Genomic DNA, 144,179 nt, shown 5'->3' with positions numbered 1-144,179 from the left:
AGAAAACCAAAACAACAACAGAAAAACACACAGAGACATGAAAGCTAAATTACATGCTATTAAACAATGAATGGGTCAACAGTGAGATCAAGGAAGAAAGCAAAAGATACCTTGTAACAAATAAAAATGAGAACACAACAACCCAAAATCTATGGGACACAGTGAAAACAGTCCTAAGAGGGAAATTCATAGCATTACAGGCCTACCTGAAGAAACAAGAAAAATCTCAAATAAACAATCTAACTTTGTACTTAGAGGAACTGGAAAAAGTAAAAACAATTAAAGCCCAAAGTAAGTAGAAGAAAGGAAATAAATATTAGAGCAGAACTAAATGAAATACGGTCTAAAAATTTTAATACATCAATGAAACCAACAGCGGGTTCTCTGAAAAGATAAACAAGATTGACAAACCTTTAACCAGACTCATCGGAAAAAAAAAAAAGAGAGAGGACCCAAATAATTAAAATCAGAAATAAAAGAGGAGCCCGGCCGCCGTGGCTCAGTGGTTGAGCGCCAGCCTATGAACCAGGAGATCATGGTTTGATTCCTGGTTAGAGAATGTGCCCTGGTTGCAGGCTCAATCCCCAGTAGGGGTCTTGCAGGAGGCAGCCAATCAATGTTTCTCTCTTATCATTGATGTTTCTATCTCTCTCTCCCTCTCCCTTCCTCTCTGAAATTAATAAAAATATTTTTTAAAATAAAGAAATAAAAGAGGAGATGTAACAACTGACTCCACAAAATAAAAGGGATTTAAGAAAACATTATAAACAACTATATACCAACAAATTGGACAATCTGGACATAATGGATAAATTCTTAGAAAGATACAATACAATCTTCCAAAACTGAATCAGGACGAATCAGAGAATCTGAATAGACAGATTACAACTAGTGAAACTGAAGTAGTAATAAAAAATTCCCAGATCAGACAGCTTCACAGGTAAATTTTACCAAACATTTAAAGAACTAACATCTATCCTTCTCAAACTATTCTAAAAAATTCAAGAGGAAGGAAGACTCCAAAGTCCACTTTACTAAGTCAGCATTACCCCAATTGCAAAACCAGATAGAGACACTACGAAGAAAGAAAATTATAGACTAATATCCATGATGAATATAGATGCTCAAATCCTCAATAAAATATGAGCAAACCAGATCCAGGAATACATTAAAAGGTCATACACCATGACCAAGTGGAATTTATTCTGGGGATGTAAGGTTGGTAAATATCTGCAAATCAATAAATATGAAACACCACATAAACAAAATGAAGAATAAAAAACACATGATTATATCAATAGATGAAGAAAAAGCACTTGAGAGGAACCAAGATGGCGGCGTAGGGAGCGGACCTGTGTGTGCTGCTCTCTCACAGCATCATTGAAACTATCAACTATGAAGTAAACAACCGCCACTCAGAACCATGGGGAAGTTGGCCCAGTGGGAGATCTACAACTGGAGGAAAAGAAAGAAGCGCAGTGAGACCGAGTGGGAGCTACGGAGGCACCAAAACCAGAGGTACGCAGTCACACGCCACGCGGGCTGCAAATGGATTCTCGGTTTTTTACGAACCCTCGAATCCTCTGGGCTTGCTCGGGGCGGGTCTCTGAGGTCCCAGATCCCACAGGGAGAGGCGGCCACGGCCTTGCAGTGGTCGGAGAGCGAGGGAAGCTCTGACACGCGGCTGCTCGCCGGCACTGAGGGACAAGAAGTCCTGGTGTCCCGGGGAGGCGAGGGGCGTGGAGACGCCGCCATCGCTGTTTCCTCCACGCTGGCGACTCCCTGTGACCCCGCCCTACCCTCAGGGCTGTGCCAGAGGCACAAGAGGGAATGACTGTGCTTTTTCAAACTCTCAAATCCACTGAGCTGGTTCGGGCGGGTCTCTGAGGCCCCAGGCCCCAAGGCGAGAGACGGCACGGCCTTCCAGCGGTCAGAAAGCGAGGGAGGCTCTGGCGCTCAGCTGCTCGCAGGCAATGGGGGACGCAAAGTCCTGGAGTCCTGGATAGGCAAGGGGCCGCTGAGTCTCCGCCCCGGCGACTCCCTGTGACCCCGCCCTACGCAATTTACATTCCCACCTGGGCCGTGCCAGACTCACAAGAAGAAACGCTTTTGCTTCTACAAACTTTCAAATCCACTGAGCTGGTTCAGGCGGGATCATGAGGCACCAGACCCTACGGGGAGAGGCAGCATGGCCTTGCAGCCATCAGAAAGCGAGGGAGACTCTGTTGCACAGCTGCTCGCCGGCACTGGGGGACACAAAGCCCTGGCAGAGATTCAAGGGGCCGCGGAGACTCAGCCAGTGCTATTTGCTCCGCCATGGCGACTCCCTGAGTCTCAGCCCTAATCAATTTACATCCCCATCCAAGCTGTGCCAGGTGCACAAAAAGACTCACCTGCGCTTTTGCAGCCTATCCCAACAAATTGCAGACTTCAACTGCTCGCGACCATGGGAGACACACTCAAGAAGCAGACCCAGGAGAACCAGGATGGCGGCATAAGGAAGAGACCTGTGCGTGCTACCTCACACAACAACATCGAAACTACCAAATATCAGACAAACACCTATCATACAGAACCATGGGAAAGTTGGCCCAGTGGAAGCTCTACAACTGGAAGGAGAGAAAGAACATTGAGACTGAGTAGGATGTGACACCAAGTACAGAGCCCAACCCAACAAACTGCAGATTTCAACTCCTCGCATAGAAAGAAGCGCATTGAGACTGAGTAGGATGTGCAGAGGCACCAAGTACAGAGCCCATCCCAGCAGGCTGCAGATTTCAGCTCCTTGCATCTGGGAGGGACGCAATCGGGGGGCAGAGTCGGGTCCGGGGCCGGCCAGGGCTGGGCCTGACTGGGCCGGCACTGTGGAACTGCTGTACCAGCAAGCGCACAAACATGCCCACTGGTCCCAGTCTCTTGTGGGGCGCTGGGGGACAGCAGACAGGCAGTCTGTGCACTTGGTGGAGGGCAGGAGTGCTGGATGTTCAACCACCAGGAACGCCTGGAGATTTTGTCTGGTGGGGAGCCGCCGGCAGGGGACAGAGGGCCAAACTTCCTGTTTCCCCGGTAAGGCTGGGATGGCCCCGTGAGGTCGGGATGGCCCCGGTGAGGTTGAACAGGTCGAAACGGCCCCGTGTGGTAGGGACAACCCCGGTCAGGTTGAAACGGCCCCTGTGAGGTAGGGACGACCCCGGTGAGGTTGAAACGGCCCCCGTGAGGTAGGGACGACCCCGGTGAGGTTGAAACGGCCCTGGTGAGGCTCAGACGGCCCTGGTGAGGTTGAGACTACTCCAGTGAGGTTGGGACAAATAAAGGGGACCAGTATGGACTGATGAACAGGGGTAGATACAGAAGCAGAGCAACATTGAACAGAATGTTAAACTACAGTGGGAAGCCTGGGGAGGGTTGGGGGGGGGCGGGATTAAGAGACCAACTGAAGGACTTATATGCATGCATATAAGATTAACCAATGGACACAAGACACGGGGCGGGGGGTAGGGGCCGGGGGAAGGTCAAGGGGGGGAAATAAGGAGACATATGTAATACTCTTTGTAATACTTTAAGAAATAAAAATTAAAAAAAAGAAAAAATTAAAAAAAAAAAAAGAAAAAGCACTTGATAAAATCCAGCACCCATCCCATATAATAAAAGAGAAACATGCAAATTAACTGTCCCTCCGCTACGCTCAAGCCACGCCCACCAGCCATGCCCACCAGCCAATCAGGAATGAGTATGCAAATTAACCCAACTAAGATGGCAGCGGCCACGGAGCTGGAGTGAGCAGGAGGCTTGGGTTGCCCCTGGCGATGGAGGAAGCCAAGCTTCCTGCCTGCTCTGGCTGGCCCTGGGCTCCACTCAAGGCTACAAAGTTTCAATTATAGAAGATAAATAAATCCCAGAAAAAAGAAAAAAAGGAGAGGCTGGGAGCTTGGGTCGCCGGGGGGCATGGCCAGCCTGAGAACGGCCATCAGCCCCTCACCCAGGCTGTCCAGGCACCCCAGCAGGGACCCCCCAACCCTGAAGGAGCTGTGGGCAGCCTAAAAACGGCCCTCAGCCCCTCACCCAGGCTGGCCACACCCCCATGGGGTGAGGGTCCCTCCTGGGGGGCTTGACCAGCCTGCATACAGTCATCAGCTCCTCACCCAGGCTGGCCAGGCACCCCAGCGGGACCCCCACCCTGATCCAGGACACCCTTCAGGGCAAACCAGCCAGTCCTCACCCGTGCACCAGGCCTCTATCCTATATAATAAAAGGGTAATATGCAAATTGACCCTAACAGCAGAACGACTGGGAATGACTGGTCACCATGACACACATTGACCAACAGGGGGCAGATGCTCAATGCAGGAGGCAGATGCTCCACAGGGGGAGCTCTGCTCAGCCACAAGCCAGGCTAATGGCTGCCAGCACAGCGGTGGTGGCGGGAGCCTCTCCCACCTCCTCAGCAGTGCTAAGGATGTCCAACTGAAGCTTAGGCCTGCTCCCCACTGGTAAGTGGACATCCCCTGAGGGATCCCGGGCTGCCAGAGGGATGTCTGACTGCCAGCTTAGGCCCGATTCCCCAGGGAGCGGGCCTAAGCCAGCAGGTGGACATCCCCCGAGGGGTCCCGGACTGCGAGAGGGCACAGGTCGGGCTGAGGAACCCCCTGAGTGCACAAATTTTTGTGCACTGGGCTTCTAGTCTATAATAAAAAAAGAGTAATATGCTAATTAGACCGGATGGCCGAACAGCAGAATGACCATTCATATGACCTTCTGGATGACCTTTTGGATGAAGTTGGGGCTGCGAGGGCTGAGTCCCTCGCATGAATTTCGTGCATCTGGCCTCTAGTTTATGATAAAAACTCTCAGCAATGTGGGAATAGAGGGAACATAACACATATATTAATGTAATAAAGGCCATATATGACAAACCCACAGCCAACATCATCCTCAAAAGTGTTTCCCTTAAGATTGGGAACAAGACAGGGATGTTCCCTTTCACCACTCTGATTCAACACAGTACTGGAAGGCCTAGTCACAGCAATCAGACAAGGCTAAGATATAAAAGTCATTCAAATTGGAAAGGAAGAAGTGAAATTGTCATTATTTGTGATGACATGATACTGTATATAGAGAACCCTAAAGATTCTATCAAAAAACTTCTAGAACTCATAAATCAATTCAGTAAAGTAGCAGGATACAAAATAAATATCCAGAAATCAGTTGCATCCCTATATACCAATAATGAACTATCAGAAAGAGAAACTAAAAAGACAATGTTGATTTTGTATCTTGCTGAATTCATTTGTTGTCTAGTAGTTTCCTGATGGAGGATTTTCTATGTACAAACCATGTCATCTGTGAATAATGACAGTTTTACTTCCTCCTTTCCAATTTGGATGTCTTTTACCTCTTGTCTGATTGCTCTGACTAGGATTCCAGTACTATGTTGAATAAGAGTGGTGAAAGCTGACATATTTGTCTTGTTTCTGTTCCTAAAAGAAGCACTTTTAATTTTTACCCATTGAGTATTATGTTGGCTGTAGGTTTGTCATATATGCCTTTATTATGCTGAGGTATTATCCCTCTATTCCCACTTTACTGAGAGTTTTTATCAAAAAAGAGTGCTGGATATGATCATGTGGTTTTTATCTTTCAATTTGTTTATGTGATGTATCACATTTATTGATTTGTGAATATTGTACTAGCCTTGCATCCCCATAATAAATTCCATTTGATCACGGTGTATAATCTTTTTAATATATTTCTGGATCTGATTTGCTAATATTTTGTTGAGGATTTTAGCATCTTTGTTCATCAGGGATATTGCCCTTTAATTTTCTTTCTTTGTAGTATCTTTATCTGGTTTTGGAATTAGTATAATGCTGGCTTTGTAAAAAGAACTTGGAAGTGTTCCTTCCTCTTGAATTTTTTAGAATAGTTTGAGGAGGATACATTTTAGTTCTTCTTTGAATGTTTGGTAAAATTCACCTGTAATTCCATTCATTCCAGGACTTTTGTTTGCTGGAAGTTTTTAAATTATGGCATCAATTTCATCAGTTGTTATTGGCCTACTCAGGTTTTCTGATTCTTCCTGATTGAGTTTTGGAAGATTATATGTTTCTAGGAATTTGTCCATTTTGCCAAGGTTGTACAGTTTGTTGGCATATAGCTGTTCATAGTATTTTATTACCATCCTTTGTATTTCTGTGGTGCCCATTGTTACATCATCCTTTCATTTCTGATTTTACTTATTTGGATCCTCTCTCTTTGTTTCTTGATGAGTCTGGCTAGGGGTTCATCAATCTTGTTTATCTTTTTAAAAAATCAGCTCTTGGCAATCAAAGAACTTGTATGCATGCATCTTAGCATAACCAATGGACACAGACACTGGGGTGGTGGGAGCTTGCCCAGGATGGGAATGGCTTGGGGGGCGGGGGGGAGTGAATTGGGGAAAAAGAGACATATGTAAAACTTTCAACAATAAAATTTTTTTTAAAAAAATTCAGCTCTTGGATTTATTGATCTTTTGTACTTTTTCTTGTTTGTCTTTATGTCAATTATTTCTGCTCTGATCTTTATTATTTCCTTCCTTCTACTTCCTCTGGGCTTTACTTGTTCTCTTTCTTGTTCATTTAGTTGTAGGGTTAGATGATTTATGAATCCTTTTTCTTGTAGTGCTATGAACTTTCCCTCTCAGGAGTGTTTTTGTCATGTCCCATAGGTTCTGTGTTGTTGTGTTCATTTTCATTTGTTTCCAGGAAGTTTTTAATTTTTGCTTGATATCATTGGTAACCCATTCATTGTTTAATAACATGCTATTTAGCTTCCATGTATTTGTGTGTTTTTTAGTTGTTGTTTTTTATTGTAGTTGATTTCTAACTTCACGCCATTGTGATCTGAGAAGATGCTTGGTATTATATCAATCTTCTTGAATTTTTATAGACTTCTTTTGTGCCCTAACATGTGGTCTGTCTTTGAGAATGTTCCCTGTGCACTTGAGAAGAATGTATATTCTGTTGCTTTGGGGTGAAATGTTCTGTAAATATTGGTTCGATCCATCTGATCTAATGTGTTATTTAAGGCCCCTGTTTCTTTGTTAAATTTCTGTCTGGAAGATCTATCCAGTGATGATAATGGAGTGTTAAAGTCCCCTACTATGACTGTATTGCTGTCAATCTCTCCCTTAAAGTCCATCAAGAGTTTTTTTATGTACTTGGGTACTCCTATATTGGAAGCATGTATGTTTATAAGGGTTATCTTTTCTTGTTGAATCATTCCTTATAGTATTATGAAGTGGCCTCTTTTGTCTCTTGTTATGGCCTTCATTTCGAATTCTATTTTGTCTGATATGAGTATTGCTACCCCAGCTTTTTTTTCCTTCCCATTTTCATGGAATACATTTTTCTATTCCTTCACTCTCAGTCTGTGTGTATCTTTTGTTCTGAGGTGGGTCTCTTGTAGACAGCATATATATAGGTCATGTTTTTTTATCCATTCAGTCACCCTATGAATTTTGACTGGAGCATTTAATCCATTTAAATTTAAGGTTATTATTGATAGGTATTTATTTATTGTCATTTTTATTTTTGGTATGCCTATGATCCTCTCTCTCTCTCCTTTTCCTCTTCTTAAAGCAGTCCCCTTAACATTTCTTGCATTGCTGGTTTGGTGGTAAGGTACTCCTTTAATTTTTTTTTGGTCTGGAAAGTTTTTATTTCTCCTTCAATTTTAAATGATAGCCTTGCTGGACACAATAGTCTTGAATTTAGGGCCTTGATTTTCATTACTTTGAGTACATCATGCCACTGCCTTCTGGCCTGAAGTGTTTATAATGAGAAGTCAGCTGACATTCTAATGGGTACTCCTTTGTAGGTAATTTTCTGTCTCTCTCTTGATGCCTTTAAGATTCTTTCTTTAACTTTAACATTTGCCATTTTAATTATGAGTTCATCTTGATTGGAACTCTCTGTGCCTCCTGAACTTGTGTGACATTTTCCTTCACCGGTTTGGGGAAGTTTTCTGTTGTTATTTTTTTTTTGGTTTTAATTTTTTAAAAATTGATTTCAGTGAGGAAGGGAGAAGGAGAGAAACACCAGTGATGAGAGAGAATCATTGATCAGCTGACTCCTGCATGCTCCATACAGGGGATAGAGCCCACAACCTGGGCATGTGCTCTGACTGGGAATCGAACTGTGACATCCTGGCTCATAGGTAAACGCTCAACCACTGAGCCATGCTGGCTGGGCTGTCATTATTTCTTTAAACAAGCTCTTTGTTCCTTGATCACCCTCTTCCTTTTTTGGTATTCCTATAATGCAGATGTTGTTATGATTTATGGTGCCCCAGAGCTCCCTTAAGCTATTTTCCTGCTTTTTAATTATTTTTCGATTTGCTGCTTTAATTGGGTATTTATTTCTACCTTGTATTCTAAATTGCTGATTCAATCCTCTGCTTCATCCAATTTACTTTTACTATCTTCCAGTGTGTTTTTTAAAAATATATTTTTATTGATTTCAGAGAGGAAGGAAGAGGGAGAGAGAGATAGAAACATCAATGATGAGAGAGAATCATTGATCGGTTGCCTCCTGCAAGTCCTACACTGGGGATTGAGCCTGCAACCTGGGCATGTACCCTGCTCAGGAATCGAATCCGTGACTGGTTCACAGGTTGACGCTCAATCATTGATCCATTCTGGCTGAGCCCTTTCGGTGTGTTCTTGGTGTCAGATATATCATTCTTCATTTCTGTCTTGTTCTTGTTCATGGCCTCTATTCCCTTTTTCATGCTGTTGTAATTTTCAGTAAATTCCTTAAGCATCTTTATAACCATTGCTTTGAACTGTGTCTGATAGGTTGCTTGCCTCCATTTCATTTAGTTCTTTTTCTGGAGAATCATTCTTTTCTCTCATTTGAGGGTTGTTTCTTTGTCTCCTCATTTTGGCTGTCTCTTTGTGTTTGCTCCTATGTATTAGATAGGACTGCTATGACTCCCAGTCTTTGTGGGATGGCCTTATGTAGAAGTGTGTTGAGGGGTCAAGTGGAGCAGTTTCTTTGCTTATCTGAGCTGGATGCTCTAGGAAGTCCCCTTGTGTGCATTATTTGGGCTCTCCTGTTTTAACTGGAACTTGATTGTTGATGTCCTATTTGTGAGAGGGATCTCCCCTCCAACTTGCTTCCAGTGAGGTTCAACCCCAATGTTGTCATGCCAGCTGTTATGCAGGTACTTTGGGTTTGCTATTTGTGGGGGCTCACTGGACTTTATTGATGTTATTGAATCTGGTCCCTTGGTGTGTCTATCCTGGGCCTCCTGGGAGCTTCTCTTGTGCAGGGGAATGTGAATCACTGTCCCTTTCTGGCCCTGGGCAACCTGGTTGAGGTCCAAGAGATTGAAGCCCCTGGTAGTCCAGTGGTTGGGGACTACTTAGCCCGGAGGCTGAGTCTGTCTTGAGTCTCATGCCTTGATTTTAGATCAGGCAAAGACTCAAAGCCTTCATAGACTCACCTCTGCCTGCAGACTGGTTGGATTCAGCCTTGAATAGCCTCAGGCATCGCCCACAGGTGGGGTGAGAGTTTTTCCAACAGGGTGGGGTAATTGCTTCTGCCTAGAGGCTAACTGTTATTCCCAGTCTCCTAATGGGCCTCAGATACTCCACTGGGTGGGGCAATTGTCTTCCCCCCAGACAAAAAAAGGTCTGGATAGCAAAGGTCAGTCTGAGAAAGATGACCTTCCCAGCATGAGGGAATGACTCAGCACAGGAACCTGGGGTGTCTGCTTTCCAAGCTCTAACCACAGAGCCCACAACCCTGGCTTCTGCTCACACAGATCCAGTTCACTCTGTCCTTCCTCTGCTGAAGCCCAAGGTGAGTGGCTGCACTCAAAATTTTGTGTGTTGACCCTTTACGAGGGTGCCTGCATTTCCACCTGTCTCTTCCTGGCAGTCAGCAACCCTGCTGCTTTTCACAGCCAGATGTTATGGGGGCACCTTTCTCAGTTCTGATGCTTTCTGCTGGGAGGACCAGCTTGGGGTTTAGACTCTGGAGTTTTCAGTGGCAATCCACCAGAGCTGAGCTATCTCTCTAGAACTTTAGCTGCTGTCTGTGGGAGCCCAGCCACCCCTTTTCTGCCTCTGACTTCTGACCAGTCTTTATTTAGGACATTTCTCATAGCAATATTCTTTTTTTTTTTGGAAATATCTCCTTGGGCCAAGAGGAAAAAAAAGGAAAAAAATAAACAAATGGGACTACATCAAAATAACAAGTTTTAGCACAGCAAACCATCTAATCTAATAAAAGAGAAACATGCAAACTGACCGTAGCTCTGCTACGCTCACAAGCCACGCCCACAAGCCAATCAGGAGCAGATATGCAAATTAACCCAATTAAGATGGCGGCAGCCACAGAGCTGGAGCGAGCAGGAGGCTTGGGTTCTCCTGGCAATGGAGGAAGCCAAGCTTCCTGCCTTCCCTGATGGCCCTGAGCTCCGCTCAAGGCTACAAAGTTTCAATTATAGAAGATAAATAAATCCTAGATACTTGCATCCAGCCTGCGGCCGTGGCCAGCCTGAAAACGCCATCAGCCCCTCACCCAGGCTGGCTACAGCCCCATGGGGTGAGGGTCCCCGCTGAGGGGTTTGGCCAGTCTGCAAACAGCCATCAGCCCCTCACCCAGGCTGGCCAGGCACCCAAGCGGGACCCCCACCCTGATCCAGGACACCCTTCAGGGCAAACCAGCCGGGCCCCACCCATGCACCAGGCCTCTATTCTATACAATAAAAGGGTAATATGCAAATTGACCCTAACAGCAGAACGACTGGGAATGACTGGTCACTATGACACACACTGACCACCAGGGGGCAGATGCTCAATGCAGGCACTGCCCCCTGGTGGTCAGTGTGCTTCCACAGCGGGAACTCTGCTCAGCCACAAGCCAGGCTGACAGCTGCCAGCACAGCGGTGGTGACAGGAGCCTCTCCCGCCTCCTCAGCAGCACTAAGGATGTCCAACTGCAGCTTAGGCCTGCTCCCTGCTGGCAAGTGGACATCCCCTGAGGGCTCCTGGGCTGCCAGAGGGATGCCTGACTGTCAGCTTAGGCCCAATCCCCCGGGGAGTGGGCCTAAGCCAGCAGGTGGACATCCCCCGAGGGGTCCCGGAATGCAAGAGGGCACAGGCCCAGCTGAGGGACCCCCCCGAGTGCACAAATTTTTGTGCACTGGGCCTCTAGTCAACAAATGAAAAGCCAACCCACTGAATGGGAGAACATATTCATTGATATATCTGATAAGGGTTTAATATCCAAAATTTATAAGGAACTTATAAAACTCAACACACACAAAAAAATCCAATTAAGAAACGGGCAAAGGACCTAAATAGACACTTCTCCAAAGGGGATATACAGATGGTCAATAGACATATGAAAAAATGCCCAACGTCAATAATCATCAGAGAAATGCAAATTAAAACCACAATGAGATATCACCTCACACCTGTCAGAATGGCTGCCATCAATAAATCAACAAACAACAATTGTTGGTGAGGTTGTGGAGAAAAGGGAACCTTTGTGTACTGTTGGTGGGAATGCAGATTGGTGTAGCCACTGTGGAAAGCAGTATGGAATAACCTCAAAAAATTAAAAATGAAACTTCCTTATGACCCCACAATTCCACTTCTGTGAATTTATTCAAAGAATCCTGAAATACTAATTCTAAAGAATATATACCACCGTATGTTCATTGTAGCATTATTTAAAATAGCTAAGATTTGGAAGCAGCCCAAGTGCCCCTCAATAGATGAGTGGATAAAAAAGCTGTGTGGCTCATTAGGCTGAGCATTGTTCCATGTACCAGAAGGTCACCAGTTCGATTCCTGGTCAGGGCACGTGCCTGGGTTGCAGGCTCAATCCCCATTAGGGGGCGTGCAGGAGGAAGCCTATCGATGTTTCTCTCTCACATTGATGTGTCTCTCTCCCCCTCACCTTTTCTCTCTCTCTCTCAAATCAACACACACACACACACACACACACACACATTTTAAAAGCAGTGGTACATATACACAATGGAATACTACTCAGCAATGAAAAAGAAGAAAATCTTACCGTTTGGATGGACCTGGAGAATATTATGCTATGTGAAATAAGCCAGTCATAGAAAGACAAGTACCACATGATTTAACTTATATGTGGAATCTAATGAACAAAATAAACAAAGTGGAGACAGACTCATAGATTCAGAAAACAGACTGACAGCTGTCAGTGGGGCAGGGGTGGGGAGCTAGGTGAGAAGGATGAAGGGATTAAGCAAAGAGGAGAAAAAGAAGACTCGTGCACACAAACAACAGTATGGTGATTACCAGAGGGAAGGTGGGGGGATGAAGTAGAAGGTAAAGGGATAAATGGTGATGGAAGGCTACTTAACTTGGGGTGGTAAACACACAATTTAATATACAGATTATGTATTATACAATTGTATACCTGAAACCTATATAATTTTACCCAATGCTGCCCCAATAAATTTAGTTTAAAAAAAAAAAGGTCAAGCCCTAGCCGGTTTGGCTCAGTGGATAGAGTGTTGCCTGCTGACCCAAGGGTCCCAGGTTCGATTCCAGTCAAGAGTAAGTACGTAGGTTGCAGGCTCCTCCCCGGCTCGTCCCAGGTCAGGGTGCATGCAGGAGGCAACCAATCAATGTGTTTCTCTCACATCGATATTTCTGTCTTTCCCTCTCTCTTCCACTCTCTCTAAAATCAATGGAAAAATATCCTCCTGGTTTCTGGGGCAGCGAGTGGTCGGGCCGGGTGCCGAACATGCAGGGCGGAAAGAAGAGTTGAGCGACTGCTCCGGCTTAGGCTCCAGGTTCCAGGTTCGGTAGGCTGGCCGCAGTCCCCCGGCCCACGCTCCTATATTTCGCCCGTGGGCATCCTGGCTGTGGGCACCCGAGAGGCGCGGGGCTGCTGGGGTGCGACATGAAGGTCACGTTGCTCGATGGGCGCCAGCTGCGCAAGATGCTCAGCAAGGAGGCGGCGGTGTGCTGCCTGGTGCTGGACTGTGGCCCTACCTGGCCTTCAGCGTCAACATCAACTCTGTGGTGCTCCGGTGGGCGGAGCGGACAGTTGCTGCGGGCGGGAGGTGGGGGTGGGGGCGGGGTGGGGGCGGGGTGGGGGGGGCGCGTGGCGGCCCTGGTGTGCTGGACCAGGGCAGCCGCCACTGGCAGAAGCTGCGTGAGGAGAGTACCAAGCGCGTGTTGTGCTCACCTCGCTGCTCGCTGCCTGCCTGCCAGCCCGTGGGTCTACTTCCTCAAAGGGGGATCTGAGACTTTCCACTGGGAATATCCTGATTGTTGCGTGGAGGTAGAAACCATCTCACAAGAGAAGATTGAGACCCAGAGAGTCCCCATCAGCCAGTGTGGGGAACCCGTGCTCAGCATCAGCTACAGGCCTGCTTATGACCAGGTCGGCCCAGTTGAAATCCTTCCATTCCTCCACCTTGGTGGTGCCTACCATGCATCCAAGTGCGAGCTCCTCGCCAAGCTGCACATCAGGCCCTGCTGAATGTCTTGCGGCGGACCTCCGAGGCCTGCACGAGCCACCTACACTACAAATGGACCCCCGTGGAAGACAGCCACACGGCTGACATGAGCACCCACTCTCAAGAAGCAATAGACTTCATTGACTGTGCCAGGGAAAAGGGAGGCAAGGTCCTGGGCCGCTGGGATCTCCGGGTCACTCACCATCTGCAAGGCTTACCTTCTGAAGACCAGGCGGTTGCGCCTGAAGGACGCCTTCCATTACATCAAGCAGAAGAGGGGTGTGGTCTCGCCCAACTCTGGCTTCATGGGCCAGCTCCTGAGTATGAATCTGAGATCCTGCCTTCCAGCCCACACCCCAGGTTCCCTCCTGCCAAAGGGAGGCAGCCAGCTCTTCCTTCAGAGCCCATTTGCAGACACTGGGCCCTGATGTGCCGGGTTCCTACTACACATTCCCTACCTCGGTGCTGGCGCCAGTACCCACCCACTCCATGGTCTCAGAGCTCAACAGGAGTCCCATGGCCACAGCCACATCCTGCTAAAACTGGATGGGGAACCCATCCAGCCCCAAGAACAACTGATTTTGTTCTTTAAACTGGTGGACATTTCATACCTGGACAATACTGAAGAACCCCTCTGTCCTGCTGCCCCTGTGGGATAGCGAAGGGTCCCCAGGCTTGCAAACGAACTTCAGACTGACCTCGGGGATAGGTTCTTGGGACCAAAGGAAGGCGAAGCCATTATGAGAGCACAGCTTGTGCTGACTACTGTACTTCCAGACCCCTCTACCCTCTCAAGATTGCTCAGTCCTGGCACCTCAAAGTTCGCCTTTTCATGTCAAGCGTAAGGCAATAGACACCTGCAGCAACATGGGAGAAAGCAGTTGCTAGACCCAGAGAAAAGGCAGTTAAGAAGTGGCAGTCTCCATGTCTGTCTCTGTTGCTTCAGGGAATAAGCCGATCATCTAGTCAGGCAAGTATCCCTATAGGATTTGTAGGGACCCCATATATATGCTGATTTGAACCCTCATATCCTTTTTAGATACCCTCTTTAGGTCCCATAGACGCAGTTTGTTGAAGTAACAAGATGTTAACACTTCCGAGTTGCCTTTTCACTGTGGGTTCCTCCCTGACTTTGGACTTTGGCGTAACTCTTACTCATACTTGAACCTTTCTTGTTACACCTCTACTCAAAGCAACTCTTGTGTCATTTTGAAGAGAGTTCCTTAGACCATAGACCAAAAATCACCCATTTGAGGTGGTGATGTGGGTGCCAGAAGAAAAGGGTATCTACCGTTTGGGTCAGAGTCATTGACATGTTCTTTCCCCAGCTTGCCGTCCTTATATGTGCTTGTCTCATCTCTTGTTAACACTCCCCCCCCCCCCCCCCCCCTTCCCCTGGAGATTGTCTTCAAGATGTTGATGTCTAGAATTTGTAGATTTCACAGTGTGGTACAACTTTATATTTTGTCTAGGTTATTTCTCCAGGGGAAAAGGCAATAATTTCCTAAAATCCATACGAATGTGAAGACAAGCAGTATGTTATTGGTTGTCATTTTTTACAGTATTAAATAAAAATAGTAAAAAGAAAAATATCCTCAGGTGAGGATTAAAAATAAAAGTCAACAAGAGTATATGCTTGTGTCAATTTCACCAAAACCTTACTAACACACGATGTTCTAGTACAATGGTCGGCAAACCGCGGCTTGCGAGCCACATGCGGCTCTTTGGCCCACTGAGTGTGGCTCTTCCACAAAATACCATGTGTGGGCGCGCATGTACAGTGCAATTGAAACTTCGTGGCCCATGCGCAGAAGTCGGTTTTCAGCCTGGGCGAGTCTATTTTGAAGAAGTGGCGTTAGAAGAAGTGGGGGGTGTCGGTTGGTTGGGCGACGCCACAGGATACCAGCGTGGGGGAGGCGCCAAATATCAACAGTAAACTATATAGGTAGGTTAATAACAATGTACTTACCTATATAGTTTAAGTTTAAAAAATTTGGCTCTCAAAAGAAATTTCAATCATTGTACTGTTGATATTTGGCTCTGTTGACTAATGAGTTTGCTGACCACTGTTCTAATATTTAAAAATTACCAATATAGTAGGTGTAAAGGACGATCTCTCATCTTAATGCCGTCTTCTCCAGTCTTCCAGACTTCCTTTGTCCTCTCAAGACTGCTCAGTCCTGGCACCTCAAAGGTCCTGGCACCCTAGGGCCACCTGGGTCCTTTGCTCTCAGCTGCTGCCAGGTAATTTCCCAAAAGGTGTCAACTGGTAGTAACCTGAAGAACTGCCCTAATTGGGACTTGAAAAGCTATAAGCACAGACTTGTATTAGGCAGCAGTGAGTTCCCTGAGGGTTCAAGTCTCAAAGAATTGCTGGTATTTGGGCAGCAACTCAAAGACCTGAACTTCTTGGTACTTGTACCACTTAAAAATACTAAAATTTAGGAAACCAATCTTCTTTTAAAGTTTAAAACTATTTCATTTTTTTTGTCAAAACAATGAAGATACATATTAATATCCCAATTTTATAGATAGGAAACTCAAGATCAGAGATATGAACAAGATCACTTGTTCAAGGCCATCCTGCTCAAATGGCAGGACCAGGATTTGAACCCGTAACTGGCTGCCCAGTCTGTGCTCTCCCTCTGCCTCCTAAGGTGCCTTGTCCTCAGCTGGAGCCTCCTAGGGCTCTGTAATACTGCCCTTCCACCCCATTCCCACCTCGGCACTAAATATATCTGGTGGCCCTTCCTCTTTCGTTAGCTGAAAGGGTCTCCTGGAAGTTCCAGAAGGTTCTTTTCAGTGACTTTTTTTTTCTGATAAGAGCTGAGGCTAGAGTCACCTCTAACCAGCATGGGGAGAAAGGCTATAGAGTCCAGAGTATAAGTTTGCACCATGAAACCCTCAGGATAAATAAACAGGACAGTATAAACATTGGGTCTCAAGAATGGGATCTGGAGCCAGACTGCTAGCTTCAAATTTTGGTTCTGCCACTTACAAAGCTTTATGATTTGGGTATATTTCTTCACCTTTCTGTGCTGTTTGCTTGCCTGTATAATTGAAATAATACCAACTACATGTCCTAATTTGGGGATAAGTTCTTTTAAATGCCTCTAAGAACCCAGCACAGTGTCTGGAGTACAATAAAGGCACCATAAACATTACTAGAGGGATGTGAGGACCTACACATCCATTTGGGACGCAGCCTGTGATGATGTGGGGGACGGCTTCCATGTGTGTGTGCTCAGCTCCAGGCACGGCTGCATGGGGCCCTGCACTGTGGGTACTGGCTGGTGGGGATGGAGGCAGCAGAGTAGGATCAGGGATGGGCAGAGCCAACGCCAGCACCTGGGACTCCCCTCCCTGTATTCTGGCTATGTTCGGATGTGTATGTGTGTGGTGGAGGGTGTATTTGTGTTTTGATGTAGCTCTGAAAACTATGAACATGTTGGGGGCAGGACTCAATAGAACTATGTCCCCTAGGGATCCAGGGCAGAGTGCTGATGACTGAGAAGATGCAGGGCTGTGTTCACTGGGTAACTTCCTGTCCCCTGGCCCATCTGCGAAGCCCTAGAGCATGTGTTTTAACCTTTTTGTGATCAACCCCCAAACTGTGTGGAGGGGCCCAATATATCACAGTAATTTGGAGGTCACCTTCCCCTAAAGCCTCTTGGCATCCTTGCTTCAGTAGTCACCTGAGCCCTGCAGGAAGTGACCCAGAAGTGTCCTGGTTTCCCCACTGAAATCAGCAACGATGGGAGATAAGGACCAGGCCCCGTCCCAAGTTGGGAAGACAGGACTGGGGTCACGTACCATCCGCACATCTAGCCAGCCTTACTGTAACTGCTGAGACTCCGAGGAGCCAGGACTGTCTGTTGTCGTCTCAGAGCCTCAATCATGTATTAAAAATGTTATGGAGAACCTCAGTCCAGAGCTATAAGCAAGATACAACCTGCCCTTGCAGATAGTACATTTCAGCAGGAGATGCTAAGCCACTAACCCCAGGGCAACTTACTTAATTACAGTTAGCAGTAAGGGCTAGGCAGAGGTACAGGGTGTGCAACAGGGCATGAATGGGGATGGTTACTGGAGTCGGGTCCCTGAGTAATCCTGCAGGAGAAAGCGCTTCAGGTGAAGGATAGAGCCATGGTAAAGGCCTGTGTGGGGATGGAGGGGAGGCACTTAAGCAACCACAGAGCTGGGGGAAGTGGGATGCAGGACAGTTGGGCAGGCCAGCAGGCCCGGGCTAAGAAATGCAACTTTAGCCAAAAAACAAGGAGATGCCAGGGGCGGGCCTGCAGAGAGAGGGTTTCAGATATTCATATTGCTTAGGCTTGGGCCAGGCTCGGGGAATGTGTGGAAGGCGGTGATGAGGAGGGGCAGCTCACAGATGGGAGGCTCTGAGCCAAGGTTCGGAGCTGGGCCCATGTAGAGCATATGCAGTGAGTGGGAACAGCCTATGAGCAGAGTCAAAATTTGACATGGAGTAGAGGGAGCCAAGTGAGCAGCAGTTTTAGGGGAACCCCCCCCCCACGCATAATGGGGCTCCCTTATCTTACCATTTGGGAAGGCAGGCTTGATGCCACCAACTTGGCTCTTGCAGGGGTGGTGAGAAAGTGAAGCACATTGAATCCAGACCCCAAACACTTCTACAGCCAAGACTAGGTGGTCCCATGTGGCAGCAACAGCAGCAGCAGCAGCTGGATGACATGCTGAGGGGCACTGAAGGTGGTATTTCTGAGGGCTTGTTCACCCATTCACTAACTCATCCATTCTTCTATGCATACATCAAGCCTGTGCCCAACACTGTCCCAGGGACCTGAGAGATGGGGTGCTCTGCCTCCAACAACAGTCTGACTAGGCCTGATATGGGGAACCAGAGGCTGGCAGAATGGAGCCAGAGCACTGAGTGCCAGCCCACAGCGAAGGACCCAGCAGGTAGGCCTGTTTCCTCATCATGCTCACTCTCCATTCACAGTCCGCTGCAGGAACTATGTGCCACTGAGTGGCCTCCCATAATGTTATGTACCCTTCCCCGAATTCTTCAACTCTTCCAGGGAAACATAATCACCAACAAAAACAACACAGGAAGCCTGGCTTGCTGATCACAACTCTCCTCACCATCCCCATTTGATCAAAGGTGGGCTCTGGCTCTAGCTACCAGAGGGCTCAAGGAAAACAGCAGGCTCAAGATGGGACACCAGGCCGGGTCGACAGTCCACCTCCACCCTTCTGCTCTCATCACGGTCTCCTGTCAGCCAAGTTCATCCCATCTCCATCTCCCCTATGCCCCACTTCACTTCCTCTCCTCTCCAAGCCCTGACCATGCTCGATATTACAACAGTTTAGCAATGGCTTTTCCTTCCTCTTCCTTTGGCCAGAGCTCCAGCCAGGTTTCCCTCACCATAGGTCCTACCAGGTTCCAGCCACACGTCTCCCCTTCAGGCCCAGGGGCTCTCCTGGGGCCCACCACACCTTGTTGGCTTCCCAGCACTTTCTGAGCATGCCAGCTGCACTTGGACACACCACCCTTAAAGCCCTACTGCAAGCTCATATTTCCCAGCCTCACAGGCACAGTAGCTTCTCATCTTGACCTCTCAAGGCTTTTTAAAAAAATGTTTTTATTGATTGATTTCTGAGACCGAGGGAGGGAGAGGGGAGATAGAAATATTGAGAAACATCATTGATTGGCTGCCTCCTGCACACCCCCTACTGGGGATTGAGCCTGCAACCCGGGCATGTACCCTCATTGGAAATCGAACTGGTGACCTCTTGGTTCCTGGGTTGATGCTCAACCACTGAGCCACACTGGCTGGGCGCCCCTCAAAGCTTTTATCTCTACTACAGAAGGAAACTGGGATCTGACCAACAGGCAAACCACGGGGTGGTTCTTCGCTGTAGGAGTGTTCACATCCTGCAAGCACCTCTGGTGGTGAGATGTATGACCTCATCCCCACAGCCTACTGGTTTCAAAGACCTAGAAGGAGGGACATCCCGTTTATTTATGCCACACTCCTTTGGCCAGAGGACCCACAATCCTGCCAGAAGTGTACATCATCCCCAATTTACAGTGGAGTAAACCAAGACTCAGATTCATAAAGGGATGTGCCCAAGGTCGCTTAGATCAGAAGAGGTGGGTTGAGGTAGAATCCAGGCTGTTTAACTCCAGTAACATTGGGCTGTGGGTGCAGAGAGCCCCCAGGGTCAATGGCAGGGTTGTGCCTGCACGAGCTGGAACTGTCCGTGAGATGAACCCTTCAGGAGTGGCCTGGGTTGCGTGTCGCCCTCCACATCTGCAGCATGGAATCCCGGCGGGTCGTGTAGGGTAAATGTTTGATGCGGAACCAATGTCTGGGAATGATGTTCCCACTGGGCGTATACAGCTTCTTTCCGGGTGGACCCAAGAGACTGCGCAGGACCAGGTTGCCAGACAGAACCTTCTCATAGAACTCCGCTCCACCCTGGGCGTAGGCTGCAGACATGGAAGCTGTGCGGCGGTCCAGCCAGGCTTCCAGGGCATGAGTGAGAGAGTCTGTGGAGAAGGCGTAAACCACAAAACCTACCACTGCTGCCACCAGGTTGAAGGCAACTCTTAAGTTCATGGGGCCTCCATAGAGCCCCAGGGCATGCTTGGCACTCATGCTCAGTGTCCAAGTTCCTGCCAGGCAAGCTGGGGCCGGCAGGGCCTGCAGGGCAGCTGTACCGCTCTCCAGGTACACCACCTCCCTGGCCAAGGCAAACTTCTGGGCATCATGGGACAGGGTCAGGGCATCTCTCAGCCGGGTACCTTCTGGGCTTTTCCAGTCCACTCTTTGCCCATGTACAATCACAGGGCGGTCAGTGTTGGTCAATGTGTCACCCAGGAAGCTGGCGGGGATGCCCACCACGGCCCCAGCAGGAAGTCTTGGGAAGCCAGCACTCACCGGCTGGAAGGTGAAAGTGGTGAAGGCCTTGTAGCAATGGCCTGACGGGACGCCAACGTCCTGTAGCACCTCTTGGAAGAGTCTCTGAAGCTTTGGGGAGAGCAGGGCTGGCTGGCCCTGAGGCCAGTACTGGTATAGCCATCGAACCACAGGATCTGGGAAGAGGTGGTACAAGATCTGGGCCCCAAACAGGCCCGCACAGGAACCCACCAACAGGCCTGTCCTATGTCTCTGCACAAATGCCGCGGCCCGCCACAGGGGACCTGCCATGGATGCTGCCACTGCTATACACCTGGGCGGAGAAAAAGAGAAGTCAGCCAACGGCTGGTCTGCCTGTAGACTGAAAATCCGCCCAGGGCCACATCCTTTCTAACCAGGGCAATACAACACAGTGGGGAGAGCCCGAGTTCCAACCTCAGTTCACCAGCCTCTCCATTGGCCAAACAGGCATGTGAAAATGACCCACCATTGGGGTGGCTGTGATGAGTAAATGAATGAACACACATAAAGCAATTAGTGTCTGGCACAGTAGTGGACAGCCGTGATCATTTCTGCGATTATTACTTTTGTTCCCACAGCATTACTAGTAAGTGCCCAACTGCCTCACTCCATTATTTACCCCAGAGTGAAGCGCTACAACCACGAATTTACAGGTGAAGCCTATGTTCAACTTACTGAGTACTACTGTATGTTAGATAATTCTGACAGCTTTGCATGTATTATCTCACAATGAAATGCTTACAACTCCATGACCTAATGACTACATCTGCCCCTATTTAAAGCAGTGAAAACTGAGGCATAGACAGGCTAAGTAAATTGGTCAAAATTCCAAACTAGTAAAGTGGCTGTTATGGGCTGAATTGTGTCCACCCAAATGCATATACTTAAGCCTTAACCCCAGTTCCTCAGTATGTGACTGTATTTATAGAGATGGGGCCTTTAAAGAGGTAGTTAAGTTAAAATGAGGTCATTAGGGTGGGCCCTAATCCAAGTTGACGTCCTCATGAGAACAGGAGATTAGGACACAGACACAGAGGGAAGATCCTGAGAGGTGACAAGCCAGAAAGCCATCACCCACAAGCTAAGGAGAGAAGCCTCAGACGCAACCAGCTCTGCTGACACCTCGACCTTGGACTTCCAGCCTCTAGAATCATTAGAGAAATAAATCTCTGCCATCCAGTTCTTGTCATGACAGCCCTGGCAGAATAGTGATTCAGGCACAGTATCTGCGCACAGGTGGTCAAGTGTTCACAGCAAACTTCGTTTTAGAAAAAATCTTAGCCTTGGCTGGGAGGCGTGGTTACTTACAGAGTCATCCCTACACCTAAAGGTTGCCAGTTTGATGCCTGGTCAGGGCACATACCCAGATCAGGGCAGGGACGGAGGCAACTGATTGATGTTTCTCTCTCACATCGATGTCCCTCTCTCTCTAAAATCAATTTAAAAACAGCATATCCTTGTGTAAGGATTGAACCAAAATTTTAATGCCAAATTGCAAACATACAAAAGTAGAAAAAAATATTACATCAACTTTAATCACATGTTTCATCTCTACTCCCACCCATATCCCCTCTCTATCTGGTTTATTTTGAAAAACATCCCGGGCAACCCATTACTTCAAATGTGAATATTTCAGGGAAGTTCACAATTAATTTAACTTTTGTTGAAGCTTCCTGTCCTCCTGTCTATAAAACGTTTGTGTGTGTGTGTGTGTGAGAGAGAAGTGTTTAATTAGAGAGTAAGTTGCTGCAAATAAGAACGCGGGGCACTTATTTTAGTAACAAATTCCTAGGGTAACACACGGCCCTTTTTTCCGATGAGGAAACAGCTAGGAAAAGAAGGGTCCTGGTCAGGTTCCGATGCCCGGCACCTGCGCCCAGGCCGCCCTGTCGGCACGCATCGCTCTGAAGCTGTGAGAGGACTTCCTGCGGCTCCCAGCCGGGCCCCCAGGCTCCGCGTGGGGCTCCCACTCGCTACCCGCAAGGAACCTGGGGGGGATCGGCCCCTGGGTGCCCGCACCGACCACCCAGGCCCGCACGCTCACCTCCGCCGCCTCCACGGATGCAGCCTAGGACGCCGCAACGTGTGCGCGGATGGGGGCGGGGATAGGGGGCGGGGATAGGGGGCGGGGATAGGGGGCGGGGATAGGGGGCGGGGCCGGTCGCAAAGCACGCCGGGCCTGCGCGGGAGGCTCCTCCCCCAACTGAGCGCCTTACGGGTGGTCTGCGACCTGCAGCGTCCTGGCGGCGGATTGGCCGCTCGGTTTAACTCTGGAGGATACGCGGCTCCCCGGGGTTAGGAGGCGGGTCATAGCCCAGCCTCCGTGGGAGTCCCTGCCCGCCCGACTGCCGGGCTGTGAGCTTTTCTGGGAGGAAGCGCAATGCATCGCCGGCGGGGTGCTCTGGGCCTTAATAACCACGCCCTCTGCCCCGCACCCCAGTTCCCTTCAGGTGATTCACATTGTACAGTCCGTAGAGCAGCGTCTCATCTGTCACCTCGCCTTCCAGCAGCTCTATGAGTAGGTCAGGGATGGGCTTGCCTGTGCACCAAGCCCCGCTTGCCACCTGCTTTTGTAAATAAAGATTTATTGGAATACTGTATAGCCAATTGATTGGGGATGAGAGTACCTACTAGTCACTAGGACCTAGTGTAATTGTGGGGATTCAACGAGTTCATGTGTGGATAGTGCTCAGCACAACCCGTGCATGTAACTGTTAGCTCTTAATATTAAGATCTGTTCTGGTTCTGAGACTCCAACTTTGGCTGCTCAGTTGTTTGTATGCAAATGATGCTATAACATCTTTTAATATGTGACCTCAGCCAGATCCAGATGTGGGATATTCTACAGGGCAAATGATGTGGTCTTTCTAACAAATCAATGGCATGAAAAAGATGGAGGCAAAGGAGACTTGAAAGATAGCAGTTCAATGCGACATGTGGCTTTTATTAGGGTCCTGATTAAGTGAGTTTACTAATTGTCAAAAAAGACGTCATATTCATATTTCCCCAACTTTGGGGGGAAATCTGAATATGGATTGAGTATTAGGTGAAATTAATAAATTGTTTATTTTGTTAGGTGGGATGAAGCATGATATTTATGTAAACAAAAAAGCCCTTGTCAACTAGAGATGAATATTGAAGTACTTAGAAGTGAAAAGACATGATGTCTGCTATTTAGTTCAAAAGATTACAGCCAGAACAAAACAACAATAAAACAGGCATATATGAAACAACACTGACAAAATGTTGGTAATTGTTGAAGCTTCATGACAAGTTTGGGGGGGGGGAGGTTCATCAGACTGTGCTGTATTTTATATATGTCTAGATATTTCCATAATAATTTTTTAAAAAATATATTTTATTGATTTTTTTTACAGAGAGGAAGGGAGAGGGATAGAGAGTTAGAAACATCGATGAAAGAGAAACACCGATCAGCTGCCTCCTGCACACCTCCTATTGGGGATGTGCCCGCAACCAAGGTACATGCCCTTGACCGGAATCGAACCTGGGACCTTTTAATCTGCAGGCTGACGCTCTATCCACTGAGCCAAACCAGTTAGGGCTCCATAATAATTTTTTAAAAAATATATTTTATTGATTTCTTACAGAGAGGAAGGGAGAGGGATAGAGAATAAGAAACATCGATGAGAGAGAAACATCGATCAGCTGCCTCCTGCACATCTCCCACTGGGGATGTGTCTGCAACCCAGGTACATGCCCTTGACCGGAATCGAACCTGGGACCTTTCAGTCCGCAGGCTGACCCTCTATCCACTGAGCCAAACTGGTTTGGGCGATAATAATTTTTTTATGTGTCTTTAAAAATAGGCTGACCATTTTGAGTTTATTCTTGTGTATGGTGTAAGTTGGTGGTCTAGTTTCATCTTTTTGCATGTGTCTGTACAGTTTTCCCAGCACCATTTGTTGAAGAGACTGTCTTAACTCCATTGTATGTTCTTGCCTCCTTTGTCAAATATTAATTGACCATAATGGTGTGGATCGATTTTTAGGGTCTCTGTTCTGATCCACTGGCTTATATGTCTGTTCTTGTGCCACTACCAGGCTTTGATTACAATGGCTTTGTAGTATAGTTTGATATCTGCTATTGCGATCCATCCAATTTTGTTCTTTCTCAAGATTGCTGTAGCTATTTGGGGTCTTTTTGGTTCCATATAAATTTTTGGAGTATGTGAAGTATGCTATTGGTATTTTAATAGGCGTTTTATAGAATCTATAGATTGCTTTGAGTAGATGGACATTTTAATGATGTTAATTCTTCTAATCCATGAACATGGTACACACTTCCACTTGTATGTATTTTCCTCTATTCCACCCCGTCCCCCAACATCCTATAGTTTTTCTAGTGTAGATCTTTTATCTCCTTGGTTAAGTTTATGTGAGAAATGCTCACCTGTCTGAATTCAAATAACGGACTCAGAGATAGAAATATGGCAAAAATGACACTTTTAATACACTCTCCAGAGTAGGTGTCCCATCCGGTTATACAGGCACATCTGGGGCAGCAAACATAGCCCATGTATTCAGTCCCTCCTCCAGTTCTCTTTGGCTGAGCACCATGGGGGTCACCTGTTTCCTCATACATCGCCTATGTCTTGCTGTTTCCCATTGGGCAATTTAAAAAAAATTGAGCTGAGGCCTTCTCTAGTTGCCTCCACCTCCCCCTGTCCCACCGAGGCAGGACCCTCAGGCTGTTTCCACCATGATGCTGGCCCATGTGCCCTTTGTTCTTACATCCTCTTTCTTTCTCCCTACGTTCTGTTTGCCCTGGGGAAATTCAGCAAATCCCATCTAAAGCTGACCATGCTGGAGATGGATCACAGAGGTCCATTTCCTTCAGTTTATTCCAAGATATCTTATTTTTTTAATGGGATTTTTTTTTTTTAAGTTTCTCTCTCTGAGAGTTCATTATTGGTATATAGAAATGCCATCAATTTCTGGGTGTTGATTTTGTATCCTGCTACTTTGCTGAATTCATTTATTAAATCTAGTAACCCCGAAACACCAATCAGAAAGAACATATGCACCTCTATGTTCATAGCAGCATTATTTACAATAGCTAAGATTTGGAAACAGCCCAAGTGACCATCAGTAGATCAATGAATAGATAAAGCTGTGGTACATTTACAATCGAATACTATGCAGCTGTAAGAAAGAAGGTTCTCTTACCCTTTGAGACAGCATGGATTGACTCATGCTAAGTGAAATAAGCCAATCATAGAGAGACCAATTTCAAATGATCTCACTTATTTGTGGAATCTGATGAACAAAATGAATTGATCAACAAAATAAGACCTGAGACATGGAGATATGGAACAGACTGGCATATCTCAGGGAGTTGGGAGGACAAGAAGAGATAAACCAAATAACTTATATACTTACTAGAGGTCCGGTGCATGAAAATTTATGCACTTGGGGGGGGTCCCTCAGCCCGGCCTGTGCCCTCTCATAGTTCAGGAACCCTTGGGAGATGTCCACCTGCCAGCTTAGGCCCACTTCCTGGGGGATCAGGCCTAAGCTGGCAGTCAGACATCCCTCTGGCAGCCCAGGAGTCCTTGGGAGATGTCCGACTAATGCTAAGCCATTAGTCGACATCCTTAGTTCTGCCACAGTGGGGGGAGAGGCTCCTGCCACCACTGTTGCATTGGCCAGCCATGAGCTGACTTCTGGCTGAGTGATGCTCCCCCTGTGGAAGTACACTGACCACCAGGGGGCAGCTCCTGCATTGAACGTCTGCCCCCTGGTGGTCAGTGTGCATCATAGCGACCGGTTGGTCTCGGTCATTCCATTATTAGGGTCAATTTGCATATTACCCTTTTATTATATAGGCTATGCATAGCCCATGGACACAGACAATAGGGTGGTGAACGCCTGAGGGAGTAGGGGCTGGGCAGAGGGGGAGTAAATGTGAGGGAATGATGAACATTTGTATTACTGGGAACAATAAAAAAATATATATATATATTAAAAAAATAGGCTGACCAATTTGACTTAATCAAATGAAAAACTTTTGGTCATTAAAGAACATTATTAAGAAAGTCAAAAGACAAAACAAGTCAAGAGACAGTTCACAGAATGGGAGAAAATATTTGCAAATCATATATATTGTAAGGGTCTAGTATGCAGAATATGTAAAGAACTCCTAACAACTCAACAACAAAAAGATAAATAACCCAGTTAAAAAATGGGCAAATAAGATTTATAAATGGCCAACAAGAACATCAAAAGATGTTCATCATCATTAATCATTAGGAAATCCACACTACCGATAAGATACTACCTCACCTACTAGAATGGTCATAAAAACAACAAACTAACAGAAAATAAATGTGTGAGTGTGCAGAAACTGAAACACTCGTGCATTACAGGTGGGAATATAAAACGGTTCAGCCCTTGTAGAAAATAGTTTGACAGCTCCTCACAAAGTTAAACAGAATTACCATATGATTAAGCAATTACACTTCTAGGAATATACCCAAAAGAATTGAAAGCAGGTACTTAAACAAATACTTGTGCACAAATGTTCACATATAATCACAGTAACCAAAAGGTGGAAACAACCCCAATGCCCATTAACTGATGAATGGATAAATAAAGTATGGCATAATCCACACAATAAAATATTATCCTATATAATAAAAGCCTAATATGCAAATTGTCCCCTCCACCGGGAGTTTGACCGCTCACTGTGATGTGTGCTGACCACCAAGGGGCGGCGTGGAACATGGTGGGCGTCGGTGATGTGGCACTGGCAGCTGGCAGCAATGGAGGCACTGCTAGCCCTGATGGGCCCGACGAGAGCGGCACCACGGTGGGATAGTGGAGCAGGAGAGTGGGTGGTACCAGGCCAAGGCAGGTGGGAGCAGGGCCTGATTGCCCCGCAGATGGCGACCAGTCAGGGCAGCGGAGAGCGGGCCACCACCCAGCTCCCAGGTGCTGAGGGAGCTGGGCGGGGCTCGATTGCCCCACAGACTGTGACCAGGGTCCATTACAGAAACAGGGCAAATAGCAATATTAAAATATTTCTTCTAATTATTTTCCTTTCAATGTGCACTAATCCATCCACTGGGCCACTAGTTTGGTCATAAAAAGGAATGAAATGCCAATATACGCTACAACATGGATGACCTTGAAAATATTATGCTAAGTGAAAGAAGCTCATCACAAAAGGCCATATGTTGTATGATTGCATTTATGTGAAATGTCCAAAATCTATAGGCGAATCTATAGAAACAGAAAGGCTGTCAAGGCCTGAGGGAGAGATAATGAGGAGTGACTGCTAATGGATATAGGGTTTCTTTTAGGATCAATGCAATCAAAATATTGATTTAACGTGTTATTTAGCAACATAAGAAAATAAGGTAATTTCCAGGAGGGATAAGGCTACTAAGGAAATAAAGCTGGTACTAGGATAAAAGCGATAGGGTGGGGAGATTCTTTAGCTACGTGTTTAGGGAAAGCCTCTCTCTACCGAGGTGAAGTTTGGGCTGAGTCCTGAGTAATGGGGAGGATAAGAGGAAGATCTGTATGAAAGTTGTCCCAGCAGAGAAGACAGCCAGTTCCATGGCCCAAGGACAGGAACAAGAGTGTGTTTGAAGAGCAAAAATACCAATGTAGTTGGCGGGGACTAGGATGCCTTAGGCCCTTGCATTTTATTCTAACTGCAATAGTAGGTCATTGGCGACTTAGGCAAGAGCTGTTCAGTGGAAGGTGAGCAGGATAGTTTGATTGGGTGACGAGAAAATGGGAGGAGGGCTTTAGGAAGTGGAGGCAGGGAATATAGCCAACTATTTTAGCTGTGAAAGATAGCGTCTAAGAAGGGTTTTGCTTTGTATGGCATGTTTATATGATAATTATCTCACTGAGAAATATTATTATTGAAATGATCTCATTGAGAGAGACAAATGGAAGATCCCAGGGAGTGGGGATCCCACAGGAAGGAACTCCTTGAGTAGGAAGAGGACATGGGTGGGAGGAGGAAGAGAAATCAGGACCAATTCTACACTATAACAAGGGGGAAGCTGCTATCGACTCAACACTTTGCACACCTTAACCTTAGTGTTGTGTATAAACTATATCTCAGTAAAGCTGGGAACAGAGGAGACCGGTGGTCACTGGGCCCAGGCCAGTGGTTTCGTGATGGGAAGATGAGGTTGCTTTTATCTGATTGCTTCTTTTCTCCTCAGTGACTTATGGAGGAAGAGTGTAGAGGGGAATGCCTGGTGACAGCTTAAAGAAAGCAGAAAATAAGGGAAAATTCCATTCCAAGGGGGAGAAAGAATCCACCAGGAAAATGTAATAATTGTTGTAGAGAACTGAGTGCCTTTTTGAGATTTGAGACTAGTTAGTACTGTTGTGCGATTTTCTCCAACTGTGTTCAGGTACTCAGGCCAGGGATAGGTAGGTGGAGTTTGAAAGTCAAGTGCAGAGTGGGGAGCAATAGGCAAGGGAGGTGGGGCTGTTTGCAAAGAAGTGATGATGTAGTGGTGGACCAGGAAGTCTAAGCTGTTGGAAAGGATGGTGAGGCCCAGTGGGAGTGATTTATGTGCTTAACACTTAAATGGTGCATGCCATGTGCCCAGCACTGTTTCTATGCACTTCACAAAAGGCAAGATTACTGGCCCAGTTGGAATGGGGTCACCACAATAAGCCAAGTAGAAGTATAAGGAGGTGGAAATTAGAGGGTGGGAGGCGCTTGCAAGGTCAAGAGTATGACTGTGGGAGACGGTGACTGAGGTGGCGTTGAAGAGATTATAAAGAATTGAGAAGGTGTATTAATCATGTTTTTATTTTCTATATTTTATAATGCTTTGACAATTTACAGGCCTTCCTAATCTGAAGAGATTACCCCTCTAGATATAGCAAAGGACTCCATCCATCCTCACTCTAAGGGTACCTTTTATAATCAAACCAGCTAATCCAGAATCCATACCCTCCACTGGCTTCTTATCTACCTCTCAGTCCAAGTCAATATTTCCCTTGTCCTAAATCACCAGTGCCAGGTACCGGACAGCTAGAGACCACCTGCTAGCCCAGAGCCTGCCAAAATTATACAAACTAGCCAAACCTAGACTTGCTCAAACTCCCCTACCCTGCTTTGCTCACTCCCCCCTACCCCCTTCCCCCATGGAAACCACAATAAAGGCTCTGGGCCATGCTTTTCACTTGTTCCTTCTGCTTCTTGTCCAACCCTGGTACTTCCCCATGTGGCCCTGCATGGCATGGCATGATCCCTCCTCCCAGGAAATATAAATATTAAATACTTTAAATGGCATTGACCTTTCCACATTGTTCCTCATTCACCTCTATACATTAAATCTCAGATGCAATCAAAACAGGAGGCTCAGTTACAAGAGGCCAAAATGTTGGATGGATTGTCTCTGCCAATGTTGAATTTGGCACGAATTGTGAAAAGGGGAATGGTGAAGAATACAGGAATACAGATGCTAAAATAATTCAAGAATGAGAGAGAGAGTGACCAGGAGGTTGGTGGACAAAAGCAGCGTGGATGGTGGTGTACTGGACTGGTCTGATGGAATGCATTTCAAAGGACTGAGGTTTGTGAAGAAGAAAGTGGCCACAGGGAGCAAAGAGGACATTTCTTCTACCCCGATGTTCATGGAGCATGAGGAAGAAATTGGTTTCACTTAAGGAGACTATACTGTCCTCAGGGAAGACAGACACGTTTTGGTGAAGGCAAGCAAGAGAAGTGAATGTTCAAAGAAGGAGGTGAAGGTGAATGTTCAGAGAAGGAATTTGCTGAGGATGGACCAAGAATTCTAAAGGTTATAGTGCAGTTTGGGAGGCCTGGGTGATTGGGAAAAGATTAGAGGAAAAACAGGAAATACAGGGACAAGCATCATGGACATGATGAATTCCAGGACATCTAATGTGTTGTTGTTTTTTATTGCAAAATGAAAAAATACACATAGTATTTATCATTCTGAGTATATTTAAGTGTACAGTTCCATGGTATTAATATATTCATAATGTTGTGCAACCATCACCACTATCCATCTCCATAACTGTGTTCATCTTGTAAAATGGAAGCTCTATATCCATTAAACACAAATTCCCTATTTCCCTGCCCCCAAGCCCCTGGCAACCACCATGTTACATTTGGCCTCTCTGATTTTGACTACTTTAAGTATCTCATAGAAGTAGAATCATACAGTTTTTGTTTTTTTTTTGTTACCGGCTTATTTCACTTAGCATTATGTTCTCAAGGTTTATTTATATTGCAACATTCCCTTGCTTTTTAAGCTGAATAATATTCCATTGTATGTGTATAGCACATTTTGCTTATTCACTCATCTGCTGATAGACACCTGGTTCCTTTCACATTTTAGCAATTGTGAATAATGCTGTTATGAACATGGGCATACAAACAATCTCTTCAAGATCTTGCTTTCAATTCTTTTTGGGTATATGCCCAGAAGTAGAATGCCTGGATCATAGGGTAATTCCATTTTTAATTTTTTGAAGATCCAGCATACTGTTTTCCACAGGGGCAGCACTGTTTCACATTCCCACCAACAGTGCACATGGGTTTCAGTTTCTCCACCTCCTTGCCAAGACTTGTTGTTTTCTGGCGGGTTTGTGTGTTTTGTAGTAGCCGTCCTAATGGGTGTGAGGAGGTATGTTGTGGTTTTGATTTGCATTTTCCTAGTGATTAGCAATATCTTTTCATGTGCTTATTGACATTTGTATATCTTTTTTGGAGAAATGTCTACTCAAGTCCTTTGCCCATTTTTGAATCAACTTTGTTTTTCTGTTGTTGAGTTTTAGGAGTTCTTAATATACTGTGGATATTAATCACTTATTAGATACTAGAGGCCCGGTGCACAAAAATTTGTGCACTCAGGGGGTCCCTCAGCCAGGCCTGTACCTTCTTGGAGTCTGGGACCACTTGGGAGATGACCATCTGCTGGCTTAGGCCCGCTCCCCGGGGGATTAGGCCTAAGCTAACAGTCAGACATCCCTCTGGCAGCCCAGGAGCCCTCGGGGGATGTCCACTTGCCAGCAGGGAGCAGGCCTAAGCTGCAGTCGGACATCCTTAGTGCTGCTGAGGAGGCGGGAGAGGCTCCCGCCACCACCACTGTGCTGGCAGCCATCAGCCTGGCTTGTGGCTGAGCAGAGCTCCCCCTGTGGGAGCACACTGACCACCAGGGGGCAGCTCCTGCATTGAGCGTTTACCCCCTGGTGGTCAGTGTGTGTCACAGTGACCAGTCATTCCCAGTCGCTCTGCTGTTAGGGTCAATTTGTATATTACCCTTTTATTATATAGGATAGAGGCCTGGTGCATGGGTGGGGGCCGGCTGGTTTGCCCTGAAGGGTGTCCGGGATCAGGGTGGGGGTCCCGCTGGGGTGCCTGGCCAGCCTGGGTGAGGGGCTGAGGGCTGTTTTCAGGCTGGCCACACCCCCTTCAGGGTCAGGTCCCCACTGGGGTGCCTGGCCAGCCTGGGTGAGGGGCTGATGGCTGTTTGCAGGCTGGTCACACCCCCTTCAGGGTGGGGGTCCCCACTGGGGTGCTTGGCCAGCCTGGGTGAGGGGCTGATGGCTGTTTGCAGGCTGGCCACAGCCCCCAGCCACCCAAGCTCCCAGTGGAAGCTGGCTGGAAGCAGGTATCTGGGATTTATTTAGCTTCTATAATTGAAACTTTGTTGCCTTTTGCGGAGGCCACAGCTGGCCAGGGCGGGCGGAAGCTTGGATTCCTCTATCGCCAGGGCAACCAAGCCTCCTGTTTGCTCCAGCTCTGTGGCTGCCGGCCGCCATCTTGGTTGGGTTAATTTGCATATAGTCACTCTGATTGGCTGGTGGGTGTGGCGTGGGTATAGCAAAAGTACATCAAGTAGCATATTTGTTTTTTTATTAATGTAGATTTCAGTCTTTGATACAGTTTTAGTTAATTTTTATATGTGGTGCTAGGCAAGGGTCCAATTTTTTTTTTTTTTTTTGTATGTGGATATCCAGTTTCCCAGCACCATTTGCTGGAAAGACTGTCCTTTCCTCATTGAATGGTCCTGCCATCCTTGTCAAAAATCATTTGCCCATGTATGCAATGGTTTATTGCGACTCTATTCTGTTCCATTGGTCTCACTTTATGATAGTACCACACTGTTTTGATTAGTGTAGCTTTGTAATGAATTCTGAAATCAGGAACTGTGAAACCTCAAACTTTGTTCTTTTTCAAGTTCATGTTGGTCCCTTAAGACTTCATATAAGTTTTAATATAGGTTTTTATATTTCTGGGAAATATAGCATTAGAATTTTGATAAGGATGGCATTGAATCTGTAGATTGCTTTGGGTTGTATCGACACCTTAAAAATATTAAGTCTCCACCTCATGAATAAAAGGCAGCAGGAAAAGAGGAAAACCAAATATGAGATGGATTGACCCCATAAAAGAAGCCATAGGCAAGAGTCCCTGGGAGCTGAGTAGGGTTGTTGAGGATGGGACATTGTGGACTTCACTCATTAATAAAGTCTACAGGAGTCAGAGCTGACTCAGTGGTATTTAACACATACAATCCACAAATATGGATGTGTTTCCATTTATTTGTGTCTTCTTTAATTTCTTTCAGCAATCTTTTATAGTTTCATTATACAAGTCTCTCACCTAAAACACAATTCCTCTGTGTTTTATTCTTTTTGTTGCTATTTGTTTTCATAACTTCCTTTTCAGATTATTTATTGCTAGTGTATAGCAACTGGTTTTTGTGTGTTAACTTTGTATCCTGCTACTTTGCTGAATTCACTTACCAGCTCTGACAGGAATTTTTAGGGTTTTCTGCATATGAGATTACATCACCTGTGAGCAGAGATAATTTTACTTCTTCCTTTCCAATTTGGCTGCTTTCATTATTTTTCTGTGCCTAATTGTTCTGGCTAAAACTTCGTGTACCATGTTAGGTAGAACTGGGGAAAGTAAGCATTCTTGTCTAGTTCCTGATCTTAGAAGAAAAGCTTACAGTCTTTCACCACTGAGTATGATGTTTACTGTGGGGTTTTCATATATGGCTTTTATTATTTTGGGGCAGTTTTCTTTTCTTCCTAGTTTGTTGAGATTTTTTCTCATGAAAGAGTTTTGAATTTTGTCAAATGCTTTTGCTGCACCAATTGAGATAATCATGTGTTTTTCCCCTTTAATTTGTTAATGTGGTTGATTTTTGTACCATTCTTCCATTCCAGGAATAAATCCCACCTGGTCAGGGTGTATGATCCTTTTAGTGTGCTGCTGGATTTGTTTTGATAGTATTTTGTTGAGGATTTTTGTAACAATATTAATTTTTGATATCAGGGCAATACTGCCACACAGAATGAATTAGAAAGTGTCCCCTCTTCTACAATTTTAGTGAAAAGTTTGAGGATTGGCATTATTTGTTCTTTAAATATTTGGTAAAATTCAGGAATTTCTTTGCTGGAAGACTTTTAATTACTGACTCAATCTTCTTACTTATTATAGGTCTACTCAGATTTTCTATTTCTTTGTAAAAGGTTTCTGAAGGGATGCCTGGCTGTGTTGCTCAGTGGTTGAGCAACTGGTGGGCGTGGCTGAGCAGAGCTCTCCCTGTGGCTGAGCACAGCTTTGATTTGCATTTTGACTGATGTTGAAATATTATTATTGAGATGAGGATGGACCAAGAATTCTAAAGGTTAATAATATTTCTCATATTGAACCAGGAGGTTATGGTTCAATTCCTGATCAAGGCATATGCGGGTTGTGGGCTCAATCCCCAGTGTGGGGCGTGCAGGAGGCAGCTGATCAATGATTCTCTCTCATCATTGATGTTTCTATCTCTCTCCCTCTCCCTTCCCCTCTGAAATCAATAAAAAATATGTGTAAAAATTTTTTTCTCAGGGGGCTTCTGGGCATAAAATTTAAGAGTTACTATGTTTTAATTACTATTCAGTTGATTAAAGCAGCGAGTTTATTTTTTTAAAATAAAACTATTTTTATTTTATTTATTATTGTTTTTAGAGAGAAGAAGGGAGAAAGAGAGAGAGAGAGGTATCTGTAACCTGGGTATGCGCCCTAATGGGAATCGAACCTGCCACCTTTTGGGTGTACGGATGATGCTTCAACCCACTGAGCCACACAGGTCAGGGCTAAAGCAGTGAGGTTAAGTATCCTGTGTCTCTTAAGCTTAAAACTTCAGTTTAAAAATGGTTATCTTGCCCTGGCCTGTCTGCCTCAATGGTTAGTGTCGGTCTGTGCACTGAAGGGTCGTGAGTTCAATTCCTGGTCAAGGGCACACACCTGGGTTGCAGGTTTGATCCCTGACCGGCAGGGGCGCATGTGGGAAGCAACTGTTTTTTTGGCAAAACATTGGTATTCCAGACCCTTCTTCATTATCTTTACTCCAAGATATAGATTCAGATACTTCCCAAAGCTTCCTGGTTCTTTTTGCCGCGGAATTGTATTTGGGACCAAAATCTACGTGGTTCGGACACATAGATTGCTCTTCTTGATGCTGGGGGTGATAACGCAGCAGACCACGATAGAGGCAGGCTCAGAAAATACATGTCTTTAAAATGTCATGAAACCATACAATTATTTCCAAGATAACTTCAATCTAGCGGTTCTTAAATAAATCTTGTTCTAATATAAAATGATTTCTATTTTCCTTGTCTTTTCTGAGATACCAGCTCCCCTTATCGCCACAGTATACCGCATGCTCTTACTAACTTTAGCATGCCATGCTGCATATTGCAACACTGGCCAGCGAGGTCCAGGGGCCCTTGCCTTGGCTGGGCTGCCCCCTCCCTGTCTTCTTCCGTGATCCCGTTTTCCCACAGAACTAGCGCTGCTTAGTGTCTTTTTGCCGTCGGGAGCTGGGACTAATGTGCTTACTCTCCCTGATGGCGAAAGTTTCCAAAATACGTCATCGGAAGCCAGCAGTGACTATAGTGTGAGCAGTTAGATTAAGTAATATTAGCTCGCTGGGTATCAATGACATGACTTTATTTTTCCAGTAATTGCTACCTACTATATCTTCCAACCATCTGATTTCCTGCTCCTTAGCAGGCTCCCTTAATGGTGCACAGTTCAAATCTGTCATTTGTCCACCAATAGCAGTTGCTGAGACAGTATCAGTTTGGTGAAGACTCAGACTCATTGTCTCTTTTCAAACTTCAGGCCTGCTATTTCACACCAAGCTGCCCCTACCACATTAGCACCCCACTCCCAGTGCAGACTAGACTTGTGGCTCCAGGGGCTTGGGCTGGGGGTATGGTCTGCTCTCTTTCCCTCCGCTCTTCTCCTTGCATGACTGCTCACTGGGGCTCCTCCTACTTGTGGGTCATGCTGTGAACAGCCGATGGTGGTGGTAACAACGTTTCTGTCTCCTGTGAGCCTTTCTGCTAACCAAGCTTGATTTTTGGTGGTGGTGGAAGTAAACAGCACTCTATGGCAAGGTGGGATTAGTCTTGGTAAGTACTCTAGACTTAGAGTCTAGGGCAGTGGTTCTCAACCTTCCTAATGCCGCAACCCTTTAATACAGTTCCTCATGTTGTGGTGGCCCCCAATTTCATTGTTACAAATTGAACATAATTAAAGCATAGTGGCCAAAACCGGTTTGGCTCAGTGGATAGAGCGTCAGCCTGCGGACTGAAGGGTCCCAGGTTCGATTCCCGTCAAGGGCATGTACCTGGGTTGTGGGCACATCCCCCGTGGGAGATGTGCAGGAGGCAGCTGATTGATGTTTCTCTCCCATCGATGTTTCTAACTATCTATCTCTCTCCCTTCCTCTTTGTAAAAAATCAATAAAATATATTTTTTAAAAAAAGCATAGTGATTAATCACAAAAACAATATGTAATTATATATGTGTTTTCGATGGTCTTAGGCGACCCTTGTGAAAGGGTCGTTCGACCCCCAAAGGTGTCGCGACCCACAGGTTGAGAACTGCTGGTCTAGGGGAAGGTGGGCAAACAGTTTAGATAAGGCCCACAGCAGTTAGCTGGAAGTTATAGGATAGGCCTGGGGCATCTGGTCAGGCTTGTAATTGAGGTGAATGTATCAGCCCAAAGCAGAGGCAGAGCTTCTGGAAGGCCAGAGTGGGAGGGGGAGCAGCAGAACCATTGGTGTCCCAAGGGTGGCCAGCATGGAGCTCCGGGAAGTCTGGGTCATGAGAGTAGCCTGTCCCTAGGTTCTACCTCAACTCAGGTCAACTTCTGCCACCAGGAAGAGTAAGCACTTCAAGAAAGGCCCCTCCTTTTGTGGGCCACTAGCTGCTGAGAGATTGACGGCTGTACCTGGGCTAGGGCATGTGTGTGTGTGTAAGGGCTGAGCTATTGGATAATGGGGAGTAAGCATTGTCTGACAACCTTCTATATACATCTTAATGTCTTTTGTGGGTTTGTTTTTTTTTTTTTGCATTGTTTCCTTTGAAGTCTTTTCACAATGGCTTTAACAAACTTCCTGCAAACAAAGTATCTGAAATAAAACATTTAATTGAAGATACTTCCTCAACAAATAAACATTGAGATCCTAATAATAGCTAATGTTTAGTATGTACTGTGCTGTAACATCTCATTTAACCCCATAACAATCCCATAAAGTCAAAAAGGTTATTCCCCCTATTTAATAAAAGTCGAGAATACTTCATGAATTTGCTAAATTTGTGGTGACCACACCCATATTTAGCAGGACGGGATTAGATGATGTTCCATGTCCTTCCATCTCTGATGTTCTGGATTTTAAATTCTCTACTGGGTTTAACTCATTTTTTTCCTATAACAAATATACTCTATGAACATGTATGTCCAAGGAAAGGTGAACAGATATTAGACACATAGTTCTCATATTTGTTTTACATACTTTGATCCAACAAACATTTATTGAGAGCCTACCTGTGCCAGACATCTCGCTGTGTGCTGGGGTGCAGAAATGAATGAGATGCGGCCACTGCCCTATGAGACAAACTTACCCCTGTGTTTCTTTAGCTCCAGACCGATTGCTCTTAGAGCCAGGGCTTTTAGAGTAAGCACTTCCAGAAAGGCACTTACAAATAACTAAGTAAAACATAAACATCATTATCTTTACACTTAGAGACCTGAAATTTGAAAGTTTAAATAAAAAGTAAAGAAATGTAAATCTGTAATATTTTCATTGATTTTCATGTGATCGAGAGAAGAGTGGAGTCGGAATCAGGAAGCCCAAACCAGGCCGTTTTGTTTATTGGGCAAATCCATGAACCTCTCCGGACCTCAGTTTCCCCATATGCAAATCACCATAGTAACAACTACTCGGTGTGTCTCAGAATGTTGTGAGGAAAATGCTTCACACACTAAAAGGAAGCGATTATAATTACTTGTAAAATGAAGCAGCTTAGTGACTTATCCTGCGGTTCTTTGGTTTTATATAGTTTGGGCTTTAGAGAGAGAATGAGGTGATAACCGGAGCGATGCAGGAGAGAGCGAGCTGGCAGTCTTTAGGGACAGCTGTTTAAGCCCGAGCGCCTCGTGCCCTCAGCCAGCCCTGGCTTATATCCGGGTGTTGATGGAACCTGGCTCTGGTCCCACAGGAAGCCCTCGAACTTCATGCGGCCAATGACTTCACTGAAGGAACTTTTTCTGTGGGGCTTATCCCAGAGACAATATATGAAGGTCCTCTTGCCTTTGCCACCTCGTGGTTGTCTGAAAAAAGGGAGGAAAGCAGAGACCATTATTCCTATCTGGAAGTCGCGTTGCTTGGCTTCATGGTGGGAATCCTAGGCTACTACTTAGGAGGCAGAAGAGGCCTTTCTTGTGGCATCCACCAGGTGGCACCAGATCCCCAATATACTCAGCCCATTCCAGGGGCCACAGCTGAGATGGGCCTTGGAAGGCAGGGAGAGAAATGAAAGGCATTGGCTCTGGTTTATGGGTGGGGAAACAGATGGATACAGATACATGCACTGACATGAGAACAGGTTCAAAGTCAGTGTAACAAGCCCTAAGCAAGAAGCTCACACAAGTAATGCAGTGCTGGCTGCCAGGAAGAAGGCGGGGCTGGGGGAGGTTGCAGGGGCTCAGGAACTGCTGGCTGGATGTGCTAAGTGCAGCGGCTAGTGAGGTGGAAGGTGGACGTCCAGGAAGGCAGCTCCCTGCGTAAGCCTGACGGGGCCCTTCCCTCTCAGTAGCGGTGGCGACTAGACCCTGGGAGATGACTTAGTTCCGCCTCGGAAGTAGTGCAGGGCCCAAGGGCAGGGGCCTGGGGAAGGCTGAGCTGTGAGGGACTTGAAGGCCAGAAGGTGGTGCAGTCTTAGGGGCAGCAGGTGCGAAGGTGCAGGTGTGAAGGCAGACTTAGGAGACTGCTGAGGCCGGTGAGTGCGGAGGAGGGATGCAGAGGGAAGGGCAGGGTTCTCGGCCCCTGGGAGCCTTGAAAAGATTACCAATCAGGCCCTAATTGGTTTGGCTCAGTGGATAGAGCCTCGGCCTGAGGACTGAAGGGTCCCTGGTTCGATTCCATTAAGGGCATATACCTTGGTTGTGGGCACATCCCCAGTAGGGGCCGTGCGGGAGGCAGCTGATCGATGTTTCTCTCTCATCAATGTTTCTAACTCTCTATCCCTCTCCCTTCCTCTCTGTAAAAAATCAATAAAATATATTTAATAAAAAAAGATTACCAATCAGAAGGATAAACTGGAAACTACAGAGATTGGTTCCCTACCGGGGATAGTCTCACGGGGGTAATAAGATGAGGGAATGGGAACTGGGAGTAGGAATGAGGGGGCGGGATGCTTGCCTGAGTCTGGCTCTCAGAACCAGTGATGCTCCACATATGCTTCACATGCCCACATATAAACAAAGAGCTAAAACCCATGAGGGCACGGGGGACCCCGAGGTGGATATAATCAGTGAACCCGACCGCATCCCAGATGTGTAACATAAGCACACTGATAGGAGTGGAGAGAAAAAGAAAAGGACCGACCTGAGTGACCTAGGAGAACTGTATTCTAACTGGACCCTACAATGTCAGAGACAAAATGAACTCGAGTAAGAACTGTGATCTGGTTAGTACATGCGTTTCCCACAGGGAGATGGGCTACAATTCCGACATTACTCTGTGGATATGCTAACACTGAACGAACAAGTCACACTGTGGACAAGGAGAGTGGGATGAGCACTGCTAGAGAAAGAAGTTACCAACGAGGAGAGGGGGAAAGCTAAAGTGAACCTCATAGGCTGGACTGAATTAGAAGTAGCAGTATCAATTCAGGGTTTTTAAGCTAGATAGATATACAGATAGATATACAGACGTGGTTATGCCTATGGGTTATATGAATACATGTATTCCCAAGCTCTGTCCACTGAGAGAGACTAGAAGCAGTGAGACCCCAGTGGCGATGAGTTGCTTGGCTCCTAAGTGAAGGGGACCAAAGTTTTGCTCTCCTACAACTGCCCTTTTGGATATGGGGAGACTGATCTTAAGCTGGTTATTAAAAAACAAGAGACACAGAAAGAACCTTTGACCCTCCCTCTTTCCTGCCAGAGAGATTCGTGTGGGAAGGCCTGTTCCAGGAAGGAAGTCGCAGGATGCCCGGCTTAGCCTGATCGAACTGAGCGTGATGGACGGAAGGGCTGCGGGGGGAGCCGGTGGCTGGGTTACCCCAGGGCCTGTTGCCTACCAAGAATTTATCTGCTATGAGTGTTCCACAACTCCTCAACCTGTAAATTACCTAGTTCCTTTGAAATCTCAGCCCCTGCACCCCACTTCCTCTTGTACTCAATACTACCTTAAGGTCTTTGGGAATTTTCATGCTTATGTGTATTCCCAGTGCATACAGGTTACAAATTTGATTTTCTCCTGTTAATCTGTCTCTATTAAGACAGATTAACTTAGAAAAACTTAGAAGGTGGGAAGAAAAGTTTTATTTTAGCATCATTCTCCCATAAAAGGAACCAAGGCTCTTTGGAGAAATAGTTGACTCCAGGGTTGAGGCAGAGAAAATACAAGATAAACCTGGGATATCTTGTAATGCCAGAAAGTAAGAAAATGCTTTAAAAAGGATGGGGGCATGTTTAAAGGACAGAGTCAACCCGAGGGAACTCCCAGTGGCCAAAGTCGAAACAATTTGAGCAGCAAAATAAATAATGATGGTATTGAAGTATAACTCATATAATAAAATAAATATCCATCATTCTATTCTGATATAAATAATGAATGAGTGAATGAATGAATGAGGGAGGGAAGGAAGGCAGAGGCAGGTCATGGGAATCACCATTAAGCAGACACCGTGTTAATAACTGTTGTAAACAAGAACCACCGGTGGGTGCTGAAGTTGAGGAGAAATAGGACATTTGCATATTCTCAAATCATCTCCTCTAAGATATTAACTATCAAGATAAAATTGGAAAATTTTCAGTGGAGAAACTCAGCAGATAGCTCTTTAGTCAAGTTTAATCACCAGCAGTAAGACCCACTGACAGCATGCACCCTTGCTAAGAGGCACCAAGCACGACACGCCGCTCCTGTGGATTTCTTGCAGATGCATAACCTCATCCTCATCGTGAGAACACATCAGACAAACCCACGCTGTAGGACAGTGATGGTGAACCTTTTGAGCTCGGCGTGTCAGCATTTTGAAAAACCCTAACTTAACTCTGGTGCCGTGTCACATATAGAAATTTTCTGATATTTGCAACCATAGTAAAACAAAGATGTATATTTCTGATATTTATTTTATATATTTAAATGCCATTTAACAAAGAAAAATCAACCAAAAAAATGAGTTCGCGTGTCACCTCTGACACACGTGACTTAGGTTCGCCAGCACTGCTGTAGGAGATCCTAGAAAACTACCGCCCAAAGTGTCAAGGTCATGGTGATAAGAAGAGACATCGAGGACAATGGCAGATTAGAAGGGACGAAGGAGACGGACTGAATGCAGTGTGGCATCCTGGGAAAATAAAGGGGCATCCGTCAGGAGCATGGTGCCAACTTCCATGTCCTGCTTCTAATAGTTGTACCGGGTGGATGTTAACGTTGGTGGAAGCTCGGTAGCATATATGTGGGAGCTCTGTATCAGTTTTATAGATTTCCCTTCTGTCTAAAATTATTTCAAAGTAAAAATTAAAAAAAAAAAAAACTGGCTTAGGATGGCGGGCAGGGGACACGTGTCCCAGGGTGCCTCCTCTCCACCTTGCCCCCACGCTGCATCCGGAGCACCCGTGTTTTCCTTTGTTGGTGTCACATGATACCGACCCTGAGGTGAGCCTGCCTGCCATCCTCCAAGAGGCCCTGGTGCCAGACAGCCTGCGTTCTGACTGGAACGTCTGGTGCCAGGGTCCCCTCATGGCCTCCTTTTTGCACCCCTGCTCCATATGGTCCCTTCTCCACAGGGGCCCATAACGTCTGTTCAGAACAGGAAAAGCTCATGTTACTCCCTCGGTCAAAACTCTCCAAGGGCTCGGCATCTCACTTAGAATGAAATCCAGAGCCAAAGTCGTGTCCTGGCCACGAGACCCCACGTGACCTGCGCCTGCATCTCTGTGTTCAAGCCCCCCTTGCCCCTCAGCTCACTGTGCTCAGCCCCTTGCCCTCTCACGGGTCCTCTGGGAGGCCAGGCACACACCTCTGAGGGCCTCTGCACGTGCCCCTCTGCCCAGAAAGCTGTCCCCTTCCCTAAGGTCTCCGCTCAGCGGCACCTCCTCTGGCAGGCTTTGGGGGGCCACTCCCGCTCCCCTCGCCTACTTCAGTCTTCCTTTGTAGCACCTGTCACACCTGGCATCATGCATGTGTGAAATCTGGGTTTTGCCCAGGGTAGGCTGTAGTAGTGTCCCTTCCCGGACCACCGGGAGCCTGGCTCCTGGATGGCTCAGCAACTCCAATGGAGCTTGTGTGTAAGTGTACATTTTTGTGTACAGATGTGTGTGTGCACGTCTGCTGTGGAGGACAGCCCGTTTCCTGCTGTGACCACTGCCTGGGCGCAGCCAGACCTGCCAGCTAGTTCCGGGACAGAAGAGGGGTCACTCCCTGAACCCCCTCAGATGTTGTCTGATTCCTCCCCCGTGCCCGCGGTGCCCTGGTTTGTGCTGGTTCCTGGGACAGGAACCCTATCCCTCCTGCCCTGTCCTATATACTCCCCAGCACCTGCCAGGCGGTGCAGAGGGTATCATGGCTTCTAGTGCCGCCTGGGACGTGCCTCCTATGTAAGTTCCCTTAATAAACTCCTTTTTGGAGTTATTCAAGTATGCTCACATGGTGAACATTTATTGAGCCATACTCTCTCACTTTGTGCTCTTTTTTTTTGTACGTTACATTTTTAAAAACTTGTTTATTGTCTTCCCTGGGGTGCTTAGTACACTCTTAATGTGATGATCGAGCTGTGTCTTCCCCTGCTCTCCCAGCCCTGGGACATGTTCCCAACCACCTGCCCGAATGCGCATGCGCTCTGTGCTGTCTCCCAGGCCCGCATCACGTGCAGTGCCCGCTCTCCCCTCCCGCGCCGGCCAGCAGTGGTGGCTTACGCCTTTGTCCCACGGCGGATGGGCACCCATCAGACTGCAGAGATACGCCCTGTGGGGGCAGCCCAGGCCCAGGCGCCTGAGTGATTGTCAGGACCCGGCCAGGGGCAGCGTGTGGCCCCCGGGTGCATGGACTTATCCTGGGAAGGAAACTGGCCCCTGGAAGGCAAGTGCACCATTTTCTGTTGTGGGTGGGGTGGGAGATGTGAATTTTGGACTTTGCATAGTAAAAGTAATGTGACCTCGTTTTATCCCTTAAGCAGCGATTTTCAGCTGCTGTGCCGCAAGAATTTTTAAAACATGCAATACCTGACTATTTAGCTAGGGGGACTGATCTCTTTTCCCTTCCATTGTCAAAACATGATAACAGCCAACACACCCACAGCCATCTGGTGTGAATGAATCAAAGTTATACCCCCTTTTTTTTTGGTCAGGTCGGCAAAAAATATATATTTTGGTGTGCTGCGGAATTTTAGTAATTAGTTTATGTGCGCCAGGAGATGAAAAAAGTTGAAAATTGCTGCTTTAAGCTGATAATGTGGGACACATTTGTAGCTTAAAAAAGAGGAGGAGATTGGCGACAAGGAGAGGGAGGAGGCAGAGAGAGAAACAGGGTCTGCTGTGTCCCTTGAATGAAGACGGTGTCCTCCGTCGGCAGCAGGCAGTGGCCCTGGCTCCCGCCGCCCCTCCAGCCCAGCATCTACGACTGGCCTGGCTCTGAGTGCCTACCAGTCCCTTCCTGATTCTGCCCAGGCCTCACAGTCACAGGCTCCCTGGGGCCTCACCAGCGTGGGGAGCCACCTGGCTTCGGGACCTTTGGGTTTCTCTCCTGGGGGAAGTAATGCGGCCTCTTTCTGGGGAGGGAGTGAGGACGGAGGGAGCACTGCTCTCACGGGTCAGCAGAGGGCCTGGCACAGGTGAAGCCCCACAGAAAACTGTTCTTCTACTTGGATGGAAAGTCTGCCTGGTGCCTCACACACAACTCCCGTGTGAATTACTGCCTCTGTCTCATTCGCTCAATATCCACTCAGACATTATTTCTCAAAACCACTGGGTGTTGAGTAGGGTTGTCAGATTCAGCAAATGAAGATCTAGAACACCCGTTAACTATGAGTTTAGGACAAACAATGAATTACTTTTTTAGTGTCATATGTCCCAAATAGTACATATGCTACTGGGCCATAAAACGCTATTTGTAGTGCACCTGAAACTCAGCTGTAACTGGGCCCTGCTGTCCCTGGTACACCTAGTTCTGAGGAGTGGCAACTGGGCTCTGCCTCCCGTTGCTGGTGTCTCCCTCTACCCCCCGCCCTAGGGTGTTCCCCACAGGAATGGGTGCATAACTGAGTGATAAAAACTTCTGTTTTGCACATGGGGCTGGGATGGTCTTGGTCTTGGTCTTGGTTTGTTTTCATGGTAGAAAAACAAATCCCAGAAAAATGTCAGGCTCAACGAATTAATGAAAAGTCCTTTCAAAATTGTATATACAGCCTGATATCAGCAATTTAAGTGTACGTGTAAAAATAATGGAAGAAATACATCAGGTATACTTGGATCAGTATGGGTTGTTATAGTCCAAGTGCTGCCCTGGCCGGTTTGGCTCAGTGGTATGTACCTGGCCGGCCACAGGACCCACGAGAGGGCGCGTGGCTGAGCACAGCGGGTAGAGCTGGTTGGCCTGCGGACTGAAGGGTCCCAGGTTCGATTCCAGTCAAGGGCACGTACCTTGGCTGCAGGCTCCTCCCCGGCCTGGGCCCAGGTGGGGGCTTGAGCAGGAGGCAACCAATTGATGTGCTTCTCTCACATTGGTCTCTCTCTCTGTCTTTCCCTTTCTCTTCCTCTCTCTCTAAAAATCAATGGAAAAATAGCCTCGGATGAGGATTATAGTCCAACTGCCATAAGCCTTACCAGCTCGTGTAAGTGAACGAAGCCATGTTGACAAACACAATCAAAGGCCTGATTTTTACTGACATGTTTACAGGGCCCCCAGAGGGGTGTTTTTCCGGTTGCTCTCAAACCAGCCTGCAAGCTCTGCCCCACAATGTCCCCTCCATTTCCGACCCCCTCGCTAGTGTCTGCCGAATCCTAGCTACTTGGGGAGCCAATGTCCTTGCCAAGGCTGATCTCTCCCGAAACGGCTGCCAAAGCCAGTCAGTGAGGGGCTGGTTCCATGCAGAGGTGGGAGCGTGGCTCTCCCTACAGCCTGGGTCCTCTGGCCCTGGCGAGCCCCCCCCCCCCCCCGCCCCCCCCTCCCCCCCGGACTGTCAGCACTGGCTCCTCCCCTTTCCGCTCGCTCCCTGCTCGAAGTCTTTGTCCACGAAGTCTCCCACCTGGAAGCTTTAGCCATTGCCATCATACTAATGACATTTTATTTTTAAAAAGAAAAGTTATAACAAAAATGTACACATCATCCACATATCCACATTTCATTTTTTTCCTCTAGAAACTTTAATTGCAAAAATGGCTGGAACATAAATGGACACAAAGGACCACAGTGACTTGCAGAAAGCAGATGAGAGGAACTGGCCAGCTGGTTTTTATTCTAGAATCAGGTATGAGTTGAGAGCTTTGGCCCGCACATTCTTCATCTCCTCCAGCACCTTGTCTCCTGTCTTCTCCGTTGGTTGTGCCTGGTCTCTCACCTCTCTAAATGTCAAAGAACCAGACAAGGATACATCAGGGCACTTACAGAACACCCACGCCACCCACCAATGCCTCAGTGAAGGTTTAAGGAATACATATATATATAATATTAGTGGTAATTTAGTTGCTAGTGAAACACTTGGCTAAGTGATTCAGACCTGGCTCTCATCTCACTGCACAGTTTCTCAGCATGGCCAAGTTGCCTAAACGTTCAGTCTCCCTTTCTAGATGTAAAAATGGTGGCGATCCCCATCTCCCAGTACTATTGCCAAGTGGAGAGAGAAATGATTCACAGACATCCTAGCACGCTGTCTTCTGAATGCTCAGTTGGCTCGTTAAGTCTTCATGTTTGTAAATAAAGTTGACACACAATATCTCTGACTCAGATGAAGACTCTAGGAAGGAGGGCGGGGGGAGGGGGCTAGAGCGAGGGTTAAGCACCTGGATGAGTAGTGGCTGAGTGGAGCCCAGAACTTTGCTGGGTGTGGCAAGGAGTTGCTGGGTAGAACTTGCTCAATATCTGGGAGGAAATGATGAGTGCATTTGGTTCAAAGGGCAGATGTCTAAAGATTGTGAGCTCAGCCACATGATGTGCCTAGATAGAAGAATCTATACTAATAAAAGGGTAATATGCTAATTAGACCAGACATCTTCCAGACATCCTTCTGGACAGCCTTCCGGACAAAGCCACAGTGGCAGGGGCCGAGGCAGAGGTGGTTAGGGGCGATCAGGCCAGCAAGGGAGGGCAGTTAGGGGAATCAGGTTGGCAGGGGAGGGCAGTTGGGGCAATCAAGAAGACAGGCAGAGGGGTTAGGGTGATCAGGAAGGCAGGCAGGTGAGCAATTAGGAGCCAGTAGTCCCGGATTGTGAGAGGGATGTCCCAGATTGGAGAGGGTGCAGGCCGGGCTGATGGACACCCTCCCCCTCTACCCCCTGTGGACGAATTTCATACACTGGGTCTCTAGTATATTATAAAATCAAGTGATTCTGATACATTTTCTAAAGAGGGTGAAATGCAAAGTTCTGCAAATGCCTGATAGTTTTGCAAAAGCAGAAATATCTGAAAATGGAGAATTAAAATGTTCCCTAATATATATACTTAAAAAAAATTAATTGGTACCATTTTATGGAATCATTTAAAAATGTATAGGTCATGTCTTCCTTTAAAGATATTAATGACTGAGTGATATTGTGAAAATCTAAGGAGTGTTGAATGAAGTTAGTCTCGCAGTTTCCTGGACATTTTACATGATTCCCTTAGTGGGTATTGAGAGAGGGGAGGTCACCACGAGGGTAGCAAAGGATCTGTCGGTTAATCACAGCCAGGGAGGGAGAGCAGATGGTTCTCTGCATTCATGAAAATAGTATTTGCCAGAAACCAAACAGACAGCAGTCTTCCTGGGGAGTCAAACACCACTGGCGTGTTCCTTTTGCTCCGTCCCTGCCTGTCTGTGCTCTGGCTGTGTGTGTGCCTGACAGCGAGGCTGAGGCTGGAGGAGTGAGGAAAAGGAACAAGAAGGACAGAGAAGACAGAACTGAGCATCAGATAGTGATAGAGCTAGAGAGACTTTCTGAACCAAAAGAACTTTTGAAAATCATCTATGGGATATTACCTGTTGGAATACTAGTCAGCCAATAAAATGATAATTATGTTGACAATTTTAACACATGAAAAAATGTACAAAAACAATTTAAACTGAAAAATATTTGAATTCAAAATGCATGGCTATGTTTATTAAAATGTGTGAAATGTATGTGTATTTTGAAAAAACTGGAAACTAATTTGGTGTGCAAAATATCAGTTTATTGTTAGTTCATTTTGTTTGGTAAAGTAGCTAAAATACATTTAAAAAGGAAAAAAGATATACTACTTGGGTGGATATATAAAATAATAATTTCTATTTCATTTAATAATAATTTGATAATCCAGTGGCATTAAACATTATCTTTGAGGGATGAAAAACCAGGTTAAAGAGCAAGTAAGCAGAGAGGTACTGGATATCCCTCACTCATAGGACAAGCTATTCTATGTTGAGGAGTAATTTTTGAAATAGAAAAAAAAAGTTTTAATTTAAAACTCCTAGTCAACTGCTTGGAAGCTGAAACAAGATGCAGTGCAAAGGGCATCTATTTGCTGAGGTGTGGGAGGTTTCATGGGCTATGTAGTGCAACATGTTATTTTATTGGTAATTAATTGATCAAAACAGAGCCCACTGAAATTCTACTTAGAGTTTTTATTTCCTAAATTTCCTTTTAGCGGACACTGCCAAACTATTTTCTGAGAAGAGCTTGTTTCTTTTTTTTCTTTTTTACCTTTATTGTTGAAAGTCTTACCTATGTCCTCCTATTTCCCCCATTGACCCCTTCTAGACTGCCCCCACTCCCCGCCCCAGGCCTTCACCCCCTTATTGTCTCTGTCCCTGGATTATGCATATATGCATACAAGTTCTTTGTTTGATCTCTTCCCACCCACCCACCCTCCCCTGCCTTCCCTCTGAGATTCAACTGTATGTTCCATGCTTCTATGTCTCTGGATCTATTTGTTCATTGGATTTCACATATGAGTGAAATCATTTGATACTTGTCTTTCTCTGACTGGCTTATTTTGCTTAGCACAATACTCTCCAGGTCTCTCCATGTTGTCTCAAAGGGTAAGAGATCCTTCTCTTATTGCTGGATCTTTTTTTTCGGGGGGGGGGGGGCGTCTAAAAGCTCTTTCATCATTTATTTTGAATGATAGCTCTGCTGGATATAGTAATCATTGTTTCAGATCCTTGTTTTTCATTACCTTGAATACCTCATGCCATTCCCTTCTGGCCTATAGCATCTGATGAGAAATCCGCTGACAGTCTTATGGGAGTTCCTTTGTAGGTAACAAATTGCTTTTCTCTTGCTGCCTTTAAGATTCTCGCTTTGTCTTTAATTTTTGGCATTTTAATTATGATGTCTCTTGGTGTGGGCCTGTTTGGGTTCTTCTTGCTTGGTACACTCTGTGCCTCCTGGACTTGTGTGCTTTTTCCTTCACAGGTTATGGAAGTTTTCTGCCTTTATTTCTTCAAACATGTTCTCTATCTCTTCTCCTTCTGGCACTCCTATTATGCAAATATTGTTACATGTCACATTGTCCCACAGCTCTCTTAAGCTGTCCTCCTGTTTTTTAATTGTTTTTTCTTTTTGGTTCTCTGAGTGTGTGATTTATTTCTACCCTGTCTTCTAACTCACTGATATGAAGTTACGTATCTTTTCTCATGCTGTTGAGCATCTTTGCCATCATTATTCTGAATTCTATACAGTGGGGCCTTGACTTACGAGTGTCCCAATTAACGAGTTTTTCGAGATACAAGCTGTCTCTCGGCCGATTTTTGCTTTGAGTTGCGAGCTAAAATTCAGGTTATGAGCCAGCTTCAGATACCCCACCGCTAGTTGGCACAGCGAACGTCACAGTGAACGCCACAACATCAGCCCAGCATCACGTGTCTCACTCGTTCACTTTAAGATTTGACATACGAGTAATTTGAGTTACGAGCTCCGTCACGGAACGAATTAAACTAGTAAGTCAAGGCCCCACTGTATCTGATAATTTTCTTATCTCCATTTCATTTATCTCTTCTGGAGAATTCTCTTGTTCTTTCATTTGGGGCTTGTTTTTTTTCTCCCCATTTTGGCTGCCTGTTTGGGTTTGTGTCAATGTATTAGGTAGATCTGCTATGACTCCCAATTTCTGTTGCAGGACAATGTCAGACACTCTTTCTGACTGGCCCTGAATACCCTCTTTGGAGCTATCAGCAATCCACAGCTTGTGGCTCCCTCTACTGGAGCTTGGTGCCTTTGGAAAGGACCAAGATGTGCACCAGGGTCTGGTGAAGGGCTTGTTTCTGTAGGTCTCTGAAACCATCACAAAGACACCGAAGGAAACCCACACTACTCTAAGACATGTGGGCATTCCTTTAAACAAAGGCAGGGCCTCTAGCCTTGGCTGGTCTTGTGAAGTGGTTAGAGCATCAGCCAGTGCACCCAAGGGTCTCAGGTTTGATTCCTGGTCAAGGTAATATACCTAGGTTGCAGGTTTGATTCCTATCTGAGTGATGTGTCTCTTTCACATCTCTCTCTCTCTCTCTTTCTCCCTCTCCCACCCTGCCTTCCACTCTCTCTCTAAAAAAAAAGGAAAAAAAAAGTCAGAGCCTCCTAAAACACCTCAAACACATTTAGAAGATGAACTGAGAAATTTACAACACATATAAGAAAAGGTAATTATCCTTAATATATGAGGCACTCTTACAAATAAATAAGAAAAATATACCATTTCCTATAAAATAGTCAAAATAAGCCCCTCATTAAAAAAAATAGTTGATAAGCTAAGGAAAATGTAATATCTTTTGAAAACAAAAGAAGTTAGAATTAAAACAAGAAGATGGATATTTAAAAATCTATCATATTGGTAAAGAATTGAAAACATAATAATATTTTGTCGAGGGCATTTGAATGTGGGCAGTCCTGACCTCTGCTGGTAGGAGGTATGCTGATGCACTTTGTGGGCGGCAATTAAACAATATGTATTAAAACTTTACAATGCACGTTGTTGTAGCATTTACATTTCTGGGAATTTATCCTAAGGGAACAGTCTGATAAGTTTGCAAGAAATTTATGGCACAAAGATGTTTACTGAAGCACTACTGGTAACAGCAAAACATTGATAAGAATTTACATGGTCATCATAAGAGGGTTGGTTAACTAAATTATGGTACATCTACCAGTGAAATATAATGATGTATGTTTGTATTTATAAATATATGTTTATGATATACTAGTGGCCCAGTCCATGTATTCATGTACATTGAAAGGAAATGAATTAGAAGAAATATTTTAATATTGCTCTTTCTCTATAATAGAAGTGTCATAGATGAAAGAAAGTTAGTAAAATACATATGAAAATAATATATAAATTGATTAATAAATAAACAATAATATCAATAATATGTGAGCGTGAGGCAGTCTGCATTTCTATCGTGCCAATAGTTGGTCTTAAGATACATTCTATCAATGCTGCCACTTTCTTTCAGCCTCAGAATGTCAACAAAAACAATCAAATTCATGATCGATAATGACAGATTGAAACACATGTGTGTGATTGGCACCAGCAAGAGCTTTATATGTATCACGCATGCGCGAGTCAGTGTTTATTTTTATTTTTTATTTATTTTATTTATTTATTTTTTAAGTATATTTTATTGATATTTTACAGAGAGGAAGGGAGAGGGATAGAGAGTTAGAAACATTGATGAGAGAGAAACATCGATCAGCTGCCTCCTGCACACTCCCCACTGGGGATGTGCCTGCAACCAAGGTACATGCCCTTGACCGGAATCGAACTTGGGACCCTTGAGTCCGCAGGCCGATGCTCTATCCACTGAGCCAAACTGGTCAGGGCTCAGTGTTTGTTTTTAAATTGCCAGTGCGCGTCAGTGTACTGGCCGGTCGGTCAGTCACTTAGCCTTTTGTATGTATAGATTGCTAAATAAAAGTGTAGCCCAGCTGGCATGGCTCAGTGGTTAAGCTTTGACCCAGGAACCAGGAGGTCGCAATTTGGTTCCCGGTCAGGCCACATGCCTGGGTTGTGGGCTTGATTCCCAGTGTGGGGCATGCGGGAGACAGTCAATCAATATTCTCCCTCATCATTGATGTTTCTATTTCTCTCTCCCTCTCCCTCTCCCTCTCCCTTCCTCTCTGAAATCAATAAGAAAATATTTTTTGTAAAGTGTAAAAGACCAAATAATATGCCCTAAATGGTTTGGCTCAGTGGATAGAGTGTCGACCTGGGGACTGAAGGGTCCCAGGTTCGATTCCAGTCAAGGGCACATGCCTGGGTTGTGGGCTCGATTCCCAGTGTGAGGCATGCGGGAGACAGCCAATCAATGATTCTCCCTCATCATTGATGTTTCTATCTCTCTCTTCCTGTCTGAAATCACAAAAAAATATATATATCTTAAAAAAGACAAAATAATATGAAGAATATGATTGAATTTTGGTAAAACATATGTACATTTATTTACTTAAATAAATATTTGGATGGCCATACATCAAAAAGTATGTTACTGCTTCTAGGTGGTAGGGTTATGTTTTTAATATATATATATATATATATATATATATATATATATATATATATTGTTTTTTAAAATGTGTTTTATTGATTTCAGAGAAAGGAAGGGAGAAGGAGAGAGTTAGAAACATCAATGATGACAAAGAATCATTGATCAGCTACCTCATGCACACCTTCTACTAGGGATCGAGCCCAAAACTCGGGCGTGTGCCCTGACCAAGAATTGAACCATGACCTCCTGGTTCATGGATCGACCCTCAACCATTGAGCCACACCAGCTGGGCAGCTTTTGATTATTTTTAATAACAAAAAACATTTTTTTAAATAAAAAGAATTTTTAAAAGTATACCTGGAATTTCAAACTTATGAACCATATGAACGACATGTGGTTATGTCCATTATAAAAATATTAATCAATACCAGTTTCCTTAAGGATGATGATGTTTGCTTAGCTGGCTGGCCCCTGATGGAGAGGCAAAGGGAGACATCAACATCTGCCAAGCATCTGGTTCACATCTAGCAACTAGCTTGGTGTCTTCACATTTGAGTCTTATTTAATCCTCACAACTGCCTCGGAGAGTTTGTTTTCTGCATGTTACCAATGAGGAAACTGAGACCCAGTTACTAAAGGTAAGTAACCGGCTGGCGATCTCACATGTCATAAATGGTGGAGTTGGGACTCATAGGTCTCATTTGGCTCCAGAGCCTGGAATGAAACTCCTTTCATATGGGATGAAACTCCTTCAGCTATCAATAAGAAACAAACACATCTCTGAGATTAACTGATAAGCAACTGGAAAAGTTGGATCCAGTTTTTAAAGGCGTATTTGCTAACAGCATTTAAAGGAATGCAGCGTGCCTAAAATAAAATACACATCCAATTACCAAAAGTATAGGAAGCCTCTTTCTCTTAAAACCCGAGATATGTAGATTCTGACAACATGACAGTTCTGTGGTTCGTGTCGGGCAAATTTTATCCAAGGCCACCTCTTAGTAGGCATAAAAGCATCCACTTACTTCTCCTTTTTGGTGTCCTTGTGGTCCAACATAGGGAATTCCACTTCGATCATTTCTGGAGTCAACATAATTTCCATATTCTGTTCACAGAGCTCACTGAAAAGGAATAAGAAAACTGTTTAGCTGGAACAGTTTTTCCTTCCCAAAATAAAAGAAATACTGAATCATTTAAGAGTTATGCAACTCCTGTGGTCTTCAAGGTTAGTTCTACCTACTTGTGTTGAGTCCGTGTTAAGAGAAGCAGAGGGCTGATAAATTGCTTTCCACCAATGAACAATAGTAGGAGTCATTATTTATAACCAGAGAATAAAAAGCAATGTTTAAAACAGGATTACAGAATTCATGTTCTTTTCAAGTGTACATGGAACATTTACCAATATTGACCATATCCCGGCCTGTAAAGAAGGCCTGAGTGAGTTCCAAAGATTGAAGTCATTCAGAGTACAATCTCTGCCCACAATGGAATTTGAATAGATTTCAACTGCAAAGAAGATAACTAAAAAAAAATCCACAACTGTTTGAAAAATTAAACAATATATTTATAAATAATTTATGGGTGAAAGAAGAAATGAAAGGGAAAGAGCCTAGTGCTATCTTTGGTCTGCTATCCCTTAGGCCGGGAGTCAGCGGGCTTTTTCTGTAAAGGGCTTGCAGGTCACACAGTCTCTTGTGTAATTACCAACTCTGCTTTTGTAGCATGAAAGGAAGTAGAAAATACTCAAATAAATGGGTGTGGTTATGTCACAGTAAAACTTTGTTCACACATCAGTAAAACTGATGACAGGAGATCAGCTATGTCTCAGATACTGGGCATTTCACTAATTGATTATTTACATATAAAAATGCTTAAGTGGGCACAGTGATAGGAGCTTCAAGGACCTATTTCCACTGGCTGCTGGATGCTCATCAGTGAAATTAAATGTAAGTGCCTTGGTTTCGGGCCTGTTTTTTTAACCCTCTCCAAGTCCTACCTGTCATTCAAGTACTGACCCAAGTCTACACGACCACTGAAGTCTTCCCACCCACCCACACTGCCTCTGCTCTCCCCTTCCTTGAGCTCCCAGACACCTAAAGATCAGCACATTTGAGCCCTAGAGACTGTGTATCCCCTGCAATGAATTTAACATCTTAACTACTTAGGGCTTCGGTTGGCTGTGAGCCTGGTCTCATTTGGGTTGCAAGCTCAGGCACTGAATGCTCCTCTGAAAGCTCTCGCAGCATCCAGCATAATTGTGGAAAACAGACTACGTTAGAGACAAAGGTGAAGACCGTACCGTTCGACTGTATCCAGTCTGTCTTCTTCTGGTAAGGCTTTAAGAGTCGCAGGGACGTCTATAGGAAGCATAACTGAACTGAGGGAGTCACAGCTGTGGGAAAATCACACAAGCAGCCAAAGGTAAACGATCACGGTAGCAGTCTTGTGGTCTTTGCATAATTTCCTAAAGCACTTTTGTTGTGCCCCCGAGGAGGCCTTTATCATTCTGTCCTCCTTCGCTCCTGGAACCCCACTGACGTTTTCCTAGGGGCAAAGGCGGGGGTGTGACAGCTCCCAGTCAAATCCAAGAACATGTTGCCAGATAAGATATTTCCCAGGGTTCAGAAACATAGTGTTTTTTTTGTTTTTTTTTGTTTTTTTTTTGTATAAGAAAGAAGGGAAAGTGAGGAAAATACATATATTCTGCTTAGCATTATAAAGAGAAACTAAGGATGGAAAAGTTAGAAGACCAAGCTGATTGGTTACCACAAAGGCTGGGAGGGGGACAGGAGGGTGTGACATTGCTCCCTATGCCTTTCCTGTCCTTTTGAGTTTGGAAAGCATGTCGTTGCTCTACACATAAAACAATAACATTAAATCTATAAGAAAGGAAAGAAAAAACCCTAAACGGAAAGCAAACGGAAACAAATGTTTCATATGAATTCCATAGCCACACTGGAGGGACAGAAGAGAAAGAGAGGGAGGAAGAGAAAGAGAAAGGGGGAAAAAAGGGAAGGAAGGAAGGTGGGAAGGAGAAGTCATCCAAGCAATTTATAAATACAGTACCTGACTATATACTTCCTGCTTTGAATGTGGTGGGGACAGGGGAAAACTACAAATAAATCCGAACTCTATTGTGCTTGCTTATTAAAGTGGTTATAGGTGCGGTAATTCTGAGATGAGTTTAGATGTGCTGTAAAACTGAGCAAGTAAATGTGTTAGGAGCCAGGGTTCTCACAGTGAGAGAAGGAACATACAAATACGAGCGGGGGAAGGAAGCAATACTCTATGGATAGAGAATTTGTATAAGCACTGTGTGAAGTCATGATTTCTGATATATATACTGTATATGTGTATGTACATGTGTTTATGTGCACATGTATACGTACACATGTACACAATATATGTGTGTGTGCATGTGTTTTGGTGTGTACGTGTGTGTGTGTGTGTGTGTGTGTGTATTCCTTACATACACACCCTGGCTTATCTGCTGAAGAGGCCAAGAAAGAAGCCCTTCCCCCCCAGGGGCAATGTGTACAGGGAGCGCCTGATATTGGCTTTCATGTCATTCCTCACTGAAAGGAGCCCAGGGAGTGGCTTACTGCCTGACCAAGGCCGAGTGCAGGTTCTAGCTGCCAGCTCACTGGGCCTCCCAGGGGCACTCGGGGGGTCCTGCCCGGAAGAGGGCCCAGCAGCTGCAAGCCCGGACCATCTCCAAAGCAGGCAGCACTGGGAAGACGGAATGGCAACCGCCACGTGCTTTCCCTGATTACCCGATTTTAAAGTTTTGAGACTATGCTCCTCTTACTATTTTTTTGTTGTTATTGTTGTTAATCCTCACCCGAGGATATTTTTTTTTGCATTGCTTTTCAGAGAGAGTGGACAGGAGGAAGGGAGGGAGGGAGAAACATCAATGGGAGAGAGGCACATTAACTGGCTGCCTCCCATACTTGGCCTGGTTCGAACCTGCAACCCAGGTACGTGCCCTTGATGGGGAATCAAACCCGCGACCCTTCAATGCCCAGGTAGGTGTTCTGACCTCTGACCGCACCAGCCAGGGCTCCTCTTACTTTTTGTATGCTAATATGTTCTTCTGAAACCGAAGTAATGGCAACAACAGAGGGGGGGTGGGTGTTTTGCTTTGCTTTGCTTCTTTTAATGCCTTACTTGGCAAAGTAAACGCTGACAATGCTAAAGCAGTCCCCAAATTCCTCTGGCCATTTCACTCACCTATAAAACCCAGAAGTCTGGGCACTGGATTAGATAACTCATTCAGTTGCTGTCGACTTTATGAAAGTCCTAGAGATTCAACAAATTCTCTCTAAATTTACTAAAGAGTAAAGAACCCAAGTTGAAGTGTTTTGATTATTCTGAATACCAAAATGACTTGGAATAAACACTAACTATATCACAGGGTTTAACAACAAATGGGTAACTCTCAGGGGGAAAAGACACAAGGGAAACAATCCATAAATAATAGGTATTTTATTCAAGCAAAATGGTTGCAAAGTTGAAGTATCATTAATGGATTGGTAGGAATTTAAAAAGAAATGCTGTTATTATTTTATAACTCCTATTAGAAAAAAAAAAAAAAACACTCCCTGATCTAGAATCTTGTATCGTGAAAATCCAGGATAAGGAAATATAGAATCCTCTTTTGATTTTATAATCTGTTACCAATTATGGTTTATTTGGAAACAATCTGGCCCAACAGAGCACTCAGACCCAGAAGCTGAAAGTGACACTCATGGTCGGGGACTTTTCTCTAATTCACATAGAATTCACGTTTAATTCATGGTTAATTCAAGCCCCAGGTACCTGCATTCTGACTGCTTTTTGAAAGGACAGCCTCAGGAGATTTCCCCCCTTCATTCTGGAGACCTGTGCGTGGGGCCAGTTGGTGGACACGGGCAGTCTCCACCTGTCACCATTTCTCATCTCGCTTAGTCAGTCTCCTGACAGTACCCCACACCAGCTATATTTACAGATTGTAAGGGTAAGTTTGAAGTGTCCTCACCCCACAGCAAAATGAGGCAGTCAGGTGGTGGCAGACCGTCGCCATCTGGTGGAAACAGGGGGATTGCAAGCTGTAGTGGGTGGGTATGGAAGGTAGAAGAGCAGGAAGTTATTAAAGACTAAAGGACCAGTGCACGAATTCATGCACAGGTAGGTTCTGGCTGGCCCGCCCTGGCTGGGGATAGGGGCCTCGGGCGGTTGCCCGGCCCCGCTCCCTGGTCGAACTCCCAGTTGAACTCCTGGTCGAGGGGACAATTTGCATATTAGTCTTTTTTTATATAGGATGGTGCTAATGCATCACATCATCATTTCACTTTAATCCACACAGCAGTGGGGTGAGGATGCCATCACATACTGTTTCACGGGCGGGGAAACTGTTGTGCAAAGTGCTTCAGTAACAAGTAACTCGCCCAAGGACATAGAGCTGGTGACAGCTAGCAAGTAATGGAGCAGGTCTCTCAGATGCCAAAACATTGTTCTGTCTGCAGTGTCACTGTGTCACTGCCATTATGGCGATTTTGGGTTTTGGAGATACACTTAAGTGAAGAACAGAGATGCTTAGTTTATTTTGAGATGGCAGTGGGTTGGATGAGGTATGAATAAACGCAGAGAAAAAGAACGACTGTTTTTGAAGTCCTACATGTCCTATGCTTGGCGTCATGTTACTCTCCAGGCAAGGAGGAGGAGTAGAGAAGCACTAAGGAGAAACCCAAAGGGGTGGTATTCGGAAAATCTCTGGAAGCAAGTCTGGATTTTCCTTAATTCAGGAAAAGCTTTTCCGCAGGTGAAGAAGGAAGAAGTGAATGAAGCGTTCTGGAGTCACACACTGGATTTCAACTCGCTGCTGCGGCCCTGGGGAGGGGTGGTGGAGGGTGGTACACCTGAGGCTGCTGTACCCTGGCTTAGCTCTCCTCCTCCTCCTAAACGAAAATGTCAAGGCTGAGAAAGGTCTTCGCCACAGGTCCAATCCCCCGCTCTGGACAGGAGGGCTGGGCTCGGAGGTGGCCGGGGGCGCGGCTGAGTTACAGCCCTGGGAGGCAGCGGCGTGGCATTCTGCTGAGGGAGAGGAACTGGACACACTGTGGGGAGCCGGGGGCAAAGATCCCCGCTGGTCCTGTGGTGGCAGAGCCCGGTTTTCCTGACCACTCCTGAGCCATGGCAGGGCTCTGTCACCTTGGGGTGGGCCTCATTCTGAAGCAAGGATTTGAACATAAGGTGATGATAATCATTTCAGGATACTAGTCAAATTTGCTCACCAACAACTTATTTAACTATGTTTATGAGGACAATGAACTAAAGATGCAAATTCAAGGTTTCAGAAGTGGGTTCTTGATCAGGCAGAGCCTTAAAGAAAAGGCAGCAGGCTTCTTGTTTGGTATCTCAGGGCTTTGAAGAGGTGTTATATAAGCAGATGGGGGAAAAAGGGTGACGCTAAATTTCTTTGGTCCAACAATATACTCATCTCCCCATTCTGCTTCTGGAGCTGAGTGATAGGCTGAATCCGGAGCTGAGCTATCCCTGTATATCAGTGATTCCCAAAGTGGGCGCTACTGCCCCCTGGTGGGCGCTGCAGTGATCCAGGGGCGGTGATGGCCACAGGTGCATTTGTTTTAACTTTTTTTGTATTACCTTTCTATTCTGAGTTCAATAAATAGTTTCATAATTTCAAACTTCAATTTTTCTAATTTACACCTTTCTTTACTATATTTTACAAAAAAAGGTAGAAACATTAATACATATATCTTTCTGTTTAATTGCTATTAAAATTAAAAAAAAATTAATTTCCAGGGGGCACTGAGTAATATTTTTTCTGGATAGGGGGCGGTAGGCCAAATAAGTTTGGGAACCACTACTCTATATGATGATTACTGTGGGCCTTGCTGTGGTGCTCTCACAGGCTGTGGCGTGAGGGAAACATGGATCCTTTGGAACCAGACTGGAACGGTGTAGAAGGCTCATCTTGGCAATTTTAAAATGTGAAAAACTAACCATGAATATTTCAGCTGAATTGTATGGATTGGTTGTTCACTTTTATTAAAATACTAGAGGCCTGGTGCACAGATTTGTGCACCAGTGGGGTCCCTTGCCTTGGCCTGTGGGATCAGGCTCTCTGACATCCCCTGAGGGATCCTGGATTGTGAGAGGGGGCAGGCCAGGTTGAGGGACCCCACTGGTGCACAATCGGGGCCAGGGAGGGACCTTGAAAGGGCTCCAGGGCATGTCCAGCCTGTCTCACCCGTCCCAATTGGCTGGGCCCCAGCAGCAAGCTAACGTACTGGTTGAGTGTCTGCCCTCTGGTGGTCAATGTGCATCATACCAACTGGTCGAATGGTCAGACACTTAGCATATTATACTTTTATTATATAGGATGGCCAACTAGCCACCTGTGACACTAGTTGTTTTTTGTTTGTTTGTTTGTTTGTTTTTGGAGGTGCTCAGGGTGAGGAGGAGGGTCCTGTCCCCAGCCAAGTGGGCACCTCCGGACACTAGTTGTTTTTAAAGTGTATCTTAAGACCAATTCAAAATTTGAAAATCAGTGTACCTCATCTTTTTCTGTGACTAGCAAACTTCCCTCATGCATTAAAAAGGCATAACCTGACACTGATTGGCATGTCACATTTTGGGACCACAGCCTCCGTGAGACATGAGCTGTGCTTACCTCTGTGCTGTCTCTGTCTTGGAGGTGTCGGGCAGAGATGTGAGAACCTGGGGCTGGAACCTCTTCCAGTGCATTATTCCGGGTATAATGTCCTGGAATGGAAGCCGGCACAGGGCACTGCATGTAAAGGAACTGTTTGGTGAGGCGAAGCCTAGGAAGGACTTTCATTTCATTCAATTGACTATAGTTTATGCTTAAATATTAATTCCAAAATTTATAATTTCATTCAGTTTGATTGAATTTGTATGAAGCTAAAAGACAAGTGCTCCAGCAAAAGGCATTCAACAATGCAGCACACAATTAACATGGGGCCAATGGAGCGTTCCTTCCCCTGATTGATTAGGCACATCATGATTCAGCAGGCCCTGGGGGGGGGGGGGGGCAGATGTGGCCTTACCATCTGTTTGGTTGTGGTGACTATGGTGCTGAAGCCACAGTCAAAGAGGCTGGTGGTTCATCAAAGGGCATCTAGGCAGGGGAAGCACCTGCAAGTGCAGGGAGGTGCAGGGGGGGTGTTGCCAGGAGGGCGCCCGCTGGGCTGAGTGTGAGGGCGGTTGCAGGGAATACGTCTGGAGAGGCAGGCTGGTTATGAAAGGCTCGAGGGCCAAGCTAATGAGCTTGGAGCCAGTCTCACGGGCAGCAGGACCGCAGAGAGGGTTCAAACTAACAAACAACGTGATTGGAGGGATGCGTATTGAAGGAAGTTTTCTAGAGAGGGCTGACAGCACAGTGGTGGCCGCGGGGAGCGTAGAGGGAGATTCAAAAGCTGTTTGGGGCAGACTGGTAGAACCTAGTGATGGTAGGTATTTGAGGGAGAGGCAGGGATCAAGGATCACATGGGCCACTGCACAAATCACAGAGCAAAAAGGTAAGGCCGGAGGAGGAGCTGTTTGAGGTGTAGTTGGCAACAGTAGGGCATCGATAATGACCCGAGTTAGGGATTTATTGAGTGTAAAGGTCCTGAGGGCAACTCCCAAGAGATGTCACTGATATTCAGGTTGGTTATCTGGGGGAAGAAGGAATTCTTTGGAGCCTCTTCCTTAGTGTGCATTTGTCACACCAGCACCTTGTCCATTCTGAGGTTTCTACACTTGCTGGGGGCAAAGAAGAGGCAATCAGGCCATGGGGTTATGCCTGCCATGTGATGGCTTTTGCGGGGTTGAAATAGGAATAAAAATGCATAGGAGGTGTCATCTTCAAGGGAGAAAGAGAGTGTGGATATTGAAAAAGGGCAACTTGCAGCCGGAGAGGTGGGTATGGTTGGGGCCAGAGTGGTATGCGTCTCCCCCGGGACCTCTGGAGTGCTGTCAGTGTGAGAGTGCACATAGCCATCGTTGTTAGCTCTCTCGTTCCTCAGCTGTGGCTGCAAGCCTTCTTTGTCTCAATTCCAGTGGTGCCCCTCCATCCCTGTTCCCCGCCCTTCCCTGCAGCCCGGGGCGAGCTCTGCCTGCGAGCCTGGGGACGGCATTACCGTGTGATGGAGAAACTGTCTCTGGGTGAGAGGAATGCTGGACCCGATGTGGGACTCCTTGGTGAACTTGTACTTGGGGTGAGTGCACAGATAGTAATCTATCAAGGTTTCTGTGTAGGTCAGAGGGTGCTTCACAGCAAACAATCCTGGGTTGGGATTCTGCAGGAGAGAGAGAGAGAAAACGATTCTCATTTGTTTCCTGGCCTATGAGCCAGGCGGAGGGCAGGCGCTGCTAATGTTCTCGGTGGCTTCCACTCGCACTGACAGGATCTCCGTGGCAGCGCCTCTGGGGAGCAGCAGGAGAGCGGGTGTCTTCACACTGGCAGTCCCAAATGTCAGCCATTCATCAGTGTCCCTCTTCCGGCATGACGTACCACGTGGCTGCACTCAGCTCATCACATGGAAACAAGTACAACTGAGATCACAGCTTAAAATGGCTTAAAGTATTTGTTTCTTAATTCGATGAATTAGGGGGATTTATTAAATAAGCAAAGTGGTTTTAAAAAGCAAGTAAGCTTCTGGCTTTGAAAACAGAAGTAGCTTTTGAAAAACTACTTCGAAAAGAAGGCAAAGAAGAGGGTGCCATTTGCTCTATCAGGAAATGTCAACATTTAACATTGTTTTGGTGATGTTTTTAATTGAGGAAGGCTCCATGTGGAGGTAATATCTGGTTTTAGGGAAGATCCTGTTTTTTATTAGTTTTCCAGCAGAACTAATGGAGGCACAGAGCAATTATACCTAAGTATGAGAACATAGAGCCTTGCGGCGACCCTTCCAGGATTTTCTAACAATAACTCCATTCTTGTCGCAAACAACAACATAGCTTTTGCCCCTTCACAGTTGTTTAATTTCAGATGTTTAAGAACTAGTAGGTTGAGAACTAGTTTGTTCTATTTGTTTGTATAATTTTCTAAAACATTAAAAAAAAATCACAACAAAACACATGGCTTGTAGAAACCCAATCTCGTGGCCAAGAAACAAATGTCTCCCACAATTTAAGGCAGCGGTTCTCAACCTGTGGGTCGAGACCCCTTTGGCGGTCGAATGTCCCTTTCACAGGGGTGGCCTAAGACCATCCTGCATATCAGATATTTACATTACGATTCACAACAGTAGCAACATTACAGTTATGAAGTAGCAACGAAAATAATATTATGGTTGGGTCACAACATGAGGAACTGTATTTAAAGGGCCAGAAGGTTGAGAACCACTGCTTTAAGAGAACTGCAGCCGACCGGGGAGGCATAGAAGTGGGGGAAGGAGAGCTTAGTGTGGTGCCGGCATTGAATGGTCCAGTCAAGCTCGCCGCCGGGAAGGCTGCAAGCTGCTGCAGAGGGTCAGGGAGAAAGACGGAAGAGGGGTCTTGCCTGAACTCATTTTTTAATGTAGGTGAATAGTGCTATAAATTTCCCACAAAATTATTGTGTTATGTTTTCATTTTCATTCAGTTAAAAATACTTTGTAATTTCTTTTGATTTCCTATTTGGCCTTTTGGCTATTTTAAAGTATATAATTTAGCTTCCAAATTTTGGGGGGATTTTCTAGATATTTTTATGCTATTTATTTCTGACTTAATCTATCCAAGTCAGAAAAAATACTTCATTTAATTTGAATCTTTTCCATTTTATTGAGCCTTGTTTGTGAGAGAGGGGTGTTTAATTCACCAACTATAATTGTGGATTTGTCTACTTTTTCCTTTGCGGTTCAATCAGTTTTTGTTGCATCAGTTTGAAGCTCTGGCATTAGGTGGATGGATATTTAGGGTTGTTGTGCCTCTTGGATGAATTGCTCCTTTACTTGGCCTCCTATCCTATGCATAGCAGTCACACCCTAAGTGTTAGTGGAATTAATAAATTAATAAATAACTACTGATGTTTTCTAAGGAAGTTTGGTATGACTGGAAAATCCCTCAGTTCCTCCAGATCAGTGTTCTCACATTTATTTGTTTATTTATTTATTTTTTAAAAATATATTTTATTGATTTTTTACAGAGAGGAAGGGAGAGGGATAGGGAGTTAGAAACATTGATGAAAGAGAAACATCGATCAGCTGCCTCCTGCACACCCCCCACTGGGGGTGTGCCCACAACCAAGGTACATGCTCTTGACTGGAATCAAATGCTAGACCCTTCAGTCCGCAGGCCAATGCTCTATCCACTGAGCCAAACCGGTCAGGGCAGTGTTCTCACTTTTAAACCAATGAGAAGATGGCAGTGGGTGGGTCTGGGGAACAAACACTGATTGTTCAGACCTTGCTGCGGGGACCCCAGGGCTTTGCTGGGATGGCCCCTCAGGAGAGCCCCTGCCCCACTGCCATCTGAGCAACCAGAGCTTTATCTGTTTTACATTTTGCCTTTCTCTGTAAAATTTCAGCTGTTGAGAGGCTTCTGGTACTAAAGGAAGTTTGAAAACCACTGAGTTAAATGTCCTGCGAGGTTATTCTAGTTCTAAGATTCCATGTCTCTGAGGAGCATTCTCCTCAGCCCACGAGACAATAAGAAAATGCCAGAGCACGGCCAACACCACAGCTCTCCACAGAAAAGCAGCTCCGTTCTGAGGAGGAGCCCTCGGAACAGGCAGGAGACGGGCAGCAGGCGGCGTGGCGTCCCAGCCCCCCACCAACTGGCTGGGTGACCTCAGGTGTGACCATTAGCACCTCTGCCCACACTGGGAATTCTCACAAAGGGGACTTTCTCAAGTGGTGTTTGAGGCCCCCTGTTCTCTGCGTGTATGTGATGCCATCATGGCGTAGAACTTCATCAGATTTCCTGTCTGGATGGGACTGGGGCAGCTGGAAATGTGGTGTAGGAGAGAGAACCTCACGAGAGCAGGTCAGAATAAGCAAAGACCTGGTGATGGGCGGGACATGGAGTCTGGCAGGGATGTGTGTCGGGGGACAGGGACGCACGGGGCTGGGGATTATGACTGGCCTCACAGTTCCAGGAGTGTCGGCTTAATTTGGTAGAAAAGTGGGGTCCATGAAGACTAATGAGCAGGAAGTGGCATGGTTAGGTTGCTTCTGGTGGGTAAGCATGTGCAGCTACAGAAACAAAGTAGGACAGAGAAAGCTGGTAGGCAGAGGCGTGAGTATGGCAGCGATGCACTGCCCAAGGGTGGAATAGGAACCAACATTGAATGATGGGATTTGGGGTAGTTTTACTTTCTTTTTCTGTTGTGATTTTCCTTTCTCTTTTTTAAAACATTATGTGTGTGTGCATGTATATACATATAATCTATACTAATAAAAGGGTAATATGTTAATTAGACCAGACGTCCTTCTGGAGAAAGTCATGGTGGCAGGGCCAAGGCAGAGGCAGTTAGGGGTGATCAGGCTGGCAGAGGAGAGCAGTTAGGGGGATTAGGCCATCAGGGGAGGGCAGTTACAGGGATCAGACTGGCAGGGGAGGGCAGTTAGGGGGATCAGACTGGCAGGGGAGGGCAGTTAGGGGGATCAGGCTGGCAGGGGAGGGCAGTTAGGGGGATCAGGCTGGCAGGGGAGGGCAGTTAGGGGGATCAGGCTGGCAGGCAGGCAAGTAGTTAGGAGCCAGAGGTCCCAGATTGTGAGAGGGATGTCCCATATTAGAGACGGTGCAGGCCGGGCTGAGGGACACCCCCTACCCATGCACGAATTTCATGCACTGGGCCTCTGGTCTATAATAAAAGTATAATATGCTAATTAGACCAGACAGCCGAATGACCTTCCGGATGTCCTTCCAGACGACAGTCCAGACAAAGCCGTGGCTGCGAGGACCAAGCCCCTTGCACGAATTTCGTGCATCGGGCCTCTAGTATATTATAGATGATATATAATTAGAAAAGATCACAAAGCTGTTGTTATAAAAATAAATGCTGTGATTACTAAAAGACAGAAGCATTGATATTCTCCAAGCAAGCAATTTTGAAGATGACATATTGTTTAAACCTTGACATTCCAAAGAGGTAAAAATATTCCCAATTAATACATCTGTTTTCTTATAAAGCAACTGCTGAAATAAAAGAACACAGAACACAAGACTTCTGCCAATGGTCACTTACAAAGATGTAAAGTGGGTCATAATCTGGAGACACAGCTAAGGCCTTGGGTGGTTTCATGTTCAAGATTGAGATCTTGCCAGGGGACTGAGGGGTGACGTCCTGCTTTGGCAGGGCTATCACGGTGGTGGCTTCATCCTGTGCAAGGACCAAGAGCAGTGTTAGTCTTGATGCTGGGACAAGAGGGGAAAGGCGAGGGCAATTCCCAAAGGGGGATGTGTTACCTCAGCTCCTTGCTTCAGGGCTCGAGCAAGCTTTTGAGGTCTGTAACTTGATGAAGACAACTGAACAGAGAATGGCTGGTACCTCCTAATTTTGTACAATTGAGGAACCTGGGGATAAAATAAGATGACTGATTCAATATCCTTAAAAGTTTGTGACCATTTAATGAAGTCTACTCTCAACAATAACACTTCTGAGCTTCCTGGTGATAAAAGAAAACAAGCTCCATGCTGTTGCCACGAGATTGTGGCAATGGTTCATTTGACTGTGCTGGAGTGACTTGGTGCCAGTCCTGGTGCCAGCACACAGAGCCACCCACAAGTACCCTTCAGTGCCACATGCTTAGAAAGACCTCAACTACTGGTTAGTAATGAAAAATATTTATATTTTCAGGGGAGGATTAAAAATGATGGCAGAATAAGTGGATGCTGCACAGACATTCTCCTATGACCAAACTGGAATTACAACTGAAATACAGAAAAACTTCCGGAATAATCAATGGAAGACTTGCTGGAGAGAACCCTGATAGCTGTGGACTGAAAGTGGAGACTGCATAGAGACTGGTAGGAGGGGTGGAGGCTGGCTGGGCTCCCACAGACAGCAACTGAAATCCCAGAAAGATATCTCAGATTGTGGGGAGGGGTTTGCCACTGAGAACTCTGGGGTCTAATCCTCAACCTGGGCTCCCCTAGCAGGGAGCACCAGAGCTGAGAAGGGTACCCACATAATACCTGGCTGTGAAAAGCAGCAGGGTTGCTGTCTGTCAGGGAGAAGCAGCTGGAAATTCAGGCACCCTCTTAAAGGGCCAATGCACAGAATTCCCTATGGAGCCAACCACCTTGTGCTCCAGCAAAGGGAGGGCAGAGTGGACTGGAGCTGTGTGAGCAGGATCAGGGGCTCTGGGGTTAGAGCTCAGAAGGCAGACACCCTGGTTTCCTGTGCTGTCATTCCTTCATGCTGCTGAGGTCATCTTTCCCACACAGACATTTGTTATACAGGCAGCCTTGCTGTGGGAAGACAGTTGACTCACCCTATTGGAAAACACCTTGCCCCACAGTGCAGAGTTGCTGAGGCCCATTAAGAGACTGAGAATAACAATTAGCCCTCCAGGCAGAAGCAATTGCCCCACCCTATTGAAAAAAAACTCTTGCAGCACCTGTGGATGATTGCCTGAGGGCAATTCAAGACAGAATCCTATAAGTCTGTAGACCAGTGGTTCTCAACCTTGGCTGCACATTAGAATGACCTGGGAATCTTTTTAAAATTCTAATTTCTGGGCTTCATCCTCCGAAAATTCTGTTTCTTTGTTACTAATGTTTTGGCTCCATCCCATAACAAAGAAACAATTTCTGGAGGATGAGGCCCAGAAATCAGGATTTTAAAAAGATTCCCAGGTGATTCTAATGTGCAGCCAAGGTTGAGAACCACTGCTGTAGACAGAGGCAGTCTCTGGAGGCTTTGAGTATTTGCCTGATCTAATTAGTCGGAAAAAGTGTTTGACACTGTCCTGCACTAGAGATTGAGAGGCATTGCAGATCTACCTAATACATAGTCACAAATCCAAACAGGCAGCCAAAACGAGGAGACAAAGAAACAACCCACAAATGAAAGAACAAGAGAATTATCCAGAAGAAGAGCTAAATGAAATAGAGATAAGAAATTTATCTGATATAGAGTTCAGAATAAGGATGGTAAAGAAGCTCAATAGCATGAGAAATGATATAGTAACTATAAAAACAGAAATAAAAATGACATAGCACAAATAAAGAACACACTGGCAGGAATACACAGCAGATTAGAGGAAGGTGAGGGTCAAGTCAGTGAATTAGAAGACAGGGTTGAAAAAAATCACTCAATCAGAGAACCAAAGTGAGAAAACAGTTAAAAAACAAGAGGACAGCTTAAAGGAACTGTGGGACAACAATGAAACGTACCAATATTCGAATAGCAGGCATGCTAGAAGAAGCAGAAAGGGATAGAGAACATGTTTGAAGAAATAATAGCAGAAAACTTCCTTAATTTGGTAAAGAAAAAAGTCACACAAGTTTAGGAGGTTCAGAGAACCCCAAACAAGAAGAACCCAAACAGGCCCACACCCAGACACATCATAATTAAAATCACAAAAAGTAAAGACAAGAGAGAAGCTTAAAGACAGCAAGAGAAAAGCAAACTGTTACCTATAAGGAGCTCTCATAAGGCAGACACCTGATTTCTCATCAGAAACTCTACAAGCCAGAAGGGAATGGCATGAAGTACTCAAGGTAATGGAAAGCAATGATCTGAAACCAAGATACTATATCCAGCAAGGCTATCATTCAAAATAGACAGTCAAATAAAGAGCCTCCCAGAAAAAGAAAGCTAAAGGAATACATCACCACCAAGCCAGCATTACAACAAATGCTAAAGAGACTGCTGTAATGAGGAGAAATGGAGAGAGAAAACTAGGCATACAGAATTAAAATGGCAATAAATAAGTACCTATTAATAACAACCTTAAATATAAATGGATTAAATGCTCCAATCAAAGGCATAGGGTAGCTGATACAAAAACATGACCCAACTATATACTATCTACAAGAGACCCACCTCAGAACAAAAGATCACACAGGATGAGAGTGAAGGGATGGAAAAAACATTTCCATGTAAATGGAAAAGAACAAAAAAACTGGAGTAGCAATACTCATATCTGACAAAATAGACTTCAAAATGAAGGCCATCACAAGAGACAATAAAGGCAAAAAAAAAAGAGAGACAATAAAGGTTACTACATAATAGTAAAGGGATTGATCCAACAAGAGGATATAACCCTGGTAAACATATATGCACGCAGTATAGGGGCACCTAAATGTATAAAAATCTTCTAGAGGACTTTAACAGAACAATTGACAACAATACAGTCATAGTAGGGGACTTTAACACCCTGCTGACTTCACTGGATAGATCTTCCAGACAAAAACTTAACAAGGAAACTGTGACTATAAAGGACACACTGGACCAGATGGATTTAATTGACATTTATAAAACATTTCACTCCAAAGCTGCAGAATATGTGTTCTTCTCAAGTGCACATGAATCATTAACAAAGATAGACCACATTTTAGGACACAAAACAAGTCTCTACAAGTTCAAGAAGACTGAAATAATATCAAGCATCTTCTCAGATCACAGTGGAATGAAATTAGAAATCAAAAACACCCCAAAACATCCAAACACATGGAGGCTAAATAGCATGTAATTAAACAATGAATGGGTTCCCAACAAGATCAAGAAAGAAATCAAAAACTTCCTGGAAACAAATGAAAATGAACACACAACAACCCAAAATCTCTGGGACATAGCAAAAGCAGTCCTGAGAGGGAAGTTCCTAGCACTACAGGCCCACCTCAAAAAAACAAGAAAAAGCAACAATAAATTATTTAACCCTACAACTTGAAAGAGAACAACAAGAAAACCTAGAATAAGTAGAAGAAATGAAATAATAAAGATTAGAGCAAAAATAAATAACATAGAGACAAAAAAAAAAATACAAAAATAAATGAAAACCAAGAGCTGGTCTTTGAAACAATGAACAAAATTGATGAACCAGACTCATCAAGAAATAAAGAGAGAGGACCCAAATAAATAAAATCAGAAATGAAAACAGAGAAGTAACCACTGACACCACAGAAACATAAAGGATTGTAAGAAAATACTATGAGCAACTATATGCCAACAAGCTGGCCGATGTGGATGAAATGGACAAGTTCCTAAAAAACATACAAACTCCCAAAACTGAATCAGGAAGAATCTGAAAACTTGAATAGGCCAATAGCAACTCATGAAATAGAAACAGTAATTAAAAAACTTCTAGCAAACAAGTCCTGGTCCTGATGGCTTCACAGGAGAGTTTTACCCAACATTCAATGAGGAACTAACACCTATCCTCCTCAAACTATTCCCAAAAAATCCAAGAGGAAGGAACACTTCCAAGCTCTTTATATGAGGCCAGCATTACCCTAATTCCAAAGCCAGATAAAGACACTACAAAGAAAGAGAATTGCACGCCAATATCCCTGATGAACATAGATGCTAAAATGCTCAACAAAATATTAGCAAATTGGATCCAGAAATATATTAAATGGATAATACACCATGACCAAGTGGATTTTATTCAAGGGATGCAGGGTGGTACAATATTCACAAATCAATAAACGAGATAGATCACACAAACAAATTGAAAGACAAAAATCACATGGTATATCAATAGATGCAGAGAAAGAATTCGACAAAATCCAACGGCGATTTTTGATAAAAACTCTCAGCAAAGTGGGAATAGAGGGAGCATATCTCAATCCAATAAAGGCCATATATGACAAACCTACAGCAAACATCATACCCAATGCCCCCAAACTAAAACTATTTCCCTTAAGAACAAGAACAAGACAGGGATGTCTGCTTTCCTCACTCTTATTCAACATCGTTCTGGAAGTTCTAGCTGCAGTGATCAGACAAGAAGAAAACATAAAAGGCATCCAAATTGGAAAGGAGGAAGTAAAACTCTTCACTATTCACAGATGACATGATATTGTACATAGATAACCCTAAAGACTTCACCAAGAAACTACTAGATTTAATGAATGAATTTGGCAATGTTGCAGGATATAAACTCAACACCCCAAAATTGATGGCTTTTTTATACACCGATAATGGATTCTCAGAAAGAGAAATTAAACAAAGAATCCTATTTACCATTGCAACAAAAATATTAAGATACTTAGTAATAAACTTAACCAAGGAGGCAAAAGACTTGTACTCGGAAAACTACAGGATATTGAAAAAAGAGATAGAAGAAGATATAAACAAGTGGAAGAATATACCGTGTTCATGGATTGGTAAAATCAACATCATTGAAATGTCCATACTACCCAAGGCAATCTATAGATTCAATGCAATCTTTACTAAAATTCCAACGGCATATTTCACAGATTTAGAACAAATATTCCAAAAATGTATATGGAATCAAAAAAGACCCTGAGTAGCTGCAGCAATCTTGAGGAAGAAAAACGAAGTTGGAGGAATCACAATACTAGATATCGACTTACACTACAAACCACTCTAAGCTAAACAGCCTGGTACTGGCACAATAATAGGCATATCGATCAAACAGAGACCCCAGAAATCGACCTAAGACATTATGCTCAATTAATATTTGACAAAGGAGTCAAGAACATACAATGGAGTCAAGAAATTCTCTTCAATAAATGGTGTTGGGAAAATTGGACAGGTACATGCAAGAAAATGAAAATAGACTTCCAACTTACACCATACACAAGAATAAACTCAAAATGGATTAAAAGAATTAGATGTAAGTCAGGAAACCATAAAAATCCTAGAGGAAACCATAGGCAGCAAAATCTCAGACATCTCTCATAGCAATATGTTTATGGATACATCTCATAGGGCAAAGGAAACTTAAGGAGAAAATAAATAAATGGAACTACATCAAAATAAAAAGCTTCTATACAGCAAAAGGAACCATCAACAAAACAAAAAGGGACCCCACTGTATAGGAGAACATATTTGGCAAAGATACATCTGATAAAGGGTTAATATCCAAAATATATGAGGAACTCATACAACTTAACAAAAGGAAGACAAACGATCCAATTAAAAAATGGGCAAAGGACCTAAATAGACACTTCTCCAAAGTGGTCGTACAGATGACTAAAAGACCTGAAAAAATGCTCAAAGTCACTGATCATCAGAGAGATGCAAATTAAAACAACAATGAGGTACCATCTCACACCTGTCAGAATGGCTATCATCAACAAATCAACAAACAACAAGTGCTGGAGAGGATGTGGAGAAAAAGGAACCCTCGTGCACTCCTGGTGGGAATGCAGACTGGTGCAACAACTATGGAGAACAGTATGGAGTTTCCTCAAAAAATTAAAAATGGAACTCCTATTTGACCCAATAATCCCACTTCTAGGAATATATCCCAAGAAATCAGAAACATCAATCAGAAAGGATATATGCATCCCTATGTTCATAGCAGCACAATTTACAATAGCTAAGAACTGGAAACAGCCCAAGTGCCCATTAGTAGATGAGTAGATAAAAAAGCTGTGGTACATTTATACCACAGAATACTATGCAGCAGTAAAAAAGAAGAATTTCTTGCCCTTTGAGTCATAATAAAGGGACCTGGAGAATATCATGCTAAGTGAAATAAGTCAGTCAGAGAAAGATAAGTATCACATGATCGCACTCATCTGTGGAATCTAAGTAACAAAATAAACTGATGAATGGAGTGGATCCAGAGACACAGAAGCATGGAAGTGGGGAACCTTAGAGGGAAGGTGAGGGAGGGTGGGTGGGTGCGAGGAAATCAACTAAGGACCTTATATGAATATATGCATGGCCTATGGGCACAGACAGTGGGGCAGTGAGGGCCTGGGGTGGGGGGTGATGGCGGGCTGGATGGGGTCAATCGGGGGGAAAAGGGGAATATGTAATACTTTCAACAATAAAGAAGTATCTTTATAATACTTTATAGTTGAAAAAATAAAAATATTTATATTTTCAAAAGCAGAAGTGGTCATATATACTCAAGGAGGACTGATTAACTTTCTTCACCTCATCTTGTGCTTTTTCTTAAAGTTTCTAATCTGTGTGCCTTCATGTGTGCACATAGATGGTATTTCAACAGAATAAGGAAAGATCCTGGATCCCATAAGCCACATCAGGAAAACAGAGTCTGTTAGCCTCACACATACCATAGAATGACAGCAGGAAAGTACGCACAGTATGTGACACAGTACAGTTCATAGTAAAACAAGCTATTAAAATAATGCAATTCAAATGTTTCGTTCACGATACCATGTAATCGGTCTGACCTGCAGGTTGAAGAAGGAATGATGGTGCTTGACTTGAATATCTGAAGGTTTAATTGGGACAGGTCCAAGGCCGCCAGGAGCCTGAAAGGGGAAAACGCAAGGAATTGACACATAACCACACTGAGCAACGGTGGCTGTGCTGCTGGCCCTGACACTCTGAACATTAAGTGAACAGCTCTATTCTTAAAGCATCCCTTCCCGCGACCACAGTCGCTACTGCACGTGTGGGGCCTGGAGGTGGCGGTGGCCAACCTCCCCTCCTTGTCTCTTAGTAGAAGTGATTCTTCATTTTCATTTTCTACTGTCGTGGATGCTGCAAGGTGCCACCCAGAATCACCTTTAGGCTCAAAGCTTTCAGTCCCCCAGTTGCTAGGAGTCCAGTTCATACAAACAACTCTCTGGGGTCAGCCCTCTTCAGGAGGTGCCCTGGCTGCAGGCGCTGCCTCAGTGAAGGCCACGTGCCCCTCTGAGGGCAGCCCACCTCCAATGACAGGTCTAATGCTGGGTCCTCTCACCCTATCTCAGCATCAGAGCTCCTCATGAATTCAGCTGAGGCCTTTGTCAAGAAGGTCTGCAGTACAGCTTCTCTCTCTGTCCACTCCCGCGCCCGCTCCCACCACCCTCCCACAGCTGCTAATCCCTAAAGCACTACCAATCAACTTCCTGCAGGCCAAACTGCCTCAGACACCCAGAGAATCTGAAACAGCGCCTGCTGCATTATGGCACTCAATAAACACCGTATTTCACCTGATCTAAGACACTATAATTAAATTAGTGTGATGCATGTTAATATGCCATCAATTATAAGACACTTCCTAATTTCGAAGATGCTAAATATTTTTAAAAATATGTTTTTATTTATTTTTGAGAAGAAGGGAGAGAGAGAGAGAGAGAAAGAGAGAGAGAGAGGAACATCAGTGTTGAGAGAAAATCATTGATCGGCTGCCTCCTGCACATCCCACACTGGGGATTGAGCCCACTACCTGGGCTTGTGCCCTGACCGGGAATTGAACCGTGACCTCCTGGTTCCTACCTTGATGCTCAATGACTGAGCCACGTTGGCTGGGCAAAGATGCTAAATATTTTAAAAGTTATTTTAAAATTGATTAAATAGAGTATTCGTGAAATGAATTTGAGAACTCTCTAAAGGCAGGAATGTGGAGCAGTCTGCTTTTCATCAGCTCTGAGCAGCAGAGAAGCCTTTGTAGAACTAATTAAAGCAGCGAATGAAATGCCTAAGCTTTGAGCTGCTCAAAAGGAATGAGCGCAGTGGCGATCTCTGCCATCAATGATTAGATGTCAGGTATCTGTTCTCGCTGGAAAATCAGATTTTTTTTCTCCTAGGAACAAAATATCCTAATCTTTTAAGTCATTTAATTTCTAATGCAGAAAATACATGGACTTTCTAAAGTCAGTCCCGCAATGCTTAACACACATTATAGGATGTGAATGGCAAGTTTATTCTTTGAAACTGATTTTTTTTTTTTTTTTTTTAGCATATGCACTTTCAATATCAACTTAAACACACTTTCTTTTGCCAAATATGTGAACAGGGGCAACATTTTATTTCTGGCAATGTCCCTGTGTCTCAGTTTCCTGCTCATCTGTAAGATGATACGCAGCACATATTTGTTGAAGATTAGAGAGTTGATACAACTGAAGCCCTTAGGACACTGCCTCACTCATGGTGGAAGCAATGCAGGGCTGTATTTTTATTATAATGCATCATTGTGCCCATTGGGCAAGAGGGATGAAATACCACACCTCTTGCCAGGAAGAGAGAGAGAGAGAGAGAGAGAGAGAGAGAGAGAGAGAGAAAAGGAGGGACAGGGAGGGGAGAGGGAGGGATGGAGGAAGGGGGACTTGTGAGCCTGATAGACTGTGGGATTCTGGGCCGTCCTTCTGGCCTCTCCATTGCTCATGATGCAGAAGGGCTCAGCTGAGCAGGCCCTGCCTCCCGGGCCAGGCCCTCTGAGTCTCTCCGTCTGCCCGGCTGCTCTAGGCCTGAGCCTAGGCTGTCAAGCTCCGCTCAGTGCTCTTGCTGGGCCCCAGGCTGGAAAGGGCCAGCCCCGGCTCTCAGAAGCTCTGCACAGGTGTGTCAGATGCCAGGTGGTGGCGATACAAGACCCCTGGCTCCCCCGTGGGCACAGGTCTCCGGGGGGAGCCTCTCAGAGGAGGCAAAGGGACTGAGACAGTGATAGGGCCTGCCTTGGTGTCTGCTGAACAACCATCTGACCAAGCCCGGCCCCTCCCCAGCCCAGCAGCACCCACCAGCTCATCGAAGCCCTGGGGAGGACTGTGGGATGGGAAGGCGAAGGGCAGCACTTGCTTGGGTGACACAAAGCCCCAGCTGGAGTGATTGTCTTGACTGAGCCGCAGCAGAAGGTATTTGGAGGGAGTCTTGTCTATGAGGGAAAAACAAAAAGCACTTTTGGGGAGACTCCTAAGGCATTTCTATGTGAAACCACCATCTTCAGTTGCTTATTTGTCACACACCATGTGGTACCTGCTACATGCCATTCCAATCACAGTATCTATGTGTGCATGTATTCATTCCCATTTTTAATGTCTCCTTTGTCCTTTACCTCCACCCCGCTCCAATGTATAAAAAATGTTATTTTATTTTCACTTTATTTTTGGGGAGGACAGGGCAGCCTGAGCCAGGTCCAGGGGCTCGGGCTCAGGAGGGAGGAGGGCTGGAGAGACCAGGCCCGCCTGTGGGTCTGCACCTGAGCCACAGATTGGAAATACGTTTTCTGGAAGGAGATGGTGATGTGGCTGTTGGGCTCATAGAGCTACTGAGGATGGGCCTCCAACAGCCCCAGCCCACCTGTGGATTGGAACTTTTTAAAAATAGCAAAGATAATATGAGGTAAAACACTGTGTGTAAATGCTAGGTTGAGATAAAACCAGACCCAGCCAACCAGCCAGCAAGTGTACATGTTGACTGTCCTAGTCTCTGGTGACCTTACATGGGACAGGGACTTTGCAGGTGTGATTAAGTTAAGGATCTTGACTGAGATGGGGAGATTGTCCTGGGTGATCCGGGTGGGCCTAAAGCAGCAGTTCTCAACCTGTGGGTCGTGACCCCTTTGGCGGTCGAATGACCCTTTCACAGGGGTCGCCTAAGACCGTCCTGCATATCAGATATTTACATTACGATTCATAACAGTAGCAACATTACAGTTATGAAGTAGCAACGAAAATAATTTTATGGTTGGGTCACAACATGAGGAACTGTATTTAAAGGGCCAGAAGGTTGAGAATCATTGGCCTAAAATAATCACAGATCCCTAAAAGAGGGAGAAAAGAGGGTCAGAGTCGAGAAGGAGACGTGATGACAGAGGCAAGAGGTCAGTGACTTGAGGAAGTGGCCAGGAGCCAAGCGTGCCGGTGGCCTCCGGAAGCCGGGAAAGGCCAGGAACACATTCTCCACTGGCGCCTCAGGGACCCAGCCCTGTGGATCCCTGATTTTAGATTTCTGACCTCCACATGTTTGTTCTGAGCCACACGTTTACGGTGACTTGTTTAGCAGCCATAGAAAACATACATGTGATTTATGAAAACATCATATTTCTACGCAGCCAACTGCATTGTAAAGAAACCTCATGCTGTGAGGACGGCTGGTGGAAGCATCGCTGACTTCCCAGCCATATCTCACCTTGTGCTATCGACTGTCTGCTGTGCTTGAGCCTCTTTAATATGGTCTCTCTGTCCATGAAACGCATAATGTCCAGCATTTTAAGTAACCGTCGGTGAACCATGATCTAGAATCAGAAAGAATAAGGGTTTCAAACGAGTCGTTGACACATGCTCATTTCGTCATTTGACTTAATTCATGTTCCCCAACCACAGCTAAGGGCTAAGGCCACGGCTGTAAGTCAGAATTCACCAGGAGCGTGGCAAGCTGCTGCCTGAGACCGAGGATGGGAATTCAACACCAGGGTGATGCTGACTTCCCTGAATACAAACGAGACCAGGCTGTCATCTAGCCTTGTCTTACCCAGTTTACGAGACTCGGTTTCCCCATATTTCCAGAGTGGAAACATGACTATTCCTACATTCCCTTTTTCCAGTGCATCTGAATAGCAATGTTCCCACTGTGTTGTTTTCAGAGTCGAAGGACAAACGGAAGGGACAATTCTGGAGAAATGGGGCTGTGGAATATGGGCCATGCTCACTGTGCACCGCTGTGCTTTGACTTCAGAGCCGATGCGCGCAAATCTGTCCTAGTTATTGGAATGATTATTCATTCCGTAACCAACACTCCTTTCCATCCTGTGAAAATTCTTTCTTTTAACACAGGCGTGGGGAACCTTTTTTTCTGCCAAGGGCCATTTGGATATTTGTAACATAATCCTTAGGCCATACATAATTATCAACTTAAAAATCAGCCTGCTATATTCGGTCAAACATTTAATTAACTCACCCCTGATACTTCGGCAGGGCCAGACCAAATGATTTCGAGGGCCTTATACCGCCCGCGGGCTGGAATGCCCCACCCCTGGTTTAGCAGATATTATGAAGTGGCTACTCTGTGGCCAGTTCTGTGCAAGGCATTGGAGATACAGTGGGAACAAACAAATATTAGCCGGCACAGAGGTGATGGTCCAAGTGTGTGTGTAAACTGGGGCGTGGGGGGGTGGAATGGATGACAGTAAACACTTAAACAAGATCAACACCATGAAGAAAATAAGAGAGTAAATGCACAAAGACATGACTGGGGCTGGGAAGGGAGTGGTCTGGCCATTATGCAAGAATAATTAGGGAAGGCTACTCCGAGGGGGGTGAGGGTTGATTTTAGACTTGAGTGATAAGGAGACAATGACCCTGGGAAGAAGGTTCTGAGCAGAGGAACCAGCAAGTACAAAGACCCTGGGCAAGGACCAAAGGAGACATGTTGAAGAGACAAAGAGAAATCCAGCCTGACCTGTAGCCTTGATAATAATTATGCAAGAGATTATTTTATTTTTTTATTGAATTTATTGGGTTGACATTGGTTCACAAAACATACGGGTTTCAAGTGTACAACTCAACAAAACATCATGTGCACACGGCAGTGTGTCAACGCCCACAGCAAGGTCTCTTTCTGTTCCTATTTCCCCCCACTTTTGCCCTCCTCCACCTAACTCCCACCACCCTTTCCCCCGTGCACGAATTTAATGCTAGTTAACCCATAAAAAGGAATGAAGTACTGATATATGTTACCACATGGATGAGCCTTGAAAACACATTAAAGAGAAGCCAGTTGCCAAAGCACATGCATTGTATGATTCCATTTACATGAAATGTCCAAAAGGGGCAAACCCACAGAGACAGAATGTAGATTAGTGGTTTCCAGGCCGGGGGATGGAGAGTGACTGCTAATGGGAACCAGGTGCCTTTTTGTGGCGATAAAAATATTCTAAAATTAGTTAGTGGTGATAGTTGTAGAACTCTGTGAATAGACTAAAAACTATTGAATTGTACACTTTACAAGAGTAAATTTTATAGTATGCAAATTATATCTCAATAAAGCAGTTACAAAAGAACTCAATGTTTGATTTCCTTGTGCTGATGACTAAGCAAATTAAAATTTCAATCTGGTGCTGAGACTTACCTTGCGTGCTGCTTGCTGAAACCGTCTCTGTGCCCTGAACCTGCTGACCCACGTGTTATTAATAAGTGGGTCAAAATCAGGTTCAAATTTCTTGCTTTTCTATGAACATAAAATGAAAACACATCTCAGATTTAAAATGTAACCCCTAATATAAGCATGTAAAAAACATGTTTGCATTTGATCCCCAAACTAGTTTACTTTTTATTTGTTCTGCTTTATAATAAGCATTTACTAAGCGCTTTAGTATACACAGCATCATAGGGGATATCTATTGGGTTGGGTCTAAAAGTAGGAGTTTGGGGCTTTAAAAAATGTATAGTCTAGTTCAGGAAGCTCAAGCAAACACACGTGACCCTGAGGGAGAAGAATGAAGTCAGATGTGGTGGGTGCCGGCACTGTATCCAGACGCAGAGGAGTAGGCGGTATGATGCCAGTGGAGGACTGCCATGCTCAGCCTTCCCCCAGCACCAGCAGTGCCTGCGTATCATGGGCACAGTGGGAGGTGCTGGGTAAGTGAATGCAGGGGACAGGGTGCCTGAGGGTGTACTGAGGCCAGCCAGAGCCTCAGGCACTGTAGATTCTTGAACAGGGAAATAATATGAGAAAAATATATCAGAAATGAATGTCTCACATTGCACATGCAGTGGGCTGGAGAGGCGAGGGCAGAGGGACAGATATATCAACAGACAGTCTGCTGGATTAGTTGGGGTGAGATCTGAAGCTTGGGCTTGGGTATGACCTTGTAGAAGAGCCATTGGTGAGACTTGGTGGCCAGATTAAATGTGGGGGAGAAGAAAAGAGGTTGAAATAATTCAGATGTGGCACACCCAGGAAAAGAAAGTGAGGATGATGAAGGTGGGGAGATTAGGGAGAATCTTTCCATTAAAATTAAAAATTGGGGTTCAATCAGGAACTATCACCTGACAGTGAATACTCAGGTAGAGGGGCTACTGTTCCTATTGGACATTTGAAGAAACTAAGGCATCAAGGCCCAGAGGGCTTTTCCAAGGTTCCAAATCTGTGGTAGAGCTGGGACCTGAAGTCTGGCTTCTGGCTTCCTGTCTGTACCCTTCCCACCAAGGGGAGGGCCAATGAAGAGAGGCCCAGAGACCCACCTGAGGACCTTCTGACAGCAGCATGGAGAGCAGAGGGGTGGAAATGCCAACGGAGAACAGAAGGAGAAGGTGAGGGGTGGGAAGGAGAAGCCAAAGTATGTGAATTGTGATGTTTTACTGTGAATATGTAGTAAAAACACTCTGAAAACATAAGCATATTAAAGGTTATTAAGGATCTCTTGCGAAGAGGATTTATTTAACATTGTTTAGCTTTTTACAAGTGAGCATTTAAAGAGCTGCCAATAGTTAGATTCAAAATAAAGGAAAGCTACTCACTTCTTCCAGATTGTGAACAACCCGTTTCTGATTAATTTCCGTCCTCAGTCGCTGAAATTCCTCCTCCAAGATAGGATCTCCTCTATCTAGCTGGGTTTTTAATCATCAAAAATATTAAAATGGAATACAAATGCACACAACTTTATTTCTTTTTAAAACTGCTAGAACCCCCTTATACAACTGGTCAAATCCACCCAAGAAGTTCCGTTGGGAGGGGTGGTGACATACTAGGTTAAAGTTATCATTGTAATTATACTCACTGTTTACACATAGGAAGTTTTTGTAGAAGCACAAAACTAATACCTTCTTTTTGTAACTAGAGGAAAGTGTCTAGAAATTGTTTCCAAGGCATTTAGAAGTCACAGGAGGGATTTTAAGGAACCATGTAATCACAGGACTACAGAGATTTCTCTGAAAAGAAATGCAATGTCCCAGCTTTAAGCTCCTCAGCTGATGATCCAAGTACCAGGTTTTAACAAAGGCAAACGATGCCTCCCCTTTCCTGCGTGGCGGAGGTTGATGGGGTCTGCTCCTTCCCGGGCCTAAGGCCCCCCACGTGCTCCCCCCGACCTGCTTCCCTTCCTCCCCTCCTGCTCCCCTTCCCCCACTGCTTCTCCAGCGCCCCCCACCCCAGCTCTCCTTCCTATACCCCAGGAGCCCTGGGTCACCCCAAGGAAGGCTGACTGGGCTGGGACCAGTGTCTGCCCATGCCCGCCACCGTGCACGCTGCAACCGTTTTTGCCTGTCTGTGCTGTTTATTACTTGTTCATTAGGTAATGTCCAAAACTAGTTTGGCCCTTAGGTATACTGTTCATAATCATTTTTAAAGACTGAACCAGAAGAAATCTATTCTGATCACCACAATAACACCCTATTCAGAGATAAGAGGGGTACAATATTGTCCCCCGGGGGTGGGGGTGGGGAGGGGTATCTGTCCAGCTCTAATTTGCACACGTCAGGGAGTTTGGGATTGTGGACCTTAGGTTCTAAACACAGAGTTTGTGGGGAGAGACCCAGACCCTCACAACCGCTAAACGTAAAATAAAACAGGCAGCCAGCGAAGGGATTGGCAAACAGGTTGTCTTAAAGAAAGCTTTCCAATGAGATGAGTTCTCTCTCCTCTCTGGCTTCCGCATCCCCTAATACTTAGTATAGGTCTCCTGTGACACTTACAGCCAGCCTTGATTTACAGGTAACAATTAACTTGTCATCAGCCTCCTCCCCTCCCAACTTAACATTAAGTTTTCTTTCCCCTGATATGGCATCTTGCCTATAGCAGGAATTCAAAATAGTTAGTGAACTACATGATATACAATTAGAAGTAATTCTGACCTTGTATTTCTCGTTTATTTTTTGCTGCTCATCAGCAAGGTCTTTTATAAACTTAAAAGCCATATGGTCTTTACCAAGGTGCACCTGCCTGGAAAGAAAAAAACACACACAACTTCCAGAACCCATCAGAACGGAGTCTCTTAGCTAGACTCTACGACTGAAAAGGGATGCTGAGGTATTGGAGGAGACATCATGGGGAAGAAAAGTTGTAGACTTAAGCAACATAATTAAGATGAATAATGTGCTCTAGAAGATAAAATTAAGCTTATCTTCTAGTGACACATGCTGAAATATTTATGAATACAAAAATCTGATGTTTGCCCAGCTGGCATGGCTCAGTGGTTGAGCATTGACCTATGAACCAGGAGGTCACTGTTTGATTCTGGTCAGGGCACATGCCCGGGTTGCAGCCTAGATCACCAGTGGGGGGCATGCAGAAGGCAGCCGATCAATGATTCTTTCACATCATTGATGTTTTTATCCCTCTCTCCCTCTCCCCTCCTCTCTAAAATCAGTAAGAATATATTTTTAAAAATCTGATGTTCAACATCATTAGTCATTAAGGAAATGAAAATCAAACTACAATGATGTACCACTTCACACCCACTAGTATGGCGATGATGATGGTGATGATGATAATAAAGAAAAATAACAGGTATTGTCAAGGATGTAGAGAAATTGGAATGCTTAAACATTTCTGATGGGAATATCAAATGGTTGGCCATGCTGGAAAACTTGGCAGCTTCACAAAATGTTAAACATAGAATTACCACATGACCAAGCAATTCCACTCCTTGCTCTCTGCCCATGGGAACTGAAGATATGTTCATACAAAAACTTGTATATAAATGTTCATAGCAGCATTATTCACAATCACCAAAAAATGGAAACCACCCAAATATCTACTGATGAATGGATAAACAAAATGCAGTCTGTCCATATTATGCAATATTATTCAGCCATAAAAATGAATGAAGTCCTGATAGATGCTATGACATAGATGAACCTTAAAAACATGTCAAATGAAAGAAGCCAGCTGCAAAAGGCCACGTATTATATGATACCATTTGTATGAAATGTCCAGAATAGGCAAATCTATAGTGGTTGCTAGGGCCTAGGGGAGAAGGGAATGAGAATGACTGCTCAATGGGTATAGGGTTTCTTTCTGGGGTGATGCAAATGTTCTGGACCTAATTAATGGTGATAGTCACACAATATTGTGAATATACCTAAAACCTCTGCATTGCACACTTTAAAATTATTAAAATGGTGAATTTTATGTTTTATGCATTTTATCACAGTTTAAAAATATCTGGTATGTAATGTATTTATCATGAAACCTGGTACATGTTAAAAATAAGTAGTAGCTATGGTTTTACAAATGGAAGGGGTCTAGCTGGCGTGGCTCAGTGATTGAACCAGGAGGTCACAGCTCAATTCCTGGTCAAGGCAAATGCCCGGGTTGCGGGCTCAATCCCAGTGAAGGGCATGCTAGAGGCAGCTGATCAATGATTCTCTCTCAACATTGATGTTTCTCTCTCTCTTTCTCTTCTTCTCTGAAATCAATAAAAATATATATATATTTTTTAAAAAAAGAATGGAAGGGTGTTTCTGGAGAACTGTTTTAGATTAAAGGAGACTAAAGAAAAATGAAAACTAAATACAAATTGTATGGGCTTTGATTGGACCCTGTATTCCTCCTCTCCAAAAACAAAAACCCAGGTATAAAGGACATTAATGGGACAACTGGGTAATGTTGTGTATGGGCTGATTATTACAATATTATTGCAACAATCTTAAATTTCCCAGAAGTGATTATGGTAATGTTGGAGAATGTCTTTGTTTTCAGGAACTACATGCTGAAGTCTTTAGGAGTGAAGCTTCATGATGCCTGCAATTTACTTTCAAATGGTTCAGAAAAAGGGTGTGTGTGTGTGTAGAAAGTAAGGGGAAGTATATGTGGCATAATGTTAACAACTGGGGAACCTCCATCAACTGTATACGGGTGTTACTGGCAGGTTTAAAATCTTTCAACAAAAAAAGTTGGGAGAAATTGAATTTAGGATGTGATTTCAAACATAGAAGGAAGGACATGGCCATTGCATCATACTGATTATTTTTATTTTTTATTATTATTTGAAAAGAATATATAGAGTGATAAAATATAGTGATTATTTTCCCCTCCCAATACTTTATAAATAATATTTTTCAAGTTTTCTACCATGACAACGTGTTCATTTTTATAATAGGGAATTAATATTTTTAAAAATGCTCTTTGAAAATGGTGCATAAGTAAATTTGGTATGCGAATCCTCCCACAACATCATCAAAATAAAAATTAACCTATAGGACAACCATCATTCAGAACTGCCTGAATTCTAGCTAAACAGAAGTCCAACAACTAAGGATACAAAGAAGAAGCCACATTGAAACTGGTGGAATGGGCTGGTCCCACTCCTACCTGTGGCAATACAAATTGGGAGGGATATCTAGGCTGCAGAGGTCCCCCCTGAGGAGTGAGGGGTCCCATATCCACACCAGGCCTGCCAGCCCAGGATTCCAGTGGCAGGAAAAGAAGTCCCCGTAACCAATGGGGATTATGCCTGAGTGAGATGAAGGGCAGCGGGAGTCACAGGTGTTCCCCTTAAAGGACTCATCTGCAGACTTCCTCAGACTCACTCTCTCTGAGCTCCAGCACTGGGAGAGCTGCTGGAAGAGCACCAGGGACATATGGGGAGGAACTGAATTGTTTGGCATCAGGGCAAGAGCTGGAGGGTCAGCTTTCTCCAGATAGAAGTGTTGGCAGAGGCCATTGTTCCTTTCCTGAGTCCCTCCCCACTGAGCCGGTAGGTGGGCACCAGCCTTGGACCACATCAAAGCTCCACCCAACCATCTCCATCAAGGGATACACTCAGCAGGCACCAGAGCCCTGCTGAAAAGTCCTGCTCTGTGGGGTCAACCCTTGAACAGTTGACCCTCCACAGTGTTTGCAGACAGTGCATACAGCTGGTCAGCCTGTGGTAGATCCCTCCCATTGAGGTGCCAACAACAATCAAGGCTCAACTACAACAGGAGGGTTTACACAGCCCACATGGGGATCAACCTGGAATGCCAAGCTTGGATGATTGGAAAGGCTGTGTAACTGGGCCTTACAGGACACCTATGACACAAGGCCGATCTACGAAGCCTGGGAGATCTACATAACATAGAAACAAACACAGGGAGGCAGCCACAATGAGGAGATAAAGAAAAATGTCCCAAGTGAAAGAACAGAATAAAGTTCCATAAAAAGAGCTAACCAAAATGGAGACAAGTAATCTACTAGATGCAGAGTTCAAAACACTGGTCATAAGGAAGTTCGATGAACTTAGGGGAAGAATAAATGAACTACTGAGAAGTTCAACAAAGAGGTAGAAAACAAAAACAACGCTAGAAAACATAAAAAGAACTAGTCAGAAATGAAGAATGCACTAATTGAAATGAAGAATACATTACAGGGAATCAACAGTAGAGTAGATGAAGCTGAAGATCAAATCAGAGATTTGGAAGATAAGGAAATAGAAAACACCCAATCAGAACAGAAAAAAGAAAAAAGTGTCCAAAAAAGTGAGGGTAGTATTAGGAGCCTCTGTGACAACTTCAAGTGAACAAATGTTTGCATCATGGGGGTGGCAGAGGAGAAGAGAGACAGGAGGAAATGTGAAAAAATAATGATGGAAAACTTTCCTAACCTGTTGAAGGCAATAGACATACATACAATAGGAAATACAGAGAGTCCCAAACAAGATGAACCCAAAGAGACCTGCACCAAGACACATCATAATTAAAATGTCAAAGATTAAAGATAAGGTGAGAATCTTAAAAGCAGCAAGATAAAGAGTTACCTACAAAGGAGCTCCCATAAGACTGTCAGTTGATTCCTCAACAGAAACTTTGCAGATCAGAATAGATTGGCAAGAAATATTCAAAGAGATGAAAAGCAAAGGCCTACAAGCAAGATTACTCTACCCAGAAAAGCTATCACTTAGAATCAAAGGACATATAAAGAGCTTCCCAGACAAGAAAAACTTAAAGGAGTTCATCACCACTTAACCAGTATTACCAGAAATGTTAAAGAGATTTATTTAAGAAGAAGAAGAACATTAAAAATATGAATAGTAAAATGGCAATAAATACATATCTAACAATAACTAAATCTAAAAAACAAAATAAAGAAACAAGCAGAACAGAAACAGACTTGTAAAGAACATTTTGTCAGTTGCCAGAGGGGTGGGAGGTTGGGTGAAAAAGGTGAAGGGATTAAGAAGAACAAATTGGTAGTTACAGAAAAGTCATGGGGATGTAAAGTACAAGGTAGGGAATACAGTCAATGATATTGTAATAACTATGTATGGTGACAGATGGGTACTAGATTCATTGAGATGATCACTTAGTAAGTTATATAATGTCTAATCACTGGGTTGAACACCTGAAACTAATATAATATTGTATGTCAACTGTAATAAAAAATTATTAAAACTGCTCTTCAGTTACTTGTCATACTTCCTATTTAGCTGAGGTCACACCCTGAATACAGACATATGCTGAAGTAGAAGGTATTCCCATGAGAACAAATGGCACTCCCCCTCCCATGCAAGCAGGGTGGCTGGGTGAGGAGCTCTTAGGCAGGGGAATGGACAAGATGGCCTCTAAAAGACCCTTTACTGAAGTCTTTATTCTTAGCTTAATGCAAGAGTTTCTGAAGTTTGTTTTAGCTGAATCTGAACACATGGAAATGCCTGGTGCGACCTGGTAAGAAATTGTGAAAAGGGCTCCATTTTGATTGCAGGAGCACAGGCAGCAGTCTCGTATCTGAGTTTTAAAACCTCCACCAGCAGCCTCCCCCAGCCTGTACTGCTGGGCTCCCAGCAGACCCATGGGGCTCCTGGTGTGGTGAGACTGGGGGCGGCCGGGGCAGCAGCGGGAAGCAAGGAGTGTCCCTCTTCTCCATGTGCACGCTGGTTCTGCCACTGGCTGGCCACACGTAGGAAAGGGCATAGCTTGGTCACACTGACTTATTCCCAAAAGTAACTTTGCTCTGAAATAGAGGGTCCAGTGGAGGGAAAGAATAATCAAAATTTTCAAGAGTTATGACATTTCATTGTCTCATATAAAAAAGCCATTACTCAAAACAAAGTACTGTCACTTGATACAAATAATTGCTCAATATTTACCATCTAAGGTGATTTTCAATCTCTTCGCAAGTGTCCTGTCTGACTTTCTGTTCAAAAAGTGCTTCCTTCATCTGTCTTGTTTTTGAAATCTCATTGCCTTGGTCCAAAACTGAGGACAGGAGCAAACAATGATTATACCGGTAATCAAATCAGAATCATTTGCTGAGAGAAAAACACATTTCTAAATATAAAACTCAGCGACCTAATTGGGTTTTGTTGTTATTGCTCACGAATAGTAAATGCCACAGGCAATAATTCTTTCCTATTCTGTCCAGGTGCTGCTTTATGGTGGACCAGCTGGTTACCTTCTCTTAATTCTTTAATTTTCAATTTTCCTGGTTCTTGGTTTAAAACAGTTGCCACAGCAAATGGATTTGATAAATCTACTGGAAATCTCAAGTTCTGATATTCAATTTCCTGGGACCAAATCAGGAAGAAAACGTCATTATTTTGCTTCTCTCTCACTCCTCCCATTATGGTTAACATGATGCCCACTTACCTTAACCTTTGGAGGTTTTAACTTTGCTGGTAGTCGGTGAAAATTTATCCCTGTCATTGACTTCTCTGCAGGAATGTCTACTTTCTTAGAAAGAATATTTAATCTTTCAAATTCTTCTAATCTATAGTTTAAAACATATTAAATTAGTATATAATCAAACAACTCAAGATTCCCATTTCTATCTTCCTTCTAATAATACCATGACTTATGGTCCATTAGTTAGTAATTGAAGGTCAATTTGGTGTGCTAAAACATTGGTCTACTAAAATAAATTCAATGTCAGTATACCAAAGGATAACCATTTACATCAAAATAGTTTACCAATGGCTGTTGTTACTTACATTCACAAAGAACAAAACAAGTGCAAAACATGATATGCTGAAAATTGCTCTCATGTTCTAGCATAATTTATTTTTAGGCTATTGGTTTTCATTAGCTAAATTTACTACATTAAAAAAATCTTACATTGATTTATCTTCACAGCAAAAGAATGATTATGACCACTGTTTGTAATAAGATCTTTCAAAAGGTGATTCAAATGTTTGAGATCTTCTCTGCAAGTGCAAACTGGCTTTGGACATATGTAGATATAGTGCTGCTAACATGACCACGGAAACTATTCGAGTTATATCTAAAGAGATGTAGTAGGACTATGTTACATTCCTAAGTGCTACCTATGGAGCATTTCTTTAAGCAAGAATACCTGAACACCTGTTTTATAGGATTACAGATTTCCTGGGTATTACAGATAGAAGTTAAGACTATGCTAACATTCATTCATTCTGACTGTCAATGTGCATTTGCTGAGCACCTATTGAACAGGCCCAGTGCACAGCATGGGCGCCCAAGTAAGGGTATCCCGCAAGGCCCACGGCATGGGAGCACCTGTCGCTGGTGACACACACACTGACGGACATGCTGTGATGTGCAGAGATGAGGCGCTTGGTTAGGGAGTGAGCTGTAGCTCAGCCTCCACATTTCTATAGAGCCTTGACATCACTTCTGCTGTAAATATAGGGGAACAACAACAATAACAAATGAGGGTGTTAAAAAACAGTCTCCTCAAGAAATCTAATTGCTAGTGTTGACAAAAAAATAAATGAAGGGATCTAAGATAGTGATAGAGATTTACATTTGGTCATGCCAATTTAGGACACGAGTAAGTCTATCACACACCCAACAGTGAAACAAAAAGCAACCTATGAAACTTTCAGAGAACATGGATGCAGGATAATTTTCTCCTCCATGGTGAAATTTATATTTTATGTGCCATGTGGGGAGAGATGAAGGTATTGAAACATAGTCCTTGAAAACATGGAGTGTGCAAAATAAGATATTTAACTAGTTCGGAAACCAAAAATGACAGTTTAGAAATAGTGTATATCAGCATTTCCATACAACGCTCTTGTGTAGTTAAGGACCTGTCTGTGGAAAGATACGTAAGTAAAAATCCTACTCAAGTGATGTCTTTAGGAAGAAAATCATGAAGTTATACTTTTAATATGCCTTATGATGTAAATAGGCAATGTATATCTATGTGTGACAAGAAGAGGAATATCAAGCTATTTCTTTATCATTTTTGAAATATTTATAAGGATTTTCCAAAATTAGTATTTATACTGTGGCAAATTTTCCTTTTAACTTTGATAAAATCATGCATACTAGGATAAAACATAATATTAACTAGATACATTGGGATATAAAAATACGAGCTCACATTCAAATGAAAGTAGAACTTCAGAAAAAATTTGTAGTGATCTACAACCTAACCCCATTTCACATCTTTCCTGACTTGAATGTTGATGGTGTTTTAACACACTTTCCGTGTGGCACGTTTCCCTTTCTGCCTTATGTAGAAGTCACTGTGAGATGGGACTTATTTCGGCTCCTCTGTTGTGGGTGTATTCAGGGTTTCCCATGGCAGTAGCAGTGGGTACTGCCCAGAGAGACACTCAATAAGTTGTAATAGTATATTGAAACTTTGAAGAGTTATGTTGTTCTGGCCTTATGGGTTAATTTCTTGAGTGAACAGTAACACATACATCTGGTCAAAAATTCAACCAGCACACCAGTAATCATCAGTGAGAGAATATACCCCCCCCCCCCAAACCCCTTTATCTCAGTCAGTGCTTCCCCTCTTGGCAGAAGCAATGGCTGCTACAGCATAGAGACATTCTATGCATTACCATTATACTTTAAAGTGCATTTGAAGTAAGTTTTTGATGGCATTCTGTTAGAAGGAAGGAAAACAGAATGGAAGGAAGACTGGATTTTAAAAAGGGCTTAAGGATAAACACAAACAGTCCACGGCTGCCATACTTTAAAGCCATGTTGGGATAGCAAGTTCCGGTGAAGACACACTCGTAGGGCTGAGAGTTGAACTGGGAAATCCTCAACTGCATTCTTACTTGTGCCATCCCGTACTGAAAGGGCATAAACTTGACAGTCACGTTCACCTTCCCATTAGCTGGGATTATCCCTGAGGGAAGAAATGAGAAAAAACTGATACTTTCACTTCTGCAAAGTCCAAAGTCCCTGTGCACACATTCTTCCCAGAATAAGCACAAGTTTTCTATCCTCTTTATATAGTCTTTTCAATAAATACAAGTGAATTGCCTTTTGGTGTTTACATTGATTTTATTTACTAACTAGAGGCCTGGTGCATGGATTCGTGCATGGGTGGGGTCCCTTAGCCTGGCCTGCGCCCTCTTCCAATCCGGGATCCCAGGGGGCAGCTCCTGCATTGAGCGTCTGCCTCCTGGTAGTCAGTGAGCCTCATAGTGACTGGTCATTCTGGTCATTTGGTTATAATGGTCACTTAGGCTTTCATATATATAGATTACTACATAATAATTATTGGATTGTGTCAGTTACATAAATACATGCATATCAATCAGTATCAGTAAATCACAGTTGAACTCCCAGAACTCCTGTCTTTGAACTAATTACCAGATGTCAGTGTGAATGCTGTGAGCAACAAAGAAAAGCCAGGAACACACATGAACATTTTTGTCCACATAATGAAACTCCCCATATTGTTGTGTAACTGGATTCTTCACTTCAAAACTTTCACGATGGACAGCCGTTCTCTTCCAAGTCAAATATCCTACCATGTCTTATTCCTCCCTGTGTCTCTGTGGCCATCAGGGATGGAACACAGCAAGTGCTTAATACACATGAAGGAAAAATGAAAGGGAGAGCGGGGAGCGGGTGGAGGGGGAGGATCCGTGTGCTCCGTGTGAGAGGGGCCAATGATCTGCCTCCATTAAAGACTCTCCGGCTTGCTTTCCAAATGACTCCTCATGCCCCTGCACCTCGGTCTCTCCTGTCCCTGCAGGGCCTTGCACATTCTCTCATAAATTTCTGGCGCCCCTCCCTCCCGTTTCACTCTCCTCTGAACCTTACACCCCTCGTGCTCTCTATGCTTAACCACATGGACACCCCATGCTGCCAGCTAAGTATTCCTGGAGCACTCACTGTATGCCAGGCGCTGTTTCAGGCACACAAGAAATAGCAACAAACAAAACAAAGTTTACCCCTTTACCGTCTACCTCCCCCTGGATCTGAGTGTAAATTTTACAAAAGCAGGCTCCTCCTCATAACTGTGTTCCCACCCCAATGAATACTTGCTGAATGAGTAAATGAATCCAAACTTCAACGCCAATTACACGAAACTCCTCCTGACTCTCTGTCCAGGAGAGGGAACCCCCTCTCAGCTCCGTCCTCCCTACAGGACTCCAGTACTGCCTGAATGGTTGCCTTTCAGAGCTTACAAGCTCCTAACTAGGTTGCAAGCCCCCAAGGCAGACAACAGGCCCAAAGCTCTTTTATCTTCATGGATCCCAAGCCCAGTGCTTCAGAAATAGGTATTTGTTAATTTCCTGAGGGCAGAAATGAAAATCTTTAAGTAACAGCCACTAGTGATTCTCAAGAGACCACGGAGGGAAGAGGTAATCAGAAGCGCTCGCTCTGTCCGTCAGCCTATCAGCCGAGAAAGGCCATGATGCCCGGCAGTTCAGTGCCTCGGCCACCCACTTGACCAGAAAACACACCTGTTTGACCTGCAATTCACTGGGGGCTTTAGACTAAGGACATTCTAGTGCTTCTGCTCCAGCTCATTAACTTAAAAAATAAGGACAAGCTCCGGAGCAAGGATTAATGTTTGCCTTGACCTGGCTGCTTTATGTTTAAGTGCTCCCAGTCCAGCTCGAATACATAAAGCACACTGGGGCTGTCACCTAGGCAACCGGAGTACACACGGCCTTTTCCATTAACAGGGACACCAGTTAACACAGCTCTGTTAACAGGACTGGGTCGTAGCCCACTGACAAATGTTAACAGCTACAAAGGTGTGACAAGCTCTCATAGCTTATTGCTTGGCAAAAATTAATGGTGGGAGAAATGAGAGAATGTTGCACGTTTTAAAAGTGAGAAGAGCACCCCAAAATTTACTACTTCATTTAAAACCTCCCCAAACCATGATTCTGTGGCTTCCATTCAATTCAGATCATTACCCTTAACACAACCAGGGATAATGGTAAGTCCAGGGCAGGGAGGGTGATGAGGCAGAGACAAAGGCTAAGAAAACCCCAGTTTATCAATAAAAGAGTATTATGAAGAAAATGTAACAACACTTAGAAATTATAAGTGAAGTCACCAGAAAATACCACTATATATTTGCCTTGATCACAATTATGTAAAACAGGCATAAATATGGGCAGTTACTAAAAGAAAAGGGAAACTAAAAAGTACATTATTTGTTAGGGCATAGGCCCAGGATGGGGATTATTTTTAAAAAAATTATTTTCTTTTCTTTTTTTTTTAAAATATATTTTATTGATTTTTTACAGAGAGGAAGGGAGAGAGATAGAGAGTTAGAAACATCGATGAGAGAGAAACATCGACCAGCTGCCTCCTGCACATCTCCTACTGGGGATGTGCCTGCAACCCAGGTACATGCCCTTGACCGGAATCGAACCTGGGACCCTTCAGTCCGAAGGCCGACGCTCTATCCACTGAGCCAAACCGGTTCTGGCAAAAAATTATTTTCTTACATGTCCATATAGTGTTATTACAATGTCGTTATAATTTTTAAGTAACATTTTTCTTCAAAGAGCTCAGGAAGTATAGACCATTCTCCCACATGCTTGGAGTGTCAGTAGGTATTAGCCTTAATCTTCCAAATTTAGGCTTTCGCTAGCTTTGATTTTGGGGCAAATTTCTTAATCTCTCCAAGCCCCAGTTGGGAATTTAATAGCTAATACTTTAGAAACTGTCCATGAACAAGCTGTTGACAAACTCTACCAGTTGTTTGACTCACTGGGTTACAGAAGGGAGGGCTGCAAGGTGTTCCTTCCAGCTGACTCACACGCCACCCTGGGACAATCGCAAGCCATCACTGCTGCCCAGAGCGTGTGGACAAGGAAAGGCCAGAGCCCATACAGACGCGGACTCACCCCCTTGTTCGGCCTTCTACGAACCCTGTGACTTGGCGTGGTTACTTTACCTGAGCCTCATTTTTCTTATCTGTAAAATGGGGTGAGGAGAAAAGAATGCACAGGGTCTGTGACAATGCCTGGCACAGGGTGTGTGTCCTGTCAATGTGCTCTTCCCGATGTCTGAGCCAAATGAGCAAGTTGTAACTTCTTGTGTAAGAAATGATCATTCAAATGTCAAGAAGAGCCCGGCCGGTGTGGCTCAGTGGTTGAGTGTCGACCTATGAACCAGGAGGTTACGGTTCGATTCCCAGTCAGGACACATGCCCGGGCTGTAGGCTGCATCCCCAGTGTGGGGCGTGCAGGAGGCAGCGATCAATGATTCTCTCTCATCATTGACATTTCTATTTCTCTCTCTCCCTCTCCCTTCCTCTCTCAAATTAATAAAAATACACTTTAAAAAATGTCAAGAATAGGAAATGTTTCTTGGAAAAACGTATCCTTATTTTAATCTTTCATCCCTTCTTCCTCCAGCCAGCGCTGGTGACTGGAACCAGGGATACGTAGTATTGAAATCTTCCTTTCCTCCCCGTCCACCAAACACCCAAAATACAGCCCTGGGCGCAGGATGAGAGGCGGGGCTCTGCCGCACGGGTGGGCAGCCGAGGAGCAGCCTGAGGAGAAGGTGCTGGGAAAACTCAGCCGGTCAGCAGGTCACTGACTGCCGGGCCCACAACCACTGCGGGGAGCAGTGCGTGCAGCACACGTGTCCCGCCTGCCCACTGTGCCGGGCAGCGTGCCCAGCACCGCCTGGGAGGGCTGAGTGACCGCACAGGAGTGCTTATTGCTGAACTCAAGGAGCTGCTGGCAGCATAGTGAAGAGCCCCCGCATCGCCCACTGCTCAAGCTAAACCAGGAGCCACCTGCTGACCCTGCCAGCTTGTCCGCCCTTCAGCCTGTCCACTCCACCTCCACCCCGCCCATCTCCATGGCAGCACCCACCCAGGCCCACCTCAGCTGCCTTCCCCAGGGACTGTCTGCTGCTCCAACACACTCTCCCCCAAGTGAGGTCATGCCCCCACCTGCTTAGCAGCCTCCAATGGACTCATGCCCAGCTCAGAACCAAACCCTAACTCCTACCCGACTGAGTCCCCATCAGCCTCTCCAGTTTGGTCCAGGGCCTCCTGCCCTTGCTCACACCCTCCAGACACGCTGGGCTTCCCTCTTTCACTCCAACATGGCTCCTGTCACAGTGCCCGATGCTGGGCAGGTGCTGAGGACTGGGCTCTGAGCGAAGGCCGGAGAGGAAGTGGGAGGATTCGAACCCTGCAGACACAACCCCAGCAGCACTTCTGGTGAATGAGGAAGAAAAGAAGCTACTTAAACTTGACTACCATCCCGTCACACTCACCAAAACAACAAGGAAAAAAGTGCCAAATGAAAGAGAAGAGAGATCTATTAAACAAGGGGCATGCCCACAACCGCAAGGCACAGCTGAGCAGCATGCCTGCCAGCTACTGTCACTGAGGCACGTGGCATCTGAGAGCTGGGGGGGGGGCAGCAGATTTCCCCTCAAGTGAGAGTCACAGCCCTGAAAACACATCCAACTCCCCTGTGGGAGTGTGGCTGGGCCCTGCAGAAGTGGGGATCATGACAAAGAGACCCAATCCCAACAGCACAGACAGCAGGGAGGGGAGCGGATGCAGTCACCGGCTGGCTGCCAGGCAACTTCTAGCGTCTGAGACCCCAGGCCCACTCCAGAAGGCGGCTGGAGGAGACATGGAGGTGTACAGAGAGTGAGCGACCACAGAATTGCCATTGCTCACGGGACAGATGCTGTCGTAGACTCTCCTACCGCTCACCCGGCCCTGGTGAGCACCGGGCAGTTGTGGGAGACATTCTCCCAGGGAGCTCAGAGTGTGGTGCCAGATGCCCTGGGTGCCAATCCCAGCTCCGCCCCTGGGCAACTTCCCTAACACTCTCTGCCGTCAATTCCTCATCTGGAAGGTGGGCATTCTCACGGAATCGACTCCCAAGAGTTGCTGGGAGTATTGAGTGCGTTTATGTTCAGAGTGGAGTCTGCCACATGTGTAGACATTCGTTATTGTTTCTGTTATTATTACTGTTATTATTATCATCATCTCTTCTCCCACATCATTCCTCTGCCTTTTCTACCAGTCAAGTTGCCCTTCAAGATGACAGGCAGCAGAGAGACCTCAAACATGCTGGCACTCCAGGCGTGCAGCGCCCAGACATGCCAGCACTCCAGGCATGCAGCGCCCAGCGACCTCGGTTAGCAAGCCACTAGATGAGAAAACCCAGATACCAGAAAAGGAACTGAAACACAGACATGGAGAAAACAGGGAGCAAAGAATGGAGGTGAAACCCTAGTTCCATTCATTTGTTTATTTAATCCTCATGAGAGGGTATGGTTTTTATTGCCTTTTAGAGAGAGGAAGGGAGAGAGAGGTTTATTGTTTGCCTCCCATATGTGCCCCAAACAGGGATCCATCCTAGGTATGTGCTCTGACCTGGAATGAACCTGCAACCTTTTGGTGTAAGGGATGATACTCCAACCCACTGAGCCAGGGCTCCTAGTTCCATTTAAATAGAAACGAAGTAACTGAGGCACTATGGCCATTAGTCAGAATACAAATGCTACAAAACTGGATGACATAACCAAACAGAATTGGGAGCTGTAAGGAGGGGAGGGGAAAGTGTATGGGTGCTAACTCCCTCTCTTCCACAGCCAAGACATTGGCTGAAGTTGAAGCCCACAATTGAAATAGAAAGTGGCTGTGACCTCTTCATGTTTTATATTTCTTACTTGTAGTCATACATTTTAGGAATGGGTATCACTTATAATATTCACAGCAATTCCTTTGGTTTCATCTGTTTTTTTTCAATCAATATCAAATGAAAAAACCAATATTTTTATGTACAACTAGAGGCCTGATGCACAAAATTCATGCAAGAGTAGGCCTTCCTTCCCCCCGATGCTGGCACCAGCTTCCCTCGCAGTCCTGGCTTCATCCTGAAGGATATCTGGTCTAATTAGCATATTACACTTTTATTATTATGGGTAGGTCCTGCTTTTTTACTATTTTTACCTGTCCCTGTATCACTGTCTGTGCGCAGTCCCCCTTCATTTCTGCTCTTTGCACAGAAGCACGGACGGTGTGACAATGCTCAACAGAGGCCTACGACGGCTTTTTCTGGGGTGGTGATATTCTGGGTAATATTTTTCAAATTGGATTTTGTACTTCTTTGCAGTCTTGGGATTTTTTATAACAAACACATTTCCTTTTTTATAAGGCCACGTTTAAAGAAACATATTTATATGTGTTGAGCCCAATATTCCCACACTTACTTACACCCCGAGCCTCTTTTTCCCTCTGTTGGTGCATTACCCTCACCAGTCAGCCCTGTAGGGCCCACGGAAGGGCCTGCTCCCCGGTGGAGACAGGCTGCCATTCCGGGCAGGACGCAGGCTGGGCCAAACACTGCCTCGCCCTCCCCGAGCCCAGTGGCACTGGCATTTCAGAATGGAGGGCACAGAGTTTGGTCAGGGCACAGGCATCGTTCCCTGGGTGAAGTTCACTGACCGCCACTGTGGTCAACTGCGTGTACCCAGCCCAAATCGACATGTCATCTTCAACAGGTGATACCAAGGGCCCTTGAAGGCAAGAAGAATACATAAGCTTGGTTGAGAGCTACTATTAATTTTTCTAACTTTTCTCTCACAAAAATACAAGTTTCCTAAACTCTAGTCTGTGCTACATTCTATTTGCCCCCTCTCCTATTTCACAGCCTCCTGGTACCATTCCTCTTCCAGCTTAGGGTGTCCTCGAAGGCTTGAGTCTGGGGTCAGGCCAGCTGGCCTCCCTGCACCTCAGTGACCTCAGCTGTGAAAGGTGCTGACAATGGGCCCTCCTCACAGGGCTGTGGGTGAAACGAGGCAGTGCGTGTAATGAGGTGTCCGGCGTGTGGCTAACAGTTAGTAGGCGGGAGCGAGAGCTAACATCGCGCCAGCGGCTGCGTGCAGGCACTGCCGCCCATTCAGGGCGTACTGCGAGCCTAGTGAAATGTAGCCTCACCACCAAAGGACAGGGCTGCTCCGGAGTCTGTGCCTAAAGAGCCATCACTTGCTTATCTGGCTTCCCCGCTTTCTTCAGCACACCACCATCGACCAGTTCAATAAGGGACACAGGGAACGCATCTGCATTTATATATTAACTGTCCCCAACGGTTCTCCCTGGCCATTAGGTTTGGTGCTAGAGAAAGTCATGAACAAGTCTGATCTCTTGATTCCACTTCTCCTGCTCATTCTTTTCCAACCTTGCGTGTGGCCTGGCTGGTCTTCCATTTGCTGAACTGGAAGATTGTCAGAAGCGCTTTGCTGGTGTATCTCACTCAGTTGTGTCACTTGCCAAAGATACCACTGTGTCTCCATCCCTCTGTGTAGCCCTACAGTCAGCAAATATTTCCTGGGATGACGCTATTCTCGATCGTCCTGACCACCAGTGGGAAACACTTTACGGGGCCTCCTGTTGTCTGGAGATCCCAAGGCCTTGCCCTCCCCTGGCAATCCTTGTCCATTGGCCCATCGCAGGCGTGTGGTGAGGCAGGGAGGAGCAGCGGGGTGACCTTTCCTATTCCCATTCCTATCGGGAAGGAGTGGCTTTGCCCGTGGACGCCCTACGGCTTCCGGACCCCGCAGGTGAGGCTTGTTATGCTATAAAATAGGTTAGTCAAGGAGTTTTTGGAGAAAAAAAGAGGCAAACAGGGTGTGACACTCACTTCCTTTTGAAAGCTAAGTGCTGGGAGGTGGGCAGCGCATGGCAGCTATTGTAGGAGCATGAATGGGTTTGACAGAGAGGCTGTCGCTAGACTAGGGGCTGAGTCCAGAAGGGCCGCCCAAGTCAGGAGGCCCACAGGGGACCCGGCCTCTACAGCAAGGTGCAGTGCTCACGGTGTTCTCATGCTCAACCCGGGTTAGGGGTTTGCTCTTCGCTGGATGTGCTGCCTGCTGGGTTGGTGGCCCAGGGCCTGTGGGTAACGCCTATCACCAAAAAGTAGCCTGAGGACAAAGCAAGAGCAAAGGCTCTGGGATTATGCCCAAATCATTACAGAGTTGTAAAAATGTACATTTGGGAAGACAATGAAAATAGAAAACTATTTGTAAATGCCTGATGTGTTCATCATAGTTGAAAAAGAAAAGAGAATGAAAGTATTGAAATAAGAACACTGGGCAATAGCCCCCAGGAACTCTTGCTAAACTAGCCATTTTTATGCTACGTTACCATTTATGTGAATTGGATTCGTTCTCCCTGAGTGTGTGACACCAGGTGGATGTCCGAGATCTCACAGTAGTCAAAAGTAAACAAGTGCAACACAGTTCTGTGGAATGTGGCTGGTCTCCAACACTAATAAGATCTTGGCCAAACTCATGTATTGCTGGCTCTTCCAAAATTATCCACAGTGTCTTGCTGTTTTAATTGTGTATGATTTCTTGTCAACAGTACAAGGCAGGTCACAGAATCCTTTACTCATGTCCCCCAAGCTCAGGGAAATCTTGGCGCCATCATTAGACCCAGCTCCTGGCAGTACAGTCATCTCGCATGAGGATGGCCGGTGGGCACCTGGCCAGTTGAGTTGAAGTTGAGGGCTCTATGTCAGGTTCAGATCTTGTAAGGGGAATTAGCTTTACTCAAATGTTGGCACTGGGCAAGCCTGAGCACAAAATGCCTGGGAGGCATGGATGTTGGGTGCTTCCAGTTCCCAGAGACAAGGTTGCTTTATAACCTAATGGGCCGATGGGCAGCTCCACGGGCCTTTAGGCAATCAGTTAGCAAAGAAGTATCTGAAACAGTGCGTACAAAATACTCCTGCTCACTGCGCAAAATCAGCCTATAGCTCCTAGTCTTCCTGTGAAATGGAGGCAAGATGACTTACTTGCCGAAAAAGTGACCCTGGACTGTCCAACTGCAAGGCCTATGGGTCAAGCTAGATGCCTGACAAGCCAGGAAAGCCCAAGCTCACGTGGGCTACGTGCTGCCCAAACTGCATTTACTGTCCACGCAGCCAAGGGGTTTCACTGCAGGTGAACAAAAGCCATCACTGAATTCTAGAGCCTCAAAAGAATAACAGCCAAGATGTATCACTGCACCAACAAAGTGGGAAACCAAAGCAAGACAATGCCGAGACCAGTGGGGCAGAGTGATGGGCGAAGCCTCAAAAAAAAACACACAAAAAAACCCCAACCCAGGAGCCTCAGTGGTCAGCCTCGGAGACCAGCTTGTCAAGCCAGGTCAGCAGCACCATCCACATGAAGCAGATCATTTAAAACCAGAGGCGGGGTTCCCAAAGTTCAAGGGCCCGGGCTTGTCCTTGTTCCTTCATCCATCCATCCATTCATTCACTCATCACTCATGTCTTCTCCTGCACCACACTCTCCTGATTTCTTCCCTGGTCTCTGCCCTGGACCCACTTCCCCTTGCTGTCCTCTGAGTGCCTGTGTCCAGGGCTCGGGCCTCAGTCCACTCAATCCCTGAGTGACCTCATGGCCAGTCCCACAGCCCTACGACCCGTCAATGTTCAGGCGGTGCCAACATTTATGTCCCTAGCTCTCATCTCTCTTTCGACTCCAAACTGGTATATTCAATTTAATTCACTTAAAGGAGGAATTTAAAAGACAAGCAACCAACAAAGCACCAGAGCAACCACAAAAGCTTCTCAGATTGAGCAGGAAATGTGCGCAGGTATCACCCTTGGTCTGAATTGTGTGGCTGTGCAGTGCACAGCCTGAGCGCTTGTGGCAAGGCCTGCATGGTGTTTTAGTGTTTCATATGTGCGAGCACCGTCTCTGCTTATGGACACAGCCACAGGTGTTTAATAGGTTGTGTTCCAAAACCCTTTTGGTAAACTAATATTCTGTGTCTTGGGAATTTTTTTTTTTAAAGAATGACTTGGCCATAAGATTCTCTAGCTTTTTCCCAAATTCTCCCTTCCTTTTCGTTGCTGCTGCCACCAGCCTAGTTCAGGCTCTCGAGGCCTCAGTGATTTCATTCCCAGCACATAATCTCCTGCTCCCCTGCCTGCCCCACTCCGGTCACACCTTCTCACTGCAGCTCCACTGGCCTTCCTCAAAGTCCTTCCCATCAAGACTGCTCGGAAAGCTCAGCGGTTCCCTTCTGCCTGTGGAACTTAATGGAATCATAGACCACCAGGCCGGGCAGGCTAAGCCCGGGGCTGCTGAGCCCAGGTCATCCTGGGCATGGCAGTGTTGGACACTTTGGGGCACTGACCGAGTTGAAGCCCCCATCTGAGGTTTGACTGCCCTCTGTCGCATTCCCACCAGTCTCCAGTGATGGCGAACCAGTTACTTGCTAAGCAATGAGATCGTCTTTGGGCGTCCAGACGATGCACTGGTTCTAGCTCTACCCTCTGGAGCCACAGGGCACAAGCCCGTTCCTGTCCTCTCCACAGCGACTCTCACAATTGACACAGCTAACCTGCCTCCAGTGCCCTTTTCTCATTTCCAGGCTTGTCATCCCCATGCCTTCCCTGACCCGATGTCCTTTCACCGGGACTCAGCTGACCTGCTTTAGAGTGTGGCTCTCAGGGACAACCCATAGGTTCCATGTGGTCTGACGGGCCACCGTGGGCAGGATTACCCTCTCTTTCTTGCTACAATCTCTACCTCTCTGAGTAGAGTCCAGACTAAGATCACAGGAGCTAGTTTATTTGACCGACACCTCGTGGGTGAAATTCCTATGACCTCTCCAGAGTGAAGGTGAAATTCAGTTTGTGCATATGAGGCAGTGCACGCACACACTTTGTAACCAGACGGAGTGGGTCCAAATCTCACCTCTGCCACTGACTACTGAGTGTCCTTGGACAAGTTACTTAACCTCTCTGTGTCTCATCTCTATGTCTATAAAATAGAAATAATAATTGTAGAGCTTATGTGGATCTGGTACAGATTAAATGTATGTATATAATGTATCTCTATCTATAGGTATAGCCTAGAATAGAACAGCGCCTCACTAAGTGTTGTTATTATTATTGTTCTACCAAAAGGCCTATTGTGAGAACATCAACTGTAGTAAAAGCAGAAATTTTACCTTGTTTAGTTTATTTTTTGTAACCATTTATTTTTATCTTCTTTTTAAAGCTTAAAAATAACAAAATTCTTCTCTCTGGAAAGAGAACCAAGCCCTGTTTTCTCCAATATAAATAGTGGCTACAATGTGCTGCAAAAATCTCAGAATGGCTCCTGGTTCTCTAGGAAATAATCAAGTTACATTTTATAATTTAGAAGTGATTCAAAGTTTATGCTTTGAACCCTCATTTTGGACAAAATATGTACTTGCAAAGATGTAAGGGCAGGAAACAAATGGACAACTCCCCTGACATTTAAAAACAGCCCCCAATGCTCACAGCGGACCACTGTGGACAGCTATTTACATCCCAGACCTAGACACCACGTGCTGGGAGCTGGGGCGCAGCACCCACTTCAGGGGGGATTTCTCTCCCAAAGGCCCTGAGCCGCACGGGGACCCAGGTCCTTGGGGCACGTAGAGACGGGCTGTCCACATTCATCGGAACCTCACTAAGACTCGGAGGCTTGGGGGAAATAATACTCTCATTTTATTTGACATTGAATTGAAAGATGAATATAAGGTACCAAGAGGCAAAATTAGAATTAGAGTCAATTCAAGTTTTGATCTTGGAAAAAATGTACCTGGGCATTATTTTAAATTATCTGCGTGACACAAATGATCCTAAGTGTTTTTATCTCCAAGTGTCTAATTCCAATTTACACTGTGCCAGATATGTAAAATCTGTCACCGTTACGCATTTGAAAATATCATATCTGCCGGAAACCAATCATCTGGAGTGGCAATGGCATTCCCCCAAACCTGAAAAGGGATGATTGTTGGCTGCTAAAAGTGCATCTTAATCTACATGTTATTGCCTCCTACTGGCCAAACACCTGAACAGCCATAGGCTAATTCCCCCATTCTGACAATGCTTGTGTGTACCCTTTGAAGTGTATATTTCTGCCTCGCCTCAGGACAAATTGTGTTAATAAAAAGCATAGGGTCCTGGGACGAGGAGACCTGAGACCTTAGAACTTAGAACTTAGCTCCCTCAGCTAGGCTCCTCTGACCCCCAAATGCCTTTCAAAATTATGCTTCGTCTCTGGACTCCTATTTAGTCTACACACAGCCTTCTCCAGATTGCTGAACCCTTCTTGATGCTGGGACAAGAACCCCGGCACATATCCAAGTGTGGTTTATTCTCTTTTGTAACTTGAGACCTACTCTCCAAATCCTCTTTGGTCTAAGAACTGTAAGGAAATTAGAAACTTGAAAATTTGCCTCTCCTTACCTGACGTTGGCTCAATAGTAAAGGCCGGATGAGACTGAATCACAGCAACACGGAACTCAAAATCTACAGGGCAGCTGCACTGCAAAGGAATAACGTATCTTTTGCTGCAAAAAAAAGAAAAATAGAAAATATCAGCAATCTTAGCAGTTCCCTTCCGCCTACGGAACTGAATAGAATTCAGGCCACCAGGCAGGGTGGGCTAGTACCGTGATCTCCAAACTCCACTCTGAGATGTCTACATCAGAATGACCGGCGGTGCTGGGGGGGAAATGAGGCACAGAGGGGTTAAGTAACTTGTCCGAGGACACTCAACAGTAGGTGGCGGAGCTGAGATTTGGACCCCCAGAGAGTATGTGTGCACTGCCTTCTTCTACAGGACACCAGACCCTTCCCATGCTGCTCAGCACAAGTGACCCTGGGCAGTGTTCAACATAGAACTAGCTCTTTCGGTTGCAAAGAATCGAGACTCAATGTATAATAAACAACTACAACAATGACAACAGTCAACACCAGAACAATAATTCCTGGGGGCCAGCCTGCTCCACATTTCCCAGACAGCAACGGTTCTAATCCCGCGTGGTAGTACTATGATCTACCTTACAGACGAGGAAACTTACAGACGAGGAAACAGGCACAACAGAGAATAAATGTCCTGCTCACGGTGACACGTCTACAGGAGGCAACCAATCACTGTGTTTCTCTCATATCGATATTTCTCCCTGTCTTTCCCTCTCTCTTCCACTCTCTCTAAGAATCAATAGAAAAACATCCTCAGATGAAGATTAAAAAAAAAATAAGAGAATGATTCCTTATTTTGAATAAAACCCAACCCAAAGCTTTAAAATACTAGACTTATGGGCCTGGCCAGGTGGCTCAGTTGGTTGGAGCGTCATCCTGAACACCAAAAGGTTTCGGGTTTGATTCCCAGTAGGGGCACATACCTAGATTTCAGGTTTAATCCCTGATTGGGGCGTATACAAGGAGGCAACTGATCAATGTTTCTCTCTCACATTGGTGACTCTCTCTCCCTCCCCTCTTCTCTCTAAAATCAATAAACATATCTTCAGGTGAGGATTTAAATACAAACAAAAAACAAAATTAAACTTATGATCATGTACACATTTTGTGCATATTAGAAGAGAGCATAAATTTGCCTTATAGTAAGTAAATATCATAAAATAATTTAATATAAATTCAAATTTCTTTCTTGTCCCTTCCCTAAATAAACGCTAGCAGTGGAATCAGGGGTGGCTCATTGGAAACAGAGGGCCAGACATCCCTTTAGTTGCTAGTTAATGATATAGCACCAGACGATGCTCAACCAACTGAGCCACCCTGCTGGGCTGCTTATCTCATTTTCAAAGACACAATTTCACTGGCATTGGAGCCTCATAGTAGACTCATGGATCCTTAACGATACAGGCAAATAAAAACACAGATTTACATAAAGAAACGTTCACATAACAGGCACTTAATTACATTTACACCCAGGGAATTTACCACCAGTCTCATCTTAGACCAGTGATGGCGAACCTTTTGAGCTCGGTGTGTCAGCATTTTGAAAAACCCTAACTTAACTCTGGTGCCGTGTCACATATAGAAATTTTTTGATATTTGCAACCATAGTAAAGCAAAGACTTATATTTTTGATATTTATATATTTAAATGCCATTTAACAAAGAAAAATCAACCAAAAAAATGCGTTCATGTGTCACCTCTGACACACTTATCATAGGTTCGCCACCACTGTCTTAGACTAAGCTCAGACCAATACTAGAGGCAGAGACCAAAGAAGAGTTGGGGTCAGGGAGGCGTAAGGTTTCTCTTTTGCTGGCCGTTGACTCCCTTCTTGCTCTTGGTTTAATTCCTTCCCAAACTTTAGTTAGCCCTCCACATTGGTGCAACCACCCCCACTCCCAGCCCCGCATGCCCCAGTGGTGTAGGCTGGAATGCTGCTGCAAACCTGGGGAACCAGCGGAATCAAATGAGGTCCCCTCCGTGTGCTTGTGAAAAAGTGAAGGCATTTCTCCGGAGACTGGAAAGGAACGAAAGGAAATGGGTTCAGGAAAAGGAACAAGCGACCAGGGATGCACTCTGCATTTGCGGAAATACTATATACCCTATTTATGTATTTCAAAAACACTTTAAAAAATTGTGGCAAAACGTACATAAAAGGTTTACCATTTTCACCATTTTTAAGCGGCATTAAGCACATTCGCATTGTTTTGCAACCATCACCACCATCCATCCATAGGACTTTTTCCACCTTGTAAAACTGAAACTCTGTTCCCATGAAACAGTAACTTTCCATTCCCCCCTCCCTCCGGGACCTGGCAACCAGCCTTGAATTTGACTGCTCTAGGTAGCTCACATCAGTGGAATGATACAGCATAAAATACCGTTTACAACTACCTTCACTTAAACATATGTATATGAATAATTCATTTAATAGAAACTAACACCTTACAACTCACCAGAGTTGCAGATGATGTGGGGTGAGGTGTGGAATCAGGGGCTGCTCATTGGAAACAGCAGGGCCCGCGGCCAGAGAGCAGGGAGGTCTGGCATCAGCGAGAAAGTCGCCTTAGAGGGGACGGCGGGGGAAAGCCTCCTGCAGACTGATTTCATTTTCATTGAGGAAAACATAGCATTTATTCAGAGAAGATAAGAATACACTAAAACTACTGGTAGCTTTGGCACCTTTTAAAACCGAGGGTCGGAGGAACCACATGCTAACTGCATTCAATCAGACTTCCTTGGAGCTAAATGACCTGTAATGATATTTGGCCTGAAACAGCCCGCAGGCAACAGCTGCCAGCCTGTGGCTTACCCACCAGCAATTATTAGAACAAAGAGGTCACATGGCAGTGGAATAGGAAACGCATGTTTAAAGCAAAGCAACTTAAACTCAAATACCTTGGGGTTTAAAATTGTAGTATATAAGACTTTTTAGTGAGAAAATTTGGGCATTTGTAAGAGAAAGCAACTATTTAAGAAAAAAGTCACAATGCAATTGAATGGTTGCTTGTTACTCTATTCTAAATATTATGACACCATTAAATAATCACATTCCTGAATTCATATGAACAGTGTGTGTGTGTGTGTGCCCGCGCAGATATCACAAGCCTGTGACATTGGGCATCAGAGCAGAAGCAGCAGTGACCAGATGTGGCCGCCTGTACAGTACTTGGTATGAGGTTAGACAGCATGTAAACCAAGCAAGGAGGAGGAGTGCCCCGAAAACACTTTCACTTGAGGGTGTCTCTCCAAGACCAACAATCACCCACAATTTCTTTTTAAAATATATTTTATTGATTTTTTACAGAAAGGAAGGAAGAGGGATAGAGAGTTAGAAACATCCATGAGAGAGAAACATCGATCAGCTGCCTCCTGCACACTCCCCACCGGGTATGTGCCCGCAACCAAGGTACATGCCCTTGATCGGAATCAAACCTGGGACCCTTGAGTCCCCAGGCTGATGCTCTATCCACTGAGCCAAACAGGTTAGGGCCACCCACAATTTCTGCCTTTGCTTCTTCTAGGAATGTGCTTTGGGTAAACACTGAAATTCCTTGTTATATTCTTAAATATTGAATTGAGAATTAATTCATGGCTATATTTTATAATAATATTTTAAAGTTCCTTACTGCTTTATACCATAATACTTAGTTTCATAGAAACCACAAATGTATATGCTTTTGAAATTAATGAATCAGTCCAAGAACTTATACAAAGACTAGAAGACCCGAAACAAGAAAAATCCTCCATGTTTAATTACTGTCCTGGACACACTTTCATTTGCTCTAGATGATGACCATAAATCTGTGCTTCCCACTGTATGGGAGAACATATTTGGCAAAGATACATCTGATAAAGGGTTAATATCCAAAATATATAAGGACTCATCCAACTTAACAAAAGGAAGACAAACAATCCAATAAAATAATGGGCAAAGGTCCTAAATAGACACTTCTCCAAAGTGGACATACAGATGGCCAAGAGACATATGAAAAAATGCTCAAAGTCACTGAGCATCAGAGAGATGCAAATTAAAATGACAATGAGGTATCACCCTACACCTGTCAGAATGGCTACCATCAACAAATCAACAAATGACAAGTGCTGGTGAGGATGCGGAGAAAAGGGAACCCTAGTGCACTGCTGGTGGGAATGCAGACTGGTGCAGCCATTATGGAAAACAGTATGGAGTTTCCTCAAAAAATTAAATATGGAATTTCCATTTGACCCAGTGATCCCACTTCTAGGAATATATCCTAAGAAACCCGAAACACCAATCAGAAAGAATGTATGAACCCCTACGTACATAGCAGTGTTATTTACAATAGCTAAGATCTGAAAACAGCCCAAGTGCTCATCAGTAGACGAGTGGATAAAAAAGCTGTGGTACATGTATACCATGGAATACTATGCAGCAGTAAAAAAGAAGGATCTCTTACCCTTTGAGACAGCATGGAGGGACCTGGAGAGTATCATGCTAAGCAAAATAAGCCAGTCAGAGAAAGTCAAGTATCACATGATCTCACTCATATGCGGAATGAACAAAATACTAGTAAACTGATGAAAAAAATAGATTCAGAGACATAGAAACATGGAACAGACTGTGGAACCTCAGAGGGAAGGGGGAGGGTGGGTAGGAAGTGATCAGACAAAGAACTTGTATGCATATATGCATAACCCGTGGACACAGATAACTGGGTGGTGAAAGCCTGGGGCAGGGGGCAGGGGCGGGCTAGAAGGAGCCAATGGGGGAAGACGGCGGACACGTGTAATACTTTCAACAATAAAGATTTTTTTTAATGAAGTAAAAAAATAATAAATGAAGAGTGAAGCACATAAGCCCTCTAATTATTATAGATCCTTGCGATTTAGGGGTTGGATAATTTTCTTTTCCTGCTAAAATTTAGAAAAAAAGACAGGGTCAAGATGAGTAACTCGATCGATACTAGGTCAGCAAAGGGATATTAAATCAAAGACATTTTAACTACAAAATATGGGAGAATTTTTCATGCAGTAAAAATTCAGGCTATTGTGAGTTAACAGTGATGTTTTATCTGAATAGAAATTTCAAAGCAATTTTAAAATGTAAGTTCACTACTGCTTAATAACCCAAGTAGGGGCTGAAGTAAAAAACAAGTTTTTTGATTAGTTCAGCTCATCCTTGTCAGAATGTTTTCATGAAATGCTGCTTCAAATCCACTTTGAGTTTAGGACACAGGAGACCTTAGCATGAGTAAGAAGCGTATTTCCCTTGGTGAGCTGAGAAATGTGAATTCCTTCTCTGAGCAGGCTTCTAATATCCTTCTGAAGGTCAATGTTATCTTCTTCTCCTGACACCCTCGTCCTAAGCCAGTCACAGCTGGCTCTCAGGGCCCCCGCGGAGCCCGTACTGGCGCAGTGCAGACAGGACCTGCTGCTCCAGCTGGGCCAACTGCTCGCATCAATCTTGCCCTCCCAGGGCTGGTGTAAGTTCCCATCCCCCACGGCTCCATTTGGACATCCCATTCTGACCGTGGTTATTCCCACACTTTCTAAAATCAGACACAGTCTCACCACTTAAGGAAAAGCATCCTTTGGTAAACTCTTTAAATTAATGATGGGAAAGTTCCAGAGACTAAAATATCCTGGCTTTGAATGGAGCCGCGGGGACCTTCTCTGTTAGCGTTGTGGATGTGGCCTGTGGTCTGCGGAGCATCTGCAGCCCTGAGATGCGCACACGGTTCCACTTGCTGTGAGAGCAGCGTGGCTGCCCTGCCCGTGGGACCAGGTTTCAGAGTAGAAACGGGAAAGTGAGGGGAACCCAGGGAGCACCCCGCTGACTTCACATCAGCTCGTCTGCAGCACATGTGAACCAGCTGGCCAGGGCAGTCAGCTTGTAGCAAAGGAGGGTCAGGTGATGACTCATGGAGAGAACACCGGCCAACTGCCTGGATCTGCTCTCACCAGTTATTTGGTGGCAGGTCGACTCTGCGGGAGAAACCACAGAGCATCATAAATTCACACAAGTCTTTCCAGGACCATGGGAAGGGAAAGATGAAATTTCAGTACCTAACATGAGCATGTTCTTGTTTCCTTGTGTGTAGAGAAAGGGTAAGATTGTACTTTATCCATGGAGCTTTCTGAGAAACGAAGCGATGACAAACTTTAACCCACTATGATGGCTAGGTTCACCCAGTTATAAAGCATAACTTCCACTCACAGGAGAAAGAGAGAGAGAGAGAGAGAGAGAGAGAGAGACAGCCGGACGTCCTCTGCACCAGTGCTTGATTTTGGGACATTGGACAGAAACTGGAATGCAACTTTCTGTTATTTACAGAAGCTGTCAGAATTCATCTCACTAGAGTGTAAGCCACCCAGGCTGTTTATAGGTAGCTGGCAAATGTCCACATGGAAAAGGTACAAGCACCAAACCCAGACAATGAAAATGTCACTGATGAATATACACAAGTCCACTTCATGACCTTGTGGAAATGTACTGGTGCCACCCAGGCCTCAGGGAGGCTCTGCCCAGACAACACAGCCTCAGTGTAAGAAAGCAAACTTAGTGGTGCTAAATGCAAACCCTACAACTTCTGGCCATTTTGTCCAAATCAATTCTAGATGCAAAGAGAAATATATCCTTCTGAATTTTCCTTCTGCTGAATTTGTGCTCTCCCTTCACCTTTGTCCTTCTCCATAATGTGCAGTATGTTTTCTTTAGCTGGAGATGGTTGGAATGGGGTGGGAGGTGGAGGTGGAACAAAATATAGGGGGGACATATGGTGATGGAGAAAATAATTAAATAAAAAATTATAAATAAAACAAAAGGCTCTCCTTTCATACACACACACACACACACACACACACACACATATATGAACTTTCATACATTTCATACATTTTTAAGAATAAAAAATGGTGCAGTCACTTCGGACAGTAGTTCAGCATCTCCTCAAAATGTTAAACACAGAATTATCACATAAGCTAGCAATCTCACATATTTGCATAAAAACATATATACAGAAGATGACCTCATACTGTATATAGAAAACCCTAAATATTCCACAAAAAACTACTAGAACTGATAAATAAATTCAGTAAAGTAGCAGGATACAAATTAAATATCCAGAAATTAGTTGCATTTCTATACACCAATAATAAACTATCAGAAAGGGAAACTAAGAAACAATCCCATTTACAATTGCTTCAAAAATAAAATAAAATACCTAGGAAAAAATTTAACCAAGAAGGTAAAAGGCCTGTACTTTGAAAATTATAAGACATTGGAGAAAGAAATTGAAGAAGATACAAATAAATGGAAGCATATACCCTGCTCATGGAAAAGAAGAAGTAACATCAGTAAAATGTCCATAATATCGAAGGCAACCTATAAATTCAATGCAATTCCTATCAAAAAATAAATGTCATGTTTCACAGAACTAGAACAAATAATCTTAAAATTTATATGGAACCACAAAAGACCCTGAACAGCAATAGCAATCTTGAGAAAGAAGAATAAAGTTGGAGGTATCATGCTACCTGATATCAAACAACATTATAAGATTATAGTCATCAAAACAGCCTAGATCAATGGAATAGAATAGAGAGGCCACAAATAAACCCATGCTTACACGGCCAATTAATATTTGATTCAGGGAGTAAGAACATACAATGGAGTAATGACAGTCTTTTCAATAAATGGTGTGGGAAAACTGTATGGATATATGCAAAAATATGAAAGTAGACCACTTTCTCACACTATATACAAAAATAAACTCAAAATGGATTGAAGACTTAAATGTAAGACTTGAAACCATATAACTCCTAGAAGAAAACATAGGCAGTAAAATCTCAAATATGTCTCTTAGTAATATGTTTTTGATATATCTCATTGGGCAAGGGAAACAAAAGAAAAATAAACAAATGGTAAGACATCAAACTAAAAAGTTTTTCACAGCAAAGGAAACCATCAACAAAATAAAAAGGTAAACAATTAAAAACAAAACTAAAGGAAAAAACAACCCACTGAATGGGAGAATATATTCACCAATAATACAACTAATAAGGTGTTAATATTCAAAATTTATAAAGAACTCATACAACTCAATATCAAAAAAACAAACAATATAATAAAAATCGACAGAGGACCTGAGTAGGCACTTCCCCAAGGAGGACATATAGATGGCCAATAGACACAGAAAAAGATGCTCACCATCACTAATCATCATAGAAATGCAAATTAGAACCACAGTAACGTATCACCCCACACTTGTCAGAATGGCCAGCATTAATAAGTCAATAACCAACAAGTGTCAGCAAGGATGTGGAGAAAAATGAACCCTCATGCAGTGCTGGTGGGAATGCAGACTGGTGCAGCCACTGTGGAAAGCAGTATGGAGGTTTCTCAAAAAATTAAAAATGGAACTGCCTTATGACCCAGCAATTCCACTTTTGAATATATATCTGAAGAAACACAAAATAGTAATTTGAAAAAATTACATGCAGCCCTATGTTCATTGCAGTGTTATTTACAATAGCCAAGATATGGAAACAACCCAAGTGTACATCAATAGACAATTGGATAAAAACATAGTGGTTCATATATATACGATGGAATATTACTCAGCCATAAAAAGAATGAAATCTTACCATTTACGACAGCATGAATGGACCTAGAGAGTATTATGCTAAATGAAATAAGTCAGCCAGAGAAAGACATATGCCATATGATTTCACTTACTAGTATATGCAGAATTTAAAGAACAATCTAGATGAACAAATAAAGCAGGCTCATAAATATGGAGAATAGACTGATGGTTGTCAGAGGGAAGGGCATGTGGGGAACTGGGTGAAAAAAGTGACGGGATTGAGAAGTACAGATTGGCAGTTAAATATGAAATAGTCATGGAGATGTAAAGTACAGCAAAGGAAATATAGTCAATAATATTTCAATAACTATGTATGATGCCAGATGGGTACTGGAAATATCAAGAGAAACACTTTGTAAAATATATGATTGTCTAACCACTATGCTGTACACCTGAAACTAATACAAAATTGTACTTAAGACCCAGAGTCATAGAAGCATGAACAGACTGTTGAACCTCAGAGGGAAGGCAGAGGAGGGTGGTGGGAAGAGATCAAACAATGAACTTGTATGCATATATGCATAAACTATGGACATAGACAATGGTGTGGTGAGGGCCTGGGGGTGGCGGTGGGATGGGAGTGGTTTGGAAAAGGTTAATGGGAGAAAAAGGAGGACCTATGTCAGTAATGGCGAACCTTTTGAGCTTGGCGTGTCAGCATTTTGAAAAACCCTAACTTAACTCTGGTGCCGTGTCACATATAGAAATTTTTTGATATTTGCAACCATAGTAAAACAAAGACTTATATTTTTGATATTTATTTTATATATTTAAATGCCATTTAACAAAGAAAAATCAACCAAAAAAATGAGTTCGCGTGTCACCTCTGACACTCGTGTCATAGGTTTGCCATCACTGACCTATGTAATACTTTCAACAATAAAGATTTAAAAAACACAAAAGATAATATTTCATGTAAACTGTAATTGAAAAAAGCATGCACACAAATGTTCACAATAGGAATTCAAAGTAGCCAAAACTAGTAACAACCCAATGTCCATCAACTGATGAATGGATAAATAAAATGTAGTCCATTCACGCAATGGAATGTTATTCAGCAATGAAAAGGAATGCAGTACTGATACATGTTATAAGTGGGATAAACCTTGAAAACCTTATGCCAAATAAAAGAAGTCAGTCACAAAAGACCACATAAGGAAGTGTCCAGAATAGACAACTTATGGAGATAGAGAGTAAATCAGAATTTGCCAGAGGCTGAGAAATTTGGAGGGAAAATAAGGAATGGGTGTGGGGTTTCTCTTGAGGGTGATGAAAATGTTCTAAAATTGATGATGGTGATAGTTGCAGATACAAAAACTGTTGCCTTGTACATTTTAAATTAGTAAATTTTATGATATGTAGATTATTTCAACCAAACTGTTCCTAAAATATAAAAGCCAAGAGAGAGAAACTGCTCATCCATCCTAGACCTGCAGCCACACCCTCATCTCAGTCCCTGTTCAGTGCCCTGTGGAACTGCCGTTGGGCCATTAGCTTGTGCAGTTCCTGGCAGGTTGTTTTGGGGGCCTCCACGTCCCCATCTGCCATAAGCCCACCTTCAACTTGACCACCAGCCTTTGCAACTAGAATTTATATTGTCTACCTTTGTTACTGTGTGAGCCAAACTGGCTGGGTCTCGTTTGTGCATTCTTTAGGTAAAATTCTCTTTGGTGGTGGTGGTGGTGATGATGATGATGATGATGATGATGATGACGGATGGCTAATACAAATCACTAACTATATGCTTAGCAGTGTTTTTACTACTATATATTAAAAACTTGCTCTAGTCGATTTGACTCAGTGGATAAAGCAGGGGTGGGCAAACTTTTTGACTCGAGGGCCACAATGGGTTCTTAAACTGGACCAGAGGGCCGGAACAAAAGCATGGATGGAGTGTTTGTGTGAACTAATATAAATTCAAAGTAAACATCATTACATAAAAGGGTAAGGTCTTTTTTTTTTTTCAGTTTTATTCATTTCAAATGGGCCGGATCTGGCCCGCGGGCCGTAGTTTGGCCACGGCTGGGATAAAGCATCGGCCTGCAGACTGAAGGGTCATGGGCTCGATTCCCATCAAGGGCACATACCTCGGTTGCAGGCGCGATCCCTTACATGGGAGGCAACAAATCAATGTCTCTCTCTCACATTGATGTTTCTCTCTCTGTCTCTCCCTTTCCCCATTCTCTCTAAAAATCAATGGAAAAATACCCTCGGATAAGGATTAACAAATTTTTTTAATATTAAAAACTTTTTTTAAAGAATATATTCTATTGATTTTTTTCAGAGAGGAAGGGAGAGAGATAGAGTTAGAAACATCGATGAGAGAGAAACACCGATCAGCTGCCTCCTGCACATCTCCTACTGGGGATGTGCCCGCAACCCAGGTACATGCCCTTGATCGGAATCAAACCTGGGACCCTTCAGTCCGCAGGCCGACGCTCTATCCACTGAGCCAAACCGGTTTCGGCAATATTAAAAACTTTTAACTATTCTTGCTAAAGTTCTATTTTAACTCAATCCCCAGAACAATTCTACAAGGTAGTTATGCTTATCAATTGCCAGGAACCAATTCCAGCATGTCATAATTTTAAGAGTTTCATCGAAAGGTTGATGAAACTTGGGGACTCAACAGGGTTGAGTGACACATGTAGTCACCTGTTGGGAGTGGCTAAAGGCATTTCCCCAAACCTGAATAGGAAACTGATTGTGGCTGCCAGGCAGTTAAAGGGCATCTTAATCTACATGTTATTGCCTCCTACTGGCCAAACACCTGAACAGCCGTAGGCTATTCCCCAAACTGACAATGCTTCTGTACCCTTTGAAACCTTACCCTTTGAGGTGTATTATCTCCACCTTGCCTTAGGACAAATTGTGTTAATAAAAGCAAGGGTCCTAGACAAGGAGGGAGTCTTCAGTTCCTTTAGCTGAAGGTCCTCTGACCCCCAATGCCTTTCAAAATTATATCTCCGGATTCTTTATTAGTCCCTGGATTCCTATGTCATCTACACACAGCCTTTTACAGATTCCTGATCCCTTCTTGATGCTGGGACAAGAACCCCGGCAATGAATTGCATTTTAAAGATGAGGATTCTGAGAGGCACAGAGAGGTTGCCATTTTTCAGGGTCACACAGCCATCATGAAGTAGAGCCTGCATTGGAATCCAGGCAGAACGATTCCAGAACCTTAGGGGTCTATGCGTTAAACACAACACTGTATTTCCTTGTCTCCTTTTCAGTTTCCTTATTGAAAGTCCTTGTGGGCCAGGCAGGTAGCAAAAATGAGTGAAGAGGGCTCAGTGTGAGGTGATAGGGAGTGGTGGGGAGTGTGGCGAGCTGGCCAAGGCACTGCCCTCTAAGAGGTGCTTCTTTTCCATCCCAGCTGAACTGACGGTGATCGTCCAGGAATGTGGGCCCAGAATTGCTGGATTTTCCTTTCTTATATGTAGAAACCTAAAATGTGATGTGAAATCTTTTGGTTTTTAAATGTTGGCAGCTAACTCAAATGTTTTTTAAAAATAAAACATTGGGACCGCATCCATGTGGATCAAACCAAGCAGGTCAATAGTTTAATTAAATCAGAAGCCACAAATTGGAAGCCAGCAGGCCAAAATCAGAATGGATGGATGAATGAATGAGTAAATAAATGAATGAATGATGAAGCAATGACAGGGTAAGTGTTATAAAGTAGTCTTTAATGGACAAGATTTGAAGATTTGATAGACCAGTTCTTCATTCTCTTCCAACAACCTAAAAATTCCTGGAAAATCACCCTGGGCTTTCGGCTTTCCATGGAGGAGGTACGAGGGGTTGAAAAAGGGGTTACGAGGGGTGTAGAATGAGCCAGGGGCCAAACTGAAAGCAGCCGGCATCCCATCTATTGAAGACAATGACAATAGACGGTAAAGCTGAAGGAGGTGCTGAGTGGAGCTGCCCTCTTGTCGGTGGGGCAGGTAGAAATGGGGAAGGTTGGACTCAGAAGTTGCTGAGCAGCTGGGACAAGCTTAGAGAAGCAGGGTTGAGAGGCACATCTGTCTCTGGTCCCACAGCCTGTACTCACAAACAGCCTCTGAAGAAGTCATTCTTGTGCATATGGGGGTAAGGGCCTCATGCTGAGGCAGAGGAAGAGCAGGAGCTGACAGCACTAGAGGGAGCAGGCTCCATGGGCCACACGGTGAGGAAACACTGCAGGAACAAATGTGAGAGCAGCAAGCGTGGAGACCACAGTCAGACAAAGATCACAGACGAGATGATCGCTGCTGCTTATGCTTCTAACAGTGGCTTGTAGGGAGGAGTGTTTTATCGCTGATAATATTTAAGTTGGTGCGTGGAGACATTCAAAAGCAGAATGACTTCTAGTAGGTTCTGTTGTCTTAAATTTTTTCTACAGACAATCAACTCTCATAGCTCTCATGTGGGCAGGACCACTCCCACCACCCCTCCTTGGTGTGACCTAGTGTGAGTTCTGGAGGCTGCCCAGGCCTCCTTCCCTGTCCTGGGGAGGGAAGGCAGCCTAGTGATGGTTCACCTAGTGCATACCAGCCCTGCATTCTCCAATCCTGATAAAATCTACCAGGACATTATCACCTCTGCCAGGCAACAGCTTATATCAGCTCAACTGTTCATGGAACCCATATCATCACTCCATGTAAGTACAATACCAGAGCTAGATGAAGCCGGATGGAGTGCTGATAAGTGGATGTGTAAGTCCAAGATCAGCCTGCTTGCTGAAGATGTGTAGTGAATGCTGTTGGCACGCTCCTTCACCAGCTGGGGCACCCATCACCCAGCTCTAGGAGTGCTGTGGCTGATGACTCTCACCTTGACCTTCTCCAGAGAAGTACCCTTGGCTGGGGGCTGGGAACCCCATCCATATCCTTCACTCCTTTATGGGTTATGCCTTAATAAATCATGTGCAATGAATCCTTATTTCTGCTTCTCAGAAACCTGACCTAAGGACCTAAGCTACATTTAAATATTTGTAATCATTGCTTTTGTTTCCTTTAAATAATCATTTTATTTTCAATTACAGTTGATACATGAAATTATATTAGTTTCAGGCATATAACCCCGTCATTAGACATTATATAACTAAGTGATCATCCCAATAAATATAGTATCCATCTGATACCATCTCTGATTTGATTCTCCAAACCTCTGATTTGATCCTCTGCTTCATCTACTTCACTGTTGATTTCCTATAGTGTATTCTTCAATTTTAACTCATTATTTTTTATATTCTCTATCTCCATTTTTATGTTTCCTGTATCATTGTTGAAGTTCTCACTAAGTTCATCTACTCTTACCCTAAGGTCATTGAACATCCTTATAACAACTGTTTTTGAACTTTGTATCTAGTAGCTTGTCTCCATTTTTTTTTTTTTTTCTGGAGTTTTGTTCTATTCTTTCATTTGGGACATGTCTCTTTGTCTCCCCATTTTGGCTGCTTCCCTATGTTCTGTGTTAAGTAGAGCTGCTATGTCTTCTTAGCTTGTAGATTGGCCATATGTAGTAAGTATCCTGTAGGGCCTTCCTGATCATCCAAACTGGGACTCTAGGTGGACCCCTCCCCCCCCTTGTGGGTTGCATATACCTTCCTGTCATAATTGAGCCTTGATTGCTGTTGGCACCTCAATGGGAGGGATTTACCACAGGATGATAAGCTGCATGGACTGTCTAAACCACTGTGGAGGATCAACTGTGCAGGGGTTGATCCCACAGATCAGGACTTTTCAGTGGGGCTCTGGTGTCTGTTGAGTCTGCTCCTTGAGTGCATCCCTTGGTGGAGGTGGTTGGGTGGTGCTTTGATGTGGTCCAAAGCTGTTCATTGGTTGCACTAGCTCTGGGGCAGGCACAGGTGGTGCTTGGCATAGGGCCACCCAGCATGAGCTACAGAGAGATCTGCAGATGGCTGATGCTTGTGCGGGGCTTAGAGATGCCTAGCAGCAGCCAAGCTGTGAACCAAGGCTAACTGCTGCTAGGGCCAGGCCTGGGACCACTTAGCAAGAGGTACATAGCATGCCAAGGCCAGATGCTGCTTGTTTGAGAGATTTTAGGACAGTTCCCAGCATGAGCTAATACAGGCCATTTTTCTGGTAAAGCCACTGGAAACAGTTTTGGTGGGTCCATAAGTTGGGTGTGGTGGAGTCTCAGGGAATCACTCTGGCAGGCGAATAGTGTAAGCCAGGTATGGCACTCATAGGCCAGCTTGGTGAGGGGAAGGCTCAGAAAAGGAACAATGGCCTCTGTCAGCCCTTCTGTCTGGGAGAAAGTTGCCCCTCAGCTTTTGCCCTGATGCCAGACAATTCAGTTACTCCCTGTACATCCTTGGTGACTTGTGAGCTGCTGCCCCAGCACTGGAGTTCAGAACAAGTGAGTCTGGTAAGTTTATGTGCCAGCCCTTTAAGAGAAATGCCTGGGATGCCAGCATCCCTCTGTATCACTCAGCCACTATCACCCTGGTTTTTATAGCCAGAAGTTATGAAGACTTCTCTTCCTGGCACTGGAATCCAAGGATAGAGGTTCTGGTGTAGAGCTTGTACCCCTCGCTCCTCAGGGGGGACCTCTGCAGTCAAGATATCCCTCCCAATTTTTATTTACCATATGTGGGAGTGGGACCAGCCTGTCTTTGCCCCTCTTACCAGTCTTGATGTGGCTTCTTTATATCCTTAGTTATAGGACTTCTGTTCATCTAGATTTCAGGCGGTTCTGAATGAGGGCTGTTCTATAGTTTAGTTGTGATTCTGATGTGGTCATAGGAGGATTCAAGTACTGCATTCACTTGTGCCATCATCTTGACCAGAACCCCCCTCATTGCTTATTTTTGAGGTGTCCAGGCACTCCCGGTGCTCTGCTGTCTTGTGCCTGGCTCACCACAGCAGTCCTACCCATCCTCCTTCACTTCTCTGCATGGGGCATCAAATGAGGTTTCTACAGGGTAGCCATGATCATGCCATTTCTCTGCTTAAGTCTTTCGCTGACAGCCTCAGGGGACAAGCTACACATCCCTGTAGAGCCTATCTTGCTCAGCCCTCTTTCTATTTCCCCTGCCACAGCTCTTGCAACCCATGTCCAGTCACACAAATATTCCAGACAGGCTCAAATGTCTGTGCCATTCCACACCTCTGCTTTTGCCCAAGCTACAATATTTCCTGAAACACCTTGTTCTCTCCTACTCCGCTCCCTTCTTCTGCTGGCTGGTTTTAGTTCAGACGTGTTCTCTAGGAAGCCTTGTGGAGCTTCCCCATCTCACATGCCCCTAACTCCCCTCACACTGAGCTGGGTTAGGTGTCCTCACTCAGAATACACTGAATTAGAAATTACAATCGTCTGTTTAATCATGATATCAGGTCTTAATCATCTCTGCACCCTCAGTACCGAACACTGTGCCTGAGACATAGTAGGCATTCAATAAAGATTTCTTGAGTGAATAATGTTAAATAAAGAATCCACCCAAATGGTACCTGCAATCCCCAAGGTGGCCTAGGCTTAGTAGGAAACATTTCATGTGAAACTCATTCATGTACTCAACTCTGTCATGCTACCAGACATTCTGGATTGAATGCAGCCGAAGATGGTTGGGTAGTCACAAGTTGGTTGAAACCCATAAGTAAAGGGCCTAAAGTCCTGGGGAGGCACTGTGGGCTGCCAGAGGATTAGTAGGAAAAAAGTAGCATGCTTATTGTTTGAAAGATCTTTAAAAATATTGTATCATTATACATTATAACTCAGTTTAATAAACAGTTTAGCTGAAAAGTTCATTTCTGATTACAAATGAAGGGAATTATATACAAAATAGTTCTAGAAGAGTCTCTAGGGAAGTTGGTAGATTTGTGTTGTAAGAACCAAGATTGATGTCTGCATTTTAAGGCATGTCATTTTCACTAGTTTATTAAACCATTGTTCTCATAAGCCTGGTTTATGGTCCAAACAAAAAGTAATTTGTGGAGGGAAAGAAAGAAGGAAGGAAGAAAAGAAAGAATGAAAGAAAAAAAGAAAGTAAATAAAAGAAGGAAGAAAGGAAGAGGGGGGAGGAAAGAGAGAGGTGTGGGAGAAGGAGGGAGGAAGGAAGGAAAAAAGAATGAAGTTAGTTTTTTCCTGCCACTTGGATTTTGGTAAAAATTGCAATATTCGCCCATTTAAAGGAAATAGCTATGTTTGGCCTCAAAATGCATAGAGTGAGTGGGTCCCACCAGGAGGGATTCACCTTTGTTAGGGTGAATCTTGGGCTCCCTGCACAGAGCACGGAATCCTGAGAAGGACCAGGTGAAGGCAGGAAGGGCTGATGAGTGGGAGGGAGGAAGCCCTGGTATAGTTTTGGCAGAATATTTTGGGGCAAATAAACAGAAAACAAAAGGACAAGGAGCCAGAATGTAAAAGTCTGATAATACCCATTGTTGGCAGTCATGTGGAAAACAAATTTTCATGCACTGCAGGTGTGTGTATGAATGGGTACAACCATTTTCGAAAATAATTTGACATTAGACAGTAACAATGAATTTCATTTCTATGTATATACCCAGGGGAAACTCTAGAACATGTGTCCCAGGCCATTTACAAAGAAACACAACAGTAGTGGTGGGCAAAGAAAAAAAAGTGAAAACAACCCCTTAGGTCTATTAGCAGTAGGACAGAAAAAACTGGCACCTCTATACAGCAAGACACTAGAACTGTGAACTACAGCCATACGCATTAACATGGCTGAACCACAAAAACAGAATATAGAATGAACAAAAGCAAGTCACAAAAGAATGTACATACAGTATGATCCCATTTATATAAAGATAAAACACTGGCAAAGCTAGACAATGTGTTATTTATGGGTACATATGTATGTGTCAAAACTATTAAAATAAATAAAAAATGATTATGACAAAATTCAGAATAGTGGTTGCAAAGTTACTGGTAATGTTTTATGTCTTAAAACTATTGTTTATTATATTATTTTTATCATTCTTTAATTTGTACAGATTAGTATATATTGTTTTGTATTATTTATTTACCATTCCTAAAGAGCTGTTTAAAAATTGAGCGCACAGAGATGGTGAGTCAGAGCTCACGGGAAGGTGTGGGAGGTGAGAGAAGAGGGGCACCAGCTGAACCAAGGCCATTGTTCAGACCTAATTTGGGGGGTTTCTCTCAAGGACAACAGATGGGAGTGAAAAGGAAAGGTCCTGAAACTCCTATACACCAGTCCTCCCACCACCTCCAAAGGGTTCAGTTGCTCTGTCTCTACCACCAGAACCTTGAAACCCCTCCCTGCTCAGTGCTGCCTGCAGAGACTTGAATTGGCCTTTACCTGCAGAGCATGCCGAAGCCCAGTGTCTTTGCTCACCGTCTGGGGCTATATCAAGAGGCATCTAGTATTTGCCAGGTCCCATGTGGACTGAAATTGTTCAGTGGCCCTCAGGCTCCTAAAGATGTAGCCCCTGCCCTCGGCTGCCACCAAGCCTTTGTACAGGCTACTTCCTTGCCTGGAATGCCACCCTCCCAGCCCACTCCATGGTGTCCTCTTAGGATAACCATGCCATCCCCAAATGAGCGGGGACTTTCCCCAGGTGTGCCTCTGTTACAGCACTCAGTAATGAGTGCAGTTCACTAATGGCATGGCTATCCCCACTAGACTCCAAGACCTCCATAATCAGAACCTTTGGCTACTCAATCAGGACTTCACTGTCAGCACTCAATCAGAATGGATAAAAGGCGGGAGCAGGTCCCGCAGGTGCTTCCCCAACGCCAAATGCTAGGCATCAACAACTTAATTGCTGAATCACTGGGAAGCCGGGGAATGGCAAGAGAGAAGGAATGGGCAGCCGGGGTTGGGGGGCTGGGGACAGGGCTCAGGACAGTATGGCTTTCCCAACCAGCAGAGGAGTATTTCAATATTTCAACAACTGGCATGGTCATTATGTCTCAATATCTAACAGCCCAATATCCATCTTCTCTATATCCTTAGGGACAAATTGCACTATGCCTGAGAGTAGATATTCAATAGGCATTTGTTGAAAAAACAAGACACAAATAAATTACAGCTGGAATCATCAACTATTTTCCCAACAAGGAGGAATCTGAAACTTGGCGTCTATAGTGACTGTCTATTGTCTTTGTCATCTCTGCAGTTATTTCCCCCTTCATTTCAAAATAAAGATTGGTTGATGGATGGGCACAAGCCCTGAGTTGGTTCAATAAGACTTAGTCCTGAGATTTTTGCTTAAATACCCCAACCCCTCCAGCCCCTCCAACCAACCACCCGTGTTGCCAACAGTCTCTGGAGCCTCTGGCAGCTGTGCCCTCAGGAAGAGGGGCCGCTGAGAATGAAGCCTGCAGACCCTGATGTGGGGAGAGTCAGGTTCCTGTAACCTGATTTAAACTCCCAGACCTAGCCACGCCTGAAGACCCACCTCGCACCTGACAGACAAATGACCAAAGTAATTCCATTTCTCACTCATAGTATTTTGACTTTGTTTATTTTTCTTTTGCAATTACAAGTCTGGTCTCACTCAGCTAGAAAGATAACCTTCTATTAGGGAAAACAGAAATCTTTATATATGTCTCTCTTAATTTTTCACATTCTTTGACATTTTGGTAGTTCGTTTCGGTAACTCACCTTTCACCAAGTAGAACATTTGATAGGTTTATAAATGAGGGAAAATCCAGTGTGTTCATGACAGGATAGGCATGGATGGGAATAAGCAAAGTCTCGTCATCCTAAAATTAATGGAGAAAGTCCAGTTTACCACACCGAAGACCAGGATTTTAAAAGATGAACTTGTAGATATTTATTTTGTTCTCTGTCATTAAAAAAATATTTCTAGAAAAAATATTTTTAAGAAACCTGAGTATTTAAATACAATATTTAAAATATTGATTTTTCTTTGCTATACCAAGGTGTAAATAATTTTAAATATATTTCAGGTAAACAATGTTCACTATTATGCAGAAAAGCCAAAGACAATGATGCCTTCTTGTAGATATGAAGACAGTAGCCTGTCTGCTTCTATTTCAGGAAGGTGTAGGGAAGAAAGGGAAACCAGCACAGAATCAGCTGCTCCAGAGCGGAGCAGTAAACACAACTGGAAGCGTGCAGACGCCTGCTGCTAGTCCTGCATACAGTGTGATGTAGCCATGACCTTTAACCTCTTCAGGCCTTGTTTCTTTCTTTGCAAAATGGGGATATTCTGCCTTTCCTTAAAGGTGTTTTTGAGAATTAAAGTAGATGGTGGCCTCAAAAAGTGAAAAGTACTGCATAAATGCCGGCTATCCTTAGCATTACTGCTGAGAGCAGGACACGTGCTGGGCTCCCTACACAGGCCTGCCTAGGAATTTGAGTTCTTGATGCATGATATTTCTCTGGAAACAATATTCTATTTTCAGTTTTAGATACTTTTTCTTTTTAAAAATTGAAAGTTGCTGGGCTGGCGTGGCTCAGTGGTTAAGCATCTATCTAAGAACCAGGAGGTCATGGCTCCATTCCTGGTCAGGGCACATGCCCGCATTGCAGGCTCCATCCCCAGTGTGGGGCATGCAGGAGGCAGCTGATCAATGATTCCCTCTCATCACTGATGTTTCTATTTCTTTCCCTCTCCCTTCCTCTCTGAAATCAATAAAAAAAAAAACCCTGAAACTCATCTGTTACTAAAGCATACTCTTCCATTTTAGTTTTGAAAAATTAAATTTAGCTATCCTTAAGGCTTCTTGACTTACAAGAGGTAGGGCTGGAATATAGAGCAAGGGGGTATGGAAGTGACCATTTTAAGAGAAGGATGGGTGGCACCAGAGCTGGCTCTGGCTGGAGGCCAAAGGATGACTTAAGTGACCTGGAGAAAGGCTCCTAAGAAGCCACGCAGCACGGCCAGCCACCTGGGGTCAGGCCACCCCCTCCCACATCTCCGCAGAGCCCAGGGCTGCCTCTGAGGACATTCCCACACAAGATATGATCCCATCCCCTCAGTTCATAAACACAGCTCGGGGTTCCTGCTCACGTTCTAATCTAGCACTTAAAGCGTGTGGCCGCGCTATTTGGAAAAGCCTTCACCAACTCCCAGCGCCGTGTGATAATGAGGCTTGTAGGCCAGGGCAGGTGGGAACCGGGCCGCGAACCGAGTTTCGAGTCTCGTGGCTCTGCCCCAGTTCTCAGCAGCCTCTCACCCTCCCAGCTGGGACCCGCTGGACAAGGACCCTCATGCCATCAGACTGGCCGGAGAGGGCGGCCGGGTGCTGGGCGGGGCAACTTCACACTGGCCATTCCTTCCCTCTGCTTCCCTGGAAGATGTTAGTTTTGACATCACCCCACCCCCGAAAGACTTACCTTACAGTGAATACGGATGCAATCATAATAGTATCGCCACTCGTCTGGAGAAAACGTAACGGTGACCGCGAGGGACAAGCCAGGGACAAGGCGGTGCTCCTAGGAGAAAAGGGGCTCTGGTTGGGACAAGCCCCAGCGCACTCAGGGCGCAGGACCTGGGGACAGCCCTCCACACACCGTCCCAGGGTGACGGGTGATGGAAAGCCACGGCCCGACAAGGAACAGCATGAGAGAGGGGCCACCCAGTGGCGCTTACCTTTTTCACATACTTGATCTGGAAGTACTTGGTTTGTGGGGGTAAAATATGAACATGGATGTCCTCATTGGAAATATTGATCAGTTGCTGGGAGAGAAAAAGAAGCAATCTATTTGCATAGTCATTTCCTCATTTAGTTATCCCTCATCTTATTCCAAAAGCAATTCGAGAAGATAATGCTGTATTTTTTAATTTGTAAAAGACCGTAAACCCCTCATATGCCATTTAAAGAATAATAAAATAAGCACAGCAAACACCATTGAATGAATAGTAAACTATGCCCATGTGCCTTCTGCCCAGCTTAAGGGCGTGGCCAGAGGAACCACCCTTTCTCTGCAGAGTCCCCCCTGGGCCTGTATCCTTCCCAGTCCTGGCAGCTTACAGCGTGTATCTTCCCCTTGAACTCCGTTTAGCCCTGTGATTCACTGAGCTAAGCAGCCAGCCACCCACCAACGCTCACAGTTTCTCTGATTAATGCCACTGGTCCTGGGGACGCCGACACACTTAGGTGGTCAAAGTTTCAGGAGAAAGAGTGTGGCCAGGAGAGCCTCCAACCCAGCCCTGGGGCAAACTTAAAGGAACTGGAGGTCGGGATGCTCTGACGGTGACAGGAGGCCAAGGCTGGGGAATGAAGTGCGTCCCTGAGGATTTGGGCTGCCCCTGGGCCAAGGGACAGTGGAGAGGCCTTTGGTTTCCAAAGTCTGGGTCAGAGGCTGGGCCTGTCGCTGATCCATTGCCCGAGGCCTCACATTTCTCAAAGCCCCGGATTAGACTTCAGACAGTATTTCTTGGTGAGCTTAAGCTGGTGTTTGCGTTTGTTAAAGGTTCCCATTTATCACCTGTGAACATTCTCAGAGTACACGTTTAGTGATCCTGTTTTGGCATATTTCCTCTTTGTCTCAATTCCTTCAAAGCCTAAAAACCCCACAAAAGTTGCCAAGACATCTCTTGCCCTCCCAGGGGCCTGCAGAGGGCAGTCTTGGTGAAGGTGGGGCCCAGGTCCTTCCACCTGTGAGGCGGTCCTTCCAGGAGAGGCCCATAGGACCGTGTGCTGGAGCGGGAATCTGGGTGGTGGCACCTGCCTGGAGACCGAGAGGGAGCCACTCAATGGCAGGGTCTGAAGTCTTCACAGAGACCTCTGTCCCCATACTTGTCATGGAGGGAGGACTGTGACCGCCTCGTGCTGGAGCCCAGGAAGGACTGGGAGCAGAGGGGTTGCATTGTGGTCACGCACTTTAAACTACGTCAGGAAGGAGGAGGGACAGTGCAGCAAAGGAGGCGCGTGAGGAAGCAGGGACCCAGGAGAGCTGCAGCCCGGCTCTCACGGTTTCTGGTGTTAGCACCAGGGATGCTCAGGATACTGCGTAGAAATGTCATGCAGGCACTTCTGCTCTCGAGCAAAAGGGCTGTGAGAATCTGGTGGGCCCTGAGCCCAGTGTCCTTTGGAACAATATTCAAAGGCCCCAGGACCCCCTTAGGCCCTGTGTTTCTCGCTGCACAAAAAATGCTGCCAACTGTCGAGAGTGGGCCAGTCCTAGTCAGGACTGCTGCCCTCGGGCTCCCCTGCGAGGGGAGGGGCTGCGCTCAGACTTCTCAGAGACTCCATTCAGATAGTGTAGGGGCTATGATTGGGCTGCCATTTCCCATATTCACCATTAAAAGATTACTGATCTGGAATTAAGCATTTGGATCAATAAAAAATAAGAAATAACAGATTCACACAAAAATGTAGATATTTAGGGTTATCTAGACAGAGAGTGTAAGAAGAGGAAAAAAATGTTCAGCCTTTACTTGACATCCGAAGTGAAAGGAAGACTCGCTAAGCCTGAAGGCTGGGCCCACGGTTCCACAGGGTGGATAGTGGGGGGTGGGTGGGTGTTCAGAAGGCAGCCAAGAGACCCTCGAGATGGGGAGGGGCCAGTCCTTCCTCTCACGAGGACTTTTAAACCAAATGTTCCTAAGACAATTCCAGGGGACATGTTTGCCAATGAGTTTTTAAACAAACTTAAAACAATACAAAAATCTAACAAATTAAAGCAAGAAATGAACAACTTGCTCTTTACATTTTTAGAAAACAAAATCAACATCTCAGATTGACTTCTAAAATATACTGGGAACACTGGAGATTCTATAAGTTTTGCAATTCTCAACTTTTGGGTGCAAATACTCATTGCATGCTGTAATAATCATGTTCTTCGCCTACTGGAGGCTGTTTGTTGTCTGAGCCCAGGAGGACTGAAGAGACACTGAGGACAACCCCTTATTGCATGCAGACGGCAGTTGGGTTCTGCTCGCAGCACCAGGGCTAGAGGCCGAGTCGGGCCTGGGACCCTGTGCCCAGCTCTGCTCTAGGGCTCCCTCCACTCCATCCAGTTGCCTCTTAGCTCAGCACAGCCCAGCGCCCAGACTGCACTTTCTAGCTTTCTTTTTGTATTTTATCAGCAGGTCAGTGTTGTTTCAAATTGTTCAAAATAATATCCTTTCAGGACTAAAATGGCAACGGCACTCCTGCCTTTCTATTTATAACTAAAACTGAGGAAAATAATACTCATTCAAGGGGAAAAAGCCTTGAGAAGTTGAAGAAAGTGTTTAGACAATGTATTTTATTAATATTATGTTTTAATCCTCACTCATTTTTTTCCATTGATTTTTTTTTTATTTAGAGAGTGGAAGGGAGGGAGGGGAGGATGGAGGGAGGGAGGGAGGGAGAGAAACATGGATGGGAGAGAGACACATCTCAGTTGGCTCCTGGGACCCTTCTGTGTGTGCAGGCCAGCACGCCAACCACTGCATAACACTGGCCATGGATAGAAAGTGTATTTTAAATAATAATAAAAGTTTATTTGAGAACATGAGTAACTGAGTGTGAGAACTGCCTAAGATCCTACCCTGCCTTCCAATTTGAGGGGTCAACAGTTGTCCCCAAACCCTCCAAGATCTCCCGTCCACTGGGGGCTGACCTTCTCCTGGCCCTCATGACCTTGATGTTGCCTCCACAGGACACCATATGAACTTCAGCTTCTGCTTCAGTGTTTCAGAACGGATCCCCAGAGCAAACAAACAAAAAACCCCACGCAAACAATGGGTTAAACAGTTTTTACTCAGATTTCCAGGGATTTCCCAAGCACTGCCCACAGCTCTCTCCACTCCCCCTCCCATCTCTGCTCCTCACAGGCCCCTCCTGTGTCCCCTCTGGAGATTCCACCCTCCCCTCTACTGGGCAGCGCAAAACCCACCCCCAGTGAAGTATTGGCCTGGGTTAAAGGGGGCTCTGACCCAAGCACTTGCCATAGTATTTTCCCAAACCCCACATTTCAGATTCGAAGTTGGAGTCTTTTAATAGCTGTCCTCAGTGGCGCAGCTTCTCAGTCAGGGAAGGTTAATACGCAACTCCAGCGATCTGGGGACAAAATTTAAGCAGACTTACGTTCTCAAAGTGTCGGTCACGCATTTTACTCTAAAATTTTGCCCTGTAATGTATTTCTCTAGAACAAGAGAGCAAACTGATGCTCCAGAAAGATGTGCTTACACCGGGGCCTCACCTCTCTCCCTGGCACCCTGGGGAGAGGCTGCGGAACCCAGGTGGGAGGCGTGTCCGGCATTGCACTGTGAAACGGAAGACTAGCACTATGGTTTCAGGACCCGGGAGGACTGTGAAGTGACGTGAGGTAAGGCTGTAAGACGCTAACAACTGTGTTTTGGGCTAGCGACATCAATACCGGATGTCTCATGGGAAAATGGATTGTTTAATTAATAAATATAGTTTCCCAGACAAAGCCTTAACACAGAGGAAAAAGGAATTTAAGAGAAAACTGGACATCTTTATTTCAAATTTTAAAGTATTTCGAAACATTGCTTTCAGTATGAATCCACGTAAAATGTGTTCACTTCCTTCACCAGGCCCGGATCAAGCTCAAATGTTAATGAACAATCTATTGTGGTTTTAAGCCCACGTTCAATCATTCCATTCTTGGGCAATTTGAATAGTTTCCTGTAGCAAAACCAAGATAAAAGCAGCGTTGGACTTCCCCCTTGTTTGGCAGGAATCTCAAGGCAATTGCCTTAAGCTTCCGCTTAACTTTGCTGATGGAAACAGGAGGCTGGCTCTCCTAAAAGCTCCCAGAATGTTACTAAGATGAAATCGTTTTGTCCTTTTATCTAGTTCTGTTTGTTTGAATGTCCAGTAGAAGCAGTGTGATCATGTAGGCTTTCCCCTGGATTTATTTGGGATCACCGAGTCTCTGCCAAGTCACTCACTTCTAACTGTGGACCCTGAGGAAGGAGATACCTACCCAGGAGGGCTGCTGGTGGCGGGCTGGGCTCACCTTGAAAGACAGAGTCTAGCAGCCATTTCTAAACAGCAACACAAGCCACACTCCAGGGAGAAGCCTGCCCTGGACTGCCTCCCTCCCACCAGTGTGCCTGCACTGTGCTCCTGGGGATGTCTTTCAACTAATAGGACTGAGGCTTTCCCTGTCCAATTGGAGCTGCACAGCAATATCCCCATCAGCATCTTCACCAACCAAGCAGAGCGACTCCATCTTAAGCAATCAGGACAGTGCCTTTTGGGCCAGTAAAACTGTGAGGCCTTGGAGTCTTCATTTGCGTGAGTGTAGAGCAATCAGGGAAGAGGGGCAGGGACTCCTCTCTATATAAGTCAGCACCCTGACTCAGAGAGAGCACTTTCCCTTTCTTCTGAAGACAGAAGGTTGTGTTTCCCGGGATGGAGCTGAAATGGAAGAAGTCTCACTGAACCAGAGTAGAATGGAGCAGAGCAGACCAGAATGGTGCAGAGCAGGCCGGCGAGGACCAGGGCAGAGCAGAGCAGAGCAGAGCAGACTGGAGCCAGTGCAGACACTAGCACAAAGCAGAGCAGAGCTGCCTCACTCTGGGGCCACCTTGCAGTTGTGCTGCTCCAAGCTGTGCTGCTCCACAGATGCGCTGCATCACAAGTGAGCTGTTTGCACTAAATAAAGTTTCCTTCTTCACAACACCCCAACTTGGGGATTCCTGTTGGCATTAAGTTTGCACCAACAACCATTAGTTGACTCAATAAAGTGAGTTCAGTATCTTCATAAGTGTTTACTGAGTGCCTCCTGTGTGCTGGGCACTGTGCTGTACAAAAGACAGAAACCACCTATTCTTCAGACCCTCCCCCCCCCCCCCCCCCCCGCCCCTGAGTAAACCAGATCGTCTCTGGCTTCCAAATACGCTGCAAGCTTGCTCCCCTGCACCTCTCTTCATGACTTTCTCTCTTTCCAGAGTGTGTCTGCCCCACTTCTCACTTTGCTTTTGGACTATCCCAAATGGCTTCTCCGCCCAAGCCTTTTTTACATCATGACCAGTAAGTGAATGAAAAGATGTTCGACATCATTAGTCCTTAAGGAAATGCAAATAAAACAACACCGAGCTGAATGGTGGCCTCAAAGCATATGTGCACACCTAATACCCGAACCTATGGAAGTGACCTTACTTGGGAAAAGGGTCATTGCAGATATGATTAAGTTAGGGTCCTGGAGATAAGATCATCCTGGATTACCCAGATGAGTCCTAAGTCCAATAAAAGGAGCCCTTTTCAGTGACAGAAGACACAGGGAGTCAGAAGAGAAAGTCACGTGCAGATGGTGTTATGTAGCCACAAGACAAAGAACCTGGAGCACCACGAGCTGGAAGAAGCAAAGGAAGATGCTCCTCAAGAGTTTTGGAGGGAGCACGGCCCTCCTGACTCTTTGATTTTGGACTCTGGCATCCAGAACAATTTTCTGTCCTTGAAACCCCTAAAATTGTGGTAATTTATTAGAGCAGCCACAGAAAATTAATATTGCATTCCTTGATAGATAGCCAAGAGAATATGTCCACCCCAAACATGTATGTGATGTTCATAACAGCATTCATTCTTCATAATAGCCCCAAAGTACAAACCCAAATATCAATCCGTGGTGGATGAATGCATTAAAAAAATGCTGTACATCCATACAGCAGAATATTATTTAGCCATAAAAAGCAATGAAGTACTGATATATACTACAAGCTGAATGAGCCTGGAAAACATGCTAAGTGAAAAAAGCTAGTCACAGAAGACCACATGTCCTATGGTTCCACTTATACGAAATGTTCAGAATAGGCAAATCTATACCAACAGAAAGCAGACTGTAGCTGCCTAGGGTGGGGGTGGAGTGGTAGGGTGATGAGGAGAGAGAGGGGGCTAGGGATGGGTGGTGAATTGTTTATTCATCATAAACAATGAATATTTATGAATGATAATCATTTTAGATCTATCCTACTATAATCTAGACAGCAAACCTAATAACCAGGAAAAGTAAGCCCCAGAATGTATTCTTGACCGTGGTCTTTGATGTCATGTTCTAAGAAATGTCCCCCTCTAGGCTGATGGGTGAAGTTCCTAGTCACAGTTTCAAATCTGAATCCTTTTCCTGAGAGGAGACCCTTGGCACCTAGCAGGTTCCTCTCCGGATCTACCCTCTCTCCCCACTTCAATGCATAAGGACTCATGGAAACCGCCCCTCTGCTCACTGGGGCTATGACGAAACCTACCCCACTCCCTGAGGAGCTTCACCATTGGTCAGTGTCTCTCAGATTCTCCTCACTAGAAGCATCTAACACAGCAGTCAGAATTGTATCTTAAAACGATCCATGTGAAGACATGGCTTTTGCCCTGGCCGATGTGGCTCAGTTGGTTGGGTATTGTCCTGTGCACCGAACGGTTGCCTGTTCGATTCCCAGTCAGGGCACATGCCCATGTTGTGGGCTCAATCCTGGCTGAGGGGCGTGCAGGAGGCAGCCAATCGATGTTTTGCTCTCACATTGATGTTTCTCTCTCTCTGTCCCTCTCCCTTCCTCTCTCTCTATAAATCAATGAAAAATCTTTTTTTAAAAGACATGGCTTTTAAGAATTCACTACATTTAAAAGAAGAGACTCTTGTGGTGGATGGGGACAGGGCCAGAGGTGACATCACACAAAGCCAGTTCTCAGAGGGCCCACATGAGCAGAGCCCACCTCCACCCACTCCAGCACATGCTCAGAGGCCTGTCTGGCTCAGTTCCAAGGCCCAGTGGAGTGATTCTCATGTGTTGCTCTGTGTGACTTCAGGGGACTGTGCTGGGGGCAGATCTGAATGTTTGGGTCCCCTTCGGTATGGGAGTTGGGAATGCTGCAGTCACCCATAACCCACTCCAGTCTGAACATCCAGGTCACTGCAGAGGACGCAGCAAGGACTGGCCCTCGGTGTGGCTCTGTGGTGGACTGCAGTCACTGCAGGCTCCCGCTGTCCCTTCCGAGGCCTGTTCAGTGGAGCTGGCCCCTGCCGTCCAGGTCTGGCCAGAATGACTGATTTAGGCATGGGCATATGACCTGGGCAAGTGAAACAGGACCCTGGTCGGGGCCTCTTAGGGGAGGGACCTGCTTTCCCTGCTGGTGTAAGCACCATTGGGCGGGCACTGGCTTGGAGGAAGGCAGCCTAAGAGTCTGCCTCCACCACTTCGTAGCTCAGTGTGTTTGAGCAAACTATTTAACCTCTGGAATCTTGGGTCCGCATGTATATAGAGTAACATCACAGCACCCACAGAGCTGGTATAAGGACTGAATTGAATTTTGAGGGACTCAAAGCACAGTCCCCTGCCTCTAGGAGTCACTCAGCAACGACACCTACGTGTACAGAGTGCTGGGAGGAGCCGCTGCACCGGGACCGCAACGGGTCCAAGGACACGTGCAACTTCAGCATCTCTTGTCCTTGAACGACCTTTCTGGCCCGATTTACACCTGCACTTCCGCAGCTCTTTAGGTGAATGAGTACTATGAATGCAGAGAATTCACATCGTTCGTTGTTATGATTAATTATTCCGCTTACACAGCACCTACCAGAATCTGCTGCTGTTGTTTTCCTACTTGATAGCCTCCAAAATGCAGGATGCCAGGCTTTGCTTGTAAGACCTTATTGTTCAGAAGTTTTGTATAAACCTCTATAAAAACAATGCAGATAAGTACATCGTGAGATAGGACATAAAAGAAAATATTAAATGAAAGCAGATCCTATGAACACGGCTCTTTTTAGTTAAGGATATTTCCAGCACATGAAGGCTTCAGCTGGAGGATAGAGCTGTCAACAACATGAATGGTCTGTTTCAAATAAACTGTCGCGCCTCTCCTCCTACTTTTACACATGACTTGGGAGAGATCATCATCACAATACAAATCCATGTGTATTATTTGTTACCTATTAAAATAATGTGCCCTTTCCCAAGCCGGTTCGGCTCAGCGGATAGAGCGCTGGCCTGCGGACTGAAGGGTCCCAGGTTTGATTCCAGTCAAGGGCCGGTACCTCGATTGCAGGCTTCTCCCTGGCCCGGGCCCTGGTCAGGGTGCATGCAGGAGGCAACCAAACAATGTGTTTCTCTCACATTGATATTTCTCTCTGTCTTTCCCTCTCTCTTCCACTCTCTCTAAAAATCAATGGGAAAATATCCCTGGGTAAGGAATAAAAATAAATAAATAAATAAATAAATAAATAAATAAATTTGCTCTTCACGTTTTGTACAAGTCTCTGCAGTAAAACACAAGCTCACAACTTGCACACGCCCGTCTTTGCTCTGGGTGCTTATTGTGCAATGAACGCTCAGTTTAAAGAATCTAAGCACCGTTTAATTGTGTTACTGCGTATTTAACTGTTATTGTTTTCCTCTGAATAGAACTACAATGTGACACAGAGAAATCTTTTTTAAATGGATGTTACGCAATATCTGTTATTTGATGTAATCTTAAGGCTCTGAATAATCATCGCTCTGGACAGTAAAGTCTCAAACTGTCACTGTAATATAAATACCTCCCTCTCTGCCCCGCCCCCCCCCCCCCCCAGTTTTGAAAGGAAGGTTAAAACTGCTGTGCTCACAAAAGTGCCTGGGTCTACAAAACTCCCTGGCTCCTCATGCAGGCACCAGTGAGGTGTGTGGAGGTCACCGAGAACCCACTCCACCATAGCTCCCGTGCCTCCCGTGCCTTAAGCCAGGCGTGCGTTTGCAACCTCACTCCACCCCTCCGAGGCAGGCATTATCTCCATTTTGTAGCTAAGAGAGCTGAGTGAGACTCAACAAGATTAAGCAACTCGCCCACAGCTGACAGTTAAAAATTAAGCCTAGCCCTGACCAGTTTGGCGCAATGGACAGAGCGTTGGCCTGCGCACCGAAGGGTCCTGGGTTTGATTTCCGGTCAAGGGCACATACCTCAGTTGCAGGTTCAATCCCCCGCAGTGGTCGGCAAACTCATTAGTCAACAGAGCCAAATATCAACAATACTTCTTCAAAATAGACTCTCCCAGGTTGAAAACCGATTTCTGTTCATGGGCCACGAAGTTTCAATCACACTGTATGCGCGCCCGCACGTGGTATTTTGTGGAAGAGCCACACTCAAGGGGCCAAAGAGCCGCATGTGGCTCGAGAGCCACAGTTTGCCGACCACGGCCCCAGACCAATCAATGTGTCTCTCTCACACCAATGTCTCTCCCTCTCTCTCTTCAGCCTCTCTCCCTTCCTTCTCTCTTTCTAAAAAAAACCAATGAAAAGAATATCCTCTGGTGAGGATTAAAAAAACAATTTAAGCCCAGGTCTGTGTTATTCCAACCACTAAACTGCCTCAATATGAAAGCACTGACAAGTTTTTTTTTTTTTTAAATAAATGATCACCTTTCAACTTTGGCCATCTCCCAGTCCTGTGAGCCACAGACACCCTGATCATCCCTTCGCCCACTGTGATCCCAGCGTTCACCTCAAGTGGGTGTGGCACGTTTGGTGTTTCTGCTTCTCACCAGGCGAGCTGCTGCTGTCATCAGCTTTGGGCCAAACTGAAGGCTGGGATGGGGTTAGGATGGTGTTTCAGGGGACTGACCATCTCTGCAGGTTGTTGGGTAATTTGTAAGTATTGAATTTAACATTCCTTGGTAATTTCTTTTTAACACTGAAGGTTTTGTTTTTGTTTTTAGGGCCACAAAATACATGTAAATGAGCATTTTTCTCTTCAGAAATAGTCAAGTTCTGCAATGACAAAAGAGCCACACCAACTACTACATTCCCAGCATTCGCAGTGGGCCTGGAAAGACGAGGGGAGACAACCTAGTGTGATGGTAGGAAGCTGGACATGGGGCTGCAACAGCTGACACTGACTCCACTTTGGGGAATTCATCTGACCTCTCTGAGTCTCAGCTTCCCCAACACGAACATGGAAATAGAATGTTGATGTCATGCAGATTAAGTGAAAATAATGCAGGCAAAATGCTTTAGCATTTTACTTAGTAGCAATAGGATTTACCAGGCTTTCCATGCTAAGAGATGTGCAGGGGAAAAGGCAAGACGTTACAAAATGCCCAGGTGTTGGAGACAATGTATGATGGAGGGGCTGGAGCTGGGGATGGGAGGGGCGTGCACGGGGATGGTGCAGCTTCAGACCAACAGCAAAGCGGGCCAAATGCCAATCAGAGGAGTTGCCACTCTGTCCAGTCTGCAAGGGGAGCCTCTCGGAATATTCCAGCAGGAGGGGGGCAGAGGCCAGCCCGGGTTCCACAAAGGAAACTGGCTGGGGTGTGCAGGGTGGTCTGGGGGAGAGGGTGGCAGCGTGGGAAGCACTGCCATAGCCCGGGGACCTGCTGAGGACCGCGGACCAGGCCGAGGGGACACAGAGGAAAGCTATTTGAGGAAGTAGAAGCAATAGAACTTGGTGACTAATTCACACCTCAAAAAATCTATCAGGGAAGTGGACCTAAATAGGGCCACTGTTCCTAATAAAAACTCTTCTGCACCCAGAAAATGATCTAGAGTCAGCGGTTCTCAACCTGTGGGTCGAGACCCCTTTGGGGGTCGAACAACCCTTTCACAGGGGTCACCTAAGACCATCCTACACATCAGATATTTACATTACGATTCATAACATTAGCAACATTACAGTTATGAAGTAGCAATGAAAATAATTTTATGGTTGGGGGGTCACCACAATGTGAGGAACTGTATTAAAGGGTCACGGCATTAGGAAGGTTGAGAACCACGACAAATCAGCACCAAGCACCCACTGCGCCTCCTGGGCCTCGGAGCCTCTGGGAGGTGTGAGCTGTAAAGCAGATCTGCTTGTAGCCGCTTACTTGATTCTAGCAGGTGGTTGGGCACTTCTCTTCTCTTCTTGGGCTCCTCCACGAGGCTCTTCAAAAGGAGGGGCGACACGTCATTACATGGTTCCTCCACAGTCTTCAGTTCTCTGCCGGGGGTTTCCACTGCTGCCATTTTATCATGAAAAATGGAGTGTTCTTCCTAGAGCCGAAGGTCATGTCCTGGGAAGAACACAGTAACAGGACAGTCATCCGTGAGAAACCACACACATTTGTCCTCAGCCCTTGGCAAGTGTACCCCTGGCGTCACTGTGTGCTGGCCCTCCCGGCCTCTGGTCTCTGCGGCCACCCCATTCCCACACACGGCTGTCCCATTAATCTCCTTGCATCACACGTGCACCCAGTATCGTGCCAGTGCTCAACACCCTTTTGTGTCCTAACTCTCAAGAGCTTTTTCCAAAACGTAGTCCTGACATGCTTCTTGCGCTGTTAGTAGAGGCGAGTGACAGCAAAGTTAAGGGCCCTCACAGTTGAGTAAGTTTGGAAAATGCTGAAGTAAACAGTTAAACAGGCCTGTTCTTTCTGAGGTTTCTCCCAACCAGATTCTCAGATGCGACCATGAAACCCTTTAATCTTGGAGACACTGTGAGGACACGGGCATTTCTGAGCCGCCTTCCTGGGCTGCTCTCTGTGGCAATGAGGAGGGGGAGACGCCACTGGCCCCTCCTAGGAGCTGTCTGAGAAGCCAGGAAGGGTCCCGGGCATGTCACACCCTTTGCCAGTCTGGCCTTCCCTAGCACAGTCATTTCAAGTCCCACCTTCTTCGTAAAGTCCACACGGACCCCAACACTCTAACATCCGTTAGCAACGACTGCCTCTCCTCCTCATTTGGCACTAACAATTTATTGCCCTGGCTTCATTCAGAATGTCCGGTTCGAAGTGGAAGCTACACAAAACACAATGTGTTGCCCTGCAATGGCACCTTACAAACCCCACACATCTCTGTATTTTCCCAGCTAAGTGTCTAACCCGGGGCCTTGTACAGACGGGGACAGCTCTGTGAAGGCCCTGAAATTGAATGTAAAATCGCGCATGGATCTCTATGTCCTGTGTGTTTGGGTGGTGGTTGTGTTTTTGAGAAGGTTCATAACTAGATCCCCCCAAAGTCCCCGGCATTGAGCAAAAGGAGGCTGACTACCCGGAGGTGCTTAACAACCACTTTCTGAAAGAAGTTGCTCCTTTCCCCTCACTGGCCATCCCGCTCCCTGGCATCGCGGCATCCCCGCCCTCGGCCCAGGCGCCACCTCACCTGCTTCAGCCCTGACACCTCCCATACTCCTCCTCCCGACCCTTCTCCACCACAGTTCCCATTAATCCCCTCGCATCACACATGCACCCAGATGCCTGAGCAAACCGTCCTCCGCTTCACTCACCGCCAGGATGACCCTGTTTCCTTTTGCACAGCCCCCCACCCACTCCCCGCCCTGGGTCCCCTCCCCCATCCTCCGGGCAGGCCCTCTCCTCCCTGCCAAACGCCGCTCCCTCCGCTCGTTTTACTCCATCCCCTGCTAGGGGTTGGGATGGACCCTCGACCCACGGCCCACCACGTCCCCACTAATCCTTTAGGCCCGGCCTCTCCTGCGACCCAGCCAGGCTGACTTGCGGCTGGACACCGCCAGGGGTTCAGGCTGCCCCAGCAGCTCGGAGGCCCCCCGCCCAAGTCCCAGGGCGGCTCACACTGGAGGTGGTCCCCGGCAGGATTTCGCGAGCGCCAGCGCTTGCACAGTGTCGCCATGACAACGGGACGCGCTCCCGGGGGTTAGGACAGGGCGCGACCAAATTCCCCAGAAACGTGGGGGGAACCGTGCATATGTGCATGAGGTCCGGAGGCCCTGGGTGTCTTCTAGGGACCCTGAGCAGGCTGTGGGGCCTGGGGGAACAGAGAGCCACTTGGGCGGTGCAAGACCAATGCGTTCCCGGGGGGTGGGAGGGGGGAAGGAGAGGTCGGGAGAGGCTATAACCTGGGCACCTGGAAGAGCAGATCGCGGGAGAGGGGCGGGCTGAAAGGGGCGTGGCCTCCCAGGCGCTGTAGGTGCAGCTTCCCCAACACGTTCGTTCAAGGACGCCCTACTTTAATATCGTTCTTTTTGCGTTTTCTATTATGACTAGTTTCAAATATATGCAAAGGTAGGAAGAATAGTATGATGAACCTTCAGCACTCGCCTGCAACAATGATCAAATCATGGCCAATCTTACTTCGTTTGTACATTTTCCCCTACTCCCTGCATTATTTCAAGAAAACCCCAGACATCATTTCCCCCATAAATAGTTCAGAATATAACTCCAAAAGATAAGGACTCTTTTAAAGAACATACCCACAAGATGCCCTGGCCGGTTTGACTCTGGTCGCTCAGTGGTTAGAGCGTGGGCCCGTGGACCTGAAGGGTCTCAAGTTCAATTCCCAGTCAAGGGCAAATACCTTGGTTGCAGTCTGGATCCTGGGGCGTCTCTCTCACAAGTCTCTCATCTCTCTCTCTCTCTCTCTCTCTCTCTCTCTCTCTCTCCCCCCCTTCCTTGTTCCTCCCCTCCACTCTTTCTTAAAAAACCAATGGAAAACATGTCATCAGGTGAGAATTAAAAAAAACAAACAAATTGTGAGAATTATAAACACAATATCAGTACCTAAAAAATTACAATAACTTTTAACATCAAATATTCTGTACTCAATTGTCTCATAAATGTCATAAAATATTTTTAGAGTTTGCCTGTTTGAATCAGAATTCAAATAAAATCCACACATTGTGATAGATTGATATGTTTCAGGTCTCCTTTAATCAATGGATTCTGCCTCCATATCATTTTGTAGTTATTGCAATTTATTCTCTAAAGAAGTTGTTTCTGTCCTTGCTACTGATATTTAGGGGTTATGCCGTGAAACTGGGTCTGCTCCCCTAACTTCCTGCCCTGTCTAGGCCACCCTGCTCACCGAGGACAGTGTTCCTTACACAGCCGCTCAGGCCTCTCTGCCCAGGGCTTCCCTTGTCCTCTCCCTCCATCTATCACTTGACACTTGTTTGATGCCATTTATGGCTTCGTGTTGATAAGAGATGATAGTAGGACTTCAATGAGGTTACCTGCCTCCTCACACCCACATCACTTGCTATGCTCTTGTGGTTTCTTGGTTTCTTCCATCTTCCCATTCTCCAATCCCTCCCTCCTGGCTACAGTCATCACCGGCTAAAAATCTGCCCATCTTTCAAGGCTACCGCTAGAGATGGTGTATCCCCGACCCTTCCCATAGCCTTACAGGTCACCAGGGCTGTTTCCCTCTCTGCGTCTTCATACACTTTGCTCCACCATCTTTTTTAATACATCTTTTTACATGTTGTACCCGTCATTACTTGTGTATGTGTCTTAAATTGCAGAATCTATTTATCTTTGGATCTCCCACAGCAGTGGTCGGCAAACCGCGGCTCGCGAGCCACATGCGGCTCTTTGGCCTCTTGAGTGTGGCTCTTCTACAAAATACCACATGTGGGCGCGAACGTACAGTGCGATTGAAACTTCGTGGCCCATGCGCAGAAGTTGGTTTTCGGCCTGGGCGAGTCTATTTTGAAGAAGTGGCGTTAGAAGAAGTGGGGGGTGTCTGTCGGTTGGGCGACAGGAGACGCAGTGCAGGTGGGCCGCGGGATACACAGTGCGGGGGAGGCGCGCTCGACTCATGCAGGAGTTGAGTGAGACTGGCTACAAGACCAGTGTGGATGGGAGAGTTGGAAGGGGTCAACCTCAGCAAACGTACCTCAATCAGATTGAGGACGTTTTTAGCAAAGGCCAGCTTAGGAGTACCCTAATTAAGTAATAACAGTGTACCTACCTATATAGTTTAAGTTTAAAAAATTTGGCTCTCAAAAGAAATTTCAGTCGTTGTACTGTTGATATTTGGTTCTGTTGACTAATGAGTTTGCCAACCACTGTCCCACAGCCCTTGACACAGTACTTTGTTCATAGTGTAAAAAATGCATTTGCTTCTAGAGTAGGTCACTTTAGTTCTTTCTGTTTTGTTGCCCCAACAAGGTTGTAGATTTCAGGACAGGTACTATGTTTCCAATAGTGGCAGAATTTTCCACCCAGCTCAAATCATCAAATGTGTTTCCACACATTTTTTAAAATGAGTATTGAGTAGCACCTAATACTTTTTACTTAATTTATTCCTTGGAAAAATTGCCAAATTCCCTATTTTATACATAGATATGATATAATATGCAGGTCTCTGTACAATCAATTAACCAAATTGCGTGGTTGCCTACTTCCACTTTCTTACCAACAGAACCTCAGCTTTGATTAGGTTTCTCCCCACAGCTCCAATTCCAGCAGTAGATCCTGACTAGTCTAGGCCAGTCATTGAGTTCCTGACCCTTTTGCCCATGGCTGATTTAGAATTGAGTCTGTAACCCAATTCTGGTCACAGATAGGCGTAGGCTTCTGGGAGACCTCTGGCAAAGGCTTCCTCTCTCCTAAGAAAGAGGCATACATAGATACAGTATTTTCCTCTGCCTGGACATTGCAGTGTCCAGAAGTGAATCCTTGGAATTGCTGCAGCCAGCAGAGGCCAGGAGGGGCCCCAGCACTAGGTGAAGCTGATGAGGACAGCAGGAGACAGGAAGAAGGCTCAACCTAGATGACAGCATTTCACCTCTGATTGTTTGGCACCTGCATCCCATATCTCTTTCTTTCAGCTGAAAGCATTCTAACATACAATTAAAAGCGTGTTCCTGCTCAACGTGAGAACTGTGGCACAGGAGCTTGTTAGAAATGCAGAATTCCAGGTCACCCCAGACCTAATGCATCAGATTCTGCATTTTAAGAAGACCCCTCAGGAGATTCGTAGACACATTAAAGTTTGGGAATCACTGAACGGATGCCCAACAATTGCAGCTGTTTCAGGTTATCCGTTATTTAATCAGTTCATTTATGTATTTCACATTTATTTAGCTTTGTGTTTGCAATGAGCAGAACACAAAGGTATCCCAGCCTCCTGAAAACTAAATCAATGAGATGAATGTGATAACAGGTGCAGAAGCTGCAAGCCGCACATCTCGGTAGCAAAAGGGAGCAATTAATCTCCTTGCTTAAAGCCCCTCAGTGGCTTCACATTGTACAGAGACTAAAATTCTAATTCTTAACACAAGTTTCAAGGCTTTGTATGACCTGACTGCTGGCCCCTCTTCCCGCCTTCTCCTCACCCCATTCCTCTGTGCTCCTCCCACACCCCCTGGCCTGGTGTGATGGGTTACAGTGGGCTGAAAATTCTTTGACACCTCCCCCATGAACAGGTGGGTCCCTATGCCCTCCCCTTGAACCTAGGTAGGTCTATGGCTGCTTTAACTTCCCAGTCCAGTTCTGCATGGATTTCTGACCCCCCCAATTACTGAGAAATAATAAAATGGTTATTGTTTCAATCCTGTAAATTTGAGCATAGATACAGCTACAGGAAAAAATAACCAGAAACGTGGCTAATTCCTATGCATCCTAAGAATCCATTCCTCAAAGGTTTTTTTTTTTCCTGGCTTCCCTTTAGTTAAAATTTGTGAGAGATTTCAATCTGGACAAAAACCAGGAAGAACTAGGGCCTCTCCCAGCTCTGGGGTCTCTCCCTTCGATGCCCTTAATGCAGTGTGTGATTCTCAACTGATGGGCTTGCCTCTTCGATGAGTTCAATGAAGGCTGATTGTTCACCACTGTATACTCATCACCATGTACAATGCCTGGCACTGGGATCCCAAATTATTGTAGAATTTAGTCATTTACAAGTTATGTCAAGTGAGTTCTAAATATATGAATATGGACAATATATTAATATGGTTCAAAATTCAAGAAGTAAAAATTCTCCCTTTGACTCTTGTCCTTAGTCACCAGGTTCCCTTTCCCAGAGGTAACTCATGTTACTAGATTCTTATATCTTTCCAGGGATATGTTACACATATAGAAGCAATTATATGTATGCTTACATGTGTGAAAAGTTCATCCCCTGTTTAAAAGCCCAAGTACCATAGTCTCCCGACTCCTGTTTTTTCACTTAAAAATATATCTGGATGATCATTCCATATCATCATTCAAGTACCTCCTCACTCCTTTTTGTGGCTATAAATACTCCATGATTTATATAATCAGTCCCCCATTATTAGATATATGCATTGTTCCTCATCTTTTGCTATTATAAACTGTACTAGTGGCCCATTGCACGAAGATTCTCGCAATAGGCCTTCCTTGCCCTGGCTGCCGGCACCAGTTTTCCTCCAGCACCCAGGACCCAGGCCTTTAGTCCAGCCGCAGCAGCAAGGCTTGGCTTCTCCGTTCCAGCTGCTCCCAGCCCCTCCTTTTTTTTTTTCCAGCTCCTCAAGCAGAGGCCAGGGCTGGCTGAAAGCCTGGGTTGCCACCAGTGACCCAGGCCCCCAGCCACTCCTTGAGTGGCGTCCAGGGCCGGCAGGAAGCTTGGCTTCCTCCATTGCTGAGAGCAACCAAAGCCTCCTGCTCGCTCCAGCTCTGTGGCCGCCGCCATCTTCAGTCGTCTTCAGTCTTCGCTCCGTGCCTGGGTATGCAAATTAACCACCATCTTTGTTGGGTTAATTTGCATAATCACTCTGATTGGCTGGTGGGTGTAGTGGAGCGACACCAATTTGCATGTTTCTCTTTTATTAGTGTAGATTGTAATGAATTTAAACAAGTGAATACATCATTCCTACAAACATGTACATACATCCATTCATATACACCTTAGTGTCTGTAAGAAAAATCTCTGAAGTGTGCTAGGTTAAAGGGTCTGTACATTGGTAATACTGATAACTATTGTCAAATTTCCCCTCATGGACTTTGTGTTAATTATTCACTCCTACTTGTAATGCATGAGAGCACTTGTTTCCTTACAACCTCACTAACAGAATGTATTATAAAACTTTTATATTTTTACCAATCTGATAGATAAAAATAGTATTTCAGTATGGCTTTATTTTTTATTTCTCTAATATAAGTAAAGGTGAGCATGTTTTTATATGTTTAGGAGACATTTGTGTTTCCTTTTCTATAAATCCATGTCCCCGTTTTTCCATAGGGTTTTGATCTTTTTCTTATTGAGTTGTTGGAGCTCTTCATATATTAGGGATATTAGTCTATTGTTTGTGATGTTGTAAAATGCCCCCCCCCCCCCCAACCCCCAGCTTGTCATTTGCTCTTAATAGTTTTTTAAAATTGTTTATATTGTGTTCATTATATCTTGAATACTACTTAGTGACTTAAAGCAACTATAATCATTTAGTATCTCTCACATTTTCTGTGGGGTGGGAATTCAGGCAGGGCAAGCAGAGATGGCTTGTTTCTGCTCCATAATGTCTGGGGTTTCAGGAGGAAGACCCAAAAGCTAGGGGGTGGGAGAGTCTGAAGGCATCATCTGGTGGTTGGTGCTGAAGCTGCCAGCTGGGAACCTAGATAAGGCTCTTGACCAAAATACCCACACGTGCCCTGAACTTCCTCACACCGTGGTCGCTGGGTTCCAGGAGAGAGCCAGGCTTAGGCTGCATTCCTGCTATGGCCTTGGAAGTTATGCAGCAGCACTTCCGCCTCATTCTATCAGTTGGGAATGTTGCAAAGCTCCACCAGGAGTATAGACTCGACCTTCTGGCGAAGGAGGGTCAGCTTCTGAAGAGTGTCTCCTTCTGGCATTGACTGTGGCTGTGAGGCTGCAGACCTGCTGCAGGCATTTTGCCCAGAAGAAGATTCGCCTGAGGTCATCCCACTGAGAGGAAAGGGCAGAGCAGCCTGAGCCACGCACTAGTCCACCCTGAAGCGTGCTCTGTCTCTGGCTCTCCACCAGGTGGCTGATACCTACCCTTACTGCTGTCACACCCCATTTATGTTGGTTTGTCTATTTTCTGCAGCCAAATGCATCTAAATTTATGTATCCAGACAATTTAATTGCACTGAATTATTTTCAACCTCATGGCAATGCTGAAATATGGGTATTACTTTTCCCATTATACAGATGAAGAAATTGAAGCCTAGAGGGCCAAAGTAACTTGCCCAAGGTCACATGGCTAATTGATGACTAGGTCAGAATTTGAACCCAGTATTGTCTGTTGCGAATATTCTTTTCTGTATGCCAAGCCAAACTGCCTTATGGGCAGAAATGTGGGGAGCCCTTGGGAGGTTGGGAGGTAAGGCCTTGAGAGCAATAGCTCATGTACAATTTTATTTTCTCTCTTTTGATCTGTTTTAACCATAATATTTCATGTAAATGCTCAAAAGGATCCTGACAAATGGAGGAGGGAATAATAAAAGTAAAGGAAAAACTGCCTTCCGGACAAAGCCAGCCCACATTGCCAGAGTGTAAACAGTGAACCCGGACCATAAAAGTCTCATTAAAATGTCAGCGTTACATCTTTGTACTTCACCACTGAATAGGAAATCACGCATGCCCCATTATTTATGGCTCATCAATAATACATTAGCTCGGCTCCCAGTAAAGCTCACATTCAGGCGAGGACAGACCTTTTTGTTTGGTTTATTGAGCAGCTGACAGGGCAGAGCAAGTTCATTTCATTGGTAGAGTCACTCGGTGAAGGCCTTAAACCAGGGGTAGCCAACTCCTCACTCCTCCCAATGCTCTCCCCCTTCCCACCCCAAATCAACCCCTTTAGCTCATATATTACGTTCCCTGGAAGCCTTCCTTAAGTGTATGTCAGGGCTCTTTCTGTTACCAGTGACAGAATGGATTCAAAAGTGGGCAAAAAAAGTTAAAAAATAATCTATCATCTATCGAGAGAGGCTTTAGCCACAGCTGCAACTAGGTGACAGGTGATGAGGTCAAGATCTGGTCTCTCTTTGTTTCCTGGTTCTCTCACTCTGCGTTGCCTCCATTCTTAGCCAGAATCTCTTCATGCGATGGAAAGGCTGTCATCTTGCTCCCAACTTGAGCTTAGTGCCAACACATACTGTTTTTGTTGCTGCTGTGTCATCCCTATTGGCCCAGCTTCAGTCATGTGCCCATTCTTGAGCCAATCACTGTGGTTAGTTGGTGAGGTGACTCTCCTCCTTCAGGTCAGGGTCATGTGCTCACTCCTGGGCTATTGGTGATGAAAACCCCACCCAAGCTTCTGTGATCTGAGAGCGGGAAAGGGGTCTTGTATCAAAAAAAAAAGGGAATAAAGTCTGGCCAGACACAACCAATGGACTATTAGGTTGAACCTTATAAAATTGTCAATATTCAAATGTATTTTACCTAAAAATACGGTGATCGATACGACCCAACCTAAGACATTACCAGGCTTGTTCTGGTCCCTCAATACATGCTCCCATAGAATTTATCAGTTTGAGTATCATCCAGCATACATTCTGCAGTTGTTTATTCCATCCAACCGATAGATTTGTTCAATGTGTGCCTATAATAGCCTCTGAAGTTTTAAACACCAACCTCAGTCATCTTTCCAGGGCTCCCAGGAGGGGGCCCAATCATAGCACCTCTGGCTTTGTGCTTGGGGCTGAGGTTACCAAGGGCAACTTCCCCAGGCCGCCATCATCCTGGCACACAGCACCTGAGTCAGAGTAGGTACTCCATAAATATTCATTGAATGAATGTGCTTATTTCGTTTTCTAACACTGCTTATTGCTATTGGAAATATGCCCAAAAAATGACATGACTTCTTGTTGGAAAAATAATTAAAAACAAAATCTCCCACAAACTAGATGAACCCTCTTCACAAAATGAAGAACAAAGCAGTTTTATTATTGGATAAGTGTTAAACTAGACTGGGAAGCACATCACCAGCAATCCACAAAAGAGATTGCAAAGACAAATAAAAATCTTACCCTTTTATATAGCCAGGCAGATACAATCCGTGGCACACATTTGCTAATTGTCTTTGTCTAAAGGAAAAAAGGAACTTCTCATAGCTCTTCCACAAGCAGGAAATTACAACTTGGAACTGCATGCCTGGGCTACTCTCCCACAGTGAGAGGGAGACAGAGCTCCATCTTCCTCATGCTCACATTTCACAGCGATGACAAGGCCTTCGAGAAAGAATGCCCAGGGTGCAAAACTGGCAAGAAGCTTAATCAGCTTTTAGCAAGATTTGCATGGGAAAGGGAAAGCATTTCTAATGGTAGTTTTCTAAAGAAAATGCTGAAAGAAAATGGAGAGGAGAAAAGATGTCTTTCTCTTTTGAAAACAAGGAAATTTTTAATTTTTGAGGGAATTTGTATTGCAGAAGAGGAAAAATCTTCCCACCCCACGCCCTGCTCTCCCAGGTTCAATGGTGGAGGGGAAGAGAGTTGGGGAGAGGGTTGTAACAGAGAGAAGGGGAAAGAGGGCTGAAGAGCCCCCAGCTGCTCCAGTCCCAGACATAGGAGTCTTTCTGCCCAGGCTCAGATATTTGAGCGACCATATCTTGGGGTGACTCTGGTCCCAGCCACCGTATATGTAACAGTGTGAGAGAACCCAAGTGAGAACTACCTGGCTAAGCCCAGTCAACCCATAGAACTGGGACATGATTAAAAACAATAGCTGGTTTTTCAGTGCTAGACTTGGGGTTAATGGGTATAGGAGTGATGGAAACAACTTATGTCTGGGAATCAAAAGACCCAAGTTTTAGTACTAGCAGTCCTACCTCTCAGCCGTGTAATCTTGAGTTACAGATTCATCAAATCTCAGTTTCTTCACCTATTAAATGGGTATAATGATATTTCCAAGTAGGGTTATTCTCCATTTGCCTCATCCCTCCCAAACCCATTTTCAACCTTCTCCACCCAGGGTAATAAACTCTGTGGACAGTTTCTTCCTGTGGCTTCACTCCCCATCTGCCTGCCTTGTCTCTGGCTTTAGGTTGGGTCAGCCCTTGGAAGACATTGCTGGGAGACCAGTGGACAGGGGAAGAAAGAGTTCAGGTTATTTATCCCACCACCGGATGCCCTTGCCAGGCTGCATTTTTGACAGTGGCTACATTTCTCCATGGTTAAGCTCATATGGGTGGTTCCTCTCCTGAGGCTGACAAAGCTTCTGAACCAGCTTCTGAGAACACTGCTTTCTCTCCCTGCCCTTTATTACAAAAAAAAA

The 144,179-nt window shown here is 45.1% G+C and overlaps 2 protein-coding genes and 1 pseudogene across 4 annotated transcripts; 1 reads left to right on the top strand and 2 right to left on the bottom strand.

Moving 5' to 3' along the window:
- Window positions 1–12,938: 12,938 nt before the first annotated feature.
- LOC139015746 (dual specificity protein phosphatase 5 pseudogene) lies at window positions 12,939–14,040 on the top strand (annotated as a pseudogene).
- Window positions 14,041–19,484: 5,444 nt separating this feature from the next.
- On the bottom strand, window positions 19,485–22,493 carry TMEM177 (transmembrane protein 177). The gene is made up of 2 exons (XM_070423486.1): window positions 22,468–22,493; window positions 19,485–20,715 (listed from the first exon to the last, which is right to left on the bottom strand). Exon 2 carries the CDS (start codon window positions 20,691–20,693, stop codon window positions 19,758–19,760), a length of 936 nt encoding a protein of 311 aa, XP_070279587.1. The 5' UTR covers window positions 20,694–20,715; window positions 22,468–22,493; the 3' UTR covers window positions 19,485–19,757.
- A 22,823-nt stretch (window positions 22,494–45,316) lies between these two features.
- Window positions 45,317–134,880, bottom strand: CFAP221 (cilia and flagella associated protein 221). Of its 3 annotated transcripts, XR_011472442.1 has the most exons (25): window positions 134,816–134,880; window positions 133,115–133,300; window positions 129,853–129,953; window positions 121,974–122,060; window positions 121,718–121,816; window positions 120,017–120,117; window positions 100,769–100,872; window positions 88,257–88,416; window positions 85,938–86,058; window positions 85,744–85,855; window positions 85,439–85,547; window positions 80,226–80,313; window positions 78,894–78,983; window positions 77,503–77,601; window positions 75,565–75,670; window positions 74,175–74,308; window positions 71,904–71,984; window positions 65,028–65,135; window positions 64,807–64,941; window positions 60,773–60,931; window positions 59,302–59,393; window positions 53,926–54,018; window positions 52,652–52,747; window positions 48,323–48,626; window positions 45,452–45,537 (listed from the first exon to the last, which is right to left on the bottom strand). XR_011472442.1 is itself a non-coding variant. In XM_070423135.1 (24 exons), exons 2-24 carry the CDS (start codon window positions 133,251–133,253, stop codon window positions 45,429–45,431), a joined length of 2,523 nt encoding a protein of 840 aa, XP_070279236.1. In that variant the 5' UTR covers window positions 133,254–133,300; window positions 134,816–134,880; the 3' UTR covers window positions 45,317–45,428. The 3 variants fall into 3 exon arrangements, 2 of the variants coding, with proteins under 2 accessions (XP_070279236.1, XP_070279237.1); XM_070423135.1 differs by lacking the exon at window positions 48,323–48,626 and having other exon boundaries at window positions 45,317–45,537; XM_070423136.1 differs by lacking the exons at window positions 48,323–48,626; window positions 134,816–134,880 and adding an exon at window positions 134,738–134,787 and having other exon boundaries at window positions 45,317–45,537.
- Window positions 134,881–144,179: the final 9,299 nt, after the last annotated feature.

The sequence above is a fragment of the Myotis yumanensis genome, unplaced genomic scaffold (assembly GCF_028538775.1).
Source record: "Myotis yumanensis isolate MYYU_CA2020_CCGP unplaced genomic scaffold, mMyoYum1.0.hap1 SCAF_8, whole genome shotgun sequence".
In the NCBI taxonomy this organism is placed as follows: domain Eukaryota; kingdom Metazoa; phylum Chordata; class Mammalia; order Chiroptera; family Vespertilionidae; genus Myotis; species Myotis yumanensis.
Note: the sequence above shows the minus strand (reverse complement) of the source record. Positions and strands in the feature narration are given on the sequence as shown.

Coding starts and splice junctions, on each gene's coding strand:
- TMEM177 (XM_070423486.1), bottom strand. CDS start 20,693: ATGGCAGGTCCCCTGTGGCGGGCCGCGGCATTTGTGCAGAGACATAGG.
- CFAP221 (XM_070423135.1), bottom strand. CDS start 133,253: ATGGCAGCAGTGGAAACCCCCGGCAGAGAACTGAAGACTGTGGAGGAA. Junction 86,059..88,256: donor TATCCCAACATGGCTTTAAA/GTATGGCAGCCG, acceptor TTTAAACTATAG/ATTAGAAGAATTTGAAAGAT. Junction 74,309..75,564: donor CAGACAGTCGATAGCACAAG/GTGAGATATGGC, acceptor TTTCCCTCATAG/ACAAGACTCCCTCCAAATAC.